The 104,256-nt window shown below is 42.5% G+C and overlaps 5 protein-coding genes across 8 annotated transcripts; 3 read left to right on the top strand and 2 right to left on the bottom strand.

Annotated features, from left to right (window-relative positions):
• Nucleotides 1-6,513: 6,513 nt before the first annotated feature.
• LOC143323736 (high affinity cationic amino acid transporter 1-like) lies at nucleotides 6,514-19,409 on the top strand. Its single transcript, XM_076735755.1, has 12 exons — nucleotides 6,514-6,626; nucleotides 11,405-11,812; nucleotides 11,892-12,050; nucleotides 12,142-12,313; nucleotides 12,408-12,541; nucleotides 12,622-12,844; nucleotides 13,528-13,667; nucleotides 14,382-14,484; nucleotides 14,890-15,095; nucleotides 15,206-15,357; nucleotides 16,269-16,377; nucleotides 16,476-19,409. Exons 2-12 carry the CDS (start codon nucleotides 11,443-11,445, stop codon nucleotides 16,646-16,648), a joined length of 1,941 nt encoding a protein of 646 aa, XP_076591870.1. The 5' UTR covers nucleotides 6,514-6,626; nucleotides 11,405-11,442; the 3' UTR covers nucleotides 16,649-19,409.
• Nucleotides 19,410-19,833: 424 nt separating this feature from the next.
• Nucleotides 19,834-46,137, top strand: mtus2b (microtubule associated tumor suppressor candidate 2b). Of its 2 annotated transcripts, none has more exons than XM_076734830.1 (15): nucleotides 19,834-20,009; nucleotides 23,733-25,776; nucleotides 26,202-26,358; nucleotides 27,061-27,276; nucleotides 32,384-32,530; nucleotides 34,596-34,694; nucleotides 35,749-35,936; nucleotides 40,596-40,662; nucleotides 41,076-41,290; nucleotides 41,463-41,568; nucleotides 41,661-41,734; nucleotides 41,835-41,933; nucleotides 42,039-42,158; nucleotides 42,408-42,505; nucleotides 42,957-46,137. In XM_076734830.1, the coding sequence occupies exons 2-15, from the start codon at nucleotides 23,956-23,958 to the stop codon at nucleotides 43,162-43,164; spliced, it is 3,615 nt and encodes a 1,204-aa protein (XP_076590945.1). In that variant the 5' UTR covers nucleotides 19,834-20,009; nucleotides 23,733-23,955; the 3' UTR covers nucleotides 43,165-46,137. The 2 variants fall into 2 exon arrangements, with proteins under 2 accessions (XP_076590945.1, XP_076590944.1); XM_076734829.1 differs by having other exon boundaries at nucleotides 42,405-42,505.
• stoml3a (stomatin (EPB72)-like 3a) lies at nucleotides 45,816-49,878 on the bottom strand. The gene is made up of 7 exons (XM_076734831.1): nucleotides 49,830-49,878; nucleotides 48,116-48,219; nucleotides 47,439-47,511; nucleotides 47,157-47,239; nucleotides 46,795-46,998; nucleotides 46,131-46,265; nucleotides 45,816-46,007 (listed from the first exon to the last, which is right to left on the bottom strand). The coding sequence occupies exons 1-7, from the start codon at nucleotides 49,876-49,878 to the stop codon at nucleotides 45,816-45,818; spliced, it is 840 nt and encodes a 279-aa protein (XP_076590946.1).
• A 1,201-nt stretch (nucleotides 49,879-51,079) lies between these two features.
• On the bottom strand, nucleotides 51,080-54,678 carry slc25a15a (solute carrier family 25 member 15a). 3 transcript variants are annotated; one of them, XM_076735459.1, is made up of 7 exons: nucleotides 54,415-54,678; nucleotides 54,183-54,253; nucleotides 53,715-53,973; nucleotides 53,016-53,156; nucleotides 52,753-52,928; nucleotides 52,487-52,645; nucleotides 51,080-51,572 (listed from the first exon to the last, which is right to left on the bottom strand). In XM_076735459.1, the coding sequence occupies exons 1-7, from the start codon at nucleotides 54,504-54,506 to the stop codon at nucleotides 51,451-51,453; spliced, it is 1,020 nt and encodes a 339-aa protein (XP_076591574.1). In that variant the 5' UTR covers nucleotides 54,507-54,678; the 3' UTR covers nucleotides 51,080-51,450. The 3 variants fall into 3 exon arrangements, with proteins under 3 accessions (XP_076591574.1, XP_076591577.1, XP_076591576.1); XM_076735462.1 differs by having other exon boundaries at nucleotides 54,187-54,253; XM_076735461.1 differs by having other exon boundaries at nucleotides 54,428-54,678.
• Nucleotides 54,679-56,294: 1,616 nt separating this feature from the next.
• foxo1a (forkhead box O1 a) lies at nucleotides 56,295-81,840 on the top strand. The gene is made up of 3 exons (XM_076734972.1): nucleotides 56,295-57,285; nucleotides 76,925-77,116; nucleotides 77,581-81,840. The coding sequence occupies exons 1-3, from the start codon at nucleotides 56,632-56,634 to the stop codon at nucleotides 78,766-78,768; spliced, it is 2,034 nt and encodes a 677-aa protein (XP_076591087.1). The 5' UTR covers nucleotides 56,295-56,631; the 3' UTR covers nucleotides 78,769-81,840.
• The last annotated feature ends 22,416 nt before the right edge of the window (nucleotides 81,841-104,256 follow it).

The following is a 104,256-nucleotide window of genomic DNA, read 5'->3' as shown; positions in this document are numbered from 1 at the left end:
TGGAATTCCCACATATTTACAAAGCTGCTTATAGGCAACAAGGAGAGATGTCTCACCTTGAGTTTTACATTTCTATTGTAGCCTCAAGTGGATCTTTTATGAGACACACCACAGGGTTTATGTTATAGATATTCAAATGGAAATATTTGGTGGATCTGACAACATGACATGACAAATGATAGAGAAACTAAAGGAAACAATACAAGCATACAACAATACAACAATACAATATCCAAACATGAACTTCACTTTTGCCTTTATGAGGAACTTAAACCTCTTTGAAACGCCATCATGTGCATGTCCTGTGAACAGTCTGGTGGAATAGCGGACCAGACTTCAATAAGAAAAGCCCTGAAATCTTCGGGATGACAAAAGAAGGAATATTCTGTGCACTCTGCACTGAAACATAAAGTTTCAGTTTCCATTTGGTGACCAGTGAAGCTGTGAAATGTTGTTACGGGACTATACAGAGCAATCACCTCAGTGATTCCCACAACATGATGTAAGAGGGATGAAAGACAGATCATCACACCATAATACTTACATTTCCATTTCCTAGGCATCCACACTTTGCGCTACTTACACAAGATTATGTGTCTTTGTGCACTTGCATCAATGCAAGCAGGTTCTTAATAGCAACTGCACCATGAAAAGAAGTTAGGGAAGGTCACAATGACACTATTGACGAGGCTGTTTCTCAGAGGTGCTGATTCAATTCTGTGGTAATCTTAAAGACTCAGTTTATATGGTTTTCAGAAGATACACATGCACACATGTTTTCATTAAGTGGTGCTTGTGTGTCTGGTCATTTCACCTGGTTTAGGCACGTTTTAAGCTGATGTCTCATAAAAACCTTTCAGTCTCTTTATCTAATGAAGCAAATGCCAAAATAAACAATTCCCCATCTCTCTGGCCTTTTCCAAAAATGGCCCTCAGTTGCTTTGTAATTTTCATATGCTACCACAGGGGATGGCTGGAACAATATAATGCTGTCCAATCCACACAGTCCAAGTGCACACAGTAGACAAAATAACAAACACTTTGCAACATGATGCACCTAAAATGATGTCCTATGGGGTTACCTGAGTTAAATCAACAGCTTTCTGAAACAGTCACTGCAAAAACTGAACTGCAAGTTTTACAATAGATGTTAGCAAATAGCTATTTCATGCAGAGTTGCACTGAATTTTACATGTGTTTTTGTTGTTGTGAGTGCAGCCCCAGTAGATATGACTTCCATTAAATATGTAGGACATACTGTATATGATGTGTTGTGCATGAGAAGTCTTCATTAGTAACCCTGAAAGCACAGAGTGTATTCTGTCTTGTAACAGTTTGTCGTTTTGTATTTCTTATGGGCTCACAAGGATAGAAATGCCTAGAGGGAAGATCCTGGAGAACGCAATATTGTCAGAGTCAGAATTGGGGGGATGACATGCACAAAGAGAATGTTTGCAGAGTCTGACCCCTGAGACTGCACAAGTCAGAAAGGGACTTCACTATTCACACTGCTGCAGCTCTAATACCAAATGCTTTCAATGATATTCTGTTCTGTTGCTCGAGCTTGCCAGATAAATGCTGCAAGCATTTTAGAAATTAGAAATGTCAAGTTAATTATATTAATTAGTGAAATGTTTGTTAGGTCATGTGGCAGTTTCTCTGCTGGCACATCAGGAAAACAACCAATGAATAATTTCAGGAAGAAACACAGAGAGCCATTTAGTATTAGAATTCAAAGTCTAGCAGAAAGCAATAAGATTCTAACAGCAAAAGTCAGTAAGATATTAGTACTTATCTTACACGTTTTTTCCATTATAACTCCAGAAAGCATGTACGCATAAGCGATGTGTTTGTCTCAAAATGGCTGCTGCGCTCAGATCTTCCATGTCATGTCCACCTCCGCCAATAGTCAACCAGAGTCCGCTTTGCATGAAAGTGCCTTGTTCTTTTCTTTCATGTAACAGTCAGGCCAGTTGTAACTGACTGTGCAGATGACTGGTGTGAAGAGATGCTGCTTCAGTGGGAAACTGTAAAGCCAAATAAGGAATTCAGTGCAAATAGGGATATTATACAGGTTTGAAATGCTAAATAGAGTAAATGGCCTGAATATAAGTCCGGATAGAGATTTTTGGAGAATGCCAACACATACTGTGAGAAAAACATATGTGGGAATTGTTGTCAATTTTAAGGCTTCATGCTGTGATCCCATTGTGTTCCAACTAATAAGACACAGATATAGTCATCCGCAGGCATCTATTTGCAAAATAAATGAATAAATTAATAATCTGGAGGTGATAAAAATCTTCTACTTTTGTGTTCAAGAACAGCTTTCCATTTACTTTGGGTATGCCTTGGATTGGTGTTTCAGGCTCATTTTACAGGAAAGGGAAGGGGTAGAGTTTGTCATTTCCTGTAAAATGATTTTTAAAATGTTGATGACTCATCCTGCACTTGGGGGCAAATACTAATTTTGCATCCAATGAAACCTATTCTGAATTTTTATGTCGTAGGCATGGATACATAAAGAGAAGGATGCCGGATTACTGTAAAAAAAAACACAACTTTATCAATTTATTCACTGACTTGGGTGAAACTGGATCATATTTTATGGAAAAAATATTTTCTGGTTAATGTCCTCTGGCTGCTCTGCCTCAATTCTAGACAAATATCTGTACTTGGTGCTAAAGTATCCACTGCCTCCAAGACCAACAGAGGCCAGTTTGTCGACAGGGAAGAGTACTTGCTGCCTTCCCCAGCTGTCTGTTTTTATAGGAAACGTAAATATGTAGAAGCAAATAGCACTCCACTAGCCATTTCATGGGAACTTTCATGGGACATTTCTGCAACCTATGCATAAATGTTGAGGGTTAAACTTTAACAGATGCTGAATCAATGTCCTGCAAATTCTAGACAATACATGTGGTCTTCTTCATTGCTTTTGAAGAGAGGTAGCCTGTGGTTTTCAGGAATAGTCAACTCCTGCAGGTTTGAATGGCGAGGGCACACAGTTTGGAACCTGATCCTCTTTAGACCAACTCCATAACTTTAGCCTCCTATATAATATGGTTAAGACTGAAACATGAAGTATGGGATTATTAAACATGGTGTCTGCAGCGACGTCACAGCGCTGGTGCACCAGTACTGATGCATTTCACGTTGACCAGCGAGGATTGGTTTACCGGAGCTGAAGGGGGAGAAACCCTAACAAAGGAGGTGGCTACAGCAACTAGGAGGATGGTGGAGCCTGTGACATTATAAGCATGTTAACAGTCTCAATGTAATTACTGTCACTGTCACAGAGGGGAGACAAAAAAAAAAACCCTGCAAGGGTTACACATGGCGGACCCCTCCAATACTGCCTTGAATAATTCTCTCAATAGATGTTCAGAGGCTTGTACATGAGGAAACTGCTTTCTCACTTTTCCAACTCAGAAGACAACATTTTGAAACAGGCAATAAGGCCGGCAAGATGTTGGCACACAGACTGAGAACACACAGTGTGTCCAAGCAGTTCGAGGTGATAATGGGTCACTTCCGTGCGATGCAGCCAGTATAATTATAGTTTCAGAGAATTTTACTCAAAACTATACGCTCCTTTTTTCAGAGCCTTGATCTCCCCTAAAAATACATAGTTGGTGAGGTGAATAAAACTGCAATAATAAAAATGATGATAGGAAACTTATGGAGAACTGTTAGTTTGTGCTATTCGTGCTAAATAAAAGATTGAAAGTTTGCACCTCTTTGGACACAATTTCAAACGAAAGATGTATGCAGACGATATGTTGTTAACCCTCAGCAACCCTGCAGCATTCCTACCAGCAGTATTATGCTGTACGGTGGCATGCAAAAGCTTCTTCTGTTTGTAGCTTGCATTTTGGAGTAACCTTAAATCTAAATTATTGTTCTTAAGTCTTTGCAAGAAAGAGTTTTGAAAAGAGCTTCTCACACTTGTAGCTTGTTCCAAACAGACGGAAACTTACATTGTATGTCTCCTCAGAATTAGAAAATGGTCAGGACGTACATTCAGACATCGAGGTCGAGTAGAGATTGGTGTACCTAGCTTTCAGCTCGTCATTGCTTTGTAGCTCAGTGATTTCGTGTTGTAGGTTGTCAGCTACATCAGCTGGTTCCATATTAAACAGCGCTGCAAATATCTTCAGTTCCTTTTGTTTGCTTTCATGTCCTGAAACCTCTCATCAAATGCCTGAAGGAGTTTTACACACTCACCGGCATATTCAGATGCCGTAGCGGGCTTTTGTTCTTGCAGGCTAAGAAAATGCACAGTGTTACCCATTTCCAGTTGCCCTTGCTACAGCTTTAATTTTACTTGAAATGATTTCAGGTTTGAAAGCAGAGAGCTGAGGAGCTGGCTGGAGCTTGAGGTTCAGCTCTGAGTGGTACTTGGTAATGTTAACCATGAAGGCCAAATCACGTAGACGCTTGCTATCATTGAGTTTCCACATCAGATTTTCCCTTCATCTCCATCAATTCTTCAGTTCAATTCAGTTTTACTTTGTCTGTTGCTGGCAGCTCCACAGTGGCAACAAACACATTCTCAATGAAGTTTCAGTTTCTTTATTATTAGCTAGCAATTAGCTCGCTCACCCTGTGTGAGTTGTACGTGAGTTGCTTTTTGCTTTTTATTTATTGTCTCGCGGGCTAGCTCAAACAGTCTCACAGACCAGAGGCTGGATGTTTCTCACCCCAAAATCTACCTGAAAGCATGGAGTCCTTTGGCTCTGACAGTGCACAAGTATGGGCTGCATATGATGGGATGCACTGTGCATGCAGAGGGTTGTAATTTTACTGAATTCCTATTTAATGGGATGCTGGCAAATCATATGTACTGTACATGGAAGAGTGCCCCGCTGAAAGCAGTACATGGTTACAGTTCAATTAAATGACCTAGTGCTGCTTTTTATGTGTATTTCCCCCCACATAAGTTCCCTATTGAAAGGTACATTTCTTCTATTCAAATTGTGCAAAATTGCCGAACTTCCTGAGCTTAATAAATAGATATACCGACCCTTTGCAGCCCTAAGTAGTAGTATCAAAAGATGAAGGGATCCTTGCTCTCTTGGGTCAAACTGATTTAAATCTTTACTTTTATTGTGATTGATATGATTAGAAAGATCACTGGTGCCTGAATCCGACCGTCTTAGTGCTGCACAATCGGCAAGGCAGAGGGGAAGATCAATGTGTGTGGTGGGACTGTTGTTGGGCCCAGCAGAGAGCAGAGTGTGTTGATATTCTTTTTGTCATTACAGTTTTTCATCTTTATGCACAACACTTGCAGTGACTGGTTCCAATGCAGATCTTTGGGACCCAAAGTGCCACTTGTTTTCTATTGTACAAGGTACAGTAATTAAATGCATTCTCCTGGTATCTCATGTCTATTCAGTCCTCATTAAACAGCTTGAATGAAAACCATCAGTACTCAAACCCCTGAGAACCAGGACTGGGACTGCATTAATACAGAATCCACTGATTCTCATTTACAAAGGTGGTTAAGATAAGTTCATGGGGTGGGAAACGATCCAGCAGAAATGTACAGATACTGTAACTAAAAGGAGCAAAATGCAGCAATATCTGGTGAGGGGGAGCGTGCAAATATTTCTTATGAAGTACTTCCTTCTCCGTGTCCCACAGGAACTGCATTACTTTCAAAATCACCTCAGAGCACTGACACCCATTTATCAAGGCGATCCACAATTGGCCCACAGGGTGAGCGGCAGTCAAACATAAATCTAGAAATGTCAGATAAGGCAGCATATACAGCACTTTTCTTCGCAATTATGTCTTAGTAAGCTTTGATACATTTACTAGTTATAGCAAAGCAGAGAAGGGAATCATGAAGCAGCCTGAACATCCAACTGATCTGAACAGCCTCTGCAGCTAGTTTCAGAGGGGCGTAAAAATGACTGATCTGCCTCGAAGGAATCTTTCCATCCCTGGCTGGAAGAAGCTTAGTCATGACTGGTGTGGCTTCCTTTTTGTATGCTGAGCAGTCTGTAAGGATACTCTTGCACTGATAATCCCAAATCCTTGTGTAGATTTGGACCTATATATCAAGAATCAGGCTGAAATAAGAGGATCACGACATGGTACGTCTCCACAGCCACAGCAGGAAACTCAGGGAAGCAGCAGAGCAGTTTCTCCGCTGAGACTTTTGCAACTTCACAAGCGATCCATCATCTTCTGCGTTGATGTGAGAGTGTACGCCACGATGAAAGGAAGGGAACGTGTCGACATAAGCATGCTGATAATGAGCCAAATTTCATATTAAGACATGGCTGCAGGGTGTGTTAGTGCTTCTGATCACCATCCAGAATGCCTCGAAGAGGTCCACAGGAGGAGCTGGAGGAGTTCGCTTGTAAAGAGCGCCATCTGATGGTGGCGCGTGGTCTTTGCAGAAACGGGAACATTAGAACCTGATATTTTCGTAATAATCGGGTGGAGCAACAGACGGTTTAGCGGACTTCCCACTCTCTGTGGGCGGGCTGGTCCGCCGTGTGTGTGTCCTTCCCAACAAACCATCTGTCAGAGGTTCGAGGCGGATGAAAACGTTTCATGCGCGTCACTGAGAGAGACGGCAGCCCTTTGCGTTTGGCGTCTTCTCAAAGACGGTAAGGTTAAAGTTTACTAATTCAACGCTTTTAAAATAAGTTGTTTCTTTGAACATGTCGCACTTATAAGGCCGTGGCTGATCCTCAAAGGGACGAAAAACAAAAAACAAACCAAAAAAGAAAAAGAGCAGCGGCGTGGTTGCTTCCCCGCCGAGCTGCAGTGATCCCGAAGGAAGCGGCGCACATGGTCTGAAAGGAGGAAGCAGCCATCCGGCTGATGCAATGTAACCTTACTGTCCTTTTCCTCTTCATTCAGGAGGGTTTGGAGTAGTACGGCGGTCTTCACTCATGTTACACTGTTCAGGAGTGAATTAAGGCAAGTTTTGTGGGGGTGTTAAAAGGTAAAGCCTGAGCTGTGAGCATGAGGAGAAACATTGCCTTTTATAGCGCCACAATTTCAGGAGTGCCATTTGCTGCAGCAGCGGTGTGTGTGTGTGTGTGTGTGTGAGAGAGAGAGAGTGAGTGAACTTATGTGAACCCACACTGTTAATAAATGGAAAAAGTGAAAATGAAAAGTTTTCTGTGGCTTTAGAATTTGAAAAGAATCAAAATGTCAGTTTGGATAATGAAGACTTTGGATTCAACGTGTTTTTGCACCCTGGAAATGCATTTCTATGTGACGCTGCGAGTTAAATTCACTCACAATTGATTTTTTTATTGCTCAAAATATCCTTTTTATCCTTTGGCTCACTTGGTTTGTTTAGATGCATCTCTTAAACTCTGTGTTGTGATAAATTTGGCATTAATCATGCAGAGTTAAAACGAGAAGTGTTATTGGCCACTGCAGTCAACAATTTCCAATCTGAGAGGCAGGGACAAGGTGTGCAGTCCTTTTTATGCACAAAAATGTAAGGTTGATCCAAAGACAAGGCCTCAGCAGTCTGAGTTAGTCAAATGAAACGGCTGCATTCTAAACTTACTGTGTTTGTAGTACTGTATTCCTTCTAGATTGATCAAGGAAACATTATCTTTTGAAAAATTCCCTAAATATACAGAAAGAAGCACTTTTTAACCTGAGGTACTAGAGCCATGATTAAAAGCTGAGCAGAATAAAATGTACACATTGTGCATGATCCACACAGCTGATAGTGAGTTTGATTTCACAAAGGTCATCGCTGCATCCTGCCGGCCTGTCGTCAGTCTGAGACGTGTTCTCTGCTGCACTTGGCTTCTTCATGGGACTTGCCTAAATGAAAAACATGCTGTCGGAAGTGGAGTAAGGGAAACATGTTGGCTTGACAGTGGCTCCGTGTGTCAAAACTTTCACCCCCGTGAAGCCCTCAGGAGCATTTTCGCTGAAATGAGGAGCTACAGTGTGGTGTCATGGTTTGGCTTTAATGCGCTGTCAGAATATAACTGTGGGAAATATGCAGAAATCTTGTGGTTCTTGTAATTATAAAGCACAGAAACACACATTGCAGAGAATATTTGAACCTGTAAAAACGGTTTGTATAATTTGTGGTTTTCCATTTTGAATTGAATTTTAAAAAACTGTGCAGGTTTCTGGATATATTAGAAATAGATAAATAACTATGATGTGCCTTATTGGGTAAAGCAGACATCATTGGGACATGTTCCTAACAATTGCTTTAGAAATACAAAATCATTCAAAGAACCATTGGAGCATTTAAGTGTGAGCACCTGCCAAATAAGTATGAATTTATGCATCTTTAAAGGATATTTTGAAGCAATATGATGGCCGCAGTGTCAGACCCGTAGTGTCTAGTATGGCGGAGGACCTAGCAGTCAAACATGTTTGGGGAATGAAAGGTATGCTGTGTGGTGTCACTGTGAAATTTATGGTTTTGCATACAGTCGCAGAGTATAAACCACGAGGAAGGTACAGAATGTAAACTCTGAATCAGTGAGAAGCCTGCAAGGTCATCTCAGCTGAGGTCCAACAGGGCGGTGGACTTTAAACGGGGTGTCAACATTTCACAGTTTACATGATGAATGTTACAAGGCATTGAACTGCTCAGAAATTGAGATTTTCAGGCTTCACTGATGATTTCTGCTTTTGTCATGAAAAGGATCGTTTTAGTTTTAAATCTGAGTGTTTTCAATCATCCATGTCAGTTTCTGTTTTCTTTCCACAAGGACAAGAAACGTTTCTCAGTACCTGCATGGTATGAAGGTATAAACATCTCAGCGAAGCTCAGAAAATCGTTAAAGCTGTTATTGCTTTTCTAATGGATGGCTGTTGTTGTGTTCTGTCCTTCGGAGCTTTAATTCTACAAGGTCAGTGTGGCCCTCGAGGTGTCACTAAGGCCTAATACCTGGAAAGGAAAGTTTGTTTGGCTCGTGTAAGCTGCCTGTTTTATGATCGCTCTCACATGGCACTTTGCTTGCTCCGCCCCCAGTTGCACCAGGGGGCAGGTGGGCTTTTTGTAGTGCTGTTGATACCCTTCACATGCCAGCTGGTAGCTAAGTGGTCCCCAAGCTTTTAAATTCATGCAGGAAAAATTGTAGTTAAAGACAGTCAGCAGCTTGTCTGGAATTCATTTTAGGAAAATGCCTAATTGCATGCTCACATCGTTTGATGATGTGCATTCCCAGACGCAGGTGGTTCTGCAGGTGTCCATCAGTTGTGTGTAATCGATCTCACGTTCGCAGCATCGTTTGAATTCAGCCGACACAAATATGCAGGTCCAGTATTAAAGCTTGACTTGAGTGCAACTATATTTTAAGGATGTGATGTTATCTATATCACTAATTTGTGAGGAGAGAATCGATGGAAATGACATTGTTTTGTAGCTTCACTGAAACTTTATTATGGCTACAATAAAAACACCAGCTCTGTGCCAGCCCCACCACTCTCTCAGCCAATTTCCTTGAGATGATATTAATTTTAAAAATGGATCTCATATATATTAACATTTTTTTGAGGTCTTATTGTGACCCTGCTGTCATCTCCATGCGTATAAACAATGTCACAGTGAACCTAAAAGACATTTGAAGGAGCAAACACAGGCACAGAGCATGTGACTGACTGCTATTCCAAATTCACCCACACATCCCCTGTGTGTCACGAGCAGGTGTTGAGTTCAGTGATTGGCTGAGAAGAGGGCAGGGTCCCATCCTGCCCACCCTCCTTTTTTAGCTCAGATGCTGCATGTCACATCATGTGCGTTCTGCACTGTGCCTCCGTGGTGCGTTCACAACCACTGGCTATTCATGCCCCTTTTGTCCGGGCTGGGATGGAACACATGTTCTCGCTTGTGCAACGTGTTTCTCAGGACATCTTTTGTCATGCCCTACCTCTGCCTTCACATTTTTGACCGATGTGAGAAGTACACATTAGTTCACTTTATTTTCTGGTTTCAGCTGTATGTTCATTCACCACGATTGTTTTGGCTTCTGCATGTTGGTCTAATCAAACTGTTTGCCCAATGAAAGGTCCGGCTGCAACTGTCCAGGTCATTATAACCTTGACAAATAACGTGAAACTGTTTAGCTGATTTAGTCCTTGAGTCTTGTCTTCTTTTCGGAGAATGTTGTACACACATTGTGACGTCCTGATACGCAGTGCTCATGCTCATGCCATTGATATGGTCTTAAATTGAATTCCTCATACGGACCACACTGATAAGCAGCACCAGCACGTCTTACTCAATTATTTATTTTATGCAGAATAAGTACTTCTGCTGTCAGATGGTAAAAGAGTAGTTGTGTATTCATGACTTGACTATTAGGAGTAGTGCCTGCCAGAGTCAGTCAGTCTTGTGTGCAGGGAACATGGCTGTCATCACAGCTGCTCAGACGTCATGTCATGTGTCGCTGTTCTATTTGTGAGCTGGACACCTGAATGGTTTGTACACTAAGAGGCGTCGGCGTCACGTGTCAAGCCCGTGCTTGTAAACGTCTCTCTCAGTTCTGTTCATCTGAAGCTGACTGGACTGTCTACAGCTGCGCTGTGGATAAGGTGGTTGAGCGGATTCAGAAGCCAAAAGAAGAGTAACTGTGTACCATTGAAGACTGAAGATCCTGTTTTGTATTGTGTTGTGAAAGTGAGTACTTGTCTGCATTATTGGGCAGATCTAGATCTGTCTTGTGTGTGTTTTTTGAATTTTGGATCGTTAGGATTATGCCCTGTGGAGTATTTACGAAATATAATGGAATTGTGTGGCGAGTGGCGCTGTTACAAAAAGACTTGGTTTGTTTACCTTTTTATTCCTCCATGCTGGCAACGCTGTAGCTCGATGCATTGTGTTTTCAGATTGTGCATCTGTCCCGTTCTCATGAGTGTGATATCTCAGGAACACTTGAAATTCCTTCACGTTTGATGTAAATCTTGCTGTGTAACCTGTGGTTTTAGGTGGATATCTAAAGGTAGTTAGTATGAATTTCACACCAAACTCTAAGATTTTGTGTCATTGGCATGATTGAAGTGAATTTAGTCACATTTTTGGTGCAGGGAGCAATAAGCTTGTTTAGTACATTGGATCATGCCCATCATGATGCAAACCGCACCGACAGCAATGTTCTCATTTTAATTTTTGTCTTGTGACGTTGTTCTAATGCTCATAGTAATGTCCTCTTTCCACCACCGACCAGAAAATGCAAGTAGATTGAGCAGAGAAATTTGGGAGTGTCCATACTTTAAATGGACAAAAAGCTGTCAATGTCAACACTCTGCAATTTCTTGCTTTATGTTTGAGCTAATATTTCAAAAAACATCAAATCAAAGTCAGAAGCACAAGGTGCAAAGAGTTACCTGATATGAGCAGACAACATAGTAATTTTAGTTCTCTGTCATTCCTGTCTTGTTTTATCAACAGGTAAATTATTATCTGTTGAGCTTTTGGTGCAAGCTAGGATGATTCTGGCAACATTAAAGGGCATTGGGAAGCAGCTCCTGCGGGTGAAGGTTGTGGACTGTAATGTTGAGGATTCCCACTTCTCTCGATGCCTCAACACGTTTGACCTGGTGGCTCTGGGTGTCGGCAGTACGCTGGGTGCTGGAGTCTACGTGCTGGCTGGTGCTGTCGCCCGAGACAGCTCTGGACCTGCCATCGTCCTCTCCTTCCTCATCGCTGCCCTCGCCTCAGTCCTGGCCGGTCTGTGCTATGCCGAGTTCGGAGCCCGTGTTCCCAAAACTGGCTCAGCCTACCTCTATAGCTATGTGACAGTTGGAGAACTGTGGGCCTTTATCACAGGCTGGAACCTCATCCTCTCTTACATCATTGGTGAGACACTTTAAATAAGGAAGGAAGTTGGCTGCTAGCAGATATTCTTCAGTTTACATGAATACCTTGCTCTGCACAGGAACTTCAAGTGTAGCCAGAGCATGGAGCGCAACCTTTGATGAGCTGATAGGACGGCACATTGAGGAATTCTGCAGACGGTACATGTCCATGGACGCTCCGGGTGTCCTGGCGGAGTATCCAGACATATTTGCTGTTTTCATCATAATCACTCTGACAGGTGAGGCTCATGTCCCTCTCATGTTTTATCTCATTTTCCCCCCGTTTTTAAATCATAGGCTTTCATATTGTCTTTTTCTAACTGTTTGTAGGACTGCTTGCATTTGGGGTGAAGGAGTCAGCCTTGGTGAATAAAATATTCACCTGCATCAACATTCTGGTGCTACTGTTTGTGATCATCTCCGGCTTCGTCAAAGGAAACCTAAAAAACTGGAATGTGGACCCTGAAGAAATCCTCAACGCCACCAGCAACTATAGCCTCAAGTGTGTGAAATGAAGAGCTTATTCACAAAATGTATTATGTGCTGGATGAAGTTTTGTTTCAAACAAGAAAATATCTCCTTCCTTTCATTTCCAGCATGTCTGATTCCCTCCCATCAAAAGAAAGTCTTGGTGATGGCGGCTTCCTGCCTTTTGGCTGGTCTGGAGTGTTCTCTGGTGCTGCCACCTGTTTTTATGCCTTTGTAGGCTTTGACTGCATTGCCACAACAGGTAAGAGGAAATGCATTAAATTGGTAACCAACACACACGACCCCTGCTCTCTGACATTTCCAGTTATGTTTCGTCCCCAGGAGAAGAAGTGAAGAATCCTCAGAGGGCCATTCCTATTGGAATTGTGGCCTCGCTCCTTATCTGTTTTGTGGCGTACTTCAGCGTGTCCGCAGCCCTCACAGTGATGATGCCTTATTACATGCTGGACATGAACAGCCCACTGCCAGTGGCCTTTAAATACGTGGGCTGGGAGGGAGCAACTTATGCAGTGGCCATTGGCTCTTTGTGTGCCTTGTCGACCAGGTAAAAAGCTGTGCTACCGCCTCCGCATGAGAAGTTGCATAGGACTTATAAATGTTTGCATGCTTTTTTAGAAATTAATAATTTATGATTGAAAGTTTGTGACCTGCATTGTATCAGAAGTTGCAAATAAGCCCCCGCACTCTGCCTGACTCCTGGAATAGACCACCTGTCTCATGGACTAGATGCTCCTCTGCTCTGAATCCTGCATTGTTTACGTTCATGTTTACATGCTCGCAGTCGTCCCTGCAGCTTTGCTGCCTGGTGCGTCACTACCATCTGTAGCTCAGTGGGATGGTGCAAAGCCTTGGCAGGAATAAAAATCTTGTCACATGTGTGCATTGACAGGTGGTCAAAAACTCAGCATCTGTTTTATGTATGTGTTGTTTTATAGTAGATTAATAAATGAGAATATTAACTGAATATTATATAGTCTAAGCTAATTTGCAGTGCTCATCCTTAGAAGATCTTTGGCCATAAGTATGTGGACACCCCGGTCCAGTTTTTATGTGCTTTTGGTCTGGGGCTGTTTTCAGGGTTTGGACCCCTTAGTTCCAGTCAAGGAAAATTTCGATGCTACAGCGAACAATATTTTAGACAGCAGTGTGCTTCAGCAGTCCCCAGTCATGTTTTCTAACTGTGCATTCACTTGCACGGCACGCTTTCTGCTCTCTCTCCCACACTAGTTTACTAGGCTCCATGTTCCCAATGCCCAGAGTGATCTGGGCCATGGCAGAAGATGGCCTGCTCTTCAAATGTTTGGCTAAAATCAGCCCACGAACCAAAACCCCTCTAACAGCTACAGTAACATCAGGTGTTGTGGCAGGTGAGGTTATGACCTAAACTTACTAACTGGTTTGGGTTCCTATCAGAGCCCTATGACACACTCTTGGTGTCACATGGCCTCAACACAAGCACTCAGCCAAAACCAGGATTGGTCAGGCTGTACAAAGATAGTCCTGCAAATTTAGTATTTCTTCTTCAGTTATTTACATACCAAAGCTGACACGATGACATCCCGAGTACAGCATCCTCAGCTGTTTATTGGGATGTCCGTCTGGGAGTGGCTGCAGATGAGGCTTTGTATGACACCAGAGTTCACTAATTTTTCCTGTAAGTTAAAAATCTCTGCCTCGTCCTCCTTCTTCCTTCATCTTTGGCTTAGCCTCCTTGGCTCCATGTTTCCTCTTCCACGCATTGTCTTTGCTATGGCCCGCGATGGTCTGCTCTTCTCGTTTCTGGCTCGTGTCAGCGAGAGGAAGACACCCATCATCGCCACCTTGGTGGCAGGGCTTATGTCTGGTAGGTAGCTGAGATAAGGCCAAAAGCATCAGTGCCTTTTTGTGGAAGGATGATTGTGGCAAAATGACTCAAAGTTGTAATAAATGGAGCTGTGCAGTAAGTATTTGAAAATGATTGATTTTAAAAGTATGAATCGTCTGAAAATCAAATCTCTGCATTATATTCTGGTCAATGTGCTTTGTGCGTTTTTAACCTTTTTGCTGACATTGTGCATTTTTTTCTCCTGTGTGTCCTGCAGCTGTGATGGCTTTCCTGTTTGACCTGAAGGACCTGGTTGACCTCATGTCCATTGGCACTTTGCTGGCCTATACTCTGGTGGCTGCATGTGTGCTAGTCCTCAGGTAGTCCTCATCTCTCAACTTATACGTGCAGTGTCAGGTTGACAGAACACTAGATGATTACCAGGCTGAATAAACCCTGCCAATTGGCTGAAAATCCCCAATCCGAGACTAGTCAGACCAGTTGATCCAGAATGGTCTAACACATCTTCAGTTTCTGTCTGAAACTAGATACAGATACTGATCTGATCTGAGCTGCCAAACACAGAATCATGGAGTCTTCGAGCACATTAAGCCATTTCATGTATATGAGATTATAGTAATGATTTGTAGCATATCCACCGGAGAGAAACATCCATTTAAGCTCTAAACATGAACATGATGCAGTGTGAAACTTGGTTAGGGAAAGTCTTCTGCTGTGTGTCCTTATGCTCAGCAGTCTGTATGTCTTTGTTTTGCCGTCTGAAGATACCAGCCTGAAAACCCCCGTGGGGCCTACGAGATGGCCAACACTCAGGATGAACCTGAAATTGCAGATTCTTACAACGAGGGTAATATTGACATGTTACCACAACCGGAGGATCACTTCACTGTCAAGAATCTGCTTTACCCTTCAAACACAGAGCCGTCCCCTCTGTCCGGGTTTGCAGTCAACATTTGCACCAGTGTGCTTGGTGAGACGCATACAAAGCTCAGAGAAAACTGGATGAAAGTGATTCACCGGGTTACTGATACAGAACTTCACCTGATGACCTCTCTTGACTGCCTTTATCTTTGCCTCCAGGTGTGTTGGTGTGTGTCTTCAGTGTTGTAGCTGTTCAAGGAGGGCTGGCAGCCTGGTCAGTGTCAATCCTCGGTATTATCTTGGTGGTTTGTCTGATTCTCACCTTCATTGTGTGGAGACAGCCGCAGAGCAAAGCCAAGCTTGCCTTCAAGGTAGAGTTTGTTCGCTCACACTATTTCAGTCTTTCAGTTTCAATACTACATTGCCAGAATGCGATAAGAGTGATGTGTAAATCAATAAAGCCCAGTTTTATTGTAGTGTTACAGGTGTGATGTGAGCACAGCGACAGGGGGATGATGTGCTCTTCAGAGTTTATTAAAGGTCCAAACCTGTGTTTATTTAAACCAAATGTTTTATTCATTGATTGCATTTACGTTGGTTCAGCTCATTATTAAAATCAACCTGCAGAGACATGAAGCTTCCTTGAATTTGATCCTCCATCATAGTGAACCTTTCGTCACTTTTATTTCATTGTATAGTGATGCAGTTAGACTCCTTGCAGCTGCATTATAACATTTTTGTGCTGAAATGAAATGAGACCAATGGCTACCTGGAAAATGTGAGATAACCTTAGATTAATGCCCTGCTCTTGAAATTGGTTGGTACGAACGTAAAGTTGTTCATTATTAAAGCCCATCCACTTGAGAAAATGTCCTATAATAAATTATGCAAACAGCAGCTTCAGTGGACAGTTTTAACAAGCAAATAGAGAATATATACTGCATGTGATGCAGTCAGTCTATGGAGGGAAATTAGTCTACTTTATATCCACTTGTGCCAAAATGTGAAGGTGAAATAAGTGTTTAGGAGGTTAATGAACTGTGGTTGTCGGGTTTAAGAGAGGACACAGGTGCTTTAGACTTCAGGTACTGAAGTATATGTTACTGAAGACTTAAAAATTGCTCTTAATTGTGCTTTCTTTGTTTTCAGTGTTGTCTAGAGCTGATTCCTGCGTCATTGGCTTACTCTATTATTCATGCTGTCCTTGTCACCCATCTCTGTATCTTTTCCTCACATCTAAGGTTCTCATTTTTCATTAAATACATGCACTCTCTTCTCGTAGGTTCCCCTGCTGCCCTTTCTCCCAGTCGCTAGTTTGTTCATCAACGTCTATCTGATGATGCAGCTCGACAGAGGAACCTGGATGCGCTTTTCCATCTGGATGGTCTTAGGTACTTTGGATTTTAGGCCAACAAAAATATCATCACCTGTTTCATGTTTTTGGAAAGGAATTAATGTCTTTGCCACGATGTTTCTCTACCATTTGTAGGTTTCATTATCTACTTCAGCTATGGTATTCGCAACAGTGCAGAGGCAGTGGTGACCAGGTCTGACACCGACACACCGACCTGCACAATAAAGGGAGAGCCCATGGCCACGGAGAAGGAGGCCTTCCTACACAACACACAAAAAGGCACCAGAGATGACGAAGAAGACTCCTGAGGAGACAGGAGGTTCACTAATCTGTTCTGCATATCAAACAATGACATTTTAGATTCTTTGAATTAGCTGCAGATCCAGGAGACATACTTTAAGGAAACTACTCCAGCCAGCGTGTTTGCTATTTCAGGCCAAAAATGTCTAACTTAGAAGAATAAGAATAAGACTATTTAGAGGTACAGGCCCAGTAAATTTTTTTAAAACGGCCAGATGAATCTTCATACATGTGAAAACCAAGATTTTATTTTGGAGAATGTTTTTATTTTCTCGTATTTTTTTATTCTTTACATTTTGATATGATCAATTTTACTACACACCACTAAGTCTGTGGACAGCAACCAAAGGTAGAGCAACAAAGTTTTTGAGAGTTCAGCGTCTGTGGCTGCTCTTGAAATGACTAATTTTCATATGTTGGCTCTTTACAGAAAAGACAGTATAATAAACGTTATGAGTTACAAACAGGAGTGGGCAGTATGGCCCTGAAAAGTATCACACCATTTTACGGTATTTCTTTTAGATGACAAAATATGGAGTAGAACCTGCCAAAGATTTGGCGGCGCTGTGCTGAGCCAGTGCAGTTCGTCTGCTCGGTTTAGATCTCACAGCAGCTGCTGAGCTCTCCTCGTGCTCAACTAGGTGCTTCTGCTTGAGGTGGTGAAATAAGTTTGTTGCATTGCACTTCTTACATATTACCACGATATCTGATCTTTTGTAGCTGAAATACTTCAACACTACTTAAGTCGCTCCCCTTTCTGGAAACAACTCGTCCACCGTGGAGCCGGTAGCAGCGTTACTTTCTCCTTCAGTCATGCTTTTTGTTGCTTTAACGGCATTACGACTTTATGGAAACAAGTTGGAATATTGGCATTATCACGATATGATTTTTTTATCATATTGAAATAATTTTATCGTGAACCATGAGTAGAAAAGCATTTTAATAAAGCGAATGATCCTCATCTTTTTTTTCTTTTTGCACACGTTGGGCAGATGTCCTGGTAAAAGTTTGCCTCTTGTCTTGTGGCAGAGGCACAGTGCCGGATACTGGGTCCAAATCCCACAGGAGGCTGTTTTTTAAATCTAATTATTTCACACCTTAATTGATTACATTAATTATCAGCAAGTAATGCTTCTCAAACCCAGCTGAGAAGTTCAGTGTGTCCTCAGTGCCTTTTGTGTTTTAATCAAAGGTTCAGCTTTGTATGTAGACATTCTGTACCTGTGTTTCACATCAACAGGATAACTCAGAGAAATTCACCACGGTGCTGTGAACAATCTGGTACATTACTTTGTGATCAGGGTTTCTGTGTGAAAGGATTGATGTTACATGGATTCACTTTTTTAACCAGCCAAAGGAAAAAAAAGCTGCTTGTGTGTGTTGATTTTAAGTGCCTATGTCCCAAATGAATGTTGCACCTTTAAAGGTAAGATATTGCCAGCTAGATTTGTCAAACATATATATTGTCTGTATATAATTGCACAGTTTGGATTTTGAAAAGCCTATATTTATAATCTATATGAGACCTTTCACCTTCGGGGAGTAGTTTCACTTTTTAGTTTACATACGTGCATCTGAATGGGACGACGTACAGTCGCATGGTGATACTGAACATCTGAGTCATGGAGCTCACTTTTGTTATCCTCCCACTCCAACAGCAACAGTATCACCTCTAGCAGTAACGCATGTCACAGTGTCCCTTTGAAAGCTGTTGTGTGTGCAGATTCTCAGGGCAGCTAAAGTCTGAAGACGATACTGAGATAGATGTGGTTACTAAAGACTGAAAATGTAACAAGGTGAAAAATCTCCTGATTGAGTCCTTTTTAAAATGGATAATATGATGAAATATTTTCTTTTGTTGCTATTTATCCTCCATTGATGTAGCCTGAAGCCAAATTATGTTAGATTGAATTGGATTAATTGCCAGAGTTGCTGTATATTTTTCGAACGATGGCATCGCAGTTCAAGTTTAAAAGACGAGATGGCTTGTAAATAAACACAGTGCATGTGACTTAGTTGCATTTTATTGTTGCAAAATTGTCAAATTGTCCAGTCATGCTGCACAGAGTTAGTTTTGCGTTGTAAATACTATGCATTAAAGCAAAGAGTCTTTCTTTAAACTGGGGCGTGTTTGAATCAGCGGGACATTAAGACTTGTACGTTTGGTTCTTTGTTATAAAATCATCACATGCATCATTACCTGTTTTACACATGCCAGTTTCCAGCATTTTCGCCTCATTTTTTTGTTTTTGTAAATACTTTTGGTTTTTGAATTATTGCTCATGTTACAAACATGACTTGTCTGTCACCATATCACCCAGCAGGTTCCAACTAAAACTTGTTTTTTTTTTTTTTGCATGCATGATGTAAAAACTAAGAATGCTAATATAAACTGTGCCAACAGCATTGCAGCTGTTAACAGTCAGAGATGTGATATATTTGCTTGATAGAACCAAGGAGTCATTCATGAGGTGTGTATCATGAGCCTTAGTTTCACTGACTGGGATTTAGCCTTTTGTTATGAGGCTTCATCCATGGAACCACAATCAGTTGGAATTTTTGTCCTTGACACTGTTTTATGTAAACTTTTGCATGCTGCACTATTGTGAAGTTACAAAGCTTGAAAAAAAAGATGTAGATTTTGTAGTTCTGCTGAGTTATAGACGGGTTTATGGCATATCAGAGCGTTGAAAGTCAGCAGTTGCAGCGTGTGTTGTCTGGAGACGGATTGCTGCTTGTATAGTTTCTGCTGTAAATAAATAATGTTCAAAGTTAAAGCAACAGACTTTGTCTTTGATTTTTAGGAGAAATGAGGTTCAAATGTCTGACCAACATGTTACATAAAGGGTTTGCATGAAACAGTTTGTTTTGAGTTTGTTAGTCATTTTTTTGGTGTCTGTTCAGAATTTCGTTTTATATTTTTGTTTATAAATCATAAGAACTGGATAGTGTACAATGATGTTATTTTGTTTAGTTACTTCTAATAATAATAATAATGATAATGGATTTTTATTTATGTAACGTTTTGCACATAAATAATTAAATAATGATAAAAAATAAAGCTTTTATAACTCTAAAAGTAATACCTGGATGCAAAGAACACCTGTATTTATCCTTTTTTTATGCATGTTCCTGTGCGAAGCTGTAAATAGTTACAAATATATGCATTATTTGACCTGTAGGGGGCGACGTGAGTCCACGTTGACATGGGCGTAGAGTCTCTCCTCTCCTCTCCTCTCCTCTCCTCTCCTCCGTGTTTTCCAGAGATGCTGCAGACTTCATCCTCCTCACAGCGGCTGGTCCTGGAGGTGTTCCTCCTGCTGCTTCTTCTCTTCGCTGTCGAGCTCCTCTCCGGCGGATTAGTGGACGGTAAGAACCTCTGCTTCGTCTGTTTTCTGTCTCTCGCCCTCTCCATCTCTCTGATCAGCGGCAGTTGTAATTGGATTTATTGGCACTGCTGCATCTGCTGGAGGGACTGCGGATGATCCTGTTGTTGGAGGTGTTCGCATTAACGTTGTTATTCTCGAGTGATCGGCTAATTGTGTCCAGTAGTGCAAATATTAATGGAGCTGTTGCATAAAGTCAAGATGGGGAAGAAAAAAAAAAAAAAAAGAAAAAAAAAAAAAAGAGGTTACCTCGCCATAGGTGGGCTCACCTCAGAGTGCGTGTGCGTGCGAGTGCATGTGCATATGTGTGTAGGGGGTCAGGCCGTGGATTGTATGTCCTTTTAACTCTCTCTCATGTCTGTTTTTCAGTGTCTGCCATAAAAGCAGCAAAGCTTCCTCTTTTCTTCCTGTCTGGGGATCATGTGTGTAGATGTACTTTAAATTTAGAGGCTGTGAAATGAGGAACATGAGCTGAATGGATCAACACCAGTAATAGTGAAGTGACATATTTCTGCCTGTGAGGCTGTAGTGACCACAGTTATCCAAAAAGGCCTGATTTGTTAGATTATGTAAGATGAGACAGGGTAATATGAAGGACCACTGAGGACACAGTTATTGGTGAAAGCTTGGTTATTATACTAATTTAACCTGAGAGATGTTGATATGTTTGCACATATGCATAGGAAAATGCTACATGTGCATGTCATGTTAACATTTTTCCAGCATCTGTGTTGTTTCCTCACCCAGTCTGGCTTCACTTGGAGGCCTTACAGGCACACACTTTTGTTCCAGTTTGCTTTAAGTCACAACAGAAGATCTACTGTGAGCTGTGGCTGGTTACACAAAGAAGTCAGGGCCACTGAAGCGTTAAAATTGGAGGGAGACCGATGCCTCCATTTTCATTCATCCTCAATATTTCATGAGGATTCCAGTTTAAGCATCAAGTGAGGCTTGGTGGACGAATGAAGGCTTTGCTCTGCTTCAAGATACGTTGCATATGGCTACTAGAACTGAAGGAGCTTCTGTCTCTCAAAATCATTTGACACACACTCAAGCACTCGAGCGAGATTGCACGTTTCATAAGAGGCCCTGATGAAGGTCTCACCATCATGTCGCATTTCAGGAGGCAGGTGGCAGGGTGAGTTGCTGAACAATGGGGGGATGGGGAAACATGCTCAGGGAAGCATGTTGTTGGGGAAAGCATAAATTTCCTCAATCTCCCTCTTGCTATGATGGTGTCACCAGGGACATTATCAGCTGTTGCAGCAGCAGGAAAAGCCTGAGAGGAAAACAACCAGGGAACATAGATTCAAACCAGAAAAACCCCCCAAAGCGGTAGAAGTGACAGTGCCAACGCAGGAATGAGCCTCACACACCGACAGCTTGCATGTACATAGATCAGTACGTGCAGTGTGGGTGGAAATGGCAAATGGGGTGATAAAGGAAGTGAGGAATATCACTTCAGTCACTCAGGGTACTAACAGTGCACTTTTTCAGTCAGTTAGACCAGCAGCATCCTGCAGTTTCTTGCCGGGACTGTGATGTTCAGCTCTCTAGAGGTTTGTGAAGGGAAAGAGGTTAAAATAAATTAAAGTGTTTAATTATCTCTGTAATGCTTTAATTCAGCCAGCATGGGAGACTGTGAAGCAGAAAATTATCAAATCAAAAAAATGTGAATTTCACTCACCAAAATAGGGCAGGTGGGGTTAAAAAAAGAGACTAGGGTGTAATTGTTTTAGACTTCTCTGTAAAACGGTGCCTTTGGGGATCCTGAGATATGTTAATGTGCATGTTAATATTTGTTTTGTTTGGTGTCAGATATGTAGACTCTCCAGTTGTTTGTTACATCCTTGATATTTTTATCTTCCATACTCTTGAGGTATGAAAGCAAAAAACACAATTTTAAACTTGCAATCAGTTTAAGGGATGGAACAGCAATCACAGCTGCAGCAGAAACAATCCTGCCACCGGATTGCAGATTCTCTCTTCATCTATCCAATGTGTCACCTCTTATCAAATTCAGCATGCAATGTGAAGTATCTTCATCGGTTGTAGGGTTACCCCAAGGGACTCTGTGGCTTTATGCAGTTGAACAGTAGCCGTGCAGTACTGTGAGAGAGCTGGTAGGGAGGCGAGGGAGAGGCAGGTGTGAGGGGAATCTGATACATTGGTCTGTGTTCTGCAGTGCAGGTGCTGAGACAGCATTTAGTGCAGCGTGTTAGCCGGTACCTCAAACAGCACTTCTGTCTTTGGACCATCTTTGCATTTCTTTTAAGTGTGCTTACAGAAACATAAAAGGAAGAAAACACAGTATATATATTTTGTAGCCAATAGTATTCCCCATCCTTGCTCTAAACATGCAGGAAACTATTATCACACAAGAGCACAGTTTTATTTCATAAGAAGGGAAATGAGATGCTATTTCCTCCTGTGTAAGTGAATATAGGACATAAACAAGGAGCGCAGAGATGAGGTGGAGCAGTAGTCAGTCAGGTTTCATGCTAATGGGCTCATGAGTGTATCAAGGACAAACAGAGAATTCAGCAGTTTACTTCTGCTTTTGCCCCAAGCTGTTGGACTTTGTGTCAGTTTTGGCATTGCACACCTGAAATAAGACATCTAGTATTTCCTTTTGGTTTGCAACTTTAAATGAGCAGAGAGGCACAAAATTATCAAGATCCTTTTTTTTGAAGAGTTGTGGCTGCTTAAGTGGAAAAACTTGTGACAGCCAGCGGCAGTTTTGTTTTGTTTTTTTTTTTTAACTTGGAGATTATGATACATCGCTGAACTCGACAACCGGAGCTGAATAATGGCAAAGATGTGGCAAGGTGGGAATTTAATGTACAGGCGCTTTTGTGAGAAAGAATTGCTTCTTGAGATCAGAGGGTCCGTTCAATCTCTCTTTGTTGTACAAGAGTCCACTCAGCAAGATGTCCTTTATTATGTGCCCATGGCTGAAGACAGGAAGGGACCAGAACACTACTGTATTACCATATGCACAAAAACCTAACATTCATGGTACTGGCGTGTTTTTTTCCACTGGTGGAGTCAATATAGTTGTGTCTATTGTTCCGTATGATATCTGGTGTGTAGAGGTCACTTAATTTGAGGCTAATATTAGAAAAAAAATGATGAAGATGATGAAGCAGGTAGAGGTAGTAGATTGTCATTGGGAGATCTCGAGCAGTGCCTGAGTGCCTGCTCACATATATTTTCATATGTAAACACTATAAATGTGGACCCATTCCTTGGTAATGTAATGTGACTTCACCGCCACCTGTTTGCCCTGCAGCACAGCATGCTGCCATTATGTCACATTCAGTGACATGCTGTTTTATCATATTGACTTTTGACTGTATGTTCAGGGAAATATTCTTCTTCCTAAAGAAGCCACTTCAGTGTTGATTTAAGATAATAATTCACTCCTTGGTTGATAAACTTTCGTCTACATCAGTGAAGTAGTTTTAAAGGAATGCTAGAATGTATATGGAATTTCCTTTTGACCTCAAAGATTAACAGTCTCTTGTTGTCTTTTCTCCTCTCTTGTCTGCTTGATAAATGAGAAATCCAATCACTACATATTTCATGCTTGGAAAAAAAAATCATAGAGATATACTGAAAGAGTGAAATGGTGAAACCTGTTAAATACTTCAGTCATCTGTCATTTCGCTGATCTTTTTACTTGTTCTCTTTTGTTCTTGTACAGGATAAGGACCCCTGATTTCATGAAGATCCATCTCCCAAATTAGATATGAGATTCAAAATTTGGATTACAAGCATGCTGGAACGAAATGTTATCAAAATCAATTCTAGGCCCCTGTTGTGCTGCTAAGACTCTTTAATGGAGACACAGACTTTTTTGTGATTGGTGCCATGGATGACTGACTTACTGCTCTTGAGGGTGCTGTAAACTCAGAGCTGGTTCCAAAATGTGTGAGCGAGGAGGCTCCTTTGGTGAGGGGGAGTTAAGGAATAACAACCAGCAGGGTGGAGTGCTGGCTGATGGTGACGCCAACGCCAATGATATCCAGTCAGAGAATGGCAGGAGGATGGGCGATACTGACACTCTGTCGGGGCTGATGACTGAAACAGCAGAGCAGGACAAAGTCATCATCTGGGGGACAGACTCCCAGTGTGACGACCCGGAGCTGGCTGAGTTTGAGATGCTGGAGTGTCAGGAGCTGGAAGCCTACTTGGTTGAGGAGGGAGAGGACTTTGTTGGGCTTGCAGACCGGAAGGAACTCAAAGAACAGCCTTCATCATGCAGTAGAGCGACAGCAGAGCAGGCAACAGATAATAAGAGCAGAGAGGAGAGAAGGTCTGCTCTGAATGGTGCTAGTGAGAATGAATCTAGTGCCTCTCATGTCTCTGAGAACAGAGAGGCATCCAGGACTGACTTAAGCTCAGAAACTGATGTCTTTGTGACCTGTCTGTCCACCATTTCAATCATGGACACTGCTGGCATGACCCAGACGACCGACTCCTGGCACATTGCCTCTGGTCCTTACTCAACCATCTCAGAAGACCCGACTCTGGTTTCCCAAACTTGCAGCACTGCCACTGGGAGAGTCAAGTCCTCTCAAAGAGCTGATCACCCCTCCCTCTCCTCTGTAAAAAGCACAATAGATGTGGACATGAATTTGAATTCAACAGTTCACTCAGAGGATATGGTATCACAGGCACAAGTGAACAATGGATGTAAGGATGTCATTGACGAGTGCAGCAAGAACAATAACCACAGAAATAAAGCAGGGAATACCGTTTCAGAGCTCGATTGTGATCAAGGGAGGAGTACTGAGCACAAGCGTTTTCCCGCTCCAAAAAAATCACACAAAGAAAGCAACACAAAAATGGATAAAAGCACACAAGCTGACGAGGCTCCTGATGTGAACTACAGCCCACATAAAACAGACACAAAGGGCACCCAGTCATCAATTGAATCCAAAGCCATAAAGAAACAAGGATCATTTGATAACACAATGAAAAAACAAAACTCTTTTGACAAGAGTTTCAAAAAGCAACCATCATTTGAGAGTACTTTAAAGAAGCAGCACTCCTTTGATGACACCTTGAAAAAGCAGGGCTCTTTTGAGAACTCCGTCACCACCAGCTCCTCAAGTCTGGAGAGAAGGAAGCCATGGGGAAGCCCCAGTCGACCAGCAACTCCGAATTCCCCAAAAACTACCTCCTGTTCCCCCAAGAGACGACCGACTGGTTCTCCCGCCAAGGTCCAGGGCATCAGGGCACTGAGCTTGGAGCGCAGCGACTCCCCTCACAGAGGTTTAAGTCAAACAGTCAAACAACCAGCTAAGACAGGTTTGAGCAGTGGCATCCCCAAACCTGTCATGCCTCAGCAGAGAGAACCTGAACCCAGGAGGTCTTCTCCTCCTCAGAAGCCTAAAAATGTCCGACCAAAAATCATCACCTATGTTCGAAAGAATCCTCAAGCAAAACCACAAGTGACGGATGCACCGCTCGAAGCCTCCACACTCCCACTAAGACTATCTTCTTACTCCAGCCCTCCAGCTCATAAAGATCTAAAGGGTGGTCCTCAACCTAAATCCACGCCGGTGCTATGTTCATCCAACCTGCTGTTTGACAAATATCGACAGGAGATGCAGAAGGCCGGGTACTATCCTCCGGGCATGGCTGTGACTGGGCTGAAACCTCCAAGCAGCACCGTCCCTCAAAGGCTGGGTGGGAAGTCAGATAGTTTTCATGAGGATATGGCTGAGAAACATCTCCAGGAGGTGAGAAATGGACTTTTGATTTGATATACTCACATGACGCAACTACATGTCATTAGCTCAATATAACAGCAGTTGACAATATATCTGAGTAATGCAAAGGTTTGAACCATATCTGAAACTGTTCTGACATGAATACACAAGGTCTACAGTTTGTTAGCATCTAAGCTAGCAGTGATGCTAAAAATGACGGTCACATCGGCTAAATGCAGAAGTCACCCTGACTGAGTGCAGCCTCACTTTAATTACATGAAATCACAATGCCTAAGTTAGTTATATGTGAAATCGTTTAGTTTATCATTGAACTCCATAACAAAACTATATTAAATCTAGTTATGTTATATCATTGCCCATCTTATTGCCCACTAGGGCAATAAGTCTTTATTGTGATGACAGCGATTGACTATACCTATATTGTCTCTCACCAGTCTGTTTCCCAAGAGGGGGGCACTGTCTACCGCTCACCCAGAGCTCTGAGGCCACAGCTGGGGTTAGGGGCAGTCACCAGGCAACCTGCAGCCAAGGCAAGAGTTCAGCAGACAGGTCAGAGGTCAGCCACAGCCCCAGGCTACCAGGACCCTGCAGGTGAGATGGTGGTGGTGATTTTACTGTGTAAAAGTTTTTCCCATCATGTATAATTCAACTAAGAGAACACAAGTGTGTTTGACATGCTGCATACTTATGTGCTTATGTTGTAAACCATTTAGACCATTGTTGAAAAATAATTTTATTGGAGCTTTCTCACTTCTCCGCCTCCTTTGCTATTCTCTGCACATCCCGTCTCCTTGTTGTCGAGCTGCGGAGAAGTTAACTTCTCTGGCTCGCTGAATGATTTACCACTTTTTTTTTCTGTCATGCTTATGGATGAGGCTTGGCTTTTGGCACCTAATCTCTTTGAAGTGCAAAGCATTTCATAGCAATGTAACTCACACATCCTACCAACTTGCACTGCATATTTCTAGCTGCTCCCATTCTCAGTCATAATCCAGTCAGCTTCCACATACGGCACTGTCTTATTCACGGTACTTTGGACACACCTTCTCATCCAATAGTTTTTCTTCATGTTTATTATTATATTATTTTCAACATTGCAGATTAATACTGAAGACATCAAAGTCAGTCAGTTTTGTCAGTTGCTAATTGCCGAGTTCAAAGATTAGATTTCATTACATCATATTTCTGTCTTACCCCTGCTTTTAATTTTTTTTATCTTTAAGTCGATCATGATAGTGTGACCCTTATCTCATCGGACATTCACCCACTGCATTTTTTCCCTTTTATCTCCAGGAGAGCAAAAGAGGTCAGGAGACAGAGGTCCAGAATCCACCTCCAAGAGTCTCCTTCTCAAACCAGGCCAGTCTGGCCTGCGTCCTCCAGGCTTCTCCGCCCTGCCAGCTGCCCGTCTGGCTGCCTTTGGCTTCATCCGGAGCTCCAGCGTCTCGTCTGTGTCCAGCAATCAGTCTAACGACAGCAGTCAGAGTGATCCTTGCCGACCTTCTCACCGTGAGTCATGTTGTCATCACACATTTCATATGAATTAAGCTTATACTGGTTTTGTTATTTTATTTAGTTTGCTATTTTAGTGAAAGCCATGTTTTTAAGCTTTTTAGCGTGTCCACATGGTGTGAGTGAAATAAGCATGACTGAGTGTTTCTGTCTTAGAACAGAGTGGACCAGTAACGGATTCAGACAGCCAGGGTTTCGTATGTCACATAACCAAAGAACCAGTCCTGTCAACTTCCTGAGTGTGGTTACAGTGAAACGAAGGGTATCAGGAGAATTCAGATGTAGCTATGTTTCTCAGTTTTTCAAGTTAAGTTCCGCTGTTTCATAACGATAGTAGAGACCTGCAGTGTTTTTGGATGCAAGGTTGCAAAAGAAGAATTGGTATTACCACAGGATCTGAAAATGTGCCAGACTGTAGCCTGCAGGAGCCATTTTCCTGAGCAGTCACAGAACTGGTACTGAAGTCTGATGCCGCTCCATCTATTTAATCAATGCTCGGAGAGGAACTTCAAAATGTGACCGGCTAAATTATTTCAGACATAAGACAGATCGTGCTCTGTCTGATTAAAAGGATATTCCACATTTATGTTTTATCGTATCTACATCTCCTTATTAGTTCACTTCGTTGTGGTTGCCCCTGCTATCCTCAGTTACTATAGTAACAGCCACTCACTTCCTTTCATTTTTCATTCATTTATCACAAGTAGGCGCTGAAAGCTGCTGCACCACAGGAGCTTTGATGAAGAAATCCTTAAGTCACTCTCCTCCCTCTGCTGCCTCTCCTCAGTCTGCGTACTGCAGCATTTTATCTAGATCATATCCTTGTTAGCAGCCTGACACCACCTCTCATAAGCTTCCTGCAGCCTTTATCCAGAGAAATCGCAACTAGTAAAATTCAAGCTGATTATCTCTGTGTGGAGTAGACATATAAGAAATATGTCAGAACAAGCTGAGCGGTTGATAGTTGAGACTTTTCATATTTATTACAGAGTAAGCATTTCCTGAATCGAAGTAATGTATGAGTTCTGTTCCAGCACAGAGCTGCTGCAGATTTGTTCATAGCGCTGACTCAGACCGACCAATGTCTGAAAAATACTTCGACACACTGTAAAAAGATCCTGTTATTCCCTCCTGTGTTCTTTATCCCATGATCCTGTTTGACCTAATTAAATAAAATTAATTCAAACTACCCAAAATAGACATGTCCAAATATGCTGTTTGCCAAAATAGCTTATCTAATGGTGTACATGTGACCATTTCTTTAAGACTGATGCACCAGCAAAAGTGTCTCTGTAGCTGTGTACTTGCTGACATGATGACGGGTTAATGCTGTCCTCGCTCCAGTGTCGACACATTTGCTCCAGACTTAGACAGCTGACTGCTGCCGTTTCCCCTCTCACCACTTTTACTGTCTTAAACTGACCCGCTGGATTGAGACGCTTCCTTAAGCTACTTGTACAGGCAGGGTGCTCAGACTGGGAAAAAAAGCACACAGCTGTTGTCTCATGCAGGGTGTCCCCCCTCCCCAGCCTCAACCACAGTAGCTGCTTCACATGTCAGTCTCTTCTTCCCTATTTATAATCTCTGAAATGGAAAAGTGGTGCCAGCGGCAGCAGCGTGTGTCGAATAGAGACAGTCAGAGTGTGGTATGACAGGATAATCTGCGAAGTTGTATTTGCCCCGACACCTCTGACCAGCCTCTTTCACGAACTTTCACTCCAGTCAAGCCAGATAATGGTCTTTCATTCCGCCTCAGTGTCCCTCCTGAACGGCTCCAATGTACACTTTACTGGGTTATTTTGAACCTTTTTTAACACTGATTCTTCAGAAAACAACCACAGATGAAGATGCTAATCTGCGTTCATGTAAGTGTGGCCTACTCTTTTATATTGCCATCGTTGTCTTTGCTAGTTTCTCTGTGAAACTGTTAAATTTATGAGCCAATTGCACTTTTTTCCTGTCGGAGAAAAAACAAAAACAAGAAATGTAATTCTGTTTGTGCTGCAGAGAATAGATGGGTGTCTACCAGATTGTGAAACACTTGGGAGTAGCTCAGACAGCGTATACGTGACTGGCAGCTTGCATATCAGTGTTTCCCTTCAGGCTGTTTGGCTCAGGCAGCGCAGATCTATTAGTATGCCACCGTATGCCTCGAATGCAGCCACATTGGATGGGGATACACTCCAGCAAAACGTTGTGACTTGGAGTGAGTACATCCCCTCATACTGGATTCTATAATGAACGTCAGGACGGTGGTGACGTATCGAACTCACGTGTCCAGTTAGACCTGTGGGAGGCTTAATGAGCACAGAGTACACTCATGTGTCTGTACTGTGTGCTGCATCAGTGGCAATATACAGGATGTTCTTTTAGCACTTAAAATGTCGCCTTGATCCCTGTTTTCTGACATTTTACAGACGTGATGTAGCTGCTCTACATACTTTATAATCCAACTCTATGCTTTGCGTACCAGTTCCAAGTGAGACTTTGCAGCAGTTGAAGCAGCACAAATCTCTGTGGCATGTTCTGAATATTAAACCTCTTTTCCTGTGGATCAGTCCCATCCCTGTCATGTCCTGCAGGAAGGAAAACAGCATCACCACACATAGTTTTTGACAGGAGAGACTATACAACCCTCTGGTGACTGAAAGGGCCATTTTGTATTTTAGTCTTTCTTCTCAAGAGGCGATCTGATAAAAAAAAAAAGCTGCAAAGTGCAGACCAGACTCAGTATCACTGTACAGTATTCTGCCTTTTCACAAAGAACTTGAAACTGGGTTTATGTTTTTCTTCCCAGTCCAGTTCAACATTTGTTGCCCAAAAAGTATCTCAAGGGATTTCCCTAAATAGCCACCATAACAGAGTTCATGTAGCTGTCCTGCAGTTTTATCTTGCATCACGTTTTGTCCTTTCTGATTAGAGTAAGAGAAAGGAATCGAACCAAACTAATCTGACAAAAAGAAAAAAACAACATGTATCTGAATTTATGTGTGTCCAATATTTGCATCACATAGCAGACAGCTCTATTTCAGGAAAGCAAATTCTAATTTAGATAAAGAGGAATTATTAAGAAACAGACAGTATGAGAGTACATTCAGTCACACAGACACAATCAAGATAAACAAAATGCTTGTGTTTCATATCTTTACCCTGTGTGTTCTCACCTCTTGAGGATTACTCACCAGCAGAGTAGCATCCTTCTTGCTTCCCACTGATCAGAGGATGCTTACAGCAGGGGATGGATTTGTACTGTGCATGCAGGCTAAAAACAAGCATTTAGCAGTGTGAGTCAGCCTCCAGTCGTCTCCCTCAGCCAATCCGCTTCTTGGCTCAGCCTCCATTTCAGCAAGACACCTTTGGGGAAAAAAGCATCTGCTGACTCTCCCAGGTGAGGAGAGTTACTGTAATCCCACTGGGGGTTTCACACAGGTCTGGCGCATATCTGACGTCAAAAGGGATTTAATATTCTCTTCCCAGTCTGAATTTCTTATGTTATCTCCACTCATTTTGTGCATTTTACCACAGCAGTTTGTTGTTTCGGCCCTGATTTCAGGCTCCTTGAATCACCCTCTGACTTATTCATTCTCAGATCCAAACCATTTTAATTCAAGGACACAAACCTGAACTTCTTTCCTCTTTAAGAATGGCGAGCTACCTATAGGCACAGCATGCGTCAGCACTGTTGTAGATTGAGGAGCTGAATATTTCATGATGGCAATTGGAGCTATCTGGTGTGCAACACTTCACTTGGACTGACGAAGTAAACCTTAACGCTGACTTGTCTACATAGTGCTGGAATTCAGAGACAGTTAAGAGTTTATCCTGATTGAATTCTAGTAAACAAAACAACAATGACCGTGTACAACAGGAGTGAGGATCTCCCTTCCTTTGGAGGTAATGTTTGTTCTTGGTGATGTTTTCCTGTTGGACTATTCGTTGCAGCAGCCTCAGTCTGTCTGTGAATCAAAGCTTTTCATATCCAAAGCTAGAGGCGTAATAACAGCTGTCATGAATAATTAAGATGTTTGCAGGATTCTGCTTCTCTGGTGAATTTCTTCAGTTAAAAAAAAAAAAACTCTTCAAGGAAATATAGCGATCTGATGATGAAGAAATACAACATGGTGATTCTACCAGTAAAGGATCCCATGGTCCTTTACTGGTCAGTTAGAGGTGATTGACTGCTCTGTCATTGGCTGGGGAAATCTGGACAAAATGTAAGCTTTTTCATTTTCTAAGTGAAAATGAGGTGATGTTTTTAAGTTTTGGGTCTAACCATATTTACAGTAATGTATTTATGCACTGGTGGAAGAGCATGTGGAAACATGGAGTGATTGAAAGCAGTGCTGTGTCCATTCATGTGTCCCTGCTCATTCCTGTTCAGGGTCACAGGGCCCTGGAGTCTATGTCAGCATGCACTGGACAAAAGGTTAGGAGACACCGAACAGCTCTAGAATTCTGGAAATCCTAGTTTCAAACATTGAATTACTCAGAACCAGTAATAAATCACAGAAGTTATAATGTTTTATTAAGATAATTAGGTCCAAAAAAGCTTGAAACAAGTGTTCTAACATAAAAACTTCCTGGAAAGGAAACAAGCATGTATTGCCTTGATTTAAGATGTTTCATCTTGCTTAAATGTCACTTTTTGGACTGAAACACATCCAGACATTTAGACCTACACCAACAAAAAAAGAGTTCAGATTTACATAGCCTGTAGGGTACAGTGTGTTTTTGGACAGTGTGAGGAAAAGCTCATCATGTTAGTTCATGGGGTTTGTCAGTTAGGTTCAAACCCAGGACCTCAGTGTTGTGAGGTGACTGAACTTACCACTGAACCACTGTGCTTGTAAGAGAAATGGAGCCTTGATGTGCAACATTTTGTATTGCTTTAGTTTTATTGTGAAACTATGTAGATAGGTCAGGCTTAAAAAATGTCATTCCCCCTCTCTCCCCATGGTCCTATTTTGTCAAAAGGGCAAGAGGCCAAAAAAGTAATAAAACAAGCTTGTACATTATATGTTGGCTGGATATGCTATGGGAGAAAATTAGCACTGGCAGTTATTTAAACTACTCTCTGTTCTCTCACATCATTCTTGCTCTGCAGATCCTAGCAGTGGCAGCGATGACACACCTCTCCACAAAACCACAGCGTCCCCCAGTGAAGCCTCCCATGTTCAGAGCCGGTCTCAGCCTCCCAACGCCCCCAGCCTCCAGCGCCGCAGCCTGCCCCCCCAGCGCTGCTCCCCGCTCGGTACGTCCCCACGACACTCAGGAAGCGGAAACAGTCGTCCTGGTGCTCAGTTTTTCTGTGCGTGTGGTGTTAGAGCTGCAGTATCTCCAGAGACAACATCCTGGTCCCAGCTCAAGGTCATTGATGATCACATGACTGTTGAGATTGGATGCGTGAGCACGTGCTAACAGGGGTGTGAGAGGGAGGTGGCAGCTCAGCATTGGAATGCGCATGGAAATGCTGTCAGCACAAACAGCTCATGATGACAAATTCACATGTTGGTATTCATTCCTCGGTTAAAGGCAGTGGAAACAGCCGTGTAATGACAGCACTGTTTCACCTTCAGCATCTAATTCACAGAAGTGACTGTTGTCAATGTGTTATTTGTTACTGAAGTTGTGTAATAGAGCAGGAAGACAGCAGGGTCTTTTACAGATGCTGGTGTGTTGTGTGTAAATGGATCTGCTCTCTGTAGCAGGCTGGTCTGTATATTTTCAGCTGGCCAGACAGAAATAAGGGAATTTCTGGTCGTTACTGACTAACCCGCTTCAGACAGTCATTTTACATATGAGATGTATTTTCTGTATTCAGAAAAAATGAGGGAAACACCCTTTAAAAGGGTATCTGTATGCAGTTTCATCTAAACATGAAATTGGCAGATTCTGGCCAAGTCAAAAGTACTTTTGGTCCTTTTGTGAAAAGATTCCAACATTTCAAGCACAATGTCTTTATTGCAGCATTTTCCCTTTTTTGTGTGTGTTTTTGAGATGTAAAATCATAGAAGAAGAAGTTCTTAATTAATGGCCCCTTGATTCAGTTCAGTTCAGCTGTTTTAGGTATCGATGTGACACACAGCTGAAACTCTTTTACTGTCTTCATTCAGTAGCTGGAAAAGGAATACAGACTGAAGAATAATTAACATACAGCAGAGTCCTGCTGTAATGTCTTAACTGTTGCTGAGCATTGCATCACAGCTGTGATTCAGTACCACATATGTACTCCTGCTCTGCTGGTCTGGCCGTCTTTGTTGTAGTGGGTGCACCTTGTGGCCCATGTTGGCATCTCTGCCGTGAAAGTGGAGTTTCACCACCATCCAGTGGTCGCAGGGTGTATTTCTGTGTGAGCAAGGAGCAAACTTGGCTTCCTGGAACAGAACAAGTGAACAAGTGGAGCAGCAGCACCAGCTGGTGGTCACTGTACCACACTGTATCTCACTCAGATGTTTTCTGCCATGTGGTTTACACCAGTAGTTCCCAACCTTTTTTAGTTGTTAACATGTTAATCAATGATTGATTTTCACATATTGAATTTAATTCATCTAATTTAGTTCATTTTAAAGGCCTGAAAAGTCTATAAAATAAACAATTGCACACTTTCCTTTAAAACTGCAACCCCTGTGGGCATTACACAATACATGATGAGGTGCAGAATCAAACATTTGACAGCAGTACACTAACAACCTTAAAGTACTCTTGTGTGATAATTATGGACACTGGTGGAAGTATTCAGATCTGTTACCTAAAATTATGATACCAGTGTCCTCTCCTTCGCTCTGTATTGTTTTGATCACTGTGTGGTGAAGCCAAAAACTATTTTCCACAATGCAGACAATACAGTTAATAAAATAACTAACCAGAAGTACTTTATTAATTCCGCCAAGGGAAATATTTTTTACACGCTTTTATTAAACACATGGGCCCAAAATACACTCACATGCTCACATGGGACAGTTAGAGCTTAGCTGCCTTGCTCAAGGGCACCTCTAGAGGGCCCGGGAGGTGAACTGGCACCTCTCCAGCTACCACTTCACACGTGCTGTACTTGAACTGCCCAACCTCTCTTCACCAAGCCAAGTTCCCACAGATTGATCTACTGCTGCTCCTAAAACTAAAAAAGACTCCATTACAAGTAAATGTGCTGCGAGTACTTCATTGAGGTACAAGTAGCTCAAAAGTGTCTCTCCACCACTGATTATAGACTCGCCTGTATTGTGTATTTATGAAAACAAAAGAGAAAACAAAGGGGATTACTTGCTTAACAAATTTGTGCATTATAAAACATATTAACACTTTTCTTTTCCACACAGCCTCGAGGAGAGAGATGCAGAAAGACATAGAGGCAGTGATGCCCCCAAAGTCCTCGCCTAAAAGATTTGCAGTGGTTTCACCCAAACCACAGTCCCCTGGTGAGTCTTTCATATCACACTGCAGCCTGTGGGTGTGTGTGGGTGTGTGTGTGTCTGTACATGTAAACACACACTGCATGCACGCACAGCTCAGTGGGTTGAGTTTGTTCCAATGTGGTGCAAAGGGGGGATGGAGCAGTCTCTTCCTTCAGCCTCTGCTGTCTCTTTAAAATGTACAGTCACTTTCTCTCTCTCTCTCTCTCTCTCTCTCTCTCTCTCTATGTCTCTCTCTGTCTGTGTCTCTCTCTCTACACTTCATTACACATGGCAGCCTGCTGTTGTCATAGCAACAAGCCACAGTGGCTAGAATGCTAGGATGGTTCCTCTGGTAGGAATCCTGCTGGATCAGATTACCACAGCAAGTCAGCATTTTGTCCTTTTCTCAGAGAGCAGACAGACTTCCAGAGCATGTGCTAAAAGTTTCCTGCACACATAATACACACACACCGTGCGAGCGTTTAGATATGAGAGAGGAAATTGGTGTTGATTGGTCTGAGCTGTGAGAAGACTTGAGTAACAGCATGTTGGACAGATCATCATTTGTTGTAGGTGGATATAAACCACTGAGGTTCCAGCCAGTCAGTCCGCAGTTGATTTGTTTGTGTATGTGTGGAAACTGAGAGGAAACCAATGGCTGATATAATCTGCAGTATAACTCAGCTATTTGCTACTAGGAGTGCAGGTAATTCATTTTTCTATAAATTACTTAATGTCAAAAACACATTTGCAGAACCCCAAGTACATTTTCTTATTACTGTTAATCCAAAACTCAGACATATTCAGTGTACGGGGATATAAAACAGAGAAAAGCAGCAAATCCATCAGAATTAAGAAGCTGGAACCAGCTAATAATTTGCATTTTCTTTGATAAATTATTCATGGATTTTCAGAATTACTGTTGATTGAACTTTCTGTTGATTGATCATCGTAGTTGTCACATTCGTCTTCCTGTTGGTATTGTTCGTCTTTGCTCTGCTGATTGATTACTGCTTATACATGTGACCCACCTGTCTGCCTGGGTGACGTATTCTATTCATCCTTGTGCTCTCTGTAGTTCGTGGGCGGACAGCAGCAGGTCATGGAGCTCAAAGGGCCCAGGAGTTGGACCAGGCTTTGATTCAGCAGCTGCGGGAGCGCTGTGAGCAGCAAGCCCTGCAGCTGCAGAGCCTTCAGGCCCAGTTAAAGAAGGCCTCCCTGTGCCTGGACGTTTTCAGCATTACGACCCAGCACTTCTGTCACAAGGTAGGCTACAGCAGAGATCTGGGATTACAGAAGGTGCTTAAGGAAGCTCTGACATCCAAGATTTGGGAGCTTTGCTTTCGGTAATTTATCAGAAATGAAGCCCAGAGTGTCCCCTGGCTTTATTTGCTGACAGATTACCTCAAGGGTGTCATGACGTTTGTTCAGGGATGAATGTTCAGAACAGCTGTTGCTTGCAGCTGCATTGTTTTGTAACAGTAACATAAGCTGTTAGAGTGAATTTAACATTCATCATGATGGATTGACCAATGAAAGGATTTACAAAGTGTGAGTGTCACGCAAACAGAATCATGTCTAAATCAAGCGCTTGCATCATGGTTAATCTTGCTGTTCATTCATTTCTCAGCCAACTTCCAGGCTAATGAACGCAGGCCTGCTGTTAAAAACTACAAAGGGAAAGCTGTCGCAGGCTTCAGAAAGCAACTACAAAGTGTGATGAATCCAACAGCACAGATGACACCTGCAGCATCTGACTTTTTGTTGTTGGCATTACTTCTCAAAATCACTTGTTCTAAAGTCAGATTGTTGTGGCTTTTCGGATACGTTTGAACTGTCTGAAGCAGCAGGATCTGTCAGTAAAACTGTTTGTGGGGAAAAAATGAGGATTTCCAAGTCTTTTTCTGGGAGTGTAAACAGGAAGTGGTATGTGATGCTTTATGGATTTTTAGTTTTAGAGATCTGTGGCATTTCATGTTGGTTTGTCCTACAACTGCTGGATGGTTGACTTCATTGGATCTAAACACGTTTAGTGTTTATTTCAAATATCCTGGATGATGTGTGTCATGGCTGTTCTCCTGTTGTGTGGGTACAGACAGCCTGCTTGCACACTGTGACTGTGTGTTCTGCTTCTCAAACCTAGATTAAGCATTTGTTTCTCGCCCTTTCCTGGTCCTCCGCTTGCATTTCATCCATTTCCCAGCCCCACCCACGGGTTCCACTCTACAGTGGGAGATGATTAATGAGATTAGAGCTGCCTGCCTGGACCTCGCTGTGCTTTTAGTGAGGCTGATCGCAGAATACCCACTGAGGTCTAACGGGTGGAATGCTTTTAAATATATGGATCTGAGCTATATCTGCAAACACTGGAGGAGATATATTATGTAAAAATGTTCCTTACATTTGATTTTCATTGACTGATTAGGACAAAAATGCAGTGTAAGAGATTTACACATCTAGATTACAGCATTGAATACTTCATTTTGAAGTTCTTGTCCTTTTTTAGTGCAGTACAGTATGTTGTTTTTCTAATACTGTGTTTCTAGCTTCCTTCCATGAATCTCCTCCATCTACCTTGTAGTTACTGCTCATATATGTCTATGTTCTTGATTTTGATGAGGTTTTTGAATGTTTAATGTATGTATGAGGCTGATGGAAGAAATAGAGAAAATATTCTTGGTCATTTGCATGAACATGGCCGGATTTTAAGTCCTTTAAACTGTGCAGGAGCAAGGCTATACTGGGCAGTTAGATTTGTTAGCAAGAGGCTCATTGCTTCAGTCAAAGCTATGTAGAATAAGTTATTTTCTATCAGGCACGCGTGTGTTCTGTGTGCATCGTGATGCCTGCATGTAGCTATTTTCCCGGAGCTGAGTAACAGGGCAGATAATTGGCCACTTATTGATCACCTCCCTCCCCCATCTTCTCCTGCTCCACTCTGTTTTTTTTTTTTTTCTTTTCAAAGATGCAAAAGCTCGCACATGTGTGTATGCGTGCTCTCTGCCATGCGTGTGAATGTGATACAGGGCGTGTTGGTGCGTGGTGGGTTTGAGGGGAGGACAGGCTGAGCTGGGCTGGGGCTGCCAGTCTTTGTTTCAGCAGGGATAAACGCCGGTCGGCAACTAGGAAACGAGGTGAGGCTTCGGTCTTTCCATCTCTCCTCCCCTCTTCTTCCTTCGCCTGGTTGCCTCCCCCTCTGTTCGTCTCTCTGTATCTTACTCACACTCGCATCTGTCACTTCTGCCTCGGTCGGCTCAGGATGCGGCTGTCTGCGAGCCTGGTATGGGCCATTGCTGCTGTAGGCTCCATTTCCTCTCTCTGCGCTGTCTGGACCAAACGGTAAAGGCAGTATCTAGTGCAGGCAGCAGGCTTGTTTCAGCACCAGGGAATCCTTTATATACGTGTGGTTGTGCGCATGTGTGTGTTTGACCGGGGGGGGTCTGTCTATGTGAGCATTATTTTCACTTGTTTCCTAGAGACAGAGCTGGTGGAGAGTGTGAAGCTGTGCGTTATTATGCTGAGTTAAATCAGGCTTGTCTGTCGCACTGTCCCTCTCTCTTTTCTCTAAGAATTTGCAGAGACATTACATAACATGCTATTGCTATATTCTTGTCTTTTTATTTCCTTGTGTACCTTTTGCCCTTGCTGTATGTCTACTCGTGTAATTCTGAGTGATTATAGGCCATTACCTGTATGGTAGAACTTTAACAGAGGATGCTTTATTCTCTTGTTTACCTGGATTTCTCATCTACAAGAAATCATGTGTTCGGCTTTCCAAATAGATTAGGTTATAGTTTCAGCTCTTTTAAGGTTTATTGGAGTCTGAATCTCTGCAGGACAAAAAGTCCAAACAAAAAAGCAGCTGCTCATTGGAAGGGTTTTATGGTCCCACTGAAACTGGACTGATTACATGGATGTAGACTCTGAAGAGGTTAATTAACTCATTACAGCATCTCCTCCAGAATGAGCACCCTCACTATTAAAAGCCATGTTTACTCTTTTCCAGCTGAAGTGTACAGTGCCAAAATGATTAGTTGATTGACAGAATGAGATACATCAATTTTTGATAATGCGTTAATTAAAAAAATCCAAACATTAGCTGCTTGCCAAATGTTAGGGTTTGGTTCTTTTCTTGTGTTTTGTCATTGTAGGTAGAATGTCTATGGGTTGTGGACTGTTGGTCAGAAAAATCAAACCCTGGACATTTGATGGTGTTGAGCGTTTTCTAACTAACAATTGATCAAAGAATCACAAAAACAAAGCTGAGTACAGTGTAATCTATAATGGAAACAGTCATTAGTTGCAGCCCTGGAAATGGATTAAGTTGCCTTGGTGAGGGCTGAATGTCAGCTGGGAAAATTAGAATGCATGTCACATAGCTCCCTGGAGATCGAAGTGGGGGGGATAGGTGGTGCTGCAGGAGAAAAAAAAAAAGCCTCTGACCATCCTTCATCCTTCGTGAGGTCACAGCAGTTTCTCCCCGATGAAAACCTCTCAGAGAGTGACATCATTAGTGCTGAGACATGCTGTATACCATCTCATACATATTTCACCCACTGCTGTCTCTCTCTGTCTTTGTTTCTCTCAAGCACTGCTTTGTGATCCCTGATTATCTCTGTGTGCGTGGCTGTCTTATTGCATGTTTAGAGTTGTGATCAATAGCCATTTAACTGTCTGATGTTTCTTCCTTTGGGAGTGAAATTTCAGCTGTGGGTGTCACATCATGGGGAGTCCCCGGTGGATGCTGGAGAGGGCCTGTGCAAAATGCTGCATAGTGCTGCAGTTGACTCTTGCCATGACGGACTCGTCATAGTTTAATGTAGCTGCTGTGATCCATGGTGAACTAGAGGATACTCTGATGTCAAAGTGTAGCGGTGCAGAGAAAGTAATGTGTATTTCTGTAAATGAACAGAAATGATACAAATATGTTGTTAGCATTTCTCTCGTGTTTCTTGATCCATTGAGATCTGCGAGCACCAGGTGGAGGTGAAGGTCTGACTGTGCCTCAATATTATGTACTCCCACATTGCTCTTGTGTGCTGACACACAATTGAAGCAACATGCAAACTCCTAAATTCAACAGGCTAACCTTAAAATAAAAACCATAAAATATGGTTAAAACATAAAGCTTCATTTACTGATCCAGTCCTGTGAGCTTCAGTTTTGAAGTGAATCCTGCTCTGTACTGGGCCTTGCTGAGAAAGAGTTTTCCACTTGTTGGGGGCACATTTCTATCAAAAGTCAGACCTTTCGTTCAGTATATTGAGCCCAGTTATCACAGAGAGGTGTATTTGTCTTGTTTATTAATGAACCATGGCCTCAGCCAGTCTCGTGTCAGTGCGTCCTGGAGGACAGACAGTAGAGAGTGCTGGTGTTTGATTTGGTAAAGATACAAAATAGTTTGTGGTTATTGCTGTTTACACAGAGGTTACAACCTGTTCTAACTGAGCCGTTACACGGCATACAAGATACAAGCACAGTCAGAATCAAGGACTGTCGGACTGCTTTTTAAGTTATTATCAAACCTTTTTTTGGTAAAAAAAAAAAAAAAAAAAAAAAAAAAAAATGCAAATAACACATAACACATGAAGTAGGGACATCCATTTGGTGTACAATCCTCTAATGCACATGTAGCTGCTAACACTTTGGATTCAAAATATCTCCAACTCTCTCCTATTCATGTTTCACTGGTTTGCCATAAAAGTGACCTTTAAACTGCATACAATGACTCAGTGTCCAGCGGTGTCACTAAAAAATTCCTGGGCTTGAACTCAGAAATGTGTTTCCCACATTGACATAAATTGGGTGGGCAAACTATAAGAAACAGCCAGTCCTGTGTCAGTTGTACCTCAGTGGCTCTGCAGGTGTTTCACATCGGTTTGTGCAGCTCTGATGTGTCCACCGCTCGATGTGTTTGCATTTCAGAGTGAGAATGCCATTGTGAAGGAGAGGGAACTGTCCCTGGAGCTCGCCAGAATCAGGGATGAAGTGGGTAAGTGGGATACAGCATGACAGATGTGGCACTGCAGGGAGGAGAGAGAGCAATGAGTCACTCGCTCTCGACTGCATGTCATATATTATACAGTATAGGACCACAAGGGACGAGAGGAAGTGAGCCCTGGGAATCCACTCTGCTGACGAAACACTGGACTTAGTCAAAAATCAAACTCCATATACACATTGTCATTGTTTCATATCAAAGGATTTATTAGGCTTGTACAAAATAAGCACATCAAGCTGCACAACTCTTCACTATTAATGAACTTAACAAAACAAATGTTAACATCCAGACTTTACAGTACAATCATGATGTCTTTGTATCTTGTTAAAACAAACTTTGGGAGTTAGTCCATGACTTACATTTGGGTTTATTAAAACCAAGTAAAGCTCTACTTTGTGTTCCAGCTTTCAGTGTTGCACACTGGGAGCAACTGCAGCAGGAGAAGCAGGAACTGGAGCGTCGTTTTGAGGCTGAGCTGCAGGGTTTGCGGGCTCAGCAGCAGAGGGAGCTGGGAGCGCTGGAGGAGCGGCTGAAGGCGCAGCACACGGCCGAGGCCAAGATCCTGCAGACCCAACAACGACGCGAGCTGGAGGAGCTGCGAGTCAAACAGCAAGAGCAGGTGTGTTGTGATGAAGACTGTTTTCATTGGAACTGCTTTGACTGAAGACATAGTTCCCATGAAAACTGTTAACAGTATGTTACACATTCCATGTCTGTGTATGTGTGAACAGTTGGCACCATTAGTATCAAGTCATTTTTGTGATTGTCAGTTGTTTCAATCTTGGCTGCAGATTGAGGAGATGAGTGAGAACCATGAGGCTTCCTTGATGGAGATGGAGACGACTCACAACGACACACTGGCCACTCTGCAGGAGGAGCATGCCAGGACTGTGAAGAGTGAGCATTTCCTGTAAAACCTGTCACTCTCCTGTCCTGACTCACTCTGCTGCAGGTCAAGACAAATAATGATATGTTATTTCTTGTGTCAGATCTGAAGATGGCTCATGAACAGCAGACAAAGTCTCTGGAAGAAGAGTTTGAAAAGATCAGACTGTCACTGCAGGTAAGTAGCTCTCCTTAAAAACAAGTGTTTTTACAGATACGTGGTACGATGCGTTTTGTAGTTAGTGACAGTAATTAACAAGTGAACGTTTGGTCACCAGGACCAGGTGGACACGCTGACGTTTCAGAATCGTAGCCTCAGAGATCGAGCCAAGCGCTTTGAAGAAGCTCTGCGCAGGAGCACGGATGAGCAGATAGTGGTAACTGCTGCATGATACAGTACAGGACGACATGGTGATAGTAGCTGTAGCAATTGCTTTTAAAGACTGATAGTGGTTTTCACTGATGTTATCTGCTGTTGCCAGGATGCTTTGGCACCATATAAACACATTGAGGAGGACTTGAAGAGTCTGAAAGAAGTTCTGGAGATGAAGAATCAACAAATTCATCAGCAGGACCTGAAGATCTCAGAACTGGAGAAAATAGTAGGCTTCAAATTTCTGCTTTCATTGAGCGAAGTTTATGTGAAGTTATCAAAAAAAATATTAAACCAACACAAAAAGTTGTACTACCATCCAGGGTAAGCTAATGAGAGCATCAAATGCCCAAATCCTTTGCACCTTTTCCTTTACAAACCCATATCATTTGCCTGTTTTACTCGTAATATGCTGTATTGTCATACCTCATTTGAAGAATTTAATGTCGTGCACCTTTTCTACTGTGTTTTTGAGCAGGCCGAAAAGAATGTGTACCTGGAGGAGAGACTGCAAGTGTTACAGCAGCAGAACGAGGACCTGATGGAAAGAATTGACAAGAATGTTGCTGTGTCCAGGTTAGGACCTTTAAACGCATCCTAATGCAGAGTGTGAAACCTAATTCAAACCAGTAGAAGTGGATTTAGGTGGACGTAGAAGGCCCATTTATAAGATGTCTGAATTCTTTAGTTCTGGAGCCAAAAATCTTAATTTTGTTATAAAAAAAAAAAAAATATGTGTTTGTTCAGACTTTTACAATGAGACGTTGTGATTTCCTGGTTGTATTACTTTTATTACAGTGTAGTGTAGTATAACCCTCAGATCAAGTGTCCAGGGAAAACAGTTTTTGGCAAGTGCAGCAGTGGGCAGAGTTAATCTTGGGGTGTATCCAACTGTTTTTTCCATCAGTGTAACGGACAGAGGTTAGAACTACGACTTTGCAGCAGTAAACTTCTGCCTTTGAAAGCAATGCAGCAGTAGTGTGTGCTATTTACGTTTTAACTTTTTCCTGTCCTCCGTCTTTCTCAGGCAACTCTCTGAGGAGAATGCCAACCTGCAGGTGCACGTGGAGAAGGAAAGCAACGAGAAGAAGCGGCTGAGTCGCACTAACGAGGAACTGCTGTGGCGTCTTCAGACAGGCGACCTGAGCCCTCGCATGTCCCCTAGCGCCTCCCCCATTCATCGACCCTCCTCTGGACCAGGCTCCCCTGCCCGCCCACACTCCTACCATCAATGACACTCTCAATGGAAGCTCTTGTACCAATCGCTTTCTTTTATCCGGCATCGGAAGCCCTGATCTTTTTAAACTCTTTGTTGAATGTTCCTCTCGATTAAGATGGTAGGATTTTACACTATGTAGATGGACAGACACAGATACGTTTGTTTCTTGGGAGATGCTGCTCGCCCATGTGATGCATTTCCACCATCCAGCAGCAGGAATTCAATCTCTGACCTAAAGAATTGTATTAATGATCACACCTCTTATTATTCAAAAGGGAATTCTCTGCCCTCCTCTTTTTCTATTCCGCCTGAACGCCCCACAGTACAGGCGTGCTGTGATACTGCAGTAGATGAAAGACCTGGTCATGGTAGACTTCAGAGAGCAGGATCAGAATCACGGTGCCTCATTTCCATGTCTGCGCCTCCATCTACGTCACCTTCTCATCCAGCGCTCAGGATGATGGATGTACAAGACATAGCAAACATCAAAAGTGCAACACGAGAAGCGCCTTCGCTGTCCATTTCCTCCCTCCAGCAACGTTTGTCAAGGCACAGGCGATACCTACCTACATTACCTACCTACAGTAAGTTACACTAGTGTGGATTCTTCTCTGGGGCATGTTAACCTTTTCATGCTGACATAATTCATATATCAGGAGTGTGTGAATGACTACCAAGCCATCTAACCTCAACCATCCATCCTACTTTCTCTTTGAACGAGTAGATATCAGCACTGACCTGAAATGTAAGATTACAACATGACAACTCATAAATCCATTGAACTGCCAACACAGTGTAACCATGATATTAATTATAATTTGTAAAAACTGTACATGTATTGCTCTCTTTAAAGCATGTTCTGTCTTCCAGTTATAATATAATGCATTTTATTTTAGGATTACCTACAGTGTGACAGTATGGAGCAGAGGGGTGAAAGGGCAACGCAAGTTAACAGAGCAGGATTTATTCAAATGAAATCAATAATTGTATTGTACATTTCAGACTAATCTCACATGTTTTATATGAGATGGTGCCCCTCATGTTCAGTCGGGTTGAGAAAGTGTAAGAATTTCCCACAAACGAAAGTGCAGGATCTGTAGAAACCACCAAAGAGGAAACCAAGAAACACAGCAGTTAACCGTGTACTGTAGCTGTCGTATGTCTGGAGTTAACTGCTGCAGAATCTGACATTGATGGTGAAGACATTGCAGTTCTCATCACCATGTATTAACCTGAACACGTGGAAATCCAGCCTCTGTTCATTCTGTTGCGTTCGTACAGTTTAACACACGTTGTACCTTCTCTTTCTTTAAGTGAATCTTATCATTGTGCTTGCAGCTGACTCACATTGTTTTCTCCATTTTCTAACTGAATTCTGTGTGTTTTGGAAATTCAGCACAGAAAACCTCATGAGCAAGTATGATGGAAAAAAAAGTAATATCGCTTCAGGCGTTCAGTCTCTATCTGTACCTCCAACTGACTCTTTCCTGTCCAAACCTGGTTTTGAATTTGAAGAGAATCATGAAAATCTGCAAGCTCTTACCTCATTTCTCACTGTAGAGAATAATCTCAGGTCTTGAGGGGAATTATGAGTCAAGGAAGGGAAGCAACTGCCATAACTTTCTTTTGTATTAATTGTACTTGTTTTATATTGTTGCTCATGTTTACATGACCACTCAGCTCAACTGTCTGTTTTGCAAGATGTCCTTTGTATAAGATTAGTCGGGTGTACAGAATATGTTAAACTATTTTAAAGAGCATAGTGCAGTCAGCAAATATATGAAAATAAACTGAAGAAATATTGCTTTATTATAATAATGTGATCTAATAATCAGCTCCCCCAGACACATAACATGTGGAAATCTGCTCAAACAGGAATTGGTTGTAGGAGAGTTGCATTTACATTTGGGACAACAAGTTGATGATAACTTGGTGGGCTTTATTGTGTTCTGACAGGAAGTGGAAATGATATTTCTCTCCATCAGGTACTCTGATTGCACTGGTTGCCTCTGTGTCCTGTGGACATGACCTTGTACTCATTTACTGAATGTTTTGTTTCCAGTTTACATCCACAGTCAGAGGAGGTTGTTGTGTCGGGTGGATGTCGGGCCTTCTGCTGATTGTTTACAGGACTTCTGTTGTAAAGATCATATTCAGTATTTCAGACGTTCATGCTCTGGATGAGTTAAAGAAAGCATGTCTTTATAAGGTTGTTGTGCATTATTTCTGTTTTACATTTCGTGTGCATTTCATATATTTATTTATTTTTTGTCCTCCTCCAGAACTGCATCTGTAGCTTAGCTGGTTAAAATATTGTGGTCAGTGATGAGACACTAATGTCTATACTGTATATGTTGCACTTTGTATTTAAGTATTAAATCAATGAGAAAATCCAGAAGTGAGATTTGGTGTGGATATATCTTTGAATATATAATTATTCAATTCTCTATTTTGCATTATAATATAAGGAAATGACATAAAGCTCCTCTTTTGTGTTAGTAAAACTTTCTATAAGAAGTGATAATGCAGAGTGCAGTTCAGCAGTAAATACACTAGGCCACTTGCTGAATCTAAAGGAGATACCACTGAAGCTTACAAGAGTAACAATAGTCATATAACAATTACAATAGTTAATTTTGCTCTTGTAACTGCTGGCTATGAGATTCATCACTTCCTCTGCATAAAACACTGCAGCATATCTATAGGCAGAGGGAAGATGATGGTGGAGTTCTTCTCTGCTGCGATGGAGTTGAGGCTCTGCAGGTATCGCAGCTGGAGAGCAGAAGGTGACTCCGCAATTACCAGAGAGGCTTCCTTCAGGGCCCTGGAGGCCTTCATTTCACCCTCTGCAGCAATGATCTGAAACACAGACAGACAATCTTTATCTGTACAACCGTTTCCTCCCAGCATCCTCTCCTTTTTCACAGTTGGACTGTATCAAGAGGAAATTAAATTAAATCTTCCACCATCTTCCCTCTTCACCTTTGCTCTGGCCTCCCGACTGGCTTCTGCCTCTGCTGCCATGGCTCTCTGCAGCTGTTGAGGCAACTTCACATCCTTGATCTCCACACGCTCCACCTTAATACCCCATGGATCAGTGGCTTCATCCAGGGCCTCCTGCAGTGGATTGTTTATGACAAATAATTCTGTCACACAAATAACAGCAGTTTTATGCAGATAAACCCACAGTACTAAACAACAGACTAAGTTAACCACAGCTGGTGAAAAGGGACAGTATTTTTAGAGGTATGAGGAGAGTGAACTCTGGATTTGTATTCATCAGTTGGTTAGAAACATGATGATTAAGTTGCTCCATGTCTGCTGGATCTGTAAAGAGGCAAATATTTGCCAACATCTTTCCTCTTGGATGTGCAAATTGTGCACCTGGTCAAAACTCAGATCATTACAGGGAGAACATGGAGGGTAATGAGGGAGAAATTGGACTTTTAAACACCCACAGCTGCACAGCAAGCTGCAGGAGCCGTTTGGTGAACAGTGATTGGCTCCAATGTTATTTTGACTAATGTAGGGATCACCAGAACAAAAATGAACTGTGATTTTCTGTTCAACCAGTCATTAAATGTAACATTCCCAACTCTCGTCTGCCCTCCGGCTCCTCACAAACTTTTACGCAATTCATCCTCACCTGCATACTGAGTGATATGCCTTCTCTGTCAGATAGCAGTTCTGCCAGGTTTTTGGTACCGAGCACATTCCTCAGGGTGGTTTGAGCCAGCAGCCGTGTAGATGAGTGTGCGTTGGACACGTTGGCCACAGATGAGATGGGACAGTGTATGCGGAAGTACACCACGCCGTCCACAGACACTGTCACTGAGTCTTTGGTTAGGATCTGCACGGTAGAAAGCTGCAATTACTATGTTGTCATAATTCTGATCACCCAGGAAGATGACCAACAGTTTTTATTAATGACAGAGACACTGTGATACACGAGAGACACTAATGATATTCACACTTTTGCTGCAAATAGAATAAATGCAAAGAACTTGCCTCTTGTGGAGGGATGTCAAAGGACACAGTTCTCAGGTCCACCTTCACAAAGTTATCAGTGCAGGGCAGAACAAAGAAAAGTCCTGGAAAGAATAAAGATCCATCACATGCATCACTGTCAGCAAATGCTTTTAGAGGTTCTTGTTGAATATAACAAGATAAAATGAGACTATTATCTGTAATTCACAGGGCATCAAACTGGACATCAAATTTTTAACAACTTTCCTCTATTCAGCTCGACTGGGAAGCAAATGTCTTTTTTTTAAGATCGGAGAAACAAACCTGGCCCTTTAGGTTTCCTGTCTGTGATCCGGCCCAGTCTGAAAATGACAGCTCGTTCATACTCCTTCACTATCTGTATGTTAAAAACACAGCAGCCATAGAGGGAACATAAGAAAGAAAAGAAAGATGATGATGGTCATATCTACCATATCTGCACGTTTTAGTCGTTCGCTTAACTGAGCTTGAAATGAGTTTAAAAGTGAGTCACTGTCTTAAAGCCAATATGTGTAGCACTGGAAAATTTCTGACTTTGGTGCAGTGGCTGAGGTAAACAGCAACACATGCGTGATGAATAAACTGAAAAGCACACGCACACACACACACACACACACACACACACACACACACAGAGGTTGTCTAATTTTTCTACAAACAAAAACATGCACAGACAGACACAGAGTGTATACGTGACTACTGTAAATGATCTGTGCGTCACCTGCCTTAACGAATAAACTCAACAAGCTCATAAACCTTTGAAAGCCAGACTGATGGACTTAGTTTGGCTTTCTGAACTGCCAAAAGTGCACCAGGAAAAATTCTGAAACTTGGTAGGGAGTTAAAAAATGTTTAGAAAAACAGTCAAATTCCAGAGCAGTGAATACTGACATAAAGCCCCAGCAGAAACAAATTCTAGTCTAATCCACATCAGTAGTGTACAGCAATGAGAAATACTCCACCTTAACACACATAAATAATGTGAGCGGGAAGGTTGCTGCTATAAAGATGAGGGATATGAGGACCAACAGCCAACCGAAACATCCCAGACTCCCTGAGTTTTTATCTGTCGAGAGAGGGAAAAACACTTTGTACGCTTGCACTGGAGGTCGGAGAGGTTCACTGTTTTGCGTATTTTCCACAACACCTGCATTTGAATCCGAAGAATGTTGTCATTTTGTTCAGACAATTAAAACGTAATATGTTCCAGTGGGACAGCGCCTTTTATTAATGGTGGCAAAGCGTTTATGCAATCAGGCAGCGAGACACAGCACAGCCACACGTCTCATTTGTCACTGATAGTGTAATTAATCTCTAAGGGAGGTCACGCAACTTCAAATCCACCTGAGTCACAAAGTGTTGTGTAAAGCTACTGAACTATTAATACATCATACTTAAAGTGTTTCCACTGTGATGGAGTTCTCTCCTTCAGTTACAGAGGGGATATTAGAGGAAGTCTAGTCTATGTCTAGTCTTAAGAGGAGATTTTTCAGTCAGTGTAGGACTGCAACGGATCTTTGGGTTTTGGACTGCATGTTGTATGAACAAAACAACCCAATGAATTTGAAGATGCCACCTACAACAGTCCAAAACCTAAAGATATTCAATTTACAAAGACAAAGCAGACAAAATAGGCTAAGGCTTGGATTTGAGGAGGCGGGAGCAGCGAATGTTTGGCATTTTTGCCTGATAGATGAACAAAAATGAGTAAACAGAACTTGTCAGTGCCTTTTTTGTCAATCTGCTAATCAATCAATCAACCAACTGCTCAGCACAATTTAATTACAGCTGAGCGACAAACATGGGACATTTTAACTTGTCCTCAGTGCTGTCACTGGAAAACACAATAAAAAAAAAATAACTATAGAAACACAAATATGAACAATAGACAATACATTATTTATACTGTCGGTGGTTTATGCATTGTGTTCTGCATCACATCACATGTAACAATGCTCACCTGTGCAAGCCTGTATATATGATATCTTGAGAAAAGCGATGTGTGGAACAGTTAAGGATTAAGTTTCAATCCCAAGAAAATTACAAAAATTAGCAAGAACAAAAAATAAAGGATAAAAAAAAAAAAAAAAAAAAAAAAAAAAACATTAAAAATTCCCTGTTTCAAGGTCTAAATCAGGTGAGCAATTCCACCAGCCAATCAGTGTAATGGATCATGAATAATACATTAGTTTTGTTAGAGGCCCGAACAATTTCTGATGGAAAAAAGTGCTTAATACATAGTAAATGTTTATGTATTTAAGTTGAAAATGCTGTTTAATTGATTAATTCCTTGTTTAGACCATTATATTCTGTTTATAGCTTACGAATATGTATAGTTTTCTATGTGTATATTTGTCTAATTCATACCTGCTGACATCATGGTGCAACAACTTATCACTGTGTCAAATACTAAAAATATTCAATAAAAATTAACATTTTAAGTAAAAACGCTTTATAGACAGTTAATCATGCAGCAGGTAATGCTGTGTCAGAGTGGTCTAGAATTGCTGGGTCCCTTAAAACAACACACTTGGCCCTCACACAACATCTATTATCTCTGAAATGTTCACCCTGAGTAATTCACACTCTCCCCCTCATTTGATGTCCCTGGTGAACAAGTCAAAACAAACTTTTCACATCTAACGACCAAAGTGAAAGACCCTAAGAAGTCTTTACCTTCGACATTCTCCACGGCGCTGATCTGAAGTTTTCCTTGTGTAACCATCTCGGCCGTGCTGGACGTTGTTGAGATCATTAGCGAGGATGTTGTCGGTGTGACGGAGCGAGTGGAGCAGCGCTGCACTTGTTTACCTGTCTGTTGTCCCTGTGGGGTGTGGCCCGCTCCCGTCCCTCATCACCTGCCGCTTTTCATGAGCGTGAGACACACACACACATCAACTCCCACTTGGTGTGTGACTCCTGGACTCATGTGGGTGCCAACGGGTAACATGACCCACAGAGCATAACCAGCCTCTATGTGGCTCCTGTATTGGAAAGCTTAAAGTCAGCTCTTGTGCTTTCCCATTATGCTCTTACATGCACGTCCAGGAGTCTGACACCTGTTGAGTGCAGGTTATGAATAAACAATAGGTGGCATCCAAGTCGTGAAACATGAGAGCTGGTGCAGGCACAAGAAGATGTGATCATGCTCATGTGTCTCCTCCCTTATCATGGAAGTTTACCCTCATTTAAACTGTGCAAGGAGTTTTCAGGAGAGGGTGAAATACACTGACAAAGCATATGTGAGGAGGAAGAGAGGAGAGGGAGGTGGAGGACACCACAATTTACCACAAAAAACATATCTTAGATGTACAATACTGCAGATTTTAGCAGTAGTGTTGTATAACGGAGAGTCATGATACATAATGAAGAGTGTGTCAAACAGCCCGACTGAACAGTAAAAACCAAGTGACTGCCATCATGTGAAGCTGCAGCAGACAGTGTGTGACATGCGAGCTGCTGGTTACCATCATTTTTCAGTGAGTCGCTTTAATCAACTGTCACATGATACTTGGTCACATGACAATCAGCTCACTACACTACATGATGGGTGCATGTGAATCCAGGCTGCTTGCAGCGTTACACACACACACAAACAACAGGCTGACTTTGCTAACTAAAGAAAAAAATGTGGCTTTTCTTTTTTGGGACAGCCAAATCTGTTGTATAGTCCACCATGCAGGATTACTCAGAATTCCTAGAAGTTGCAATTTTTTCAAAATCTTTTCCATGAAAGACAAAAGACTCACTTCCTCCTACTTTCATTATTCATTTTTTCTGTGACAACCAGTGTGTGAAAAAGAGAAGCTCTGTTAAAGACCGCACCTTCCTTCAAGATGTTTTTTTTCTCCTTTAATTCCAAACACACTGAAAATGGAAAACAAAACCAAAGTGGCTGAAGAGGTCACTGCTACAGATCAGTTAAAACAGAGCCATGTTTTTTGTAATCCCATTTCTATTCTGATTTTTGCATCTTCACTTCCTTTCATCCAATTTTCATCTGTTTTTATATCAAATACATGGCTTCTTAGTAACTTAGGTGGAAGGTGGAAAATGATGAGCTGGTTAACAGGATTCTTCTTATTACACAGACATGGATGTTTGGATAAAACTTTATTCTAAATTACTGCGGCCAGCACAGTAAGGAAACCCTGTTCATTTTGTTGACAAAATACTCAAATGCAGCCATACAAAAGCATCAGTACTTTAAGACACAGTAACACTTTAAGTCATCTCATTTCAGAGGACAAGACAGGATTTCAGCAGAATACTTGCTTTAGTTTAAAGATTGTCCACATCAGGAAGAAGAAATCTCTATCATAAACTTGCGACTGAGCTCATAAGCCAGGAAGAGGGCTCCGTTTGCAGGGAAGGTGCGTATCATGGTCGGAGTCAGGCCAGAGTACAGAGCGGTGAAGCCTGTGGGACAAGAGAGTCGATCAGCAACAAGATGCATCCACAATCTGCGTCACACTCGACCAGCAGTGATGCAAACAGAGCGTTTCAGTTTACTTCAGGTTTACTTCAGGATCAGGTTTCATGTCAGTAAGAGGCTTAAGGTGCCAAAGTTCATCCCTATACACGTTTCTATTACAAAAGTTCACAGTTAAATTCTGACACTTGAATGAAGCGCCCCCCCAGGATCAGCGTGATTGGTTGATGCACTGAGGCCAAATTATTCTGTGCATCTCCCCATCGCACCAGCAGATGGTGCAGATGGTGCAGTATGTGGCCATGACTCAGTACATTAAGCATGCAGACAGAGATGAGATGCACAGTTATATTCAACAGGATGTGCAAATCAGGTCAGACTGTGGTTTTTCACACACTATAATGTCTACAGTAAACAGAGAACAGTGGAATAAAAATATCCCGTTTGAGGCTGCTCTGATCTGGGACAACCACAACAAAAAGACGGTGAATGGATGAATTTAGACCAGATTCATCTTTTTAAATTTCCATATGTACCGACAGTCCAGAGCTTTCATCTCTCACTCTTCAACTAACATTTCAGCTGCTCTCAGCGCTTATGGTTTAAACTGAGTTCATTTGTTTCCACTGACTGCACTTCAGCAACTTCAACTATGTGAAAAGTTTCAACTAGTGATTTTAAGTTGAGAAGCGTGCCTCTGCAGAGGTTACTTCTGATTTATGAGTGTCTAAAATGTGACGTCTTGACAGCACTGCTCTCTACTGAACCAAGACTGTTCACAAAAAACCTGATTACGTAGGTTCTGTCCTTCAAACTGTGATTATATGGTCATGTGACGTAAACCGTCCAGTTGTGCTCCCCTGTGCTGAGAGCTATTTAAAAATGAATGATCAAATCTTACCCTCCGTGCGTATGATACCCATGAAGGTCTTCATGAAGCCCGCTTGCTTCCCAGCTAAGGAGTACACCTGGATCCTGGACTTCACACAGTCTATGGGATAGACCGTCAGCCAAAGACAAGCTCCCCCAAATCCACCACTGAACATGAGCGCAAGAGCACCTACAAAGACCAAAATGATTTTGCGGGAGCAGATCACAGAAACAAATGCTCATCATAAACAATAAAAATGTCTCATTACAATTAAACAGAAAATAATATCAGCATACCTATACTGTCCTTGTCCGTGTCCATGTACTGCGCAAATTTAGACCGGCACAGTTCATACGCCCCAAAAAAGCAGAAGTAACCTGGCATCTCCCTCACGATGGTGGATGTCAGTCCTTGGTAGAAACCCAGAGGACCATTTGTCTTCAGCACGTTCTTCACTACTGCCCACACTGTGCTGAAGCCACACAACACAGTCAAACGTGTATCAGCTGAAACTAAACATCTCCTGCTCATTCCAGCGTCTCTTTCTGCCAACACCCACCTTCTCTGTCCACTGGCGATCTTGCCAGTTGCTTCCATTTCGTGCATGGCCTGCAGGCGACATTTCACCAGTTCAGTGGGGCATAACGCCACGGCAGAGAAGATGGAAGCTAAAGAGCCGGCAGATGCCTTCTGAATATCACTGATGAGCAATGAAAATAAGCACAATAGAAAGGAATGATAAAATTCAGTCAGGAAAAACTCTAGTTTGTTCAAAATGGTAATATGTTGTCAGAGGCAGGATGATGGTGCTGTAACCTGCCTTTAGATGAAAAAAAGTATTTAATCTGTTTTAATTTACAAATAATAATACGTTTTTTCTCTTTTTGACTTCACTGCGTCCACCGACCTCTGAAGCCAAACCTATACAGGACGTTTGGCTTCAGAAGTGGGTGATATTGAGGTCGGCCCTTGGCTGTAATACTGTCTCAGAAGTAATTCAGTGATTCACCATAACTTCAGTAATTGTCTCTAAAAATCATCACTACAGTTTGTCCCATTGCTGTCCAGCTTCAGGAGAAACCTTTTAAAATTCTCAATCTGTCACTGGTCTGTGCTGCATGACACAACTTTTATGAGTTTGAACCTCTGATTATATCTAAATTAGCAGGAAGAAGTTACTGTATAACAATTCTAAGATGTCATGCTGAGTTTCTTATCGTGGGGACACAATTAACACACAGAAATGTCAGTGTGAAACCTGAGATCGGCCCCTTTATCCATCTTGGACACAAAGCGGACTGCATCCTGGCAGAGACCATAGCTCAAGAAGAGCACAGCGTTCTCAGTGATGTTGGCTATAAGGGCCGGTGTGGTGCCTTTGTAGAGACCACGCAGCCCCTCCTGCCTGAAGGTGGACGCGAAGCAGTGGATGAAGCTGCGGTACATTGAGGGGAACGTCTGCATCTTGACCTTTGTGGTGTCAAACGGCTGACCACTCAGCACACAAGCTGTACCACCTGAGGAAGAATTTCACGAGATGTCTCACTGAGATTCAGCAAGAGAGGAAAGATTGATGTCATGGCTCATGAGAGCAGAAAGCAAAGTCCAGGGAAAAGTCTGAACACTTTTTATTGTCATGCTTCCTCGGCTGTATACAGTTTGGCACACAGACTCAGAGTGGGTGAGGTTTTTCCATTAGAATGAACAGGTCATATATTTAACTCACCTACTGCTCCAGCTGAGAAGTCGATGATTGCCTGGATTATGGGATGTGGAGCCATGATGTTTCCAATGTTGCTGAGAACATGAAAAAATGAAAATAATAATAAATTATATATATAATGAAGCAACCCTGGCATCACCTCTTTGCACCCAAATACAAACACTAAGCTTAAGTTAAATTAGCACTGATCTGCTCACTTATAAGATTACATTAACGAAGGATTAAGTCCGCGCACATTTCATGCTCACCTGTCGTCTCCTCAGTCTTCTGTGGTTTGTTGATCTGAATATTTCTTTGTTTACCTCTCAAGCAGGTACAGCAAAACATTTATAGAACTACATATACAACACGTGGCTCCATGTCGGCCAAAAACTTTGATCCCTTCCTATAGACAGAGCCGCCTGCACCCTACCCCGTGGTTTCCATATGAGCACATCAATTCACATGATAAAAAACTAAGATCCTCTGGATTGTCGTGGAACTTTGATGTCTCACTGCTCTTCCGCTCTCTCAGCAACGTCTTGTGAAATTTATCGGTGGATTGCATCAAATGTATTCCGGCCGTGCGTCATGCGCGCTTTACGGACACCAAGGAGAAGGATCCATCCGCAGTCACGCAGGCTGCACGACACACCCCCTGAGAACCTTTCCTAAACATAAGCGACTAGTTTTAATACCCACCTGTTTGGAGGATGTATCAAAGGCGAATCCGCAAGTCTACTTGACCCCAAGCGCATAAGGAGTTGCACGCTCTTGGGAGGAAGCCATAGTAATACAGGAAACCATTTATTTTAAACCCAAAGTTAAAGCATGATAATAAGAGAAATAGACACAAATAAAGACATTTTAATTGTACTCTTTATCTCTTCGATCTGAAGCATTTTCCAATTAAAACGTTTTGGAAAATTGATTTTATTTTGAAGCAAAAAAGTTCTATGCAGATTCTATTTTCAGCCGGCTCGACACTGGGGAGGTTGTGATTTGATAGCTCAGTATTCACTGCACAGAGTAGCTGATAAGTAAATGGAACAAAAAGCACATTGGTGATTAACATTGGTGATTAAAAAAAGTCTTTTGGGGTGGTGTCACGCTGACTACATGGACAGCTGAATGCGGAAGAGATGAGATGCTGGCAGCCTCCGGTTGTAATGCCTGACAATGGCCACAAGATGTCAATCCATGTCAAGTCCTGAGGACACACAGACCACCGGGAGCAGTCGACCTGCAGCTGAGGACAAACTGTTTCGTTGCATTAATTTCACACTTTAGAGCCTCTCTGTCCTATGTTGAACTTTCAAACAAAGTATTTTTATCCTCTCTTACTGTCTTTATTTATTTATTTATTGGGGGGGGGGGGGGATTAGTATTAGTATTTGAATTAGTATTATCAGTATTTTTAAATGTAACCGTATTTATCTCTGTAGCATAGCTAGTTTTGATAAATTATATTTAAATTGGTATTTTTAGCTCTGGAAACACTTTGTAAACGCTGCACTTTACATTATCGTTCGATATGATTGTGTGTGTGTGTGGGGGGGGGGGGGGGCGGATGATTAATTTACAAACTGTTAAAGACTGACTCATGAGGATTAGTGTGGGGTTGCTGTCTCAGTCTCAATGTAACTTGCACATTCTAAAATATGACTATCATCTGCCATAAATAGCCAATCACACGGCAGATGAATTATCCAAAAACGTACTGAACCCTAAATAATTAATGCTTTAGGCTGCTACACGAGAAGATATTTGCACATTAATTTAGTTTTATCAAGCAGGTGGATGACAGAAATAGTGTTTTTATACATCCAAACACCAATTTGAGAGACGGAGGGAGAAGTGATAAATAATCAGTGGTGTCTGAATGGAAAATCATTTGGATATCAGTCAGTGATGAGCTGATAGCCTTAACTCCGGAGAGAAACACAGAAAACAGAGAAATGTTCACGTTTTGCTCTTCATATAAGATGTTTACTAGACGAAAGAATGAAAACAAGGACTATTTTTTTCCTCATACTCTTTCGCTGCCATTCATTGGCGCTCCTCTGGTGTCAATCAAATGTGGGCGGTGTCAGCCGACAAATGATAGTTCCAGTAAGTCCTCACATGCTGTACAACACAGAGTCAACAGGCTGTTCGAGGCTCAGACGGAGCATCACTACGACTGGACAACAAAAACAAAGCAGCGGATGAACACCCTGTGGACTCTCAGAGAACTTTTTTTTCTTATGAAAGGCTTTTTTTTGAGAAACATACTTTTTGTTATTGCTAACACAGATTTTTACCGGCTTGGGATGTGACTTTCAGTGCTGACTCCCAGGCGGAGCGCTTTTTCCCGGACAGATTTAGCTTGTGTTCGCTCACATTTCTAAGGCGAAGTTGCGACTTTTTGAGGGGCGACAGGTTCGTCACTTTTACATGACATTGTAACACTTGGCTCCGTCACCTCTCGACCATGGCGGAAGCGGTCCAGCAGCCACACCTGGTGGAAATCGACCCGGATTTTGAGCCCCTGTCGCGGCCCCGGTCGTGCACTTGGCCCTTGCCCCGGCCGGAGTTCATCAACCCGGGCGACTCCAACACGTCCTCGCCGGTGCCGTCTGTCAAGCAGGAGCCCGCAGGCAACGCCGACTTTATCAACAACCTCAGCCTGCTGGAGGAGACCGAGGACTTCACGGAGCAGAAGCCTGTGATCCTGTGCACTGATTTCCAGTGCCAGGAGAACTGCGTCCACCAGCAGCCGCCACAGCAACATCAGCATCAGCAGCAGCACCCGAATCCGCAACTCCCGCATCATCATCATCAGCAGCAACAGCAGCAGCAGCAGCAACAGCAGCAGCAGCAGCAGCAGCAGCAGCAGGTGCCTCTGCTCTCCTCCCCGGTCGGCTCGTCGTCCTCGGCGGCCGCAGCTGCCGCCGCTGCCCAGAGAAAGACCAGCTCCTCCCGGCGAAACGCATGGGGAAATATGTCATATGCAGACCTCATAACCAAAGCGATCGAAAGTTCTCCTGAGAACCGACTAACTCTGTCTCAGATTTATGACTGGATGGTGAAGAGTGTGCCTTATTTCAAGGACAAAGGAGACAGCAATAGCTCTGCAGGCTGGAAGGTAGGTTTGGGTTTTCCTCACTTTTGGTACTTTTTCTCCAGGAGATTCAGAGTGAGTGTGTGTGGTTGGAGTTCACAGGATGGCATGGATGGCTTATGGCTGCTGCTTAGGTCTGATAAAGCAGTCGCCTGTGCCAGTTGTTGCACAGATTTTTTCAGTGCGGTATATTGGTGTGTCTGTGGCACTTTAACAGTGGGCTGACAGGGACTTTATTGTGCTTTATGCTATGTTTTTATCTCCTGTGGTATCTCTGTAATACCCCTCCAGGGATTTCTGGCTTTTCTGTGATGTTTGACAGCCACTTTATTATGTCTATGCAATGCTTTTTGGTGAGGGTTGTTTATTTTTCTTCTCCATCATCCATGGTTACCACTCTTACAGTATATCTTCTGCAGGAACTTCAGCTAAGATTTGCATAAAAGCATTACTTTTTTCCCCACAGAAATGCTTCTGCATTGTCAGAAGAGCATGCGTGAAGAGTTGAATAAATTGTTCATCAACTGCTTGTGAAACCATGTCTCCAGTTAATGGCACTTCAGCAAACTGACCAATTGCTAGCATGACCTTAGACAGTCATCTGACTTCTCCCTGCAGAAGGGTGATTTATATGAGTCTGCTGACTCAACAGGGTTTTTTTCCCCTGTCTTTGCCTTATTGCTTCCCTCAATGTGCTATTCAAAAATGCTTTGAATTCTGGCTTGGTGTGTTGGAGACAAGTCTCTCCGCAGTTTTTTCAGAACCGATGATAGATTTTAAGGTTAGATCACAGTTTTCCTTCTTAGAGTATGCCTTGAATGAAGCAGTGCTGGTCTGTGTTGTAAGGAGATACCAGAGGCATTCATGTGTCCTGGAGACTGTCCAAAACATTACACAAGAGGAGACTTAAAATTTCTGATGTGGTGTGACAGGCCCTCCCACTGAACACTATTGAAGGGCGTAAACCTCACTTTGGAGACACATAGTTTCAGCGGTGTCTGACAATAAATTGATGACAGTCTACTCTCCCAGCGGGAAATCATATTGAGCCCGTAGTCACACAGTGAGAGATTTATTACGGCTTCCTTCTGTTATGGGCTGTCTGGGTCGCCAATGAAATTTAAAGCAGTTGTCGAGTTTTTTTTTTTTTCCTTCTTCCCCTGTCAGAGGAGGCTCCAATGTTTGAGTCATGTGCTGGGAGATGGCACACTCATGTCATTCACAAATGGCAGTAAGACGTGTAAAATAAAGATAGTCACAGCTCACATTTTGCCTCACAGTGGTTTTGCCTTTTTAGCCGTTTTCTTAAATTGACTGAGTAGAAGTCCAGTTTTCAGCAGTGCCTTGCTTCATGTATTCATCCCTTCGGCCTCAGTGTTTGTAAACAGTACAAAAGTCACGTTGAGCTGTCAAACGTAGTGCTGTCAGTGAAATTATATGAGTGGAAAAACCCCTTCAGTGTGGTGAAATACGCACAGTAAACAAAGTGGGCGCTTGGCAGATGTGTTGCCAGGCTGGTGATATTGTCCAAGTAGGTTTGGCCCTTTAAGGAAATGCAGCGTTCATCACTGGTACTTTAAAAGCTTCAGCATCTGTTCTGCTATTTGGCTTTTATGAATCGTATGTAAAATGTTCTTTTGCGATTAACCAAAGTGGCACAAAGTCAAACTTTGCGTGTACTGTGTGGGTCAGCATGTGTCCCTGCTATGGACATCAGTGTAGAGATCACTTATACAAGAATTTGCACTACGTCGACAATATCTTTCCTCAAAAAGAGAAAAGATATTGTTTTCCCATGAGCTGTGAGTAACACTCATCCCAAACACTTCTGGTTAAATAACAACACAAAGTTAAGAGGGATGCATTAATGTAGGAAATGAAGGGAGAATATTCAGTAAGTTGGTGGAAGCTAATGAGGCATCTGAACAAAGAATCTATAGTCAGTGTGTAGTCAGACACCTACAGAGTGTTAGTCACGTAGAGTCAACTGATCTCAACTGAGGAGAAAATCATGGCTGGTGTTCACTTAAATAGATATGACCATCTTTCCCCATTATTAGATTTGAAAGACGTAGTCAGCATTTTTGATGAGAAAGTCGGCTTCTCACTCGGCCACACGAGTGTCAGCAGTGGTACCAGCGCCTCAGTAACCATGAAACACTGTGGTGTGGTCAACACTTCCTCAGTGATACTCGCTGGTGACGGTGTACTTACTGCGTAGAAAAGTGTCGCTCAGACAAGTGACTGTGAGTTTACTGTCTCCAGCATCATCACCTACAACTGCAGATCATTTGCATTCTTTTAAAGCATGCAACAGAGCGTGGCAAAAACTGTGAATGTGTGCTCATTAATGTTCCTTAATAATGGTGTTTCTCAGTGTTGTTTTGTCCATTTAAGAGTTATTCTGTGATTGGCAGCTTGGAGCCACCTCCTGGTCTTGCTGCTTATCCTGTCATGTTGGGGGTGTAGACTGAGTAATACTGTGGGAAAGCGAAGTGCCATTCACTGCTGCGAGGGGAGTTATTCATAGAGCTCCCCTCGGTCCACACAGGGGGGCTATCACACATTGTCTCTTCAGAGAGAGCTTACTTATGAGCCGGGGCGAGGGCCAGAGAGGAGCTGAGGAAAGATGACAATGTGGAATGGTAATTTTGCAGGCAGCCATGTGGTTTTTGTTGTGTTGTTTCTGCTTCAGCGGCCATTTGATTAAAAAAGTAACTTCCAAACCGTGCCAAAATATTATTTTCACTGATGAAGCAGGGTTTTTTTTTTTTTTTTTTTGCTAGTATAGCTTTTCATCTTCAACCACCTTGTTATAATCCCTACTTCGGTAATACGACTAATTGGAACTATGAATATATGTAAATCGTGTGGCAGACCTCACTCCAAAGACACCAGCTTTGCCAAATGAGTCCAGACATTCAAGCGAAAAAACCAAATAATCTTCGATTTTAATTCAGTAAACATTCACGAGAGAATAAAACACCATCAGAGTGAGAACTGTACATGTTCGTGCACGCTCACTGGTCGAGTGTTAAGTCATATACAGGCTGAAGTTTGTGGTGTAGGACACTGATCACGATGACACAACACCACTGCTGTGTTTCCAGCCACCAGTGACTCTTCAACACATTCAGTCTTTTTGACGTTAGCCAGGGATCATTTCTCCATGTGAGCGATCTCTCTGAGCAGACGAGGCTCACCTGAAGCGAACGGGCTGAAGCACATGAAGTTTTCATTAATCTGTGATTAGGCTGTCTGCTCTGTAATTGTTCGAGTTTCTCTCTCAGCGCTGCTGATCCTCCACAGTCGGTCGTGTCTGAACTGAGTCACGACAGCCTCCACACTTCTCAGGCCGTCTGCGACAGTGTGAGCTTCGAGGACAGTTGTGCCAGGTGGGACCAGCTTGGAGAAGCTCTCTGAGTGGACTGGACACTGGCCCTGGCACAGCACGCCATCCAACAGGAAGAAGAACAGATGGCACCAATTATGTATCACCAAACCTCTCTGCAGAGCTGCTTATTTATTTCTAATATGTCCCGTTCCTTTTTTTTCTCACCTCACTCCAAATGTTATTAATGTATGGATTTCAAGTATTACCGGCAGTGTTTCTGACTGCAGTGCGCACACACATCCTTGCATACCTGCTGAAAATCTGTTCTGTCTCGTATCTCTGTACTATACGTACGTCACCGCAGGATAAATATTTGGTTTCAGCCTGCAGAGCTGGATTGCTCAGGTGCTCTTTGATGTCTGTATCGAGATCAATTCAGTCGCAGGTTTTCTCTGTACATGGCGCTCTCTTGACCTGAAATTCCTCGGCCTACGCTGGTAAACACTCCCACGGATCTCAAAACAAACTGTGCCGGAGCCGACAAACACGTAGGTCAGTGCAGATTGTACAGCAAGTGACACCGGGGTCATTACCATGTAAATGCACCCATTGACTCCAGTCCCTCTTAGTCTTACAGTAAACACTGTAGGTATCACCGAGAGGGGAGGCGCAGATGGGTCATGTAGCAGGTCGGGATACGAGTGAGTGTGGAATCTCTGCATCTCTGATGTGACTTTAGAAGCAAGTCATGGGTCCCAGAGACCAGACTGCTCAAACTGTAGTCTCCCATGAAGGGGATTACAGCTTGATCGATACAGGAAGTTTGAGCAAAGATGATATTTGTGAGTCTGATAATCTGATAATGACATATCTGCCGTTACTATTTTTTCAACATGAACACGTAACAAGAAATTTTTGGTTTCGTTTTTTTATTGTGATGACGATAAATATGGCGCAGATAAAAGTGTAGAAGTCAACTTGTCAGCGCTCTCTGGTGGACAAACTATCTGTGTAGTGTTGACACTGTTTCAAACAATACTTAGTCTGTACTGCAGTTTCTCGTTGCCTGTCAGCCATCGCGTACGATAACCAGCATATCTGCAATGAGCTAATATCAGCTACTGTCTGCAGCAGGGCGATTTATCGGCCTCGCTCTTACGCACACAGCTTCTTCACATTGATTTAAGCTAGTTACTTATATTACGAGACAGGTTTCCAGAGACTGCTTTTTAATCTAGCCTGTAACAGATAAATGCAGTAGAACAGTACTGTAGGATACGATAGTACACGTCGCGTACAGAGCCATTACATTATGCAATGTTCAACACGAGATGAAATGAGGCAATATGGATGAAATCTTGTATTATGGTATATGTAGTTTTATATCACAGGCATAATTTATATCACAGTATCATAATGTAGGAAACGTCACTCAAAAGTCAATTTAACTAGAATAAATAATAGAAGTGATTCCAGAGAGTTGACTAACTGATTATCAAACTGATGCAAAAGTACTTTCAGATCTCTTCTGATTATAAAGCAGTCTGAGTCATGGATTTGCAGCATGGTGCATACTGGTTTAATACAACCAGTGACATCAAGGGGAGGGCCACCCTAGTGGTGTAGTGGTGAAGTATGTCTTTGAGTCCCAGTTCCCCTGTGTTGTTTTATTAGCTTTCATTTTTAAGCTAACTGATAGGTGCTTCTTGGTGAGGATGCAGAGGTGTTTGGAATATTGTTGTGTGATACAAAATGTATTTCCCACACCTGAAGAACACAGCTTAAAGAAATAGAAAAGCTAAGACTTAAGGTGTTTAAATCCTGAGTGAGCACAAAACTGGGTGTTCTTTATCACAAACTGCTTTTCCTCTGGGTTTCAATGTGTATTAGTAGGACAGGGAGCTGGATAGAACAGCAGTCCTCCTGTTTCTACTGGTTCAACACACACACACACACACACACACACACACACACACACACACACACACACACACACACACACACCTCTCACCCCCCTGAGGCAGTCGAGGAGTCCAACCTTGGCATTGCCCCAAGACATGAGGGGCAGCTGTGTTTCTCAGGCAAAGAGCTGGAGGAGCTCTCCTCACCCTCCTCCCTATTTCCTGCCTGCGCCGCCTGCCTCTCCATTACTGGTTTTCTGCCTCTGCACCAAGCAGGGCACACTTAGTGCTTTGAAGGGTTACTAGAGCCCCCCCCCCCCCTTTGTCAAACCCTATGGTTTACTGTCTTCAGAGAAAAATTCAGCGATAAAGAGAAAGAAAGAGAGAGCGAGCTGCAGAGATCCAGAATGCTCCAAGTTCAGACTGGGTGACACTTGTTAGGAGTTGCATAACAAGACATTTACTGGAATCAGGGAGCCGCAGGCCAAAGTCTGGTGCCACTGGTTAGTCAGCGGAACTGTGAGGCACTGTGTTAGAGATATGTGGGACGCTGGTCTCCTGTGTGTGTGTGTGTGTGTGTGTGTGTGTGTGTGTGCCCATAACCTGGGCCTCATAATTAAAGCCCTGCTGCTGGCAGATGCACAGACGTGATGGCAGACAGACAGACAGACAGACAGGCTGACACGGGGAACATTCCAGCACAGGCTTTTATATCTTTTTTATTGTGGTGTGATGTTCTGACTTTCCTTTTCTCCCCACCTGATTTTAATCCAGCATCTATTTACAACTGCCCCCCCCCCCCCCCCCCGACCTCTCTCTCTCCGCTTTTCATACCACTTAATGCTTTGATGTGCTGAATCACCATAGCTGGCACACCATGAGTGTTAAAAAGCAGCTGTGAGTATCACTGAACACTACCTGTTCGTCTTTGATCTGCTGTGTGTAAGATGTCCTGGTAGATACCAGGAGCCCAGTGATGATTATTTTCATCATCAGTAAACATATTGATTATTTATTCCACGAAGTGACAAGTTGTTGAGTCTATATTATGCCAAAACAGACTGGAAATGTTCCAAAAATTGAAGGCGACATCTTTAAAGTTCAAAACCCAGATTTAATTTCTAATGACACAAAAGAAAGAAGCAGTGGATGTTTGTCTATTTTTTTAATAAATGACTAAAATAGTGAAAAATAGTCCTGTTCAAAGTGATGTAGCTGTGCCCATCCACGCTGATTAGATTGAGCAACAATGTGAAACTCGTAACCCCACAGATTATTTCACAACCTCGTGTTTTCCTTCTGTCCTGCTCCACATTTGTTTACCTCTCAGCTCCGGACTCTCTGTTGTTGTCTACCAAGAAACCTTTTCGGGTATAAATCACTGACTGAAATAAAAAGGAGGCAGGAAAGCAGGTCAGTGCGGCGCAGCAGGGATATCAAATGGTGTTTATGTCTGTGTGTGGTACACGTATGTTTATTTATAGATCCGTTCTGCAGCTATGATGTCACATCACCTCAACCTCAAAACACGTGTTGACAATTGATTACATGTGCCAGTGCTGTCAGGGTCATTGTGTCTCAGTAAACCTTTAACAGCATGCCCAGAAGCCCATGGGAGGAGGCCGTCGGGCAGTGACGGAAGCTGTGAGACACACACCACACAGTGGATCATGTCTACCTGTCTGGTTGTCTGAGTCCAAGAGGCTTCGCAGTTTGTAGTTCTGTCTCCAAAAAGTTCAGAATCTGTCGGCTCATTGCTCTGTTTGTCAGAATGTCATGTCCATACCATGACTTTCATGACTCAGATGTCCCCAAAACATGCAGAACCAATTTAACATGGACAGTAAATAAGTTTTACTTCAAAGAGGCAATAATTAAGATTTCTGTCTCTCCATAGAACAGAACACGATATATCTGCAGGGGCTTGATATGTTTTTGATGCTCCAGATGGGATGCAAGCATTACTCGGTCCAATGAGAATCTTTGGACGGCAGAGAAAAACATGTCTCAGATCCTTTGAGATTTCTACATGTGATGAGTTTCAGTGCTTGTCAGCAGAAAAAGAACATTTGCTTCCGTCATACAGCTGTTGAGTTTGAATCCTTTCAAACTCCTCTACTGCATTATTTTAGCCTTAGATGTTAAGAATAGTTCAGTGTTCAATGAATGCAGCTATTTTACCAACCTGGAGCCAAATACAAAATGCATCTGACTAACAGGCACCAACACTGTTTCTCTAAAGCCCATATAAAATATGCTAAACGTACTTAACTTTGAGCACGGTATGTTAAAAATGTATCCTCGCTGAGCTGAGGAAGAATGGCTGACTGTGTTCGAAGTGATATTCAGCTTCAGTTAGTGGCACAGCTGGCACTCCAGCTGCTATCTTCAAACTTACAGACCTTTATCTCACTGGAAAGGACCCAGGAAAATCCCTGTCAAGTGCCCCTTTCATTTAGCGAATTCAAACATATCATGTCAAATGTGTACACGGGCGTTTCCAGCCCCCTTAGACACTGCAGCACTGCTGCCAGAGTTTTGTTTTGTCAGTTCTTTTTCTGGCTATAGACCAGTGGACAGATCGTTGAGTGAGTGTAGTGTCCAGTAACTCAGAGTGTAAGTGATGTATAAAAAGATACCAGCAGCCTCATTCAACAGGACAGAGCCCACAGGTGCCCACGCAGGCTGCTTTACTCTGGAGCTGAAAAAATATAGTTGACATCCAGCACCGTGGTCAGGTAAACAGTCATTTAGGATGAGTCAGATTGTTTTGTTTTTCTCAGTGCGGGTTTGGTAGTAGCAGGCCAAGAGCATGTGATCGTCTGTTTTGGCAGTGGGTTTGCCCAGGCATGGACGTTTGTTTCACAGAATGGGCTGTTGCTCTTTCTGCCATCGCCACTTCTCCTCAGTCAGAAAAACTGGGAAAATCTCCTGTTGGGTTAACAGGAAGGCCTCAGCATTGTTTGACAGTGTGAGAAGAGGAAGTTTGTATGGATTTTGAATAATTTCACCATTCAAATGAGAAGTGAAAGCCCTTGCTTCTTCACACATGAAAAACGAGCCCCATCCTTTTCTCATAGCTTGTGTGTGTGTGTGAAAGAGAGAACTGGCTGCAGACCCACAGGGAGTGAGTAGAGCAACACTTTTACGGGACCGCTCACTGCTGAGGGCCCCAAACCACAGGCATTACCCAGTCCCAGACCCACATTGTTGTGCAATTCCCGCCCTAAAGCGATTATGCACGGTGCCTGTCAGGCTGGCCCGGCATTATCACACAATCACACATGCATTCGGGCATGTGCGATTGTGTTCACATACATGAACGCTCACTGGAGCTGGCTGTAAATTTCAATGTGAGCTTCAATCAGAGGTGCTGTTAGGACGGTGCGTCAGATAGCAGGTCACCCGTTGTCTCAGGAACTAATAGTTTGTTTTGAGGTCAAAGTGTGTAACAGTGTAACCGAACCGCCCTCAGGCCTGTTCAGTTTAGGTTTGCACTGGTGTTGCAACATTGCAGCACTATTGTCTGTGTTGTATAGTGAGGCTCTTGGCTGACGTAGTGTTTATAAAAGAAACACCTCACGGGGAGAGGAGAGGTTACCAGCAGTTAGGTTTCACTCCACAGTCGCTTCTACTCGCACACTGCATGGACTGAAACTGATTTATAAAGAGCTGTCCAAACTAGATCTCTGTCAGCAATTTCTAAAGCCAGTGTTTTATCATATATAATTATTTTATCACCGGGACTGATAGAGGCAGACAAAAAAGTAGAGTTCCTGAGAGTATTTTTGTGTATTTGCGGTACTCCTGGATACAAACATTAATGTAATGTAGAGGGTAGACGTGCTGCACGGTTTGAGGGCGGCCTCTTTAGCTTCCAGCGCGGCTCCACATTCAGCGTTCCTGTGTTGGATTCAAGGAAATGCAGCAGTGCCAGTCAGGCAGATTAGACGTGTAACCACATGTGGACTCATTTTTCTCTCAATGAATCATTCATGTTCTGGCTGAAGTAATTGACAAGAGAGATACAAAAAAAGGGAATCTTGATCTGCTGACAACACAGGATCCACAATCCTAATACTCATTATTCACGGACAGTATAATTTAGAATTTATCTACTTTTTCTTGACTTTTTTTATCATTTCATTTCACTGACTTTTACCAAAAGGTGAGAAATACTAGGATAAGTTGTGGCTGTATGAGTAAAATGAAGAGTTTGATGCCATTTTTGTATCTGTACATCATCATATCCCACATCTTCTATTCTGCACTCTTATTGGAGCTTAAATACTGTTGTTGAGTTAAAATCAGTCTTGTGCAACTCATCATTTCTTTCTATCTCTCTTGAGGACAAAACATCTGAATTCTCTAAACACTATGATCACCACGAAAGTGATTCATTTCATTTTAGTGAGTGAAATAAACAAGTAGTCCATTGCCATACTGTTTATCTGTCCAGTGTATTAGTTTGTGATAGTTCCTATGTCAGCAGATGTCGTTTTCCATGAATTATCTCTTTTCTAGAATCTATTACCTCTCTCTTCCTCCACCTGCTGCTCTCCCCTTTAAGAGATGTAAATGTCAGCTCATGGCTGACAGGAAGTGGGTGCTTTGAGAGCAGCACAAGGTATGCAGCACCAGGGCAGTGATGTCGTCATGAGAGGAAGCAGCAGTGAACATGAAGGGTCTGTGTGCAGCCATACTAAGACACAGTTAGTTCACAGCACACCCCCTGAGATCTTTTCCTAAACCTAACCAAGGACTTTTGGTGCCGTTTTGAGGGTGTATCACGTCGTCCTGTAGCGACTGCCCGTCCGCAGATAGGCCTGCTTGAATGTGACTCCAGATTCTGTGGCTTCTTCCTATTTCTTTGTTTCCATCATTTTTTTCCATTCTTCCTCTTTGCTTCACTCTATTGCGGTTCACGCTTAGACATAACAAGCTAAATGATACTCTCTGGACTTCAGTTAAATAGAGCTCGAGTCAGTCCTGGAGTGAGGCTTTGGTTTAATCGTGCAGTTCCTGTTCGGACCTGCACTGGTGCCAGCGTGATAATGGTTCCTCTGACTGGGATGCCAAGTCCAGGTCTTGCCGCCCTGTTCTAATGTCACACTTGTTGTCTACTGTCCCTCACAAAAATGTGAGTCCTCACCACAGATGGTTTTTGATATTCACTGGAGGAGATTTTTGAATCATGGGCTGCATTTCTGAAGTCATACATATTGATCTACTAGGAAATGAAAACCCTCACAACACTTTTTGAGCTTATTTTTCCATGGCTACTGTGGTCACTGGACTTTCTCCAACCAGCAAAATGACACATGCAGTAGTAGCACAATGCAGCTCTCATGAGACTTTAATTTAGCATGGCAATATATTGAATGTGTGTCATCTGATGGCACCGTTGTAATTGCAGCAAATGACAAGAACACTGTTTATGATAATAATAATAAAAAAAAACTGCAAGAGATGTTTCTGTGTTAAACTGTGTTGTGCGTTTCAAAACACACAAAGATATTTTTTTAAGACAACCATGAAAATTGGAGCCGAGTCACAGTCTAGTCATCAGTTTCTGTTAAAACGCTTGAATAAAATCACCCTGCGCTCCTTCTGTGAGAATCACATGTATTTACTTATTTTGTGATGTGTCACTGTTCTTTGCTTTTCAGAATGAGCCCACGAAAAAAGAAAAGAAAATGCGTTGTGACAAAAGCACTATAATGGCTCCACCATGTCTCACAAGGTTTCTTTTTTTTCCTCTGAAAACAGAGCATGAGTCACTAATTTTAGAAATGGCAAACAGGTAAGTGTATTACAGCCCAACATACAGATAGCTTCATGGACATTGTGCAAACGTCAACACAGTTAAAAGCATCAGGGAATGGCAGCAAGAGTATAATGCCAAATCATTTTACTCCATGTTTAAACAGCGATCCTTCAACCAAACAGGCTGTGGCCATTGCTCAGTGTCGTACACTCTAAGTAAATTAGCTCCACGCAGGAAAGGAAGCTGAGAAGAAGTCTGTTTTTTCTTGAAAAACAACAGCACGCTTGTTTGTGACTTCAGATTCAGGCCATGGCATCAATATCAGCCCTTCATTTGGTAACATTTTTGACAATGTGCTGACTTGCTTGGGATGTCCTTGTTTAGTTTTGGTGATATTTTTAGTGCTCAACAGCAATTGCTGTGTTTTTTTTCGAGATTTTAGAAAACAGTCCATATTCAGTGTGGGCAGTCAGTTTTCTCTATTTTAACTCATTAGAAACATTGTTGGTGTACAGCCTTTCTCATGAAGGCGAGTTTACAAGTGCGCATATTTATGGCAGTGCTTTACAGTGCAATAAAGCACCTCAGAAAAGAAGTGCACCAATGAGAAGTCCTCTCAACTTTGTAACCGAATGGAGATTTATTGTTGGGATCAACATCCAGCCATAGAAACAGCTCGGGGATATCCCCGTGTTTGCCAGGTTGAACTGGGGTAATGAGCCTATAAATATAACTTCCAAACACTCCCCTCACACCCTCCCACCCTCTCGTGGTGGGTCAGGCCTATGGACGCAGGCCGCCACACAAGCACCCAGCAGTGGTCCACACACTGCATCTTTATCCAGGCTGAGCAGGCAGTGGCCCAGCCCAGCCGCGCTGCTGATCAGAGGCGAAAAATATCCCCGCTCCACAGACATAGCTCTGTGCATTTACAGACTCACATTGTGTTGCACATAGCAACACATGCACATATTTTAGCATGGTAAGCTTAGCCAGCACAACCCAGTCCCTGTCTGTACACATGAGCTGCATGCTGCTTAAGTCTGAGTCAGGAAATCAGCGAGCACAAGAGAGAGCTCAGCATGTAAACAGCGAGCTCTGGTTGCCTGTGAACATGGGACTGGGAAGTGCACGTAGCAGCGATCGTAAGCAGCGTATGAGTAGTCAGAAAAGAAAGATAAAATATGATGTGAATCATTCAGTCAGACAACATTTATGGGCCTTCCAGGTCAGATGTCAGTGTGGTTATATCATGAGATAGGAGGCAATAAAGTCTGCATTTCTTCCCTCACCATGTTGTGAAGTACTATGAAGAGATACTTTAGTTTTGTGGGTTTTCAGTTAACTGAGCTGAAACAGCTTGAGAAGAGAAGCAATCAGCAAATGAATCAGCAGAATTTAGTTTTTTTTTCCTGCATTTTTAGGTTTTTAGTCAACAGAACACACAAAGTTCAGCCTGCTGAGCCAGCCATGTTGATGTGTAGTTTAAAGTCACCCTCTCGCTCATTCAGCCAACTTTTCTTTTTGTCTACATCTCAGACCTTACTGAACTGCAGGAAATAGCAGATGATTTATTATTCTCTCACCAGCTTCTGTTTGTTTGGATCTATAATGAGGGCATAAGTGGGGATGTACTGTACTCTAAGATGTACAGTAAGAGCTTTATCCACCATTGTAATCCTGCTGGAAAAGCCTACCTGGACAAGGGCCCCCTATTTCCTTTTTCCTCTTGTTTTGCCCAGTCAGACTACAGAGTTTTGATTAGGAAGTAGCGGCTCTTGAACCCACTGTTTTCTTCAGCTTGTCCCTTGCATTGCACCTACCAGGGCCTCATTCTACAGTGTTTTGCATAGAAACCAGAGGCATCAGTGGGATCAGTATCAGGACTGGCCAGCTCTTCCTGTGTGGATACAATGCCGCAGGAAGTTCGCTAATAGCCCCTCCAGTCCGCCACTCATCTCACACTATCATGGCGATGAAAGATCCTGGAGTGTCAGTGGCTTTGCTGCTTCTCACCGTGTGCACAGAACCACTCACAGACTATTTATCATTTGTCTGCAGCGCCTGTGAGACCGATCAATCTCAAGCTTAACCAATCATCATCCGCTCAGGCTTCCAAGTTTAGCTGTGTGTGTGTTTGGGGGGAAGGCAGTTGGTTGCACTCAGGTTCCTTGCAGAGGATTGTGAAAAGCAGATCCTGCCAAGAGGCCGTCATTAAATACATTTGCAGACAGATTTGCCTCTGCATGACTTGCGTTTTCTGCCTTTCCATCTGCGCTTTACGATGGTCATATAACTCAGCATCTGACAATGACCATTTTGGAGAGGCACTTTCCTGGAAGTCATAGTCGGCTACTTGGGCTCATAGAACTCTAAAGTGAATTTGAGGAGCTCCACACTGAGCGTTCTGTGTCTGGGCCTCCTCTCTGCCATCTTTTTGCCAAATTGAATTATTGGAAGTTGACGTCAGCCGTTGAGAAAGGGACCTTTTTTTTTTTTGCTTCAACACAAGTGTGCGATCAGCTGCAGCCAGTCGTGTCTGCGCATGGCGTCCCAGAGGAGCACGTGAAAAGGACAAGGGAGGAATAGAAGACAAGGAAGGGGGCGGGATGGAGGGAGAGGGCAGAGATGACCTATTTCTGGATCGAACCATACCCGAGGGTCATTTTCCATTTTTAAACTGAGACTTTTTTTAAATGCAGAAATGGCCAAACAGATTTCTTTTTACATTTCGCTAACAGTGACACATTTATGCTCCCCCGACCAGCTAAACCTAAGGCGATGGGCTGTGTTGTCCGCTGCTACGCAACATTAACAACAACAATCATTTCCTTTTCTCTTGACTATTTTAATGAAACTGAGGGCATAAAAAAAGGCCACAGGCTTTACATTTCCTGTGCTCTGCTTTTTATTTCCACAGCCTTTTATGATCATTGCTGTATTGACTTTACTAAATAGGTCAGTGATTATCACTGGTCGGTTCAATATTGGTGCTGATGATAACCTATCAAACTGCAAACACATGAAGTCATCACAGTCTATTCAGATTGCTGCGTGAATGTGGTAATGTGAAGCTGTATTGCTTTATTTTTTTACATTTGTCTGTGTGTCGTGTGTGTGTGTGTGTGTGTGTGTGTGTGTTTGTGTGTCTGTCTGTCTGTCAGAGAGAGGGGGAGAGAGAGAGAAATATTCCTTGTGTGTAGCTGAGCATGTGAGAAGATCACAACGCCCAGACTTTAATTCAGTAAATACTGTAAAGCTTTCATTTGCATTGAACCACAGTATTACACCAATGACTAAATAAAATATCCCATGATTCAGCAAATTCATCCAAAATGTAGGTGCACTTGCAATTCGAATCATTGGATCTTGTCCCTCCAAAAAACAAATGAAATTTGAGTCCCTCAAAAAAACAAATGAAATTTGATTTATTGCTGTTTGATGCAATTTTGTTACTCTAGATTTAAAGACCTTCGTTAGTCGTGCCAAAAACTCCAAAAACTGATTTGGGTCAACTTGTAGTGTCTTTAGCCAAGAACAGACTCGATAAAATAGTGAAAGCCTCTTCGCTCTCGCTCATGTCTGTGCTGCTCCTTCCCTGGCCCCTGGTGCTATCACTCTGATCAGCCTCTACAGCCAGTTAACCACAATGTGCCACCTTTAGCAAACCTACTTTCATAATCTGCTGGAATCAGTTGAAATCAACCTCTGGATCACAGAATACTAAGTGTGTCTGACGTGAAGGGGAAAAACCTGCCGTGAGTCTGTCTTTTGATGACTTTGAGATCCCAGTGAGTGGTAGTTCCCCGTCCCTTGTCGCCCCGCCATCTCACCTGGAGCTGTGTGCTCAGCTCCATGCTGTTGTTAAGCGGGCAGACCTGCTGAGCTGGTGTTATGCTAATAACAGGTTTACACATTTTCTGTCTAAACCACACTGCTTCAACTCAGCCAGACTCAGCACAAAGCTCCAGACATGACCAAGCTACAGCTTTAGGGCTACTTACTTTGGTTTGAAATAGTGAGCTACACACTCTATAGATCGTCCTCTTCACAGCCGCAGACATTACACAGAAAATAGCTGGTTACAGTGCAGGAGCACACCTACTGTTAAGGCTGAAACATGGGTAACGAAAGGTGAAAAAGCCTGTTAAGGACAGCACCGTTTCTCTAATGAGTTCAGTGGAAATAGTGCAGGGGAACCACATTTTTTCACTTTCCTCGGTTCCATATCTCTGGTAAATGCATGTGAAACTGTTCAGAGAGCTGCTGCCGTGTGAGATCGTACCTGCTGCACGCTTTCAGTCAGTGAGGAGGGAGCATGCTGCACCCTATACCTATAGCTGTATGTGCTTTGCAGCTGAGGTTTCGCTTGTGGCTTCACTTGATTCAAAGCAGCCCTGCAAGTAGGTGGTGTTGCGCTTTACTGGGGATTTTTCATTACACAAGTTGACATTTGAGCAGATCTTGAGAGCGTCAGCACCTCGGTCAGTGCGCCAGCATCCATCTGGCACACCGTCTCCATTTATCTGCAGGTACTTGGCTACTGTCTGCAAGAGAAGGTTGAAGAGGAGAAGAGCTGAGAAGGAAGGCAAAGAAACAAGACGAGGAGAGGGGAAGGAAGGAGGTGAAAGGAGAAGAGTGGAGTTGCAGGAGTAGGAAGGAGGTGACGGAAGACAAGGCGAGAAGGAGAGATTATAAGAGGGGGAGAATACGAGAAATAAAGAGAAGGAGAGAGGGAAGGAGAGAGGGAAGGAGAGTTGTAGCGAACACTGTGGCCTTTCAGCAGTGCTGCCAGTGAGGGAGTTTAAACCAGCACAGTGTGTTCTTTACTGATCCATGCCCACTCTGTCACACACAACCCCTCTTTCTCTATTTCTTAAATAGCCTACACTCAAAACACATTCTGCTGCTCTCTCACACACACACTCACACCACCCAGACGCCCATACTGCAGCCACTTGTTGAGTCATGACATCTCCACTCGTGTAAATCAGTTTCAGCAGTCATACGACAAAGTGAACATTGCTTTTTAATGAATGTAGTGTGACATCAGCAGGGATTAGTGCCTGCTGCTAAACATAAACTCATTGGGTGGGGGATGGGGGAGTTGAGGAGGGGGCAGAAGCTAAATTTGCAGTGTCCACTTGGCTCACGGCACTGTGGCTTCACATTCCATGCCTTTTTCTCTGCCTCACGACCGCCGTGTTTCCTGTGAGGCAGGAAGTCAGCTCTGTTTCCTGTCACAGTCCTCTTTCATGTGGTCACTTCCTCGTGTTTTGCCAGCGCCGCTCTGTTCTGTTGACTCAGAGGACAGAGGTGGTGCTCCTCACGGTAGGCTCAGGCAGAACAGACAGAAGACTTTTTTATTATCTCTGGCTACATGAGCTAGCCTTCAGAGATACAGCAATGTCAGGCGCCTTCTCACAACATCCATCACGATTGCATTCCTCAGTGCAAAACAAGAAGGTTTTCATTCATATGAACTTCTTATTAATTGCACGCAACATGTAATGTGTTGATATTTTGAGTGCACGCTACTCTGTATTTGTACAATCTTTTGTTTCTTTTCCAAAACTGCCTCTGTCGTTTTGTTGCAGTTTTTTGTGGGAAGAAACAACAGCTTTGACTTTTGAGATGCGACAGTGTTATTGTCATATATTTATGCAACACAAGATAGCACCGTCCTCAAGCGGCGGTAATCAGAGCTGAGTTCTGTGAAATAGTGGGTTTTGTAACCTCGCTGAGGAATGCTGATTGTGATGACTGCCTGGCTGGGAATCCTACCTTTACTGTTTCCTAAGAGATACGAACACGTTGGCTCTGATTACGATTGAACTTTGCACACAGTGATTAGCTGGAATGTTAAGATTCCTGTGTACTGCAGCCAGAGATAAATTAGTGTCACATAGTCGCAGAACCCAAAAGAAACAGACTCTTAATTTGCACTAAATTCAATATATTAAAAAGGAAAAAGTACATGAGCAAACACAGCAAGCAATGTGTCATACTTTTCTTTCATATATGCATGTCTCTGTGTGTGTGTGTGTGTGTGTGTGTGTGTGTGTGTGTGTGTGTGTGAGCATGCGATCATGTGTTCATGTGCGTGTGTTCATCCCGAATTGCATCTGTTTTCAAACCACAGTATCAGTGGCTGCAGCGGAGTGAGCAACAAAAGCAAAACCAATCTGCGCTGCTGTTTGTTGGGCTGCCATTCCACTAAAAACACGAGCTGGCACACACACACATGCACACACATGCACGCACACACGCACACAGTGGGAGACGAGGCTTTTCCATTGGCCCGACCAGACACCCTGAGCCACACTCCCCACACGGCACTCTGAGTTCTGCCGAGTTCTGGTATTTCCCATCAGAGCAGCTTTTATGACCCTTCACTTGTACTCCTTCTCTTGCATCAAGACTTTTAAACTAGTTTTAAAATTTTCTCCATCAGCATCCAACACCCAGCGTACTGAATGTGACATAAGCCAAAATAGAAACCAGAGTCTCCAAAGTGGAGGCTTTAGCCGTGAGTTTCTCCTTCCTGTCATCAGGATGATATAGGGCTGTAACAGGACATCCCGGCGTCTGGGCTCACATTGCAGTCATTCCTTGTTGCAGCACAGCTGAAATTACCCGCACTCTCAGTGGTCATGGGAAAGAGAGGCTCATGACCAGACTTTACTCCTTGCCTTTTGTCATAGCTACCGATGTGCAGGAGGAGGGGGGGGGGGGCGGGGGGGGAGCATTCGCAAAGCTAATCATGGAAGGACCGTCACGTCCCTCAGATCATGCAAACTAGCCTGGGACTATTGGCTGAGGCAGTCGGGTCATTTGATTGGGAATTTCATTCATTTGTGAAGGGCCAGTGTTGAGGAGGGCCCCCATGTTCTCAAGAGCCCGAGGTCACCCAGCAAGGAGGGGAAAGAGGGGGAGAGGAGGAAAAGTTGGTGGAAAAAGGAGAGACAGGAAGGTGAAAGAGGGTGTTGTGGTTCAGATGGAAGGTAGTAGTAACTGATCAGTTGATTGGCTGAAAATTAGTCAAAAGCAATTCTCTTAATTGATTAAAGGCGAAACACCAATTTTTCACTTGGCGGTCAGTTTATGTATCATGAGTCAGCTCGTGAAAACAGTGGTATAGTGTATGTGGTGTATGAGTAATAAACCCTGATGATGTCGTCACCATGTCATCAGGGTTATCTCCGCTACGGTACAAGACTTAAAATTCACAAAGAAAGCCTTTGTTACAAACTGGGGAATGGGGCTTGAAGGATGTTGATATTCAACAGTCAGGGAGGATCATACTGAAAGACGCTATCAAGCTGCATTGTGGGAAATGTAGGATCCAGTGTTTGAAGAGCTCGACCCACATCAGGGACTTAAAGTCAGGATATTTCAGCTACTTCTGCTTTAATTGTGTAATTATGGAAGTTCAACAATAAATGGCCCTTTAATAACTGAAGTCATTTAGTAAACACAAATGCCAGCATTGTAAATTGAATATCTTTGGGTTCACAAAAATCATTGATCACGTAGTCAAGAAGTGATCAATGAAAGTAATAATAACGGTGGTGTAGGTCAGAGAGGGACGAGATTTCAGAGTCAAGAATGAGAAGAGATGGTAGAGATGAGGAGAAGCAGAGGTGAAGGCAGAGCAGAGGGCAGACTGTGAACCAGATGTGAAGCAATGAGTCACAGCAGGAACAGGCTTGATGACGTTAGCCACTATGCACGCTAAGCTCTGCATGCGTGTGTGCGCCGGGAGTTCCAGCCTTTCTTCCAAAACAACAAGCTTTACGCATGCACAGTAACGTCCGGCCAAGGCTCATTACTTCATGTTATGGCCCCAACACGAAACGAGACAGGGCCAGAGTGTAAGTTCCCCTCTGAGGGTAAATGGTCACTTAAATAACAGTTTGGGCTGATTTAGAGTTTGAAAATCATACTGGGCTAAAAGACAAGACAAGTGTCCTGTACAGTAGCAGTTCCAGTAAAGTAGGACAAAAATAGTGTCTCATTTTCTGTGGTTTGCTTAGCAGACGTTTGCCCAGTATTCTCGCTCTTGTTTGCCGTGTTTTAACAATGCTTCACTAGCTTCCTGCTCAAAAATTAGTTTTTCCACTGGGGGTGTCACTAAGCAACGTTAGAGCACACTATTAACGTGTCTGTAAGGAGGAAAGATTAGTCTGTTTCCTCCCTTTGATTCTGTACTGGTTTAGACAAGACACAGTCAGGTGGAATGTGAGTATTGGTATAATGGTGTTTTACAATGGGCCCCTCTGTTTTTGTGAAGGAAATAAAAGCCCACATGCACAGTATGTGTGCAGATAAGAGAGTCTGCTGTTTAATCCTCGCTCTGTTCAGGATGTATTGCTCATGGAGTAACCTTACTGACACCTATTGTATGGGTGTTTGTGCACATGTCTTTGAATTCCAAATGGCATTCGATTGTTGAGTGACCTTAAAATCTCGCCTTTCTCCTCTGTAAGTCAGCTGTCAAGCCGAGTGTGTTTTTAAAAGGGAACCACCTGTACAGATGGATTTGCACTGGTTTGTGAAAGCAGATCTGTAATGTTTTGAGAAAAGGGCAAACACAAATCTGTCTGTTTGCGTGCTCCTCACCCAGGTTTTTCTTTTTTTCTCTGTCTCCCTGTCCTCCAGAACTCCATTCGACACAACCTGTCGCTGCACAGCCGCTTTGTTCGCGTCCAGAATGAGGGGACGGGAAAGAGCTCGTGGTGGATGCTAAACCCAGAGGGCGGGAAGAGCGGCAAGTCCCCGCGCCGCAGGGCAGTCTCCATGGACAACAACAGCAAGTACACCAAGAGCAGAGGAAGAGCAGCTAAGAAAAAGGTAAAGAAATAAAGATTCATCCAATACGTGCTCTAATTTTCTATTATCTCAACTGTCTCTACATGAAAAGGGAAGTAGGTGCCCCAGTGTTCCTGTTTCTTTAACAAAAGAAACAGAGTTTTGATTGTGCTTTGATAAATGCTTTTTTAATTATCACTCACTATGTGTTAAATTGCTGGTTGATATATCAACGTAATGTATCATAATAAAGACATCATGTGGGATTTTAGTGATATTCTTCATCTAAAGTAAAACCTGCTCTTGATCTTAATCATGTCCACGCTTCTTATTGTCTTTTCTAAAGTCATCATTCTCAATATATTGTCAGCTTATTCATATTGTATATAGTACAAATACTTGCTTTATTGCCAATGATTTTTGCCCAAACATATGAGACACAGACTGTTTCTGGCACATACAGTATATCTATTGGTGCACTGAGAGTCCCCCTTGTCTCCCCACAGCTGTCCCTGCAGGGTGGCCCTGACGGAGGCGCAGACAGCCCAGGCTCATACTCCAAGTGGCCTGGCAGCCCCAACTCCCATAGCAACGATGACTTTGATGCATGGAACAGCTTCAGGCCTCGGACCAGCTCCAATGCCAGCACTCTGAGCGGCCGGCTCTCACCCTTCATGCCAGAGGACGACCTCGGGGAGGCAGACGTGCATATGGGCTACCCAGGAGCGCCTGGGGCCAAGATGACTGCCACGCTACCCAGTCTCACAGAGATGACGGGTTCTCTGGGACACAGTTCTGAGAATGTTATGGAGAACCTTCTGGACAACCTGAACTTGCTCTCGCCCAACAACTCTCAGGTTGGAGGAGGGGCGGCGACCCCTGGCTCCTCCCAGTCCTCCCCCTCTCCTATGATGCAGCCAAGCCCTGGGTACCCGGCTTACAGCTCCCCCAGCATGGCCTCGCAGCCCCAGCAGGAGTATCGAAAGTGTGTGTATGGCCAAGCAGGAATGAACAGCCTTTCGTCCATGCCACTGCAGACACTGCCAGAGAGCAAGTCCAGCTTCGGCCCCAGTATGGGCCCATATAGCTGCCCTGCGGGGCTTCTGAAGGAGCTGCTGACGACAGATACAGACCAGCATGGAGAGCTCATGCCCTCAGTGGACACTGTGGTGTCTCAGTCCAGCGGAAGCTGCATGCTGCCGCCATACAACAGCAGCCAGCATGCAGCCAAACTAATGGGAGGAGGGAACAGTCACCCGCACGGTCTCTCTCACACTCACCCCCACAATGTGCACAGCCAAGCCCCGGCCACGTCACCGGCTATGAATGGCCGCTTGCTCATGCCCCTGAGCCACAGTGGGGGCACCGCGCGTTTGCCTACAGCCAAAAGCCCTATGCAGATGCCTTATGGCCTCACCAGCCACCTCAGCGGGGGAGGCATGCCTGGAGGCTTCTGCCCTCTCAACACCAACGGGTACGGCCGACCAGGCCTGCCACAGCCCTCACACCCAGAGAAGCTGCCCAGCGACCTGGATGACATGTCCATCGAGAAGTTTGAGTTTGACATGGAGACTGTCCTCCATGACACTCTGATGGACGGAGACTCCCTGGACTTCAACTTTGAGCCAATGGTGACCCAACAAGGTTTCCCCCATGGAGTGAAGACCACCACACACAGCTGGGTGTCAGGGTAGAAACTCTAGTGTGAGAAGTTCTGTTCAACTGACTTGTTGCTGTTGCAGTTTGGTAAAAGACACAATCAGAAATCATTTGAGACAAAAGTATATCTAAGGATGTTTAATCCTCATCCCGACGTCACCTGCAGTTTCTGTACCATCGGTGTCAAAAACACTTTTCGGATCACTTCGGGAGACTGAAACCGGTGGTGATCTGCTTACAATGCATCTCCATTAGTGTCCCTGAACTGGTGAAGATGAAAATCAGAATTTTTTTTGAAATATCGAATATTCTGTACAAACTAAGTGCCAAACATTTTGCCTTAACGTAAGAGCCAAACTGAAACACACTTCTCTGGTTTACTCGTCAAGATTGCAGATCGCAGCAGCACAATCTGTAGAAGTGCTCAGACTCATACCATGCTGTTTACTGTGTTTCCACAATCAAACTTTTTGTATGTACAGTGTGGTGATAATTGACTACCACTACAGGAGAATTATGAAGGTAAATGGCTCATGGGTTTGTGGACTGACGTGATGTTAAGTGGGAAACTTCTCAAGGGATCCTCGGATGATGTTACATAATAACTCACTTTGTTATTGCCTGAATGTACATAATGTCATCATACAGTTTGTAAAATCAGGTCTCGCAGTGTATTTTCTAAGACTGTAAATAGTGTTTACAGAGTGGAAGCAAAAATCAAGGCAGCAGACGTGAGCTCACACAGAAAACTGGATCAGATTCTTTTAAACGCATGTCGAGTGGACAGATCTGTGCCTGAGGATTCTTCTCAGTCAGGCTGTAAAATTGGTAATACACTTTCAGATTTCTTGTACATACGTTAAGAATGTATATTAAAATGATGTAGTAGATGTTTACTAGATTTAGTATATATTTGAGACCTAAATTATTTGTGGTTAATATAGATTTATGCTGGTGCATAACCTGCACTCAGACGTCAGAATTGTTCTGAGTCATTCGTCACTCTGAACCTTAATACCACAGGGGCCTATTTATTGTGCCTAACAAAGTAGATATCGACTGCAGGCTTGAAGGGTTTTATATTGTACATGTCTACGGTCCAGAAGATGCTCAAATCCAGCAGTCTTGAAGAGAAGTCTTTATTTTCAGTTCCCTGCTTTCACTTTTTTGTAGAAGTCAAGAAGAAAGAAGTGACGGTGGGACGCTATTGTTGAGGTTTCCTGAACGCTTCGCAGTGCTGTGAATGTTAAGAGGTCAAGGCAGGTTGGGTTTTTTTTTTTTTTTTTTTTTTAAAGATACGCTCAGTGCTACTGTTGTTTTCACACCAAGGCTGAGTCCAAGACCTGCCAGAGGTTTGTCATTAAAGACACTGTGAGTAAACAGCCTGTCCCTTGTTGGGTTTCAGAACTTCTTTTTTATTTCCTTCGTCTCAAAATGCGAGTATGGCTGATTTCAATTAGTACAGTATGATTCCTTTTTGTCCAAAAGAGCCCTTTGATGCTGTCAATAGGATCAGCTTTACTGCTTTTAATGAGACTCCACTTTCACTCTACCCCTCCTACCTCTACCCATCTCTGTGTCTTTTTGATATAATGCTAACACATGACTTGATAACTCCAATCATATTTTAAATAACAAGTCTGTTTTAATTATTTTTTAACGTTGCCCCTGAAAAGCGCCACTAAGTGTTAAGTATCTTATCCAGCTTGTATATTTGCATCTTCTGACTTGCTTTTCTCACTTATTGCTGTACTAACAATGAGCTTGTCATCCTGTCAGTGACTTATAATGCTGAGTCACCAATGGTGTACAAGATTGTTGCTACCTTTGTGAAGATGGTGTCTGTAAACATGACTGCTTCTCATGAAGTGGACTGGTTCTGTGGCTTAGGGATAACAAACTAAAACTGAAAACTATTTGACATTAATGTTTATTGTATGATTTATCCAGACACCACATATGTCAATGGGCGTCCCATCATGTGTCGTCGAGGGCTCTGAATATACAAGTTTTTATTCAAGTGTTAAGACTATGGAGTTCATCTCCAACCAGAGGTGGTCAATTAGTTTTGGTGCTTGCATACTAGCAAACTTGCATACTCCAGAGCAGTAACGGCACATAATCTGACACCGCTGACATAGATTTTAAGAAAGCCTGGGAGCGTGGCAGGTTTAAGAAGAGCAAAATGAAATTCGTGACATTTCAAAATGCCCTGCAGAGAAGCTGGTAAAGAAGCTGCTGTTTGGCGTTGATGCCAGGTGTTGCCTTTTCTTACCCAAACATGCCATAGTGTACTATAGCCAAATTTGCCTTTGAAGTTAAAGTGATATATTTAGCATTTTTATCATGTGATATGTTCAGAATTATATATATATTTGTGCCGGTCACTCAAGTCAGGATAAACTGTAATGAATCCATGTAGTCAGTGTCACAGGGTTCACTCTGAAAGTAAAAGAGCTGTACTAAGTAAATTATATGTCTACATTTTTAAATGATTGAATCTATGCATTGTATTCCTTAATTTTATGTTGCTATTGTTATATTTTCTTTTTCTTTGAACTTATGACAGAGATATTTTATTGTAACATAGCGCTGTGAGATATTATGGTGTTGTTGTTGTCAAAACTCTATGTTCCAGATAGTTATATGGGGGAAAAAAAATGAAGTTTATTTAGAAAATAGATGATGCAGTGATTAATATGCTAAGCTTTTGTAAACTGACAATGTTGTATTTCTTGTATTTAGCTACAGTTTTTAGAAAACAGCATCAAAAAGCAAATTACGGAAAAAAAAGTAAAGATACGTTGCATTTTTAAAATGAAGAACACAATATTTAGTTTGTCCTGCTAAGAGTGCAGATTCTGGACCAATTTTTGTAATTTTACTAGAATAGAAAGATATTGTACTTTTACTTACATTTTATAACAAAGTGCTCCTCATAACAAGAGGAAGAGTTCCCATTGCATACTTTAAAATACAAATCTGTTACGTTTAACTCCTATACGGGAATAAATTGGACTCGTGCTGTGTGATTTGCAATCAATAAGAATATGTAACTTGTTCAATATTAATGTATTAAGACCTGAATAAATGTACTTCTGTGTTAAGATGTGTCAGATGTTTTTCATTCAACAGTAAGAAAGACATTGCATGCAGAAGTTCATCAGCTCCTTGGAGTTTTGGTTTGGCACAAACTTGAAAGATGTAAACTGTCACCATTTGCTGAAGAAGACTGATAGATGAGGCTGAAAGCTTAGAAAGCCACTAAGTGGACCATTAAGCTTGCATTATTCTGTTACGATGAAGATATCTAGTTGTTTTTCAGAATAGAACTAAACTGCATGGGAGACTCGAAAGGCAAAAGCAACTGATTGAAATACACACTTTGGGAAAGTGTTTGTTACTTTTCACAGTTTATGTATTCAGAATCGGGACAGTAAAGTAACAAGAGGGATAACAGGCTAATACATGTTAAAGCCTAGAAAATCAGTTAACAAGCTCTTCATAATGTTAGTATGTAATAATGATGCCTGCCTCTGGAGTTGTCACTTGCTGATTGAGCTACAGAAATTATTGTATACCCAAAACTCCAATGTGATCCTATTTTTTTCTTCTTTAGCACAGAATACTGTATCCTAATACCTAAGCTAGTAGATGCAGGGAAGGGTTTTCTGGCCTGAGGTCACATCTCCGTCCCAGCAAATAAGTCAACTGACATTTCCAGGTCAAAGTGACTCATGCAGTATTACAAGACAGACTGTACTTGACAAGCTATCTAGTGAAGTTGCAGAGAGCTATTCGCAAAATGTACTAGGATTTGACATAATGTGGCACTGGCCATGCGTGTGACAGAAAAAAATTAACAAGTCAGGAGCTAGATGTAGTTTAATCATTATAAATGTCAGCCTGTAGCCTGGAAATCAAAGGAAATGCAGGGTAAAATAAGTATATTCCCGGCTTTCGTCTTCTATTCATTGTCCCCACTTAAAAACTTGAAAGTGCACATTATCACAGGAGGATAAAGGATCCCAGAACAGGAGATTTAAGCCATGTGCAGAGGCTTGTTTTATACAAGACTGAAAATTCTCTACTGTGCTGTACTCCCAGTTCTGGCGTCTCATTTCTTCCCTATAATGATTCTTCCTGGCTTTTCCTTACAGCCACATTCCGCACCATGCACCCCCTACCACTGAACCCAGTCACCCCAGACAGCAAACTGCACAGCCTCTCTGGTCCTGGTGTCTTTGACTTTGACTTGTAAGTAAAAGATAACCTTTAACTTGACAAGCCACCAGGGACTAGTCTCATAAAAAGCCCTGGCTAAGAAGTGTCCTTCAGAAGTTGCAGCGTAGACTCAATGCAGCGCTGAACTGTTTTTCTTATGTTACCATTTTTACCCTTCCTACTCATTCCTACAGGGCTGGATTTCACACTGAAGAAAATTTCTGTTAAATGAATATCACCATCTATTCCAGGAAGAAGAAAAACTTCCATAATCCTTATGCACACTAGTCAGTTCAGCCAGTAGCATGTTGAGGAGAGCTTGGAACGTAGCTCACGAAGCAGCACATGTATGCTTCACCTCCCCCTGTGCTCAGGGAAAAAAGGTTAGTGTTTGCATTTCTTTACAGTGCACAGCAATGTGGGCCAAACTCTTGGTGTCAGAGCGAAGTGGGAGGGAGTAGGAGAGAGGGGCATAGAGGACGCTTGTGAGCACATAGTTGAGGAATGTGGGTGTGGAATCCCGCCAAAGGCATATGCGATCCTTATGTTCCCCTGAGTGTGAGAAAGCAAATGCGGTGAGACGGTTGGGGCCATGTCAGGACACAGATGCAGTGTGAGGACGTGGTGCTATGTCATGGAGTTCATACTGTTTTGCAGCATTTGTGCTTTCAAATTTCCCTTCTGTTTCCAAGTATTTCCTTGTGCCCATACTTTGAATTGAAAACACTGAGTTAAAGAAAATAAAAAGTGTAGCAATCTGATGTGAGGCAGAGATAAACCATTTGAAAAAGAACTCCTTAAATCAGAATTCTTGTCTTTCCCTCAGTGGAACGGTTGGGTCAATCTTTGCAAACACAAGACTCTCAGTGCTAGAATACTGTGGCCAAAAGTCAAATCTGTCATCAAAGCTGCTTCCTGGTATTTGCCCATTAACAATGTGCTTGTTTGAGCTTTTGCAGTCTAATGACATTCCTGAAAGTGAGACGCATTTATGAATGTCCTAAAGTGAGTCATGTACAACTAATGCATAGGTGTTTGGGAAGGAACAACATACACCTATTGAGGTACAGGCTGATCAAAACATCAAGAGTATTTACTGATAATCACAAAGACAATGCCGGGTATCTGTGAGGGGAGAAGTGTGTTGTAGTCATGCAAATCTTTGGTCATTTAAGGTGAAAAGTGTACAGTGGGTCAGTAGACTCCTATAAAAGAGAGAGAGAGAGAGAGAGAGAGAGAGAGACTAATACTAATTAGACTGGATTAAAAAGCTCATCCAAAAAGAATCAATCACATTCTGGACCAAACCCAAAATGTCCTAGTTCAATAATACTTCCAGATTAGTCTGCGATTTAGATGTAAAACCCACAGAGCTTCATTGTACAAAATATCTTTGAATCTGAATACTATTGGACTACCATTGTGTAATTTGGGTTACAAAATAACATTCTTAAGGATTTGATTGCATAACAAAACCTATTTAAAAGGGACTCAGCTGAACCAATATAAAATGATAATAGGCAAACACAACATAACATTCTGAGACTCACTGTATCTACTGTACTTATCATTCCCAGCTATCATGCAAGCCTGAACACGCACACGTGTGTGTGTGGGTGTTGGAGGTGTGTCTCCAAGGCCCTGTGGGTGACACAAATAAGTCTCATAGAGACTTTGGACCCAAAAGACACCAAGCAATGGGGCCTGTAACTAGTGAAGTGCCGACGTGGACGGCAGAACCCCTGGGTGGTCACCAGCATCAGCTGAGTCTGCCTGCTGCACATTTGGGAATTAACCCAGCAGAATTTAAATATGTGTATTTGCTGCAGTTCATCTTATGGATCCAACAATAACGCTGTTTTGTAACACAGACTTTTCATTAAAATATGCATGAGACGAAACAAGAATACTGTTTTATAACACCAGATGGAGTGTGTGGCTCTGTGTACCACCGTCATTTTAAAATAAAAAGGATTGAATTGGGAGATGTTTGTTCCCTAACTGCACTGTTCATTGCTTCATTTTTGCCTAAATTCACAGCCCGGGGGCCCAAAATGACTGTTCAGCTCAAATGGTTGCAAGTGCTCCTTTGGTAAACCCATGTGCCTTTCCGGTGGCGCCAAAAGCCTTTTTAGTCGACCAAAATGCGCCGCTGGTTGGTGCCTTTCTGTTTGGCCAAAGTCGGATCCTTTATTTAAAATCAGGGAAGGGCCTTTGACAGCAAGCTCTCTTTTTCAAGGTCACCCTGAATAAAATAGATATGCGACACACACACACATGCACACACATATGAAATACAAAAAATATAAAGTATGTATGCAATACAAACAATAGAGAGACATGTAAGATAGGTAGTTTGCCAAGAAGTGTTTGTAAATAAACAGAATGGAACACTGTTCTCTTCTTGCTGCCAAAGTGGTAAAGGCCTTTCTGGTAAGCCCAAGTGCCTATGGTTCCCCACTGGTAAGCACAAGTGCCCATAGTTTGCACACGTGCCCCTCTGGTTTGTCTAACTACCCCTCTGGTTTGCCCAAGTGCTATTGATTGTAGTTTGCCAAAGCAAACGTAGTTTGACCTCATGTCCCTTTGCTTGGACAGAGTGTCCCTCTGGTTGGCTCAAGCGCTCTTCCAGCTCACATGCTATTTTGGTTGATCCAACTGCCTCTTTGGTAAGCTAAGTGTTGCTTCAGTGGACCTCTGGTTAGCACTTCTGGATGATCCAAGAGTCCTTCTGGTTGATCCAAGTGTCTTTCTGGTTGGCCTAGTGCCCCTTTATTAAGTGCACATGCTTGTATTTGTGCCAAGTAGCACAGTTTTATGAAATGCCTCCACATGCCTCTCTGGTTGACCCATGTACTTATCTTATTGGCTCAAGTGCCCTTTTGATGGCTCCAAGTGCTCCTTTGGTGAGCCCAGGTGACCCTTTGGTTGGCACAAATGCCCCTCTAGTAAGCCTAAGTGTTTCTGTGGTTGGTTCAAGTGCTGATCTAATGTGACCTTAAGGCCAAGCATTTCAGAAACCTTTTTTCCTTCCACAGTGCAACACTGAATTACTTTCTTTCTTTTTTTTTTTTTTTAATCTCCCTGTCCCATAAAGTCTGTCCATGACACTGATCAGATGATCAGTTGTGTTCCATTGCACTACATCACATCATCCTGGGCCAATGCTCCACTTTTGGGCCAACAAACGTCACTATGAACACACTTCAGGAGTGAAAGGAGAGACAAAGAGGGAAAGACGCAGGGAGACAGAGAAAGCAAAAGAGAAACAGATGTAGCTCAACTGTTGTGTAAGTTGAGAGGAGACGGCAGAGTCTGGGGGTGTGATTTGTGTCCTGACTTAACCTCTCCAGCAGCACTGATAAGACACCCACCAGGCATAACACGCACACATACTGATCTGATTCTTTCTCCTTCTACCTTTACTGTTTCTGACCACGCTGCTGACCATCACTTTGGAATTTATACATTGCTGGAACCAATTAGCCCCATATGACTTCAGCTTACAGGTTGGTTACATTCCACATCAGTCTTTGCTCCTTGCAGCCTTTGTACTGTCACACTTTCTTGTTCAAAGAGCCCTCATTAACCACCTCTGACACTATTTTAGTATCTTTCATCACAGCACTAGATATATATCCCTGAGAGCTCCGTTTATGTCATGTGATGTAAGCAATCTTGGGAAATGGGGCTAGACAGAGTCTGTGAGTGTTTTGCTGGAGACCAAAGTGTGTCTGCCAGTCCCTCTCAAGTGGGGTTCATTAAGGGAGTTTTCTGTCATACTTTTAAGCCCTCTGGTGCTGGGAGGAGAGGACTTTAGTGAAAATTCAAGCCATTTCAAGCATTCAAAACAAATTCAAAATGATGCTTCATGGATTGAACTTGACAGCCTGCTAATACCTTATGACTAACTTGGCAATGCACCGAAACAATAAGATCCCCTTTCTTCTGCTCTACCACAGGCGATGGTTACTACAGTCTGCCTTTGTGTTGCTCAAAGCTGTTACTAAATGCAATTGGAGTCTATTTGTGGCTGTTCACTCAGCCTGGCTGGCCAATGACTCGCTCACAGCCATATTCCATGATTTATATGAAAAATGCCCCTCTCCACCCAGCTTGGGTTTGTGGTTAGCTACGACTGGCACGCGACTCATGGTATTTCCTCCAGAGTGATAGTGAGAGAGTCACACACCGGCACTCTAAAGAATAAACAAGGTTGTCTTGAAAAGCACAGAGGAAGTAAACACTGAAGTTTCTATGGTAAAATTACAAGAAGAGGAAGATGGAAAGAACGAGAGAAAAGAGGAAAATTTTAACGAAGTAAAACATCAACAGAAGAAAGAAAGTTTGGTGAGGGAGGTTTCTTTGTGTCACATCGTTCAAACACAGAGGTAATGACTGCATGAAGCAAAAAATGTATTAACATAGGGAAAACGGCAAAGGAAAGAAAATCCACAATAGGATAATATGAATTAAAAGGGGCATAAGCAGAAAATAAAAAATTATCAGGCAGAAAGAAAAGTGAGATATTACAAAGCACTTTAGTGAAAGATGAAGGCATTGATTTTAACATTGCAGTATTTACCAGATCTATCTTACTGTAGCCCTTACAGTCACTACAGTACTGTAAGCAGCTGACAAAATCCTGTTTAACATTTGTACATTATTCCACTGATTCACCTAGGAATGCATCTCTTTAACTGCAGATGGAAGGAACCCCAATCCTAGACTTTCACCTTTTAAATTAGTTTCCTTTTTCAAATAAATTCACCTTTTATTCCCCAAGAACTGGAGAAACAGAAGAAGATCAAATAATCTGTTTCTTATATGAATGAATTCTCAGCAGTCTCTCTAAATAGGCTGCAGCTGTACACTTCAAGACTATAATTTGAAAATAATAGGATGCTATGACTATGGGTTGCGGCTCCTGGTACAGTACATTTTCTGTTTGTTTTTTTGTTTTTTTCATTAAACAATAGCACTCATTTGCATGTTTGAGTCCCATCTTGATACCCACGAGCTGACAAAGATTATCTACTCTCTCTTGTGGATGGAGCTGCCCCAGGATGTTTTCATGACTATGAGCTGTGGTTCTCTGATTTTCCAATGAGACAGCTTCCATCCTAACAATGCTGAATTGTCCACTTTAGCCCTTCAAAATCAGACCTCTCTGAGTTTACTGTTATCTATATGCCATTTTTATTTAGTTAAAGAACACATATGTTAGTATTCATTACCGGTTGGCTTCACCTTGCCATAAGTCATGAGTTTTAAAGTGTTACTCATCAATGGCAGGGGATGGGAAATGGTATCCTGTTGCAGCAGTGGGTTATTCAGCTGGTGATGAAATTATTCACAAGTGTATTAGATTCTCTGTCCCCTCTACTCATGCATGTCATAAGGTGTTTCACGCTTGTTTACGTTTTATCCAGGAACATATTGGTTACCTGAGCCCTGGCCTAATAATCTGCATCCAGGGTACGTGTAGGCGAGAACCAAGTATCAGCAGGCATTTGAAAACAACACCATCAACAACACTCAATGCGTCTGACAAACACTGATCACTGATGCTAACAAAGCAGCATGTGTGTTTGGAAAAGTCTGGCACTGAGTTGCAGGTGGAGGCAGTCCGTCTCCGCCTTCCAGCCACAGGATTTGTCCCATCTCTGTTGCGGTCAGATTTGTCTTCTGATAACAGTCAACAACAACATCATTGTCTGGTTTCTGGTTGGAGGATGTCCCTCATTGCAGTACATTTACTCTACAGTGTCTTTGTGAATTTACATACTAGGAATTTAGTTTATATTGTTTTATCTATTCAATCTTACAATAGCAGGAATATTTCAACATGCCTGTGTTTCAAGCCAGCAGAACGGGTCACAGCACGAGCTTTCTGACTGTCTGCCCTTTTTGTGTGCGTCTGCTAATTTCTTCATCTGCACAAAGCCAAGAAGCAGACATAATAGCAGTGAAAAAATCAGCCAGTTATACATCCAGCAGAGAACAAAGCAAAGGAAATGGCAACCAAAACCCCCTTTTTTTCAAATTTATAGCACAGATTCTTTTTTCATGTTTTGAGCAACCAACAGTTTTTTGTTTGGTCTCAGCTTTGTTGTGGCGAACACTCTTGCACTTTATTTCAAGTTATCAATTATTTAAGCTTAAACGCTCAGTCTGTAACCTCCCCTTACTTTTTCATCCTGGAATTTATAGTCTAAACTTTCATTTGAAGGTTTTATCTGAAGGTTTTATATGTAAAAAGTGGGTATAAAATTTGTTTATGTGTTGTTGCAGATGTAAATACTGACTGAAAATGCTGTCAGTTAGGTAAAGGTTCTAAGACCTGTTCGATTTCATCAGTGGTTGTCTGATTCTATTGTTGCCATCATCAGGACTTCTCTTGATGCATTAATTTGTTAACTGTCATACCCTTTTGCTGTTATAGAACAGGTATTATTGCACTGTTGCTATGGTGATATTACATTGCTCCGTGCTTTTAAAGTAATTCTTTGATTTGACCAAAAATAGCATCGACCTACCACATTAAATCAAAATGGGCATTTCTCGGGTGTTGACTAATAACAATTCAAAGGGAGATAATCCGAGCCATCATCAGTTATTATCCATGATAAAAAAATACATCTTTTGGTAGCTAATGATAGTCATGCTCAATAACACAGACTAAAGCAAAAAAAAACATCAAAATCCAGGAAAGGTCAACTCTTTGAAACCATTAACTGTGAGCAAGACAATAAAATTGAGATTAAAATGACAAAGAACCAGACTGGAAATGGTCCAGTCTCTTTTTGTTTTCAGTCTAGACTTGGGAATGACCCAGAGACCCCTGCCCAAGAATCACGCAGTGCAGCTCATGGGGGGATTAAATGGTCCAGGATTGGATAAAGTCTTGATTCCTCCTCTGTATAGTGTTATGTGTTGTGGTATCAAGTGGTAGTCTCCTTTAGATGAGGGACAAAAAAAATCCTACTGATACTCTCCAAGTCCCTTTACTATTGCTCCTAATAATGGTACAGAGTTAGCACTCTGTGGCTGGCCAAATGTGTGTGTTCTGAGCTACTCGGTTATTGACTTAGCAAGTTCAGGGAGGAGCTCATGTCAATAAACTGGCCTGCCCCATGCTGGCTGCACCATATGGAGAGGTCTGGTTGTAATTCGTGGGACAGGCCAGGGCATAGTGCCAGGGAATTAGAGAGGCGGGCGGCAGGAGACATTTTAATTTGTGCTGCCATGTGCAAAGGCATGCACCTCCAGCCTGGGTCGGTTCCTGTGATTAGGCCAGCCAGCGTATTCTTAGAAGAGGGGAGGAGCAGGAAAACATGGGGAAATAAAACAAGACCCAGGAAATGCTATCGATTATCTAACATGAACTGTCTTAATATAGTGATGTGAGCAACATCCTGATTTCATCAAAATTAAACTATCCTACGAAATTCATCACCAGAAGTACATTTCATGCCTAACATTATCAGATTCAGACAGCAGTTAAAGAAAATTTGATTGAAAACACTGTAATCCGACATGTGTTTTGATATTAACAATGGTTCAGATTACTGTGTGTGAAGTTACAGGAGCTCATCGTGTCACACACAGAGAGAAAATCAGCCAACTCTGCAGTTCCTGTCAGATCTACAGAACATTTTAGTGTCTTTGAACTCGTCCGGCAAATTATGTTCTCATTAACCTTGCTCGTTTTTTTGGCTCTAAAGTGATAATACAAATCTTATTTTTGTGAAGATGTTTGTTTTTCTGGAAATTAGACAGACCTTTGTCATCAAGTGGCTATGACTTTAAGGTCTTGTACCCTTTCACCCCATGTACTGTAGGCCCAGGTCCAAAGTGTAGAAAAATAAGCAGCAATATATTGTCTGACACTTTCTGTTGCTTGTGGAAACATAAAATCTACTCTGCATCCTGCAGGAAAACATTTATCCTGGGACAAAGGGCTCCCATAAAAAGTGTTTAGAATACAGTCATTGTTATTGAATGTTAGGCTATCAATTAGCAGAGTTGAGCAAATTGTGGACATTCATTTAAAATGCTTTACAGAGTGACAAGAAAATGTGCTTTTGTGGTTTAATACCATTACGAAGTCTATGGCCGTCACCACTGAAAACTGTGCAGGATTTATTCATCGAAATCAGATAATAGAGTTGGATATAATACATAGCACTGCCCAGGGTAACATGATGGACATAAGCCTGTTTTAACGTTTTTATTTCAGCATCCTTTGAAATCAGAAGCAGGTCCTAATTGTCAAGTAACAGTGTCACATTAAGCACCATGTCTGTGATTATCTCATCATGAGGAGTCAACTAGTGTAATTCTGAGGATAGATTTGGTCCAGTGGGATGTGCTGTAGTCTCTCCTGGCTCGGGCAGGGAGGGAGCACCTTCACATCTCCACGGTGACAGAGTCCCATGACAGGAGCAGAGCTGCACATTCGACAGCCACAGATGAAGAGCTTTCTTCTAAACTGAGACACTGAACATTTTAAAGAGAAAAAGAAAGTCTTCTACCAAAAAATGTAACCAAATTCTGAAACTGTTGTAAAAAAAAAAGCTGCATAATTTGCTTTCACTTTAAAAAAAAAATCAACAGAAATCCCTCCAGAGGCAGATTCATGTTGTAAATTTGCCCCAAAAATAGAGAAATTGTGCCTTAAAAATACCTGTTCATATGAAAGATGAACTGGGTTGAGCTGCACGGTGATGTTTGAAAGCCTTTACTGTGCTCTGAGCTGTGATTTATGTTCAGCAATCCTGTGTGGCAAGCGAGAGTAGATTGAACTCACCGGAGGCTTGTTGGGTGTAGAGCTGTAAGCATTCCTCTGTTTCCTAGACAGTAGAATTATGGGATATAGATGGTGAGATGTCCAAACCCGGGGCAACCTGGGTATAGGGAATGACCTCGTTCTCATTAGTGAGCTGGGGAGAGGATGGCAATTACCACTCTGAGTCCCACAGGAAGGCAGCAGCAACTCCAAAGGGACTTGTTAGGTGTGTGATACACTGTGTGTGAAGGTGACACCTTTTCCTCATGTGCGAGACTGTTGTATGGATGCACCTCTTTTCTGGTAATGAGCAATGCAAACTATAAGATCACTGCTTGGTGTCTCAGATTTAGCATCCTACATACTGTGAAATTCTCATAGTTTGAGTTTTTTAGTTGAGGATTGATTAGACCATCTTACCAGTGACAACTGTATGAGGGATTAGAAGTTTCTCCACGAGAGATCGATAAGATATAATGAATGAGTAACTTATCTATCAGCTGAACGCCTGCATCAGAGAAGGCTTAATGAATGTCCTGAAATGTCCTTGTCATTCTTCTATGGATTCCCAAGAAATAACCTGACTGGACCTGCAGACAGCTGAATCACAAGCCAATTAATCACAGCAAGATAATTAGTTCTTTTACCTAAAGTCCAATCACGTCAGTCTCCCAGTAGTGTAGAATGGTGACCTCATGATGAAACTGTATTGAAGCCACATTACAAAACTTCCAGATTTACAGATGTTGTTACACACACACACACACACACACACACACACACACAGACACACAGACACACACACACACACACACACACACACACACACACACACACACACACACACACACACACACAGCAAGAACCTCATATGACCTCATAAACATTTCAAGGGAACCTTTCAACAATCCCAAAAAGAAGTGCTGTGATGGTGTGCATTCAGGCTGAGCAGTATAACATTTGTTGGCCCTTTATGGGGACTAATGGGGACACAACCAGCCTGAGTGCAGATTTTTCTTGCCATATTCTGCACAAGCTTGTTGGATCCCTGTATTTTTTGGAACCTGGTTTTTATTTTCATACATTTCATGTTCATCATTCACATTGGTTATGATATTATTTCAAAATAAGTGTGTGGTTGCCTTACCACTCCTGTAGTCCTGTTGAACTCTGCTGTAAAGATATACGATAAGATATAACTTTATTGATTAATAAAGCAGTATCAGTGATGCCACCACATCCTCAGACATTCAACATTTTACTTCAGCGTGTAATTTTCTAAGAATGATGTTCAGATGCAGGTTGTTCAAAAAAGGAAAGCTATTATTCTATTGTGCATATTGGATAGAGAAAAGCCTTTTAAAAGATTATTTATCTTGACTGACAAATAAACAGATTCTGATAAATTTTAAATCACTACAGGAAATCTCTGAATCCAACATTTTTGACAAGAAGTAACAGAAACATTTATAAATTGAAGATGGCAATTCAACAGGTATTAATCTCATGCCTTGCTTAAGGGCACATCAGAAACAGAAACAGATTGGTGAGATATATGAGAGTCTCTCATAAGGTAGTGTTAATCGGATGAGAAATGTGTTTCCGTGTGTGTCTATGTATGCATGAATGTGCGTGAGAGAAAAACAGTGTTTGAGTGTTGGGAGAGAGTCGATTCAGTGTTGCTAATGACTGTCTTCCCATGAGCTTAATCAAAGATTTGTACATTTAATTGCAGTCAAGTCAGCGCTCACCACCTGCCACGTCTTGCCACACATGTGCTCACCCCCTCTCTGGGAGCATTTCCAGCTCCATCTATCATCCCTGACTGAAGGCTGAGACAACACAGCCTGCTGGGCAACCTGCACTCAGCCGTCCAGCCGGGCTCAGCCAGGCCTGCACAGCATGGACCCAGAGAGCCTGCTCAGCGTGTCGGGAGGTCTGTCAGCACCTGGGCCTTACAGTGCCAAACCATTCCTCACATTATTAAAAACAGACTAGCCTAAAACTGACACTGAATAAAGCCAGTGAGATGTATGTTTTTGTTTTCTTCTCTCATAGAGGCATTCACATGGCCGTGCACAACCTGGCCGTGACATGAGATATATATCAAAGCAGAGGAGTTCTGTGAAACGCCGCCAACCGTGCGCCTCTGTAGGCCTCACCCTTACTCTCACGCTAACCACTATCACCATGTGTGAGAATTGGTGGTCTGCTTTGTCCCTCAGCAGAGCCAAGGATGGAATGTGGGCCTGATCTGTTATCAGTCTCAGCTTGTTTTCCCAGCTGATGCCCACAGGCCTGGTGTAACGCAGCCACACTCTAGCACGAGCTGCGTGAAGATCTGTCAGGGTTGTTCGCTAATAGTTCTCACCTTTGGATTTGTGGGGTTACAGTATGCATGGCAGACATTATTAGTCCCCAGAGGGCCTGAGCCTGCCAGTGACAACATAATAATGCAGCATCAAGTGGATTTTGAAATACTGGGAAGACTTACACAATGCGCACCCTGCCAGACAAGATCTAGTATGTGGGGGCTGTTTCATGGGCCGTTGGTCATTGTGACGGAGTGGCTTCGTTACTGACTGCAGGCAGTTCACACACATATCTCTCACATACACGCACATGCCACACATTGCCTGTTCCCTTCCATTTTAACTAAGAAGTTAATAAACCTTGCTATTATCCGTCTCCTTCACCATTTCAATAGCGTGACCAAGAGTTCAGACTCGGTTGTTCTTTTTTCATCTATGCATTCATTATGTAAACATTTCGTTTGCCATTTATTGAAGCATGTGGTCTCCCATCAGTGGGTTTGGTTGGTAAAACTGGAGTGTAACGCCTTCATCTGTTAAATAGTATGTAGTGTAGTAGTTCTTGCACGTAACTTGTTTTGGCTAAAGAAAAATGTTTATGAAAATGCAGATAATCCTTGTTGAAAATATATTTGGGTTTGAGAAGCTGTAAATACTTTAGCTGGTAGGAAAATGTGTTGGTTGTATGTTCTTAGCAGCGACCAGTTTAAAAGAGACCGCCTTGGGAAGAAGATAACACACCTTCTGAGGAACGGGACTGTATTCCCAGCAGCAAGAGCAGCATGAAGAGATTGTAACTGGGAATGCTGACCCTTGGGAGACAGTGACAGTAAGATGATGAGAAGTACAGGTCCTGGGCAGTCCCAGCAGCCCCTCCAGCCCCAGTGTTGACAGATGGACCAGGGGAAGAACTACTCACAATGATGAGAGACTTCTTGGCAGCAGAGCAAAGAGGAGAGGAGGGCCTATTGGCAGAGATCCGAGGCCTGAGGGCCTCCCTGCCTCTGAATGACCAGTTGCCTCGGCCTGCCACCCAGTCACATCGAAATGTTGCCCAAGCACCTCCTGCTCTGAACCTGCCTGTTTCTGCTGCAACTCGAAGCCGTGACAGCAAGCAGTCTCAGACTTGGCCTCTCAAACCAGAGCAAGTGGCACAGCTTCTCCAGGTCTTCCTGAACACTCCTTCCCTCTTTTGAAAACTAGGGAAAACCGCCCTCATCAAGCATGTCACTCCACCGACGGCCCTACCCTGTCCCAGCTGGTGGAAAAGCTGCAGCAGGAAGTGAGGAGATGTGGAAGCTCAGAGTGACTGAGCAAACCAGAGTGTTGCAGTCCAGTAGTCATCATCTGAAAACAGGATAGTTCTCTGAGGATATGCATTGATTTCAGGAAGCTCAATTCCATCTTAGAATTTGACACATAGCTCGTGCCAAGAGATGATGAAAATCAGTGATTTACTAGAGAAGATGGGAGCTGCCAAATATATCACCTTGATCTGTGTAAGGGATACTGGCAGGTATTCCGCCTTCAGGACCTTGAAAACCAATCTCTGTTCTTCACCAGTCCACAAGATTCTGCACTACAGCAGATGATATCTGGTCTAGGTGGGATCATCCACAGTCAGCCTAAGAGTGGTCCTGGCCCAAGGTGACCGCGGACAGGAATATCCAACTCTATACTTGAGCCTGAAGCTGCAGCCACGTGATACCAGGTACCTCAGGTATTCCACTGTGGAAAAAGAGGGCTGGCCATTAAGCGGGAACTGGAGAATCTGGGATACTACTTCCTTGGACAAAAGTTTGATCTGGAAACTGGCCGCAGAGATCTTACCAGTATCAACTCCACGAAGGACCACAACAGCCACCTTACCTGGTGGTAATTCTCACTCCAGCCTTTCAGGTTCACCATCCAACATCAAGCAGACGAGGCCAATGTGTTACCACATTACCTTTCCAAGTTGCCACACACTGCCAACCTCTGCTGGCAGCTCACACACATGTGCTCTCTCACACACACACACACACACACACACACACACACACACACACACACACACACCACGCCTGCTCTTTCCATTTTAACTAAGAAGTTAATAAGCCTTGCCATTATCCCTCTTCCTTTCAGCAGATCAATAGTACAACCAAGGGTGCACACTTGGTTGTTCCATTTTCCTTTATATTTTCCTTCATATTTCCCTTAACATTTGTTGAAGTGTATGGCATATTTGGCTGCTGTATCCCATCAGTGAGTGTATCAACTTCCAGATGGTATATTGGATTGTATTATATCTTTTTTTTTTTTTTTTTTTTTTTCTTAAGATATTTGAGATGAGGAAGTCCCTGTTGCAATATTTTGTAATCTTCTATCTTATATATAGAACACTTTGTTTTTCTGCTTTTTCATCTTTTTGTATTTTTTTTTATAAATAGTCATGCTTTTCACACCTTAGATAAATTTTAACCAATGGCTGTATTAATGTCTGTAAATCATTCTAAAAACTTTATATGTGTCCATAATATACCATTAAAATGGATAACTTTTCTGTTGAATAATTCCTTTAGCCTATGTGAATCTTGACATCACTTGCTTTGTGTTTTTAGCTAGCATTTTAATTCCAAAGGACTGTTTGACCACTTACCTTTTGGAAATGAGCCACAGCACTTAACAACACTATAATAACATTTATAACTGCATACTTGATGGATTATTAAAAAGAGAGAAAGTCATGTCCCTTTATCCATCCAGCCATCATGACTGCATTTATAAATGTTAGTGAGTCATTCATCAAAGGACATAGTTATCCTGATAAATGTCTTATTATGGATGGGATAATAACTATTAATAAAACCACTGTGTGACAAGTTATGGCCACTAGGCATGCACATTTTAGATTATTTCAGTTTTACAAATTTTTAAACAACCATTTGAAGTATTTATATGATGAAAATCATACAGAAAATAACTACGCTCTGGAAACATATGCCAGACCGGTTTCACACATAACCAGCCTTTCACACAAGATCACATGCAGTACATTGGTGGCTCAGGTGTTACAGTTAATCTAATGTTATACTCATGTTTGAAAGTTTGCTAATTAACCCATACATGGCTCCAGGCTAGACAGAAGAAAACAGGCCTGACCTGTACAGTGGGAGTCAGTTCTACTGTAAGCTGGCAAGTCAGGACAAGGCCTTCTGCAGCCTGACATCTCCTGGGGCCAGAGTGCTGCATCCAGACCTGCTCCCATGGGTGCCTGAGCCAGGGAGCAGGTGGAAGGCTACAGCTGCCTGTATGACTCCCTGAACTCATCAGTGGCCCAGCCTTTTTACTGTGAAGGGGAAAGAGGAAAGCTGACTTGCCGCCATAGTAGGCCTTCCAACAGAGTCTTATTTACCCCACATTCTTTCAACCAAGGGGCCTCAGACTCAATGCTAAATGTAATTTATGATGTCCGACAGAAAGAAAGTGGAGATTGTCTACTAATCATAGCCACCTTTAAACCCAGACATTCTTGCTTTTCAGGTTCCAAATTTCACACCTGAGCTTGGCAAAAAAAAAAGAGCCATTCAATGTTTTGCCAAACATTGTGAGCAAAATAAGTGCAACACAAATGTTCTGCAAAGTAGGATCAGTTGGAATGTCTAATTAGTTTTTTGCATAATAAATGAAAAGATTAAAAAAACCCTACACAGCAGCACAGATTCCTGTGTTGAAGGCAGCTTCAACGATACCGTCTAAAAAACAGTTTAACTGTGTGAAAAATATTTCCTGTTGAGTTGTACCCTGCTGTGCAGAATTCAATGTCACCGTCAAGAGGAAATTCTCCCTGACATTCAACTCCGTCTACTCGTCGTGACTGAAGTGGCTTTTATTGTGAAATCAGAAGCCTTAAGTGGGATCCAGCTTGCTCAGCTTCTTTTGAGGGGCAGTTTAATTATTAGAGAACACTAGAACAGCAAATGAAAAGCATTGTTAGTATTTGCAGGACTGCAACACATTCACCGTTCATTCTTGTGGCAAAATGCAGCAAATTCCTGCTCCTGATTCAGTTGACTCAGTGTTTCTTCATCTTTGAGCTGTAATCTGGAGAAAACCGAACCAGACAACCCAGTCTGAGTACTGCACCAGCAGAAAGGAGGCTCAACCATATGGCCCCTCTTCAGGGAATAGAAAATAGATAGAGTTCACGATCTCTCTCATATCGTGACAGCAGATGCAATCCGAGTGGTCTGTTTCACTGACTCACATGTTTGGGCCACCCACGTATGAGAGCGCCAAGCTAAAATCACACACTGTTTCCACGACAACCATAATTTATACCTTCAAAACAAATTTTTCTTTCATCTCACACACAAAAAAATGTAATTAGAAGCTAGCGTCTGGGCTCGCAATGTCATAAATACTGCATTTTTGCAAAGTTTGAGCAAAATAAGTATAACACAGAGGTCATCCTTTCTGTGGGAGGAACAGACTTTGCATCACAGGTGAACTGAACTCCAATGAAAACAAAGGTTGTGGGACAAAAGCTTTGAGAACAGATCTTGTTGATAATTTGCCATGTTGCCTTTATGGATGTTGAACCTAGACAATGGCAAAAACAGCACAAATCACATAAATCACACAGCAAGACAAGTGGAAAAGTGTTTGGTGAAAGCCTAATCCTCCATTCTTGAATTTTATCTTACTTCCTACGGTGATTTCCTATTTTAGGTCAAACACAGCTTCCTACCTCTTGATCAGTCTAGAGCATTTCATATGCCGGAGCCAAGATGTCACCTAAGAGAAAGTCAAGACCTTTCAGTGTATGAATGGGAGGAAATGACTGGAGAATTTACCCACCATGCCAGTCATTTAATAATAACACTACTCCTTTGCTTCTGTGTTGAATACCAAAGCTTGTTTTCTCTGGATTTGATTTGCTTCCATGATTTGAAAGTGACCATTTAAAAAACACTCTGTGGAAAGTTTTCAGATCTCTTTCGCTCTCTGTCTCTCTCTCCTCTCCCCCCTCCTCAGTGAAAACAGGGCCTGATCTGGCCCCAGCCCCGGCCCCCGGCTTGTTGGGACAGCTGCTCAGATGATCTGGGCTCTCCGCAGGTTCCATGATTCATTTTCTGAGTCAACACCACAAACTTGAGCTTCAACCTCAGTGCAGACCTGATTCACGGGCAGATTTGTAAATTTAAAGGATTACTCAATTTGATGTGTACAACGTAAATACTCAGTGTCTATCGCACACAGAGACTGTTTTTCTCTGCAATCTGCAATCTCTGTTCCAAAACAGGAATACTGCACCGCTCTGATAAACAAAAAACAATCTTTTCTCATTTTCTTTTTCGAGTGGAACAAAAGGCATATTTTGCTTGTTTGTTGTCATGAGATTTGAGTTTGAGAAATTATTTGAGATAATAAGGAATTCCTAGTGTCTGGTGGGTAATTATTATCACTCTTTTCTAGTGAAAAGAACAGCTGAATCAGTCTACAGCTGACAGTCATGCATGTGAGTTCCATTACCTACAAACTGGCAATTTGCCATTACTGCTGAAAAATCAGAGGAAAACCAAACTGTTGGGGGAAAAAGTCACTTTTTCCATAGATTTTTTTTGTCTTACTTAGATTGATTTAGATCATGGGTGGCATCATTATTCTGTTTTGTTTCTGTTGCTTGGTCACTATGCATTTGGATGTGTCTTTTCTTTGGCTCACTTGTGTCTTTGCTTGAATTTACTTATTTTAAAGTAAAATGTAAATTAGCCACTGAGAATGTCTTTATGACTTCATGGTATCTAGCTTGTATGTTTTTATTATTATCATAATTATCTGAATTTGCAAAGAAACCATGCAGCAGTGTGTATAAATGATAGCTCCATCACTAATAGATGATCACAACACAAATGACAAGACAAGTAAAAGTCATTCTGTGCTTACTGCTATGCAACAGGCTTCACAACTTACTGTACATAGTCCTCATGTGAATGCAATGGAATTTTTCTTGACAGAAACAGTCAGTCAACAGACCACTGATGCAGGGGCGATTGTTAAAATATAAATACGACCTTGTAGAGCTTTCAGCAGAGTGTGTAATGAAAGTTCCTCATCCAGACTTCTCATTCCCATCATACTACTAAACAACATAGCTAGTTTAACCTAATACCATAAAAACAGGACTGATCTTATACTTGATGGGCATGTTTGCAAAGTGTATTAGCCAATTTGGTTAAACATAAAAAATGTTTTTTGGCCATTGGGTTTGAAACAATATCACTTTATGCTGATGATATGATACTGTATATTTTGAACCCATACACCTCAATAACAAAATCTTACACACTGGGTGTCTCTACAGCTATCTCTAACTGGCAGAATAAATGGCATTAAGATTAACATGTTGCCCAAATTTAGTTCTTTTTTCAGCATGTCCCAAGTCATTATTTAAAGTCCCCCTGTGCTCAAAAATGTATTTTTCTTCTTGTTCCTGCAGAACACTGTGCAGAATGATGTATGTGCAGAGTCTGACACTAGAAGGTTGTTTTCACATTCATCTACTCACAGAGGAAAGTTTGTCACTGCGCATTAAAAATCCAAATTCAAAGGACAGCCTTACGAGCAGGATTTGTGACATCACAACTAGTTTGGAAGCCAAATCTGGTCCAAAACTGGACAAGGAGGCATGGAAATTAGGAAATTGTAAATTATTAAGTTAAATAATTACATATTCAGAAATTCTTGAATTTTAAATAGGGAGGAGAAAATGTTACTTTAAGGATTTTAATAACTGAACTTTTTAGTATAAAAACCACATTAGACACAAAGTATTATTCAAAGTAGAAAATATTCTACACAATATGACTGCAAGGGATCTTTAACATTCAGAGACAATTCTATCCTCCCTCCTCTGGAATAATAAATGCCCATGCTTGAGCAGGGCTTACATATAATGGCAAAAAGAGCTAGGTAGTACGACTCTACCAAATCTTCAGATGTACCACTGGACTGCAAATCTGCACCCTGTTTTTCATTGGCTATATGAAGATCCAAGTGCTGATGCCCCCTCATGGTGCAATCGTGAAACAAGATCTTGTACTTCCTCTTCATTGTCTGCATTAGTCCACACATCTACAGCCTGAGACACTGCCTCATATACGAGTAACAGTCCGTTCAAAACAACACTTCAACAATCAAGTACTAAATTTCTATTTCCACATGCACTTTTTCTGAGTTTGTCTTGAAACAGTGCCCTCACTTTCCAGAACTTCCCCCAAGTAGCACCTGTTTGATCATTTAAAGGCAGGATATCTAACCTGTACAGTGCGCTCCTCACTCACCATCATCAGACATAGACGGAAGCAGGACCTGGGCAAGGACATAACAGACAAGACTTGGGATACTGTATTAGAACAAGTCCACACTTCCTCTATCTGTGCATTGGGCACATAGGACTAAAGAGAAGTTGTCAGAGAGCTTCCCAGACATAGATTCAGCATGTAACCATTGTAAAATGATCCCATCCTCACATGTACATACATTCTGGAACTGTTCCAAGTTGGCAATTTATTGGACCTCAGTGTTGAGACACTTTCAGAGGTTCTTAAAGTGACTATACACCGCTGCCCTATTATGAGTCTTTTTGGACTATCCTCTGACGTCTGCTCTTTGAACAAGTTCCAGCATGACTTCTTGGCATTCTGTGCGTTGCTTGCTTGTCGTCTGATCCTAAAGAAATGAAAAGACACAATTCTTCCATCTCATAAGCAGTGGATCAGGAATATTTTGTACCATAAGAGGTTAGAAAAAATGAAGCACACACTGTTCATCTGGCAAATTCTGTAAGAACTGGCAACTTTTACTCAGATACATGGAACAGGGGCTAGGGCTGCATGAGAACCTCGAGTGCAAATGTGATTATAGGATGACAGTATAGGTTGAATACCTGCTCTGATGGACCCTGACAACTAGGATAGTCTCTCCTAAATTTAATCACCTTTCTGTTGTGACCTACAATGCTATTTCAGTGTTAAGGATCATACTGAGGTTGTTAATAGTAAACGTTCCTTGTTTCCTTGTTTTTTATTAATCAGCGCATTTTGAGGAGTATGTATCTGTGTTCTGTGTGTGGTTTTTGTATGTTTAGCACTTAGCATGAAAACATATCTTTTGCTGGAGCTACATTTTTACATATTTCTTCTGTATTTCTGACATAATTATTTTTTAGCCATTACTCATTTGATAGCTAGAAAGAATGTACATAATGACTTGGAGGAATGCATTCTGTAGTGTGAGAAAGCACACTCCTTTTTTTTTCTTTGAGACAGGGCTTTACCAGAAAAGCTCCCGGTCACACCCATACGATGAGGGAACGGGTGAAGGATTCAATGTGGCTGATCTGGATCGCTCTGGTTCTGCTCCTCACCCTGGACTGAATTAGCAGCCCGTCTTTCAGCCAGTACCTCCCTTACCAGTCTGGCGTGGAGAGTGTGTGGGCTGGGACGGATTAATGATGTCAGGCCAGCAGTTTTGCCACAGCCACTCCCAGTCTGCGTATAAAGCCACTAATCACCAATCTACCTTCTGCAGACTGCTCCGAGTTCCCTACTCATGCTAAATATTATTGTTGTGAATTGTAGGTCTAGTGACTCATACTTTCCATTGACATCTTACTCATTCAGCCGCTACAATGGGAAGGAGTGGCTTTCTGCTGCCACAGTGGTACACACATTCCCACACACTTCTCCATACAGCTGTATTCAACTGTAGTTCATGCTCGACAAAGGTCAGCTGAGGCTTACTGCAAACTTACAATACAGTACGCAAATTCTGCCAATGACCAATAAAGTTACATATTCAAAATAAAAATTGGTGAGCTAATGAGAAACCCTGTTGAAGAGTGAAGAGGACATAATATGAAAATGTAGTCACTGGAGTGATAATCCTGTTTCGTCAGGTTTGCTGACATTCATAGCTGCGACGCTTTGTGATTTCTGTCAGTTGAAAGTTGTAAATGTGAGTAGCAGGAGAGAAAAGGTTGGGCTTTGTTTGTTTTTTTTCTTAAACCGAGAGGCAGCCAGCCAGAAAGAACTATCAACACATGCTTCTGTTAAAAGATGCACCTGTAGCGTTTGCTGCGGTGGCCTGTCGACTGCAGACATGCATGTACGCTCTGCGCCTGCATGAGAGAAATCCCCTCGTCTGTATGTGTCCTTCAAAACACACTGCAGAGATGAACAAAACAAACCAACCCGCCACAGTTACACCACTGAGAATCTGATTAAACAGGCTCGTCATGTGTTCAGAATAAAAATTGTGAATCCATCTGTTAAAATGTTGACGCATCTGGCAGCGAAGTTTTGCTTTGCAATGGCGCTGTCGGCCCACCGGCTTCTGCTCGTGGAAAAAGTAAAGGTGGAGGCGTAACACAGAGAAAGTAAATGTTAACTCCAGCTGCCTCCGATTCAAAATGCTTAATCTTCTGAATGGCTGCTTATGAGGGCTGGCTGAATCCAATTTCACTGATCACACAGCAAACACGGCAGTCAACCACACGGCAACAGCACCCAAAGGCTTGGTGTGTCAGGGCCCTGAAGGGTGTGAAAATGAGTTTTAAAACTCAGAAATGTCAGCACAGTGAGGTCAGTGTTGAGTCAGAAATAGGCCTACTGACCAACAGCCCGGTCAGGCACAGTACATTCTGGTCAGTCTGTGTTATGGGACAGTGAAAATGTCACATATTCCACCTGTAAGCTGTTTTGCTTCTTCTGCTGTCAAGGGAAACTTTAACTTAATGCTCTTGTGTGCGTGTGTGTTGCTGTGATTCTCTGTCACTGGCTAAGCTTTCTTGGTGTGTGTGTGTGTGTGTGTGTGTGTGTGTGTGTGTGTGTGTGTGTGTGTGTTTGAGTGCACACTATGGGGAGTCAGCATACAGGCCCACTTCACGTGGTTCTGAAGGTGAAGGGCTATTAGGGGAAAGGTGAGTATGGGACTGCTGCTCTGGGTTACTCAGTAACTGGGGCTCTCTCCTTCGCCTCTCAAGCCTCTAGTGCTGTTCCTGTGCAACCACCCACCACACACATGCACACACAAACACACACACTTTGTAGCTGAATCAATGTGTTCTCTCCTCTTTCCTCGCATTCTTTCTCTAAAAGGAGAAATAATGAAGCAATACTCTTGTTTTCATGTTCACTTCCTTGTCAGAAAAT

Source organism: Chaetodon auriga, chromosome 7 (assembly GCF_051107435.1).
Source record: "Chaetodon auriga isolate fChaAug3 chromosome 7, fChaAug3.hap1, whole genome shotgun sequence".
Taxonomy (NCBI): domain Eukaryota; kingdom Metazoa; phylum Chordata; class Actinopteri; order Chaetodontiformes; family Chaetodontidae; genus Chaetodon; species Chaetodon auriga.
This window is presented reverse-complemented; position numbering and strand designations above follow the sequence as displayed.

What these genes read in the sequence shown, in the direction of transcription:
- LOC143323736 (XM_076735755.1), top strand. Translation starts at nt 11,443, where the DNA reads ATGATTCTGGCAACATTAAAGGGCATTGGGAAGCAGCTCCTGCGGGTG. An exon ending in CATCATAATCACTCTGACAG is followed by an intron (nt 12,051 to 12,141) that starts GTGAGGCTCATG and finishes AACTGTTTGTAG; the next exon opens with GACTGCTTGCATTTGGGGTG. An exon ending in ACCAGCAACTATAGCCTCAA is followed by an intron (nt 12,314 to 12,407) that starts GTGTGTGAAATG and finishes TTTCATTTCCAG; the next exon opens with CATGTCTGATTCCCTCCCAT.
- mtus2b (XM_076734829.1), top strand. Translation starts at nt 23,956, where the DNA reads ATGTGTGAGCGAGGAGGCTCCTTTGGTGAGGGGGAGTTAAGGAATAAC. An exon ending in TCCTTGCCGACCTTCTCACC is followed by an intron (nt 27,277 to 32,383) that starts GTGAGTCATGTT and finishes CTTGCTCTGCAG; the next exon opens with ATCCTAGCAGTGGCAGCGAT. An exon ending in AAGAATGTTGCTGTGTCCAG is followed by an intron (nt 42,506 to 42,956) that starts GTTAGGACCTTT and finishes CGTCTTTCTCAG; the next exon opens with GCAACTCTCTGAGGAGAATG.
- foxo1a (XM_076734972.1), top strand. Translation starts at nt 56,632, where the DNA reads ATGGCGGAAGCGGTCCAGCAGCCACACCTGGTGGAAATCGACCCGGAT. An exon ending in ATAGCTCTGCAGGCTGGAAG is followed by an intron (nt 57,286 to 76,924) that starts GTAGGTTTGGGT and finishes CCTGTCCTCCAG; the next exon opens with AACTCCATTCGACACAACCT. An exon ending in GAAGAGCAGCTAAGAAAAAG is followed by an intron (nt 77,117 to 77,580) that starts GTAAAGAAATAA and finishes GTCTCCCCACAG; the next exon opens with CTGTCCCTGCAGGGTGGCCC.
- stoml3a (XM_076734831.1), bottom strand. Translation starts at nt 49,878, where the DNA reads ATGGTTACACAAGGAAAACTTCAGATCAGCGCCGTGGAGAATGTCGAA. An exon ending in CATTATTTATGTGTGTTAAG is followed by an intron (nt 47,512 to 48,115) that starts GTGGAGTATTTC and finishes TTTAACATACAG; the next exon opens with ATAGTGAAGGAGTATGAACG. An exon ending in CAGGAAACCTAAAGGGCCAG is followed by an intron (nt 47,240 to 47,438) that starts GTTTGTTTCTCC and finishes TATTCTTTCCAG; the next exon opens with GACTTTTCTTTGTTCTGCCC.
- slc25a15a (XM_076735459.1), bottom strand. Translation starts at nt 54,506, where the DNA reads ATGTTTTGCTGTACCTGCTTGAGAGGTAAACAAAGAAATATTCAGATC. An exon ending in GATAAAGGGGCCGATCTCAG is followed by an intron (nt 53,157 to 53,714) that starts GTTTCACACTGA and finishes ATTGCTCATCAG; the next exon opens with TGATATTCAGAAGGCATCTG. An exon ending in CACGGACAAGGACAGTATAG is followed by an intron (nt 52,646 to 52,752) that starts GTATGCTGATAT and finishes TGGTCTTTGTAG; the next exon opens with GTGCTCTTGCGCTCATGTTC.